The 144,179-nt window shown below is 45.5% G+C and overlaps 1 protein-coding gene across 1 annotated transcript; it reads right to left on the bottom strand.

The window, feature by feature from the left end:
* Positions 1-60,276: 60,276 nt before the first annotated feature.
* PANX1 (pannexin 1) lies at positions 60,277-128,130 on the bottom strand. Its single transcript, XM_083170092.1, has 5 exons — positions 127,676-128,130; positions 79,540-79,679; positions 76,709-76,923; positions 73,181-73,839; positions 60,277-71,214 (listed from the first exon to the last, which is right to left on the bottom strand). Exons 1-5 carry the CDS (start codon positions 127,854-127,856, stop codon positions 71,135-71,137), a joined length of 1,275 nt encoding a protein of 424 aa, XP_083026218.1. The 5' UTR covers positions 127,857-128,130; the 3' UTR covers positions 60,277-71,134.
* Positions 128,131-144,179: the final 16,049 nt, after the last annotated feature.

Below are 144,179 nucleotides of genomic sequence, written 5' to 3'. Positions count from 1 at the left end.
CAATAATTAATTAACAAATAGAATAACTATTTTAATTGTCTTAATCATAGTTGAAAGGCTAGATTATGAGGGCCATATATGTGAAGGGTATGCCAGCGTGCACGGACGTACGCTCACTCTCACGATCGGTGACATATGCTTAGTTTTCCATTGAAAACAATAGAGACCCGTCCGTGCACGGTGGCGTACGCTCAGATAGCCGCAAGAAGTCGGTGGTAAGACGGACGAGAGATGTCCATAAACGGTGGCGTACGCTCTGTTGTACGCCAGTTGTCGGAGTCTAAGGGGTGATCCGTCTGTGTACGTTGGCGTACGCTCAATTGTACGCCACTCCCCTTTGTCGGTGTTTGTGCCCGTACGTATGCGGCTGTTTTGTGGGTGGACTTTAGCTCAACGGCCGCGTATGGAGAGCGTACGCTGATATGCAACGTACGCACGTTTGGCCGCACCAACCAGAATAACCACCTGAGTTCCACCACCTCTAATGGTGAGGTGGAACATTTTAACCTCCACGTTGGTCCTGCACTGTAATTCTCACAGAAAAGCATTCTAGTTTGCATGGGGATGCCAAAGACCCTACCACCGGCCCTGTCTCTGCCTAATGGGTGGAGGGGGTATGATTAGGTGGCATAGAGAAATTAGTTCCCCCACCTCTGCCCTGGTGTACCCCAATGTTATAAATTAGAGGAGAGAGGCTTTGTTGCAGGACAATGAGTGGAACCCTTTCTTAAAAAGAAACAAAAAAGTTATAATTGTGGTTTCTTTCCAGGCAATACTTTATATACTGTAATAACGCTGATTTGCAATCAACATTACTATTGTATGGGGCGATTCAGGTGATGCCTATTATTGACAATTTAAACAGATTAAAACGGCTTAATAGTTACGTCATAGGATTATTTCGCATATGTCTTTTTCAATGATTTTACTTATGATTCATTTAAAAAGCCTTATATGTAGCCTCGAGTAGTTTGTTCCCACAGAATCACCTGCTGCTAATACCAAGTTCCTATTCACCAGGCTGGGCACCTATGTAATCTGTCACACGTGTCCCCAACGCCTACTGATGCCAGTGAATAAACAGGATTAAAGGCCATATTCATTCAATGCTCAGTTGAAGATGTTTAATCTGTGAGTACAATACATGGTTTTTAGTAATCACCAAGTTAATAAAACGAAACTTTGAAAAGCAAGTTGTTTAGATTTAAATTTTGCAAACAACATAATAAGCTAAATACACAGTCAAGCAATTAAATATACTGTACCCCTTTCAGACTGCCGGCCATATCCCGGGGTATTGCGCATGAGCACACAGTCACACGGGGTATTGTGCAAAGTGAAAGCATCCAGTGGAAATAATATTCTGGTTGACTCGTTAAGCAGCGTACATTTTCTACTTAGGGAGTCAACTATCGCGACCCTCCGAGTGAACGAATGCCCGTCCCTTGCCGCCGTCCCAACATCCCTGGCACTTTGCGAATGGATGTTTTGCATATACAGTGGAACGCATGCGCATGAAATAATTTACCGACCATCAAATGATTTTTCCCTTGTTCGCTGATATAAGTCAGTCTTAACTGACCTAGATTTGCGGTGGCCGGTGAGAGTGGGGCAGGTAGCTGACGTTCTGTGATATCAGCCGCCTGTCTGCATACTCATGGGGGCACCCATCATTTTCCTGGGTGCACCCAACGTTTATGTGGGTACGCCCTTGAAACGCAGGGCGTCCCCATGTGAACGCCTTTCTGTCACTACTGGTGCATGGCCAGCACTGTTTAAGCTGCTGGCCATACCCCCCAGCCTCTCTGCCTCTTTGAATAGATGCTATTATAGCGTCCATCCCATGCTCTGCAGCACTGGGCAGGGGGGACTCCCAACTGCTCCTGCCCACCGCGGGACACTGCCAGTCCACCGGGATGGTCCCGAGAAAAGGGAGACAATAGGGAGGTATGAGTAAATATGGGCTGCTTTTGCATGTAGCCTAGAAAAGTTGCTTTCTTTTTATACACTGCAATTTAGATTTCAGTTTAGACAAACCCCACCCAAATCTAACTCTCTCTGCAGGTCCGAAACTAGGATTCATCTTGCCCGGCAGTCATTTCCCTACCCCCACAAAAAATCTTTCATTTCTAATGCTGTTCAACTACTGAAATAAATGTGCACTTGGGAGAAGATTCTCAAGCATGCACTATAAGATACCACCACTGACCCTAAAACCCCGTACACACGGGGAGATATATTGCTCAGTTTCTCCTTTTCATCAGTGACCAGAGATGGTCGCTGATGAAAGGGAACCTCTGCTGGCGGTGCCGCAGAGGTAATTAGCTGGTCGCAGGAGCAAGCTCCTGTGACCAGTGATTAGAATGGGCTGAAAACGGAGCATGCACCCGGCGATTTATCGCCTGGGCACATTTCTATCACTGGCAATATGGTCGCCTGCGACCATATTTCCAGCGATTTCAGCCCCTATCGCCCCTGTGTGTACACAGCTTAACACACACAGCTTGCACTGCTTTATTTACCTTGCTATGTTTCTATATGTCACACTTGGGAATGGTACCTACTCATCTCTCAAGTAAGAAATGACATTTCAAATTACATTTTCCTAATAGAATTGTGTAAATTCCAAAATTCTACTTGGAATATGTAATTCTGAAGACTATCTTCTAATGAGTATCACAGCACTCAATGCTTATTTTAATGTACTGTATATTACACAGTAATATACATTAAATTATGAATTGAGTCTTGTGATACTCATTACAAGATACAATCTTCAGAATTACATATTAAGTAGAATTTTTTTCTTCATTTCCACAGAATGGAGACCAATTCAGTGACTATAAAATATATTATAACCAGTGCTATTTTTCATTCATCTTTATAAGTTATAATCAGTGCTATTTTTCAGCAGGCTCCAGCAGGAACTGAGGCCCTTATTCTAGTTCACTCTTTCTGACAAAATATTTCTTAGATGGACAAAACCATGTGCACTGCAGGTGGGGCAGGTGTAAAATCCCACCCAAATCTAATTATCCCTGCACAAGTAACACCTGCCTCACCTGCAGTGCACATGGTTTTGTCCATCTAAGAAATATTTTGTCAGAAAGAGTGAACTAGAATAAGGGCCTCAGTTCCTGCTGGAGCCTGCTGAAAAATAGCCCTGATTATAACTTATAAAGATGAATGTCGTCACAGGGGCCATGGCATGTATCTTGCTAGTCTTTAGCCTTTCCGCCCTGAGGGCGTTACTGTACTGGGTTTATTGCAGCAGCCACAACAGCGTATGTGACAGTGCACTGCGGTGTATGTTCTCCCTGCCATGCTGGGGTTCCTGCCTCTCCCTTTGTGTGTCGGATATATGCTTCTTCACCCCCCCAGAGGGGGAAGGAATACGGACCTCATCCTCAGGCAGTGTTGGCCCGCCGGGCAGAAGTTAAGCAGCGGCGCAGGAATCTGCAACAAGGGGGAGCTAGGGTTAGAGTTGGAAACAAGGCCTTTGGTGGCGGTTGGTTCACAAATTAATTTTAATGTCCCCAGCCCCCTATCCTGGGCTCGTGTCATCTGACTCTCTACCTTCCCCCAATAAGTTATGGCCCTTCTCTCTGATGAACATGTTACATATGCCCCCCCCCCCCCCCCCAGCAGTGCAATATGGTTTTGCCCAAGTGCACAGTTACTTTTTTTTTTAGCTTGACTTCCAAGTTCCAAATTAGCCTCATCTTCCACTTGCACATCGGAGAGAAGCACATCTATAGTCACACATTAAGCTCGGAACACATAAAAGTGCCTCACTCTCGTCATTCATTTAAGCCGTAAACGATGCTAAAGTGAGCTATAATTAGAGGAAAAAAGGGAACATTTTACTTAATGAAAAAGCTGGCACTGACTGCACTGTAGTGATAGATTGGGCTAATGATGAAGTGTTCTGCTGACCCGTTACATTCCTCTGCTGCCTGCATCAAATATTCCTACATGTTACTGTACATGAAGAATAAGTTACATCCTTCTATTTAACACATGGAAACTACTGAGGAAGAGAGGGATCTAGGTGTCACTATTTCAGGGGACTTAAAAGCAGGTAGGCAATGTAACAAAGCAATGAAGAAGGCAAGTCAGATGCTTGGTTGCATAGGGAGAGGTATCAGCAGTAGAAAGAAAGAAGTAATAATGCCACTGTATAGGTCATTGGTACGACCTCACCTAGAGTATTGTGTTCAGTTCTGGAGGCCATATCTCCAGAAGGATATAAATACATTAGAGACTGTACAAAGAAGAGCAACTAAAATGGTGCATGGCCTACATCACAAAACGTACCAGGAAAGACTAAAAGATCTTAATATGTATACTTTAGAGCAGAGAAGGGAAAGGGGGGACATGATAGAAACTTTCAAATATATCAAGTGCTTTAACAAGGTACAGGTTGGAGACATTCTTCACAGGAAGAGGAGCAACAGAACACGAGGACATGCACTGACACTAGAGGGAGGAAGATTCAGGGGAATTGCGAGGAAGAATTACTTCACAGAAAGAGTAGTAGATAAGTGGAATAGCCTCCCATCAGAGGTGGTAGACGCAAATACAGTAGTACAATTTAAACATGCTTGGGATAGGCATATTGATATCCTTCCATAAAAATAAGGATCAAATATGGTTTGAGGTAACATGTTTAAAAAAAGGGGTAGACTAGATGGGCCAAGTGGTTCTTATCTGACGTCACATTCTATGTTTCTATGTTTCTATAACACCCCTTAAGGCCCATACACACTAGAGCAGTGGTCAGGGAACAGGGGTGAATGACTCCAAATGGAGTAAAAATGAAATTCCTGGTGGTAATAATGGTGGCGTTTGCAGAGACACAGCCGGGCATGCACATGAATCTATATGCTTGCCCAGCTGTGCTGTGAATCTATATGCATGCCCGTGACCATCCATTATCCCCAGGAATATAATTTCATTGCATATAGGATCTATATATATATATATATATATATATATATATATATATATATACATATATATATATATATATGTATATATATATATACACAATATATAGATTCTATATGCATGCCTGGCTGTGTGTTTTACAGTACTGTAGTGTACAAGGTCCTGATGCACTGCAGTGCATCAGGCCTTTGTGTATAACACGCTTCCCCGCGTGATGCCCCAGGCCCCGCCTCCAAGTCCGCCCGCTTTTTCAGTAGAGTTGACTAGTTGCTTGGCCGCTATGTGTGGCCCCAGCCTTAGTAACCCACTCATTTCACCCACTGCCTGGCACCCTCTCCTGGTCATCCACTGCCTGGCACCCTCTTCCTCTCACCCACTGTCTTTCCCCATCATCCTCTCACCAACTGCCCCATTACCCGAAGGCATCTCCATCTCCCCATCAGACAGATAAAGCATTACATTTGCAGCCTCATCCCTTCTTGAGGCCACACCCAAAAGCCCCCCCATCCTCCACTGTGTTAGTGCCTCACGTGTCCTTTTGTTTATGGTCCCATGAACCCCAGTAATGTTCTCTCTTGATACTAAATATTATGCAGCAGTGGCGCAGGGCTCCGTGCTACCCTCTGCTGGCCCTGCCTCCTAAGCATCTGCTAGCATGACATCATTCCAATGGGGCGGGGCCTCTGGCAGCAGGAAGTACAGTCACACTGACATATTAGCTTCTTCTATTTGGATTAAACCTATTTAATCATAGACATTTTTCATCCCAGTTGGATCATTGGATTTAAAGTATGCTGTCAGACTTCAGTCCAGACAGAAGGAACCGTTCAAGTGATTGATAGATAAATAGACCAATGGTGTAACAATAGCCCCGCAGACCCCGCGGTAATGGGGAGGTGCTTGGTCAGTGTGATGCGCTGCACTGTTGCAAGGACCAGGCTCTGCTTGCCGCCGCCGGGACCCGCAGATTTACTTGTCTGCGGTCTCCGCACTCCTCCTGGCTCATGCTAATGAAAAATAGCCCACACAAAATGTCCGCCCCCTTACAGCAGACACATTTTGAAGATGCTAGAGGAGGTGGCAGTCTCCTATGGCATCCTCAAAAACGGTCTACTGTTAGCGGCAGCCATTTTGTGATGGTCAGTTCCATTGGCAGGAGCCAGCCAGGAGGAGTGCCGGGACTGCAGACAAGTAGGTCTGGCGGCGGCGGAGTAAGTCAGGGTTGGGGGAGGGGGATTTATTTTACGGGGGGGGGGGGGGGTTGTTGATTAAATTTCTGGGGGGGGGGGTCACACATTTTATAGTTGTGACACTGAGATAGATAGATAGATAGATAAATAGGGTGAGTTTTTATAGGATGAGAGATTCAGAAAGTGAGAGATTTGGTAAGAAATCTCCATTTTTTTTTAAAGCGGCAATCATTTACACTTCAATACCAGTTTGATTTTGCAGTGTAAATGATTGCCGCTTTAAAAAAAACTGGAGATTTCTCACCAAATCTCTCATTTTCTGAATCTCTCATCCCATTAAATCTCACCCATAGAGTAACTTTTATAGCCACCATATTACAGACATTTAATTTAACTGTCATTAATTGTCTTCTGTGACGGGATTGGTTGTCTGCTGGAAGCTTCTGTGAATGATTCATCTGTACCCTAATTAGCTGGTCCCGCACAGTGTGTTCATGTAACAGAATTATCCTGTTGATCCTTTTGTGATCAGACACTCAATTAATTACATATTTTCTAAAGCCAACACTACTTAAGGGCAATCTGCTCCTGTCCTGGGGACTCGGTGAGTGGTATCGGATTATCCTACCCTGGAAATTAACAGTGAAAATAATCACGCAGTCATTTTCAGAACTCAGCGCTTTAAGAGTTTTCTAAACGATCCTTTGTTCGCGTATTAACATGTCCTGGTTTTCTCCATATGAGTCATTATAAAACAGTGTACAGCAGTTCAATGATTTTAATTAGACTTAATAGCTTTTATGCCCTAAAATAATGAATTATAACTGTTCGTAACCATTTTTCGTTTTCAGATATAATCAGTTTCTGCTGTTAAATATCAACACTTTGATTGTTATAAGAATTCTCATAATCCTTCAGACATTTCATTACTTTTCATTTATTTTAGACTCATGACTTTTTTAACCTTCAACCTCGGCCAAGGTCAGCCAATGAAATTAGAGTGAGTTCTGTCAAGCTCCTGCCGGGTGATCATCCCCTCGTCATGAAGTGAGTAATGGCTGATAAATCGGATTACAAATGGTTTTGCACTGTGAGGACACTCTGATTCCCTTGAGGAACACAGTTTAATGACTATTCCAAGGACTGCAGACATTTGATTGATACTTCATTGTATAAGGCGAGTATATCAAATTATTTTTTGAAAACATTTTTTATTGAAGGTTCGGTGGTAGGTTTTACAGGTGTATAGAACAAAATATAGAGTAAAAATAAGAACAGCAACGCACACACAAAAATAATAACCCTGATCCGGAAGTATATACTGTTCCAGAAACGGTATTGAATCAATTTTAAGTGTAAGAAGTGGGAAAAAGGGGCGGAAAGCAAGCAGTAATACCGCTTTCACACCAGAAAATGCAGTGACCCACCCGGGAATAAGGCCCAGGGATCATCCCGGGCCATTCCCAGGTTGTCCCCTTTCACACCAGAAAAGTCCCTGCATTTTCTGGTGTGTGAAGGGGTGGAAAGGAGGACGTCAGGAGGCGGGGAGGAGGCGGGCAGGCAGCTTTTGATGGCAGTGGGACGGCAGCAAGTACTCACCCCGGTTGCTGGTCCTCGGTGCAGGCCGGGAATCCACACAGGCGGCAGGTGCAGATGACAGTTCAGACGGTGGGTGCAGATGACGCAGCTCTCCGGCGGCAGTGAGGGCATTGGAGAGCTGCATCATCTTCATCCGCCACCTGTGCTGTTATTTGCGCCTGCCGCTTGTGTGGATTCTCGGCCTGACAGCACACCAAGGACCTGCAAGTAACCTCCAGCCCTTTCACAACTGCCAGGTCCCCGGGATGAACCCGGGAACAACCCTGCTCCATAGCAGGCTTGAAATCCCGGAAATTTTTGCCGGGATTTTGGCCCGGGAACCTTACACACCAGCGGGTGGGTGGGTGGGGGGGGTAGGATATCAACACTCAATCTACAAGAACTACTGTAGGTGTTTCTCCAGGAAGTGGAGCATTTAGAGCAGTTCCACCAACAAGAGCGGGAGGCATGAGGAGAGAATGTATTCAAACTAGAGATGTGCTTTGGATCTGTGTTGTATTCATGTTTTGATTTTGGATTTGCCAATACTGCCCTCTCTTTTTTTTTTAAATTGAGACCTGACACTGGGAAGATGAAATTTTATCTCGTTTTCAGATTTAGGGCAGGCCGGGACATCTGTGTCCTGGGACGGGATCAACTGGGACTGAGAACCGAGCCCGCTCATCTCTAATTTAAACATACTGGGACATAGTAACACTGATACAGCCGTTTCTAATGGTTTTCATTTAATTTTGAGTGCATCAAATAATAAATATGCTGACTATTACCATAGATGTATTATAAAAATACAAAAAGAAGATAGTAGCGCTAGACAATATCAGATAAAAATTTTTTTTTAGGGTTTATTACACACAATTAAAAATAGCACAAGAAATGAATAATAATATGCATATGTAATGGGCTAGGCACCTAGTACGCTAATATTGGTCCATTCCTAGTACACCGCCAAATAATTGGTTCCAGTATAGTGTCCAGAGTTGAAAAAGTGGGTATAGTTACCGCAGGGAAGTGTCCGCATAGAAGATATTTAATCCTTAGTGAGGAAAGCAAAATTGCTGAGGTCTTCAGGTGGTTAGATGGAGTTCCCGAATATTGGTGCGGAGATTGATACAACCATCGATCGGTTCTGGTGGCGGCTGGTCTGGGCCAGATGATAGCGAAGATAGCTTTGAGAGGTGCCAAGATGCCTGCTCCTGACGCGTTTCGCTGTCTCAAGGTACAGCTTTATCAAAGGAATGATGGTATAGCTGTGGTCAGGGTTTATATACCCTACTCCTAATGAGTAATCAGTTACACTTGTGCTTGTTTCATTAAAAAGATTTACATAAAAAAACAGTAGAGAGATGAACAAGGAGGCAAGATAAAAAACATATGAACAACATTACAACATGGTTGGCACCACAACCACTTTTTTCCTCATAGATGTATTATACCCTGTGAAAGTCATAAACTCGCCTTATGTAATATAAGGCCTAGATTTTTACATCAAATTTGGCCAAGTGGTTAGTGCAACCTACATTATCCGCTGGTGCAAATATAGCATCATTTTAAAAACAAAAGTCTCTCAGAAGAATAGCACAATGACACCCATTTGCAGAGCTTGTGGTGCATTCTGGTTGTCTGGTTTTTGGCCAGGCACATGTGACAGATGCTTATGTCCCTCTTGCGCTAAAACCGTTTATGTTATGCATTCATTGTTGGCATAGATTAAACTACAAACATTTCGTTACTTGTTTCCTAGCACGGCGTGGGTCATCCCATACCTTAAGTTAAGTTAAGGTATGCGATGGACGCGACTGAGGATATTTTAGGGCTATTTTTAGCCTTTTCCCTGACAATTAAAAAATCGCGTTGATCGCATGCCTTAACTTAAGGTATGCGATGTGACCGACGCGATTTAACATTGAATGCATTGTATTTAATGTTAAATTCCTATGTAAAATCGGGTCCATTGTATGCCATTATAATGGCATACAATGCGACTGATGCGATGGACCCAATTTTACATAAGGAACAATGTTAAATGGCCCAATGGACCCGATTTTTGATTGTATACCCACCCTGATGGGTAATTTGTATGTAAAATGTCCCCCCATCGTTAACGCCGATAACGGCGTGGAGTTGATTTTATATAGTGTGAGCTACCAAGCCCAAAGCATGGCGAACACAACGAGCCCCGCGAGGGGACGCGTAGTACCTGTGAAGTTATGCGTGTCCCCTCGCAGGGCTCGCTGCGCTCGCCACGCTTTGGGCTCGGTGACTCGCTGCGCTCGCCACACTATATAAAATCAACTCCACGCCGAGGTGGATAGTGGCGTTAACAATGGGGGGGGGGGTGGGGCATTTTACCCATCAGGGTGGGGATACAATGAAAATTGGGGTCTGGGGGGCATTTAACATTGGGGCCAATGTAAAATCGGGTCTCAGGGACCATTTTACATTGGTTCCAATGTAAAAACCGCGTCGATCGCATCGCATGCAATTTGGTTGCATGCGATGGACACAATTTTTTAGATCCCGATGGATACAATTTTTATCGCTGGCGCCGTGCTAGGAAACAAGTACCAACATTTCTCTAGTATGGCAGAAAGAGCCATTTTGTCATCTTGTATACTCATAAGACATAGGGAGAGACGTATAAAATGCGTATTTGATGAAGCATGCATGGATCAGTGACATCCGTGCATGCTTCGCTGTGTAAAATACTAAAATAAACAGGGTAGTAACAAACCAATATAGTGTTAGAAGGGCCCTGTTTGAAACCTTACAATCCTGGTCCTCTTGTCCATTAGAATCCATTTGGGTCCTGTGGGAAACAAAATTATACTCACCTACACCAGTGTAGATTGGTCCTCTTCAGTCCATGTAAGCATTGAAAGGGTTGAAAATAACAAACCGCAGAAAAGCACAAACCCCACACCATTTAAAAAAAAAGCGATGCTTCAGGGTCACCCGTATGGCTGCTGGTAAACTGGGCAGCCATATTCAAATGACTTCACCATTGGGAAAAATGAATACTGAGAACTCGGACGCTATGTAAATTTTTCGAGATCTCAAACTAAAATATTACCAATGGCGGCCAATCCCATTTCTAGCTATTCGTATAGCGGCTTGGCCGAGCTTATTACAGTTTCGCCTCTATCTCCTTTTCGTATTATTTTCTGGTTCACGGCACAGAGGGATATTATTTTTTTAACATGGTATATTGACATTAGTTATATGTATAGGATGTAACACACTGAGGGCCAGATGTATCAAGCTTTAAAAAGTGATAAAGTGGAGGGGAACAAACAACCAGCCGAACCGCTACTACCTCAAAAACAGGAACCAGTATCGATGGCGCTAGATACTACAGCTCCTACCTGTAATTTTACAAAAACAGTCTGCAACATGGCAGTTAGGAGCCGATTGGCTGGCTGTTTATCACTCTCCATTGTATCACATTTTGAAGCTTGACATCTGTCCCTACATGTTGCTAGCCAGTTTGACACAATAGCAGTAACAATTTGTACTTAAGTATAGGCATACTGTACCTCCCAACTTCCCTGCGGGGAGGGAGTGAGCCGGGGGCATGCCCCCAAAAATGATAAAAACTAATAAAAACTGGGGTTGCAGCATTAGGCCATGCCCCCTCTACCTGGTCAAGGAGTGACAGGTCCCGATTCACCAATTAAAAAAGTTGGGAGTTATGGTATCGGTGTTGTTGTTGTATTAATGGGACTACCTACTATATCTACTTTATAGGATGCATTGACATCAAGCCATTTGTTCTCTTGAATTACACACATGTAATGTTTGCTGCATTGTTGTTACTCCATTGCATTTTACAGTAACCTGTACCATGCGCACCATCAGGGCATAGGGGATGCGGTCATTTGGTCTACTGCATTATGGTAGAAAGTCATTAGGTCGAATCCATTAGGTCGACATGCTAAAAGGTCGACATGACTCTAGGTCGACATGGGAAAAGGTCGACATGATTCTAGTTCGAAAGGTCATTAGTTCGACAGGTCATTAGTTCGACAAGGTCATTAGTTCGACATTGTCTATGTCGACGTTCACAAGGTCGACATGGAGTTTTTCACTGTTTTTTGAGCCAACATGTGCCGACAGGCGGTATTTCATGCCCTACCATCCACTAGGGCGTGGTGGGAGAATAAAATAGTGTGCCGAGCGTAGCGAGGCACCGTGCCCGACGCATTGCGAGCGCAGCGAGCGATGCGAGGGGATGCAGTGCACTTTAAACTGTGTCCATATCGACTGTGTTGACATTCAGGTAAAAAACTGTGAAAAACCCCATGTCGACCTTGTGAATGTCGACATAGACAATGTCGAACTAATGACCTTGTCGAACTAATGACCTGTCGAACTAATGACCTTTCGACCTAGAATCATGTCGACCTTTTCCCATGTCGACCTACAATCATGTCGACCTTTTAGCATGTCGACCTAATGGATTCGACCTAATGACTTTCTACCATAATGCAATAGACCAAATGATCCCAACCCGGGCATAGACAGAGGATGGAGAGGCGCTGAGACACAATGGTAATATAATAAATGGTCACAGTGTCTAGGTGTCATAGACAAAAGCGGGATAATGATGGGCGACAGTATTTAGGTTGACACCGTTGGGTCGACAGGGGTCTAGGTCAACATAGCTCAAGGTCAACAGGTGTCTAGATCAACACATGCATTAGGTCGACATGGGTTAGGTCGACAGTCATATGGTCGACATGGGGTTTTCGCTGTTTTTTGAGCTGACATGTGCCAACAGGCGGTATTTCATAGTGAAAGGGTTTTTGTGAAGCTGCGCACTAAGGGCCTTATTTTGGTTCATTCTTTCTGACAAAATCCTTCTTAGATGGGCAAAACCATGTGCACTGCAGGTGGGGCAGATGTAACATGTGCAGAGAGAATTAGATTTGGGTGGGGTTTTACTTCAAAGTGAGATCTATATTGCAGTGTAAAAATAAAGCAGTCAGTATTTTCCCTGCACAGAAACAAAATTACCCAAATCTAATTCTCTCTGCACATGTTACATCTGCCCCCCCCCTGCAGTGCACATGGTTTTGTCCATCTAAGAAGGATTTTGTCAGAAAGAATGAACCAAAATAAGGCCCTAAGTGCGTTTGTGCGGGGTTAGCTGCTAAGAAAAGGCAGGTGATCACTGGACACTGTTTTAAGTGCCCGAAACGCGTTGGAGGCACACAGCAACCACTGACTTTCTCAAGCCTCCTCCTGTGATACGGAGTCGAGCGCACGGACCTCCGTTGGCTTTGCGTACTCCCGGTGGGTGAAATCTCGCGAGATCACCCGACCCGGAAGTAACGCCAGTCAGCGTCGTAGCCTCCGTGGACCAAGAGCTGCCGGAGCCGCACAGTGCTCCCAGCCCAGGAAGCAAGACACCGGCGACAAGGGACCGAGACCGAGGAAGTGCGGGTGCACCACCAGAGGTAAGGGACGCCGCCCTCCGGTGCCACCCAGCACTGACACTCACCACCCACCACCGGATTTCCATCTGCCCCCGCCACCTTGCCCACTTCCACCAGACCTTATCTCCACTCCAGCAAAACCTGCATCCAGAAGCTGGAGCAGAGTGACTTTAACTTTAACTGCTACAATTGGTCCTGACCTTTCCATTTGACCTCCAGACTGTCCCCTCACCAAGAGCAGCAGACTGATTACCGTCCGGACCCATTACCATCCAGACTTGACGGAGTTAGTTAGCCTCAGTGAGAGAACAGTGTTAGGTAACTGGAAACGGCCCTTCTGACCCACTATAGCAGCACATCACCAGTCACATCAGTGTGACCAGGATTTGGAGAACCCACCCTCCTGAACATTCCTGTTAAATACTGCACTTTTTTACTGCATTTCTTTGTGTGAAACAAATAAATAAGGTATTTTCAAAACCAACACTTAGTCTTCATCATTTATCTAGGGGTAGAGCGCAGAAAGTTTCCCACTAAGGCGGTATTTCATGCCCTACCATCCACTAGGGCGTGGTGGTAGAAAATTATATGAAATAGTGTGCCGAGCGCAGCGAGCCGTGGGAGGGGGCACTTAAAACAGTATCCATGTCGACATTTGGATAAAAAAAGTGAAAAACCCCATGTCGACCTTTTAACTGTTTACCTAACCCATGTCGACCTAATGCATGTGTCAACCTAGACACCTGCCGACCTTTTCCCATGTCGACCTAGACACCTGTCAACCTTGTGCCATGTCGACCTTGCAGTCAACCCAAAGGTGTCAACCTAAAGACTGTCGACCATCATTAGATCGACCCAATGATCCCATCCCGACAAAAACAGTCAACACGTGAAACGTTCAACATGAGTTTTTCATGTTTTTTGTGTCAATGTGTACATTTCAACACGTGGACTCCAAATGACTGTACTGCATCCCCTCGCATATATCCCGTCCCTCGCCATGCCACAAAAAGGAAAAAAAACTCCATGTTGACACTTTTCACGTGTCGACCATCGCCACATCGGCTTAGTTCATGGGGTCTTAAGAGTTATCATGTTGCACATAAAACCAATTACCTGAAAGCACCGACAGTCTGTATTACATCCGCACACCTCGTATTGCCAGGCTGAGAGGTGTCATTTAGCTGCTCTGACCTTGCTTTTCTCCCACTTATCAGGACTGGACGTCACAAAAACCATGCATTCCGTTTTATTACTGTCTTACCGACCTCCTGTACTGTACATCTCTCACAGCCGCCCCTCAGTCTGCAAGTACTAATTACGTATGAGAGAGCGAGAGAGAGTAAGGTCAATGTAATATAAGTGACAGAAATACATGTTATAGGTTCGGTATGAAATCCCGACGGTAAGGATTCAGTCAAAAGACTGATGGCAGATTGCAGACAGCCAGAATTCTGCAGCACAATCCAAAATTCAAATTTAGGATTCACACCAACTGCCAGTGAGTTCTGTCCATCAATGATTGGCAGCGTTGGCAGTTGGTGTAGCTCCCCTATTTGAATTTTGGATTAGACTGCAGCCCCAGCTCTGTAGCCACCATTGCTCCCAACTGTCTCAGTTTCCATTTGGTTAGGACTGCCCTGTTGGCCGCAGTGTTGTACGGTGGGGAGATAATGGGAGGCCCGCCTGTCACTTACTGCTCTGTACTGAGGAATAGCATCTATTCATGGGAAATAGCTCGCAGACCAATGGGCGCGCCACAACAGTGACGGCAAGTGTGGGGTGCGGCTCGCAACATCTGCGTTCCCGTGAAGCCACAATCCCATTTCCGAGGGCATGCCCCCTTTTCAGGAGTCTGCTCCTGTTGGTAGGTATGATACTGTACCTAGAACCTTATTCCGGTCCACAGGCAGTGTTGCGTGTGGATTTAACGCTGCCTCCCCCCTCGTACACCACGCTCCCGCGCACTGCATAACATCCATTCACAGCCTTGCATGCGGGGACAAAATAATTTGATGGTCGCCGACCCTCGAATGATTTTGCAACCAACTCTGTGGTGTGTCAGATCTGCGAGTGCCCTGAGTGCAACTTCGTCATCGGGGAATTACAATGAGAACACCCAGTGTTTTCTTGGGAACGCCATGGGCACATCCCCTGGCCCGCCCCACGCCACCCCTACCCACAATGTTGTGTGCGAGCGCCCGGCGAATAATCTATTTGCCGTAGCCACTCGCACACTATGCGCAGGCGCAGTCACAAAAAAATCGCTCCCCTGCGAGTACACGCGGAGGAGCGTGTCAATCAGAATAGGGTCCCTAGTGTATATGACACTGCTGTGTGTTGGCATACACCTGGTGCGTATACTACTGTTCTGTCCTGGCGGACCTGGTGTATATATCTGTATCTTGCTATAAGTGGGAGAAGAAGCTAAATGACACCTCTCAGCTGGTAATACTTGGTTGTATGTGCAATATGATAACTCTCAAGGCCCCATGCACTAAGCCCAAGTATCATATGCGACATAGACAAAAGGTCGACACAAGCCAAAGGTTGACGGTCGACACATGAAAAAATCAACATGGTTGTAATAATTTAATTTACTTCACCAGGTGTCTTTTTTTCCCCAACAATAACCGCAACAGTTATGCGGTGCCGCCGAGGAGAGCGGCCAGGATTTCCTTTGTGATGTCAGATGCTGGGAGGTGTGGGGGGTGGAGCCAACCTGCAAGAGTGGATCAAAGCGGCACACCATTTTTAACTGGAGCTTTGGCTCTGCCCCTCACGCCACCCAGCGTCTGGCGTCACAAAGGAAATCCTGGCTGCCCCTGTGACGCGACAAAGCTTTCCTCAGCGGCGCCGCGGGTTGGGACTGCTGTAGCCCAATGACAAGCAGCACCTCCAGTCGGGCTGTGTCAGAGGCGTAACTAATATTGTGGCGCCCCCCCGCCAAAAAATTACCTTACCCCTCCGCATGCCGCCGCCGCCGGCCCCGCATTCAGTCCGGCACCGCAGATAGCCTCTGGGCTCCGTCTCCTGCAGTAATGAAAAATGACACGACAAAATGGCTGCCCCCGTACAGCAGACAGCTGCCTTACGGTAGCTACGCCTCTGGGCTGTGTGTCATTGTGCACTGGTGGGGGGGGGGGCAGCGGGCCAGTCAGGATCGGTTCGTAGGCCGTATGTTGCCCACCGCTAGTCCATCCATTCAGGAGCAATAATTCAATGCTGTATAATCAGCTTCCAGTAACACATTTACAGTATAATATGTGATTGTCCCTGACAGTAACACTTTCTGATATGCACCAGCTGATACAAAAGCTCCAGTTGTTCTCTGTGTATTGTTCTGTGCTAGACTCTGGTATGTGTACCGCTGTCTGCTTATACAGACTGGCCGGGTGTCCTCTGCAGAATAAAGGATCTCTCTCCCACATATAAACCTTTGTATTGTTGTTAGACTTTAGTTCTAGTCTATTATTTTGATTGAGTCATTGTGCGTGTCGACCTTTTTGGGTCAACGTAGAAGTAGTTGACTTGCTATAACACCCAATTTCCACAACATTAACCCTAGAGCCTGCATGTACATGGGCAGATTAGACGGTCTTAGTGGTTCTTCTCTGCCATCACATTCTATGGGGCTTATTTACTAAGATGGGAGTCTATTGAAGATGGGATGTGGCCCAAAGCAACCAATCAGAATCTACTTCTTATTTATGTAGCACCTTCTAGAAGATAATAGGTAGAATCTGATTGGTTGCCCGTAGCAACATCTCATCTTCAATAGAACTCTCATCTTAGTAAATAAGCCTCTATGTTTTTACAGAAATATATCAATAAATCTCTATTTCAAAATGACAACTAAATACTATGGTATTGGAAACAGTGTAGATAGACCAGGCATGTCCAAACTATGGCCCTCCAGCTGTTGTGAAACTACAGTTCCCATCATGCTTTGCCACATTTTTGCTATTAAGGAATGCTAAAACTATGGCAAGGCATTCTGGGATGTGTAGTTTTACAGCAGCTGCAGGGCCATAGTTTGGATATGCCTGTTATAGACCTTTACTCAGCTGAAGCCCTATCAGTTGTTGCTTGTGGGCATCGCCAGCCGTGGACCATTTATTGGTTTACACCAGTGGTGTCAAACTCATGGCCTTCCAGCTGTTGTGGAACTACACATCCCAGCATGCCCTGCCATAGTTTTAGCAATCCATTATATAATGGGCCATGAGTTTGACACCACTGGTTTACACTGTTGGGAATAGGGTTGGTATAGGGGAGAGGTGTTGGTATAGGGGACAGCAATGGGTAATGGTCAGCCAACATGAAGAACAACGTAACCAGTCCTGGTTTAATACACACTTGCCTACTTTGATGGTCTCCTCTCCAGGAGAAGCCCTGAGAGGTGACTCTAAGCAGCTGTTCCCGGGGGCGGGACTTGCCGTCATTAGGTCACACCCCCATTAAACCTCGCCCCCATTCCTGTAACTGCTGTGATTCGTGGCTCTTAGGGGATGGAGGTGGTACTAAATGACTCAATTTGTGTCATTTTAGCCCCGCCCCTCCCAGAAGAGCCGCGAATGCCAGGATTTGACCAACAGAAGAGGGGGTGCGGGGTCTAATGTGGGGGCCCTGCTAATTGGGGGGTCTTGCCCACCCTTCAGTGAGGCCGGGAGGTTGACACGATTTTTGGGACACTCCTGGCCATTCCGGGAGGGTAGGTAAGTATGGATTAATAATTGGGTAGAATAACTTGCAGCATACTTGCCTACTTTTTGTGTCTCCTCTCCTGGTCACTTTGATGGACATTTCTGGGTTCTAACCTCATTAAGCCTCATCCTTTCGTATCAGAATGCTGCGATTTGCAGGTTTGCAGAGAAGGGGCGGTGCTAAAATGATGCAAATTAGGATCATTTAACCCCGCCCTTTCCACATAGAACTGGGGTTCACAGTATTATCTCCTTTTTTCTGTCCACTTCACTAGGAGGTAGACAGAATTATGGAGATACACCCATTCTTTCAGTGGTGCGGGGCACTACCCAAAAACTCCTGCAGCTTTTGTTGGCAGTGCAATATGCAGTGTAACTAGCAGTGGTGACACAGGGCCAGATTCTCTGAGCTTCAAAAGTGATAAAATGGAGAGTGATAAACAACCAGCCAATCAGCTCCTACCTTCCATGTCACATACTGTGGGCGGGATGTATTAAAATACATCGCCGCCCATCGCGGCCCCCCCGCCGCGATGCCGCCGCATATGTACTAACATATGCGGCTGGCATCGCGATGCGGTGACGGAGGCCCCCCGCGATACCTGGAATGTGGTGTGCGGGGGGTCTCCGTCACCTCTCTGCCCCCTTCTGCATCCCTCACGCCGGGGACAGCTATGCAAGCTGTCCCCGGTGCCTCTTCCTCCCCCCTGCAGCCGGAAGGACGTCCGGCTGCGTCACTAGGGGGAGGAAGGTGTTACCTTCCGGGTCCAGGAGGACCTGGACCAGGTAAGAGAGGGAGGGGGAGAGGGGGGTTGGCGGGTTTTTCGGCGGAGGCGTCGGGCGGCGAAAAGAAGCCCATAGGCTTCTATAGGGTATCGCCACCCAAAGGTGGCGATACCCTACACTGCGGTGACGGTGCGGTCGGGTAATAGTACATAGGAAAATGCGGTAAAACGGGGGTTTTACAGCATTTTCCCTTTAGTACATCTCTGCCTGTGTTTGAAAAATGTCAGACAGGAGCTGATTGGCTGGCTGTTTATCACTCTCCATTTTATCACTTTTGAAGCTTAGAGAATCTGGCCCACAGTGATATATATCAGGGTCACGTAGAATCTCCATCCCGAGACAATTAGGGGCACATCCTTCCGCTACGAAACCTTCGTCATTATGTCTTATGAGCATCTACAGTAAAATCGCATTATTTCCATTGGAAAATAGCACTACAAATGTAATACTTTTGCTTTATGGCCAACTGTGGGCCTGTTTGGGTGCCTGGTCTTCATCTTACTGTCAAGATGATGGGTTTATTGATAAGTGGTGACCTGGATCCGTCCCATCCACCCATTGTGAACCAGTAAATGCTGTCAGAGATAATCATATGAAATAGTCAAGTAAATCATATAGGGATAACGACTCTAAATGGACCTTTAGTCATCAGCTACAATTACTATGACGTCAATCATCACTCAGGGAGAATTTGTCATTCTTTACCCTTTGATAAAACGAACCCTTAACTCAAATGTAAAAGATGATAGTACTGTACGTTGCTTGGCTGATGATAATGTACAGGACATTCTTGATCAATGCTGCATTTTGCACATGGACATCAGCTTCTATACTCGGGCTACATCCTGAGAGTGGTCTCACCCTCCACTGTCGTAATTACCAGGTTACACGCCAAGGAAAATGTACGTTCTCATGCCGTTACGTCAGGTGTCTGGGGAAGCTGTATCAAGCTATGGGGAAAGATGAAGTGGAAAATAATGTACCAACCAATCAGCTCTCTAACTGTCATTTTACAGGCTGTTGGTAGACAAATGACAGCAGGTGATTGGCTAGTTCTCCAAGACTCTCCAAGACTTAATAGATCTCCCTCAGTGAATATTTTATTAAAAAACAACCAGAACTCAATGGATGCTTAATATTAAAATCCAGTCTTATTTAAAAACAGAGTTTGCCCACTCCACCCTGTCCTCAGTGGGGACGGGTTCTGCAAAAACCAATGATTCATGTAGTAAGGCACCGACAAGGTTTGGAAACAAGGTAAAAATACCTGGGGCAGCACGGATGGTGTAATGGTTAGCAGTACTGCCTCACAGCGCTGAGGTCATGGGTTCTATTCCCACCATGGCTCTAACTGCAGAGTTTGTATATTCTCCCTGTGCTTGCGTGGGTTTCCTCCGTGTACTCCGGTTTCCTCCCACAATCCAAAAATATACTGGTAGGTTATCTGGCTCCTAACAAAATTAACCCTAGTAAGCAATAAGTCTGTGTGTGCGTGTACATATGGTAGGGCAGGCATTCCCAACCACGGTCCTCAAGGCACACTAACAGTGCAGGTTTTAGTGATATCCAGGCTTCAGCACAGGTGACTTAATTAGTACCTCAGTTGTTTTGATTAAACCATCTGTGCTGAAGCCTGGATATCACTAAAACCTGCACTGTTGGTGTGCCTTGAGGACCGTGGTTGGGAATGCCTGTGGTAGGGAATATAAATTGTAATCTCCACTGGGGCAGGGACTGATGTGAATGTTCAAATATTCTCTGTAAAGCGCTGCGGAATATGTATGCGCTATATAAGAAACTGGTAATAAATAAATTAAATAAATAATGTCACGAGGATCAGATTTTATTCATTGTTATTTCAAAACTATGACTTTCCAAGTCTTGACTTAGGGTTGGAGCTGTTTGACCAGAATTTCAAGACAGACTAGCCCTGGGGTAGCCAACTCCGGTCCTCGAGAGCTACCAACAGTTAATGTTTTCCAGATCTCCTCACAGAATCACAAGTGAAGTAATTAGCTCCAGCTGTGGATCTTCAGTCGAGTAACGAGCTAGCTATGTACGGCGCTGCGGACACTTTGCGGCGCCTTATAAATAAACGTACTACTACTAGCTATGCAGCAGCTAGGTTGCCTGGAAAATGTGAACTGTTGGTAGCTCTCGAGGACTGGAGTTGGCTACCACTGGACTAGCACATTGGTTCATCAGCGCCCTGCACAGAAAATATAGAAATGTATTTGCTTCCCTTGAATGGCAAGTTGGTTTGAACCAGATACAAAGCTGTTTTTTTGCTTTACTCTCAAACATGAATTAAGCCTAGAGAACTACACAAAGAACATTGTTGTCAGTATGTCGTCAATATAACAGGTAAGAAACAGCGAGAGAGGAAAAGAATAGGTGTGCGCTTGTAGAAGATATACCAATTAACTTTACTAATTATGGGTTTAACAAAACGAACATGGAAAAGAAAATGAAGCCTGTGCTTAGACTGAAAAAACGACCTCAATTTGATAAAACATAAATATACATATAAATAATGTGGACATTAATAAACATCACACAAAGCATTCACAGACGTAACATAAAGGTGCAGATTAATTCAGTCCTTCTGTTAGTATTAAGCCACTATTTGCATGCAATTGATGTAGAATAATGGCTCCTATTGTGGCCAAAGTTAATAACTTCCAAAAATGGTGTCTCCAATTAGAACATATAGTTACCAATGATTTTATTGAGTGATTCAGACTCCGTTTTTATAAGTCTATCAGATATTCATAAGTCCTTCTGTTTTGGCTCAGTCTCCCATGCAGGGCATAAAGTGGTCATGCAGAGGTGGGGGAACTCATTACTCTAAGCCACTTAATTACACCCCCTCCCCTCCCCCCATTAGGCAGAGACAAGGCCAGTGGTAGCATTTTTGGCATCCCCTTGCAAACTAGAATGCTTTTGTGTAAGAATTATGGTACTTGTGTCTTTTGGCGGCGCCCATCGCATCGCATACCATAAGGCATCCGATGGTATGCGATGCAACGCGATATCGCGCGATACTGTACAATGTCATACAATTTTTAAATTGTATGACATTGTACATGGCATACAATGCCATACATTGCGATGCGATGCGATTAAACATTGTATAAGCACCCTAATGGGTGCTTACAATGTGAAATGCACCCCCCCCCCCACTATAAACGTGAACCCGAAGCGTGGCGAGCGCAGCCTCATACCCCCACTATCCACGTCGGCGTGGAGTTGAGAATAGAAAGTGTGGCGAGCAGACGTGGATACCTGTGAAGCCCGCGAGGGGACTCCGATACCTGTGTATTCTCAACTCCACGCCGACGTGGATAGTGGGGGTATGAAAAGGTTGGAGGACGTGTACCGCCGCCCCTCGCGGGCTCGCTGCGCTCGCCACGCTTCGGGTTCACGTTTATAGTGGGGGGGTGGCGTGGGGGTACATTTCACATTGTGCTTAAAAGCACACTTTATGGTGCTTATACGATCTTTCATCGCATAGGGGGCAAAAATCGCGTCGCATGCCATGCGTTGAAAACATTGCGCGATGCACATCGGGGGCGCCGCTATAATACACAAGTACCAGAATTATTTTGCAGGGCCAATGTGGAGGTTAAAATGTTCCACCTCACCATTAGAGGTGGTGGAACTCAGTTCCACCCTGTTCCCCCTCACTTTAACCCCTGCTCCCATGTAAGATCGGCTTTCGGCTGGTTAGCGCTCCATGCACATATTTGAAGTCCAGTTAGCAGGTGGAAGGAGTAAACAAATACTGGCGGCAGAGTGAAAGTGGGTCACCAACAATAGTCCAATGCGTTTCTACGCAATAGCGGCTTCCTCAGCACACCTGCCTGGTGACCTGGAAAACGTGACCTGTGTGGGGCTATGAGGTCCAAGTTTGAAAATCACTTCTATAGAATTATCACAGAGTGAACGCATACAATGTTCACAAATCGCCTTCTAGAATGTTCCAATCAATTCCCATATGTACATGTTATGGCTAAGGGCTTAATTGAGCTAATTTTTTTCTCAAATGGACAAAACCATGAGCACTGCACATTGGGCAAAAGTAACATATTTGGGTGAGCTATTTTGTTTGGTTGCAGGGTAAATACTGACTGCTTTATTCTTAGGGGGAAATTCAGATGAGAGTTCTATGTCACATGGAATGTTGCTCTGGGCAACCAATCAGAAACTACTTATTTATTCCTCCCTCAGAGAAGTGGCATAGTGTATGGGGGCCTTTACCCCGCAATTCAGATTTCAGTTTGAACACGCCTCGCCCAAATCCTATATTTGGGTACACACCCTAAAGATTTATCTGTCTAATTTATCTGGTGGGAACAAAAATCTGGTAATGTGTGGGATTATAAGAAAATTGAACATTGGTTCCTCATGGTCGTTCAGACAAATTGGTTTAATCCAATTGTTTTACCAAATGTATCCAGCAATTGGGAGTGAATGGCTGACCGTTTGCTCCCATACATTGCCCAGAATTTTGTTCCCGCCAGACAGACAAGTCTTTAGGTGTGTACCCAGCTTAGAGGGCAATTCAGGCATGTGCAAACTCTCAGAGCGAATGCCTTTGGTGAGTTCCGCACTCTCTGTGGCATTTGCTCGACGGTGGGCAGGAAGGGGGAGGGCAGTGGCGGTCTGGGGGGGTTGGCGTTAGATGGGCGCCATTTACCTGCGAACTCGCTAGGCAGCGCATATATTCAGCCTAGCGAGCAGCTGAATTACCCCTAAATCTGTTTACTTATGCTTGGAAGCCACACACATTTCTGTGGTCGGTCTGTGCAGTAGTTGTGCAGTTTTGGACGTACTGTAATCTTGTCTGCCCTTGTAATGCTTGTGAGCTAATTATATTTTCTGTTACATTTACAAAAGGCCATTTGCAGGAACGACTATGTATGATTGCCGCACAAGGGAGGGATACTGTACAGACATGACGTTTTCAGTCTGATTGAATTATCTCAGAGAATGGACAAGGAGACACAGAGGACAACAAACTGTCGGAGCATTGAGTTTAGAAACTCGTACTTCTTCAATTCTCCCTGACACCGTGATATATGAGATATTCAGGGAGGGGAGTCATTATTAGTGATTCATTATAACTTGCAGGCAAACATGAGATTTGACATTGAGCATTACTTTTGCAGATATTAACTTTTTCAGTAGTAGCAGACAGGGATTTTTGGCTGCATGTGCCACAAAGAGAACTGCCCCCCGGGTTGGGATCATTTGGTCTACAGCATGATGGTCGACAGTCATTAGGTCGACACCATTAGGTCGACATGGGAAAAGGTCGACATGGGTCTAGGTCGAAAGGTCATTAGTTCGACAATGTTTAGGTCGACAGTCAAAATGTCGACATGGGATTTTTCACATTTTTTTTACCTGAATGTCAACACAGTCAACATGGAGACAGTTTAAAGTGCACTGCATCCCCTTGCAGCGCTCGCTGTGCTCGGCACACTATTTAATTCTCCCGCCACGCCCTAGTGGATGGTAGGGCATGACATACCGCTGTTCGGCACATGTTGGCTCAAAAAACTGCAAAAAACCCCATGTCAACCTTTTGACTGTCGACCTAGACAATGTCGAACTAATGACCTGTCGAACTAATGACCTGTCGAACTAATGGCCTGTCGAACTAACGACCTGTCGAACTAATGACCTTCGACCTAGAACAATGTCGACCTAGCACCATGTCGATCTAGCCCTATGTCGACCTTTTCCCATGTCGACCTAATGGTGTTGACCTAATGACTGTCGACCATCATGCTGTAGACCAAATGACCGCATTCCCCGCCCCCGTGTCCTTTCCTAGTGGATGGTAAGGCATGAAATACCACCTTTTCACTGTAAACCTTGCCATTACTTCTGTCGTCAACCTTGCAACCCTGTTGACCATAGGCATGTCGACAATGTGTCAAACTAAGCCACGTCAACCTTCAGTGGTTGACCCAATGGATATCGACCTTCTATAAGTCTACTTGATGACCGCATACCCCGTCTGTAATGGAAGAAGCAGAAGGAGGACGCTGCAGCCTCCTGTGGAATGAATCACAGACAGCAATCAGGAAACCAGACAGATTCTATGTCAGACACTGTAGCAATCAGAGAAAGGTCAGGTCATACAGATAAGCAGCAGGTCAGAGCTCCAACCAAATCAGAGTCTGGGGAGATATCATGTATGGGGGTAATAGGAGAATCAAAAGAACAGGGGGCAGACAGGTGGCATGCAGGGTGTCCCACAGCTCAAGGACTGTGGAGCAGAGAGAACATTAACCCCTTCCTTACAGGCAACGTCTACTTCCATCATCTTATCATTTTGTTAGAAAAGGACACAACTGTTTGCTCCCCCTGTATAACAGGACACAACAGCCACTTCTGGAATATGTCGCACAGCCTGGAGATGTACTTTTTATATGTTGTGGTGATGTGCGCCTTCCTATATTGATTATACAATCGTCTCTTGATTTATATTGTTGTTTTTTTTTATTGTTCTTTATAGGACAAAGTATTCTGCTATGAATTCTCTTCAGGATTGTGCTGGAATTGTAAACAGGATACCGACGTCATACCTGATCCACCGGGATTAGTCTCTGGGAGCTGAATCATCCGTTAGAAGTCTTTTCTGACGCATAGACTGTAAGCTTGCAGCAGGGCCCTCCTACCTCCAAGTCTGTCTGTTGTTACCCAGTTTGTTTTATCACTGTCTACTATTCAAATTCTGCTGCGCTATAGAAGAATCTATAAATAAGTAAACAAATCTCTTCCCAGTCTGAAAAGGTAAAAACTTGTTCTTATAGTCGTCTTTCGTTACAATGAATGAGTCCTGAATTGTTTTTGTGTTTGTGTTTTTGTGTTTATGAACTTTTTCAAAGTTTAGACCAAACTTGGTCCTAAGGACCCGAAACAGTTTGCGTTTTCACGGCCTCCTCACAGAATCGCAAGTAAACTAACCAGCTGCACCTGTGGGTCTTTTCAAATGTGTTAGTAATATGTACTCCTGTGCACCTGCTGGGTGACCTGGAAAACGTGAACTGGATGTGGTCCTGAGGATCTTGAGAACCACTGGTTTCCAACCAACATTACCTCTGTAGAAAATAAATGTGTTCTATTATAAGTACATGAATGTTGTGCAATGGTGGAGAGGTTTTGGCCTCCTAATACTACTGAGGGATTACATATTGCGGGGGCACGTAAGCATCCTTGTGGGTGGGGGGGGGGGGGGCGGAGAGGGGCGTGGGGGGGGGTGGGCTGCCCCAACACCATATGGGAATGCCTAGCGTTACATGGATGTTCCCATGAGAACACTGGTAATGAGACGTGACGGACAGGCGGGCAGCTGACATCACCGGATGCAGACATGCATCTGTAATAGAGATGGGTCGTTCGCGAACGAACCGGATCTTTTAAACGGATCCCATTCAAGAACGAGTGAGCCGCCGATCCCAAAAAGGTGATCCGTTTCAGTTTACAGTGCATTTTCCTGATCTCAGTGCTGCCACCTGTGGCAGCTGAGATGTACTACCTCTGTAGACTGAGAGGTCCGGCGGATCCCGGCTCGGCTTAAAGATCCGTTTTGCCCATCTCTAATCTGTGAGGTTGATCTGAGGCCACCTTACATATGCGTGAGCCTTCGCCATCATTCGATGGTCGGCGACCATCAAATGATGGGGGCGGATCCCAGCAGGCTGCATTAGGTCAACATGGAAAAAAGTCAAAATGAGTTTTCCCGTTATTTTGGTGACTTAATCAACATGACCACCGTACCCGTGTCCCCTCGCATGGTTCACTGCACTCCCTATTCTTTGGGCACGATTATATCAATCTATAGTATGGCCACTGGGATGGTAAAGTATGAACAAGTCGACTTTTCCCAATGTCAACTATTTGCTTGTGTTGACCTTTTGATCATGTCGATCTTTATATGTGTCAAACTTTCTGACTGACGACCGATAGTGGTCGACCTTTTGACTGTCAATCTAATGTGCGTGGCATCTATCAATGCAGGGAGGGGAGACGTAAGCTGCCCGGCTGCATGGAGAGCGCTGGACACGGCCCCCTAAAATGATGAAAATGGGGGATCTTGGTACTTGTAGTCTCTAGGTGTGACTCACTTCCGGTCAGGCGGCCGGACAGTCAGACAGTGTTAGCCGGAGCTGAATAAAGACGCACCTGAATCAAGCTGCACAGGTGACGGTGAGTTCATTGATACACACACATCTACAGCGCCGCTTGGCTCCACCCCTTCACTTGTAGCTCTGCCCCTCCAACCATTGTTGTGCCCCTTTTCCAGGAGTGCATGCGCCTACGGCGTGGCAGATCCCGCTACCCCATTGTTGTGATCACCATCGAAGGTGATACTGCAAACTATCATTGATGGTTGCATACTATGCAATGGATGACCACCAATGGTTATCCATTGTCTTTGACTGTTTGGCTTGTGGGCCAATCAGAACCTAGGGTGGGGCTTCACAGGTGTTCGGTTATGCTGTGCCATCTATTCTATTCTACATCGACCCTAAACCATCAAGGATTATTAATCATCCCTGCCCTGCCCCTAACATAAAGGTTGGGAGTTATGTTGTTCTGTTGTTAGTCTCTCAGTCAGTGCTGTCCTCAGATTGCTTGCTCTTTCCAGCTACGCAGCCCAAAAAGAGTCAGTGCACTAACAATTTAGTCATTACGGTATTAATCAGAGTTATTATTGTACCGCTCAGGCACTACAGTAATTCACATAGCCTTTTCATCCAAAGTAATGAGCAATAAATGGCCTGGACATAGTTTGCAATGTTATGAAGTGGCAGGCTTTTATGGAGGTACAATTCTGTGTGCGTGAGCTGGAAGAATAATACCAGTTAATGCAGCCGTTGGTATATAGTACTGCCTGCTGCTAGCCCTCGCTACAATAGTCCCACTCCTACTGATTGCACAGTATCTGTGATTGCAGACAAGGAAAATAAATCTATGGTACATTTATGGCAGGCTAAAGAATCTGTACACCGAGGCAATGGTCAGTAATCAGCTTGAGTTCTCTGGCTCGGAACACTTTAAAGTCAATCTCGATGTACCTAGCCATTAATCCGTAGAGACGGCAGATGTGGAATCTTTATATTGTTGCTAATTCGCTTTTGATTTTTGAGATTAAAAGAAGCACATTGCTCTGCTTTCCGCCAGCTCCCGCGCTACATTGCTCAGGGCGGAATATTTTTCTGTGTCTCATGCTTGAGATAAGTATAACCTTCAGCTAAAACCGAAAGTCAGTTTTTCCAGACCGGGAAGGGGGGTGTTTAGAGTGGGGGCAGCCGGTGAAGTTGCCATAAAACATTCTATGGTCTCCTTCCTACAAAGGGATGTATTACTGTACATCAGACTCCAAGAGGTCTGGATATGCCTGCATTGTCTGGTCCGCTTCCACAAAACGCTGTGTCGCCACCCCCCCTGTCATTGTCACCCGTTGTCTATACTTGCACCGCTGTCGCGGCGAGACCACAGTTTAAGTGCTCCCGCACACGTACTGGTGCATGCGCAGATCTCTGGAAATCATTGAGTAGCAATTTCGGAGAGCTGCAGAGATCTCTGAGTTAGGCCCTAAAGGGGCCTACACACGGGGCGACACTGGTGAGCGCACACAGTGGATCGTTTAGCAAGATCGCTCAGCACACAGCGCTGTGTGCTGAGCGATCTGTCAGGGCCAGTGTTCTCCAGTGAGAACACTGGCACTGACCAGTGATTATAGATTTAGGGCGGGATGTATCAACAGATATCGCCGACCCCCACCACGCCTCTGCCACAATGCCAGCGCAAATGTACTAACAGAGGCATTGCGGTGTGGGGACGGAGACCCCCTGCGATACCTGTACTGTGGTCTGCGGGGGTTCTCCGTCACCTCAGCCACCTACTGCTCCCCTGCAGCCAGGACAGCTCAGCGTGGCTGTCCCCGGTGCCTCCTCCTCCCCTCTGCAACCGGAAGGACATCCAATGCGTTGCTAGGGGGAGGAGGGGTTTACCTTCTGGGGTCCAGGAGGACCTGTAAGAAGGTAAGCCCAAGGGAGGGGGAGAGGGGGGGTCGGCGAGGTGGCGGGGTTGCGGCGGAGGTGGGAAAAGAAGCCCATAGGCTTCTATAGGTGGCTATACCCTGCCCGGCGATATCGGTGCGGCCGGTTATTAGTGCATATGAAAATGCGGTAAAGCGGGGGGGTTTACCGCATTTTAAACTTAATGCATCCCGCCCTAATCCTGTATGCTGGATATTAAGCACCGGGCGATATTGACGTGCGGAGCCTCGCATCCCTATGGCCCTTACACACGGATCGATGTAGGGACATTTTCTAAGGGATCTAGTGAGACAGCTTAGAAAATGCCCTGAAATCGCCTGGTCTGTGTAGGCCCTTTAAGTCACTGGACCTGGATCAATAGCAACTCCGCTGTTGTGTGAATAACTGCTAAACCACCAAATAGACAGGACCAGCGATCACAGTAAGCAGCGGGCAACACTCCACAATACAAGACTGTGGAGCAGTCTTGGGGAGAAGAACCTAGAACCAGGATTTACTGTATATGCATAGTCCTATTTTTTGGCCACTGTCCTGTTGTCCAACTCACAGGCCTCAGTGTCCTTTTGTACCCTCTCTCACTTGCTGCTCTGCCTAGTAGAGCAGGGGCGAATAGATGCTGTGTGTATGTATGCGTATTTATTTACGGGAGAGAGGCACTGGAGCACTGGCTATACCCCCACAGTGATGAAAAATAGGAGCATGGCTGGTGAGAATAACACCTTGCAGGTGTTTCCGGAGGGCTGAAGCATTCGCTGCCAGCCCTCCTTGTCACCCTATTCAACGCCGCGATTTTTAACAGCCGCAGGGAGCTGGGGGACGGTAGCAGGCAGGGTGATGGAAGCCTCCCTGCTTGTACCAGAATGTGGGGGGGGGGGGGGGAGGGCTCCCGGGGACATAGTCAGCACAAGCTGCCCCCCCCCCCCCCCAGGAGAGCTGGCAGGGGCGCTGTGGAGGGAGCCGCTGCACTGGTCCCGCTAGTGCATATGTAATGAGCGGGACCAGTGTGAAGTAAATATCTAATGAGCGGCTCCCCGCCCCCTGCTGGCGAATGTGTTAAAATTTAAATATATACTAAAAATAGCTTGCCCCTCACAGAATAACATTACTGATTTTTTTTAAACCAAAATAATAAATAAATACCCTTTATTTTAAAAGAACAGATTCCAGTTCACCTTAAAAAGATGTTGAATGCAAAATGGTGAATCATGGCGAAAATCATGCTGAAAGCAGTTCTCCATCCTAGCATTGAATACACTCTTGGCGAATCCCAATGAAAACCCCATTGAAATACACCAGCGAATGATGTGGTGGCGGCTGCCGAGTCACTTCGGGGGCAGGGGTAATTGCGCCGCTCACCTTGATCATGGGGGGGGGTCCTGCTCCCAAGTGCCGCCCTCCACTGGCCGGCGCCCCAGGCAAATGCCTAAAGCTGCCTAGAGGTGGCGCCGGCCCTGGCTGCCCGATGTATCAATATTCTCAGTTGGCAGTAACCCATATTATCCTGTGAGCTACAGACCTGGCAGCAGAGTGGTCAGCAGGGTTGGCGGGGAGTAAGTGCTAATTGTGCATGCGCAGACCCCCCCCCCCTGCATCGCAGGTACGGGCTACTTTCGGAGTCCTGTCCCTCCATGTACAATACGATCCCCACAATAGGATCACATATTACAATGGGGGGGGGGGGGGGTGTTTAATATTCCGCCCAGATCACATTGTATATGCGATCCTTAATAAATGGGCACCTATAATTCCTGTGTTCAGAACCCTGTGATATGCCAACACAATGCTGGAAATTGAGTCCGTTGCAGTATTCTAGCTTCTTGAGGATAAATTATTGCTGTATATCAACTATGGCATATCTGAGCTTCTGATTAATTACCTCGTTTCACTGAACAAATCAGTACGTTGGTGCCATAATATGATTTGTTAGTTAATTAACTAGGATGTTACAAATATTTTCCCAGACATATTACCTAAGACATAATTACGTGTAGTTAGTTTATTTATGTCTAGTAAATAATAATATTGTAATAAAGCTAAGAGATTGATGTACTAAGTCTTTCCGAGTGAACCAGAATAAGGGCCTATGTGTGCGCTATTTAAGAAACTGTTAATAAATATGTGTTAAAATGTTGCCATTCACAATGTTGACATTGTGTATAATGACAGCACATGTCAGGGTTAAGGCCCCCATACATTAGGCCGACTTGTCCTAAGGGCAAGTCGGACCCAATTCTCATGTGAGCCGCCCGGCAGCTCCCCGGGAGTATCACATACAATTTGGCACTTGATGTGCCATTTTTTACATGTGCTGAGCGCTGCGCTAGTGGGTCAGGTGCCGAGCATCGATCACATCATCAGCAGTACGGGCTGTGGCGGGTATTCGATTTTTTAAATTACCTGTCAAATGACTGGACGTTCTCTGATTGGCCGTGAGCTCTCTCAGCCAATCAGCGGCCGCCCGGAAGCCAATCAGAGAACAGCCAGTCTTTTGACAGGTGATTTTAAAAATCTAATACCCGGGATTTTTGGCTGGTATGAAAGGGGTATTAGAGGTTTAGATGTACCTAACTCACAGTTTCCTTCCCTGCCTTTGGAACTAGCAACAGGATATAACATGGATGTCCCTATCCCTCTTCCCTTTACATTAATGATGGAGCACAGGGCTGCTTCTAGACAATATTGCTCTCAGTACGAACAGTAAACAAATGCACCCACCCAATGCATATTATTAAAATATAAACAAAAGGGTGTGTTGCCTCAAGGGGCGTGGTCTGGCACGAAAAGACTGACTTACACCCCAGTCTTGCATCCTGCACACCTAGACTTTGACCACCACAGAACAAAAAAAAGAAAAATCTGATTTATACCCCTTATATTATTTGTAATTGTTCCTCCTTAGTAATGTCCCTTACGGCACAGGTCTTCCATCTGTTGCCCTCCAGTTGTTGTGGAACTACATGTCCCAGCATGCCCTGACCATTTTGGCATGCTCTTATAGGAAAAAATTGTGGCAATGCATGCTGGATCATGTAGTTTCCCAACATCTGTAGGGCCACAGGTTGAAGACCCATGCCTTACGGTATGCAGTCAGTAGATAGATACAGTCTAGGTTGACCCCTGATAGTCGCCACCTACAAAAGGTCAACATACCTTAGATCGGCACTGCCAAAAGGTCAACACAAACTTATGGTCAACATAGGCCAGGTGGGCTTTTTCATGTTTTTTTTTTTTTCCAAAAAAGGTGGTTTTTCATACATTACTATCCAAGTTGGCATAGAGTGGGAATATAATAGTGTTCCGAGCACAGTGTGGTACCGTGCCCGTAGCATGGCGAGTGAAGCGGTACTCATATACAGTGTCCATGTCGAAGAACAATTAAATAGACCCCCCCAAAAAACAACTGTCATTCTAGACATTGTCTATCATCTATACCAGTGGTTCCCAATCCTGGTCCTCAAGTACCCCCAACAGTGCACGTTTTGCAGGTCTCCACACAGAATCACAGGTGAGATAATTAGCTCCACCTGTGATCTTTTCAAATGTGCCTGAATAATGAGTGCACCTGCCGTGTGACCTGGAAAACATGCACTGTTGGGGGTACTTGAGAACCAGGGTTGGGAACCACTGATCTATACCGTAACGTAGAAGCGAAAGGAAGGAAAAACTCTCTCTTTTTTGGGGCACTCTTGAGTTGTGATTACGTTAGGTAATCTATTTAAACATCTGTCGGGATGTTTTTTGGCTAGTCTGCGATGTGTTGAGGGTTAAGTATTAGGACACAGGCTTAAAGATAATACAGATCATGTTACACCACTCTTTGATAAGAGCCCTGGTGTAGGGGTGGTGTAATTAGTAAAGATTGGGTTGCTCGTGAAGGTACTAGTAACACTTGGGGGGGTGAGGTGGGTAATTCCCTCCCTGGGTATGGTAAGGTATAAAAATTAACTTTTATTAGTTTTCAATAAAATAGAAACTAGACACAAACGTTTTCAGGCGTTCACACACTAACATATAAACATATATTAAAACACACTCAATGGTCTGTGCCCACCGGGCATTCAGTCCTCTTGTTCAGTTTTCTGCAAGGATGTATACCTACAGATTTATGTGATTCAGGAATGTCAGGCCTGTCCTAAGGCAGTCTGTCAAAGATCCACTACCTTCCAACCACCTTATGGCGCTGTAAACGTCCAATTTGGCAAGTTTTATGCCTTGTTGTGTGCCTGCTGTCCCCAAGGTGGAGATAATTAGCTCCACCTGTGATATTTTCAAATGTGCCTGAATAATGAGTGCACCTGCCGTGTGACCTGGAAAACATGCACTGTTGGGGGTACTTGAGAACCAGGGTTGGGAACCACTGATCTATACTGTAATGTCCCTTGCACATTATGTGCCACACAATAATGCTGATTACAGATTATTACAGATTATGCACCACACAGGAAAGCCTCTGCATAATATTATATAGCACACATTGGAGCCCTCGGCACCATATCCATCTATGCAACCATAATGCCCCTTGCACCATATTAAGCCATACACATACACACATACACACTCGCTTCGCAGATTAGCTTCCTCAGGGCCATTTTTCAGGGCCCCGAGGAAGCTAATCTGCGAAGCTTGTGCCGGCTAGCGGTGCGCAGGCAGATGATAGCACCTTTCTTTATTTTCTATACGATGTATTTTGATTGTGTGTTCTGACAGTGTGATGTCCTAGAAGCCCTTGTAAGGGCTCAAACTCATTTAGAGACGTATCGACGGATACACCTGTCTGGTGACACCCTGCCTATGATGCTAGCATAGGTGACCAGACTATAAGCTGCAAGTACCCCCCCCTTTCCCCCCCAGGGTTGCGGTTCGACTGTATACTCACAGCGGAACACCCTGTTTGTATAAGGAGGGACTTGATATAGTCAGTTGCATATATCCACTGTGTATATATTGCAGGAGGGTTTTGGTCTCACTGTAAGGATACCCAGTGAAACCTAGCCACATTACAAACATCACTAAGCAAATATATACCCCAACATTGGGATTTACTGTGATTAATACTGACTACCAGCAGGTCTCTAAGAGAGTTCAAGACATAAGGAGTTTCATTACTGTAAGGTCATGTGACCTACTCCCAAATCATATTATAACAAAAATTCCCTGTTTCCAGTGATTGTACGGAATCAGAATAGCTACACACTGTCCAATTTGTGACACATACTAAATTCACAAATTTACTACTTAAGTGCTACATTTGTCTGCCACCTTGGTTTTAATTGCTCGAAACCCTACCTATGTTTGTCCATTGTTGTTTTTTAAAATATTTTCACAGTTCTTAAAATGTTATAATAAAGGTTAAATTGTATTTATTCTCTTTAAGGTGCACCTACTGTACATAGGACATTTCTTTCTTTTCAAAAGTCTTTGCTATTTCTCAATGCCCAATGGTAGCACACCCCTGTCTCACCAATCCAAATAAAGTGGAAGGTTACATAAGGGGATCCGTTATCAAACTCAAGTCTTGTGTGACTGACAAAAAAAACCTTTTTTCTTTTACTGATTTTTTTATGCACTTGATCCTAGACTATCTTTAGTTGTGTACCTTGCACACTCCATCCCAGATCTTCCGTACTTGCACCCACCTTCCTGTTTATTGTTGAAAATGAACAATAAACAGTAATAACAAAAGTTGTGCGGTCTCTATAAATAACACTAGTGGTGTGTTGGATGAAACCAACATCTTGACTGAGGGCCATAAGTACATGTACAGAACATTACTATGTAAGTCCAATCTTTTCTAAACAATAGTTGAGGAATGTTATTAGTGTTCCAAGGATACTCTTAGCCAGCCATTGGTGAAAGACTTCTCCAGTGCATTCATAACGGCCTGTAAGGTATTTTCACATATTAATTCTAGAGAACTCTTCAGTACAGAAGCTGTTTAGTCACAAGAAAGGAACTTGTACTTGTACAATATACTTAGCCCTGAAATAAGGCCTCGATCTTATTGTGAAGGAACAAATACTAACCCCGGCCCTTAAACCATGTTCTAGGGAGTCATTCATTATTTAGAAGACAGCCTATAGTGAAACGTGAACTTGTGTGTCGTGATCAGTGGCGGTTTTTACGGGATGCAGTTACAATCCCAGTGGTCAGAATCCCGGCGTTCAAAATCCCGACACTTTCTCCCTCTGTGGGTGTCCACGACACCCATAGAGGGCCCGCAAGGGGGGGCGATCTGCGCCCCCCCCTTGTCGGGATTTAGAACCACTCCCGTTTTTACATATGGGTTGCAGCCTCCCCAGGTAAAATCCGCCACTGTTCTCTGACTAAGTGAAGCCAGATGCAGTCTGTGAGACTGCTCTGGCTTCACTGTGATTGGCAGTGACTTCCTATTGGAAGTCTGACCTGCCAGTCACCCAAGGCAGTCCCATTGGGAGGTGTTCCATTCCTCCAGGATGCCTCTACATGGGCTGTTGAGCGGCTGTTGAGCGGCAGCCCATAAAAACCGGGTTCTGCGCATGCTCAGTACGAGGAGGATACTGCGCATTCACCGGACCCGGGACCCTGAATATGCCTCTGGGAGCTTCTGCAAAAGCAGCCCACATAGAGGCTAGGGGCCAGCACATGCGCAGTACCGAAGAAGCTACTGCACATGTGCCGGCTGCGTGACGGGGACCGGCAGCCGGGGAATGGATTGTTCATCATTTACCATCCACGTGGACCTTTCCCGAAGGGTATCGCCTCAAAAAAAAAAAACTTTTTTACCTTTTACATGTTGACCTTTTTACCCTGTGGAGCTTTTAACCCCATTGACCTATTTCCTGCCCCTATATGGGGTTGGCAATATGACCGTCGACCTAATTCAGGCCTACCCAATGGACCTCACCCATTCTCTACCTTTGTCACATGACCTGTTTTTGCCTAATTTACGGTAAATAACAGATTTCCTCTATTACGTCACATTTATTAGATTATTAGATGCATAAAAAAATCCAGATTATTGCTAAATCTGAAATAAGTAAAATAAGTGAAAATTTCAATTAATCTCTGTAGTCTCATTGCAGAATCCCAATGTCCTTGTTAGCAGTAGTCCTCCATAATTGCAGAGTCCCAAACCCTTAGTAGCAGTAGTCCGCCATCATTTCAGAGTACCAGCATCCTTGGTAGCCGTATTTTCCCATCATTGCGGGGCCCCAGTGTCTGTTATCCATAACTGCAGGGTCTCAGTGTCCTTGGTGGTAGTAGTCCCCCATCATTAAGATTCTCAATTACCTTAACAATAGTAGTCCCGCGTCATTGCAGAGTCCAAGCTACCTTTGTAACAGCAGTCGTCCATCATTGCAGAGTTCCAGCATCCTTGGAAGCAGTATTCCTTCATTATTGCAAGGTCTCAGCATTCCTTGTAGAAGTAGTCCCCCATCATTGCAGAGTCCCAGCATCCTTGATAGCCATAGTCCCCCATCGTTGCAAAATCCCAGCTTCCTTGGTGACAGTAGTCCAACGTAATTACAGGATCCCGACATTCCTTGTCAGACTGTCTTGGTGAAAATGTGACCCCTGTTGATCACTTACACTAGCAAAGTTTTCAGGGAAAAAGTCTACATGGTAATATAGAAAGTGAATTTTAAGTGATAGTCTATCCGTATTCTTGTAATTGTCCAATAGTTTATTAATGATGGACACAGACTGTATGTGGCCTAATTTCTTCTCTGTAAAAGTCCACGCACAGCTGCTTTGAAGGAGGACCAGGCAGAAAACTCAATCTTGATCCATTCAGCATTCAATATTTCACCCATCCTTCAGATACCTGAAACCCTGGTCTTATTTTTCCATGGCGCGCCAACTGGGGCTATTTGGCACAATTACGGCAAAGTTGTATGAAGACCCATTTATAATGAATGTGTATTGTGACGGGGGCATCATATTTACATGAAAGTAATGTGGAAGATCCAGCAGCAAGAAAACTGATGTGATCAAGGTTGGGCTGATTAGCAGCACCTGTGGCTTCCTAATTAAAGTGTTTTCAGGGCATGGTGGAATAGCTGCCCAAGTGATAGGCCGGAGTGTGGGCTACGGAAGGGAACACTGGCGCATTCTGAAGAGTTTGAACTGTGCTGTGGTTACCTGTATGCTGCTTGCTGTAACTATACCTGCCTATGCTGTTTACCTGGTATGCTGCGACCTGCTCCAAACATAAGACTTAATCTTGATCCAGTTTATGTGATTTTTTTGTCACATTATATTTAGAGCTGTGCGGATGTTTTTGTTTACTTCAAAATATTAATGCCTACTTATAGTAGGGTGAGTAAAAAATACCTGCAGTTTTGGCAGATGAGAAACTCAGGCATAAATAAGTCACATTTTCTTATCTTGTTTGAACAGACCTGCTATGGGGAATCTGCATGTTCATTATGGAATCCTCCAGGGGTAATAAAGAGGAATAAACAGATGAAAAGTGACAGTGGAATATCATTGTGCCTATTAGGACCAAACCTTGTACAGTAGTAGATAAAGGTGGTGACAGAAGAGAGAGAGAGAGAGTACAGACAGAGTCCCAGTATCTTATGGAGGGAGGGGTGTGTGCAGTCTGTTCTAGGGTGATCTTGCAGGTGAATATTAGGGACTGCAGGGGGACTGCACACCGTAATATTTAACATAATAAGAGGCACTACTATGCTGGGACTTGTAGTGCCACACAGAAAGAAAAAAAATAAAATGCAGATGCAAACTTTAAACAATAAGAACAATTATAATAAACTCTGCAATTTAGCACATAGTAAAACTGTGGTACTTAGCACCATTTTTGGCCAAAGAATATGGGCTCACCTTCCATGGCCGGGTAACTTCAACAGGTGTGTCACTAACATTCCTAAGGTTCAAGTCCTCCGGTCAGCACAACCTGACTGGTACATGACATGGACAGTACGGATGGTGTAATGGTTAGGGTACTTGTTTAGTTTCACGGCGGCCGATATATCGGATGTGATATCGGCCGATGTGATTTTTTACCTGTTCATAACTCCACCATCCACTATGCATGGAGTTGATTTTATACAGTGTGGCGAGAGCCATATAAAATCAACCCCATGCGTAGTGGATAGTGGGGTTATGAACAGGTGAAAAATTGCATCGGATTGCCCGATATATCGGCCGATATCGCATCCGATATATCGGCCGCCGTGAAACTAAGTACCATGGTTAGCATTACTGCCTCACAGCGCTGAGGTCATGGGGTCAATACCCATGGTGGTATCGAACCCATAAATAACAAATATACTGGCCCTAACTGTGCAGAGTTTTTATATTCTCCCCGTGCTTGCGTGGGTTTCCTCCGGGTACTCCGGTTTCCTCCCACAATCCAAAAATATATCGGTAGGTTATATGGCTCCTAACAAAAAATTAACCCTTGAATGAATGTGTGTGCGTGTACATGTGGTAGGGAATGTAGATTGTAAGCTCCACTGGTGCAGGGACTGATTTAAATGGTGTAAACAGTACCTCCGTCACCCCTGCTGCTGTGTTTGTGTGCTTGTAGGTGGATATTTTAGTTTTTTTGGTGGTCTATGGAAAAGCATCGTCAGCAGATGCAGGTGGTGGTTGCGGAGTGCTGACATCGGTAGGCTAGTGTCACAAGCCTGAAAGAAAGACCCAGCAAGTGGTAGTGGTGCTGGCACTTACTCTGGATGCGGCATGTGTCTGCTGCCACCTGATTGTGCAGTTGGCAGATGGACGCAGTTGTTGCCACCTCTCCATTTAACTACAGTCCTATGTATTTTTCCAAAAACATTTATAATTTTGGTTTTGAATAGCTGTTGTTGCTGAGAGATTGAGCAACTTTCATTCTTTTCGTTTTCTAGGCAAATATGAGAACATCAGATGTCAGGAAATTATGGTCCCTGCAGAACAGAGCCAAGGCCTCTTCTGCAGGTTGGGTGCAAGAGTGTTGGGTAAGCTGAAAACTGGTTGGGTGCAAGGGCAATGGTAAGATGAAACCTGGTTGAGAGCAAGGGCGATGGTAAGTTGGACTCTGGTTGGCTGCAGGGGCGGTGTTAAACTGAAATCTGGTTGGGTGAATGGGCGATGGTAAACTGAAATCTGGCTGAAGGCAAGAGCATTGGGTAAGCTGAAAACTGGTTGGGTGCAAGGGCGATGGTAAGCTGAAACCTGGTTGAGAGCAAGGGCGATGGTAAGTTGGACTCTGGTTGGCTGCAGGGGCGGTGTTAAACTGAAATCTGGTTGGGTGAATGGGCGATGGTAAACTGAAATCTGGTTGGGTGAATGGGCGATGGTAAACTGAAATCTGGCTGAAGGCAAGAGCATTGGGTAAGCTGAAAACTGGTTGGGTGCAAGGGCGATGGTAAGCTGAAACCTGGTTGAGAGCAAGGGCGATTGTAAGTTGGACTCTGGTTGGCTGCAGGGGCAGTGTTAAACTGAAATCTGGTTGGGTGAATGGGCGATGGTAAACTGCAATCTGGTTGGGTGAATGGGCGATGGTAAACTGAAATCTGGCTGAAGGCAAGAGCATTGGGTAAGCTGAAATCTGGTTGGGTGCAAGAGTGATAGTAAGCTGGACTGTGGTTGGGTGCAAGAGCAATGGATAAGCTGAAATCTTTAATTCGAAAGGCATAAGGAATTTAGTGGTGTCCGTGGTTCCCGAGACCAGCAGTGCCACTCAAAAACACAGATTTTACAATATTATCAATATATTCCACCAATATCCACCAGCAGGGGCAATGGGAGAGCCAGAGCATACCTCCTATCTAGTGCTTATAATGTAGCATGGCCTCAAGTGATGGTTGTGGCCTTGTTGCACATCCCACGTTTGATTCATTCTAAGGGAGGGCCCATGGTTCAACCTACATGCACTGTTTACATGCCAAGCTCACCTCCCTGCATTGTACAATTACATCCTGATTTATTACAATTTTTCTTAATTAGAAATGTCAGTCGTCATTATCAGGGTAATGATGGCGGAGGTCTCTCTGCTGACTCCAGTTCCGGAATTAGACCACGAAGCGGCTCACAAGGCAGCAGTGTGGATTGGAGCACACTGCAGGCTTCCATAGAGCGACAGTGCATTTTGAATTTGGAGCTTGCCAAGAGCCAATAAGAGCTCGCAGACCGGCAGCCGTTTAGGAGCGGCTGCAGGATCAATTACCGATTGGCCCCGATTACCGATTGGCATCCAGACAATAATTTCGGGTTGGCTCATGGCTGGATCCAAATCTGAAATACTGCCAGTGCTGTCCCTCTAGGGCAGGGATGGGGAACCTTCGGCCCTCCAGCTGTTGTTGAACTACACATCCCAGCATGCCCTGCAACAGTTTTAGCATGGCCACATAGCAAAACTATAGCAGGGCATGCTTTGAAGTGTAGCTCAACAACAGCTGAAGGGCCGAAGGTTCTATATCCCTGCTCTAGGGCTTCCTGCTGGACTCCTTATTGTCCCTTATCCATGTTATGCTGCACAGTAGTACCCCCTATACACAAACAATAAATTGGTTGTGCTATAAAACTACTTTGAGCCCAGCAGGTAGTTCCTGGAGCTCAGATGTACTCTAGCAGATTATCAATATACTCTCTGCAACTGCATTTATACATCACTCACATGCCCAATCAGACTATCGACTAATCAGTCACTGTCTTGGTGAGCGATAGTACCAGCCAATCAGCTTTTAACAAATTGGTTGATACTTTTTTACTCTCCAAGATTTTAATAGATCTCCCCAACAATCCTTGAGCACTTTAGTGGATGAGTCTCAGCGACTTCCTGCTAACTATATTAATTGCATTTAATAAAATCTATCTGATTCCCTCACCAGATTTATAGTTTATGCGACTACACACCATACAAATTCCGTCATTGTGATCATCAGTCTAGATCTTATAGAAAATAAAAGCAGCAAATCAATGGCTTTGTTCTGTCTGCTACAGATATATGAGAATAGCATGGCCAGAGGAAACAAACTGCGTTCTCCAGCTGGAAAGATCAATATCAGATGGGAAAGCTGCGAGCAGGGCAGAGTACCCGTGTATTCATTCTGGCTGCTCTCTAGGCCCATTATAATGTGACGTTATGCAGGAGGCAGGGAGTATAAGGGGGTTAACAGCGAGCTCAGTCTTTGCTCCGAACAGCCTTTGCCACCATAACAAACGTGTATCCGAAGATCATTTTGTAAAAAGGTAAAAGTGAACAATAAGGGTCAATCTTACCATCATTGTTACTTTATTATGGTCTACTATTTTATTCCTGGATGGAGTCAAAATTTTGATAACCACAATGTCGACAAGCAACATGCTGACATCAGAAAGTTGATATTACTGTAGCGTTACATTGCAGGCATGAGGATTAGGGCCGGTGTTGTGGTGTTCAACTCTGCACACTATACATTTATGCTAACATTCCATACTTTACTAAAGGACACTGGCCCTTATTCTGGTTCACTCGCAAAGGCAAATTTTAAAATGGACAATATCATGTGTACTGCAGGTGGGGCAGATATAATGGGGGAAATTTACCAATATGAAAAACCTAGTTTTTCGTATTGGTATTTCCCCTACGGCTGCATACGACTGTTTTAGTCGTATGCAAAGTCGTGTTCCAGAGGGGAAATTACAAAGCAGTCATGTACGACTGCTTTGTAACCCTCCGATGGTGTAACAATTCGTATTAGCTGGCCATATATACGGCTGCTAATACGAATTATTTGTAGCAGTCTGCACGGATCAGTCAGATCCGTGCAGGCTGCAAGGTGTAAAAAAAAATAGAAAAATAAATAAAATAAAAAAAAACGGCGTGGGGTCCCCCCCACAGCCGAAACCAGCACCAGGCTGACAGAGCCTGGAGCCGGTAATTAAAAATCAGGGAATCCGACAAATAGGGGTTCCCCGATTTTTAACAACCAGCCCCAGGCTCCTGCTCTGGGGCTGGTTCCCAAAATACGGGGGACAAAATGACTAGGGGTCCCCCGTATTTTAAGAACCAGCCCCAGGCAAAACCAGCCAGCAGGGTAATGCCACAGCCGGGGGGGAGACTTTTTATACAAGTCCCCCCGGCCAAAGCATTCATCCCTACCGACCAGTCAGCCTGGCCAGGGGCCCTGGGGGAGTGGGGACCCCCCCAATGAAGGGGTCCCCCCCTCCAGGACTTACCTGACCAGGCTGAAGCCTGGTACTGTCCCCGATGCCCCTGGGCGGTGGGCATCGGGCTGATTAAGTGTAAAAAAAAAGATTAAACTATTGTTTTTTACTGTGGCACTACAAGTGCCAGCAAGCCTCCTCAGCAAGCTGGGACTTGGAGAACCACAAGTCCCAGCCTGCTGGGCATTAAAGGGCCCGCTGGCACTTGTAGTTCCACAGTTAAAAAAATAGTACAATAAACACACTGACACAATGAAAATAAAAGTTTAATACACACATTACATACATACTGATACTTACCTTTCTTGATCCCGTAGGTAGCCCTGGTCATGATGTCCTGTGTCGTCCTCCAGGTCCATGTCGGCGGTCCGTGTCGTCCTCCAGGTCCATGTCGGCGGTCCGTGTCGTCCTCCAGGTCCATGGCGGTGTCCGGGTCCGAAGAAATCCATGTTGGAGCTGTGGAAGGAAATCCTACTCACCTGGTCCTGCGCTGAAGAAGTCTTCTCTTGGTCCGCCGTAGTCCAGGTAATGTTCACAGCTGTCGCCGGTCCCCGCTGTCTCCGCATCGCGCTGAGGAGAGATGTTTCCTCCTCGGCGTCTGCACTAAGAATGAATTCTGGCCAATCAGGAGCCGGCTCCTGTTTGGCCGCTAGGCGGCTCCTGATTGGCCAGAATTCATTCTTAGCCAACCGACTTTCTCGGCTCCTGATTGGCCGCTAGGCGGCCAATAGAATCATCCGGAGAAGAGGCGCGGAAGATGAAAATCTCTTCGCCTCTTCAGTCCGAGAGCGGGTACCACAGCAGCCGGGAGCAGCGCGTCTGCCGGAGAGGATGCCGATGTCGTCGCCGGGGACCAGGTGAGTAGGATTTCCTTCCTCAGGTACCCCTGTGGACTTCATCGGATCCTGGACCCCGGACCAGCCCCGGAACCCCAGGACCAGCCCCGGAACCAGGACCAAGGCCCCGGAACCGGACTCTTCTGCCCTGGAGCCCCGGAACCCCAGGACCAGCCCCGGAACCAGGACCAAGGCCCCGGAACCGGACTCTTCTGCCCTGGAGCCCCGGAACCCGGACCCAGGATCCAGGGACCGACCGACGGGCTCAAGGTAGGTAAGTATCAGTATGTGTGTGTTATGTGTGTAATAAACTTTTATTTTTCAGGGTGTCAGTGTGTTTTATTTCACTATTTTTTGTACTGTAGAACTACAAGTGCCAGCGGGCCCTTTAATGCCCCGCATGCTGGGACTTGTGGTTCTCCAAGTCCCAGCATGCGGGGGAGGCTTGCTGGGACTCATAGTTCGCCAGTAGAAAACAATAGTTTTTCTGCTTTTTTTACACAATCCATCAGCCCGATGCCCACCGCCCAGGGGCATCGGGGACAGCCCCGGACTTTCAGCATGGGCTGGTAAGTCCTGGAGGGGGGGGACCCCTTCATTGGGGGGGGTCCCCACTTCCCCAGGACCCCTGCCCATGCTGACCAGCCACGGGGATAATGCTTTGGCCGCGGGACCTTATATAATAAGTGTCCCCCGGCTGTGGCATTACCCCGCTGGCTGGTTGGGTCCGGTGCTGGTTCTTAAAATACGGGGGACCCCTAGTCATTTTGTCCCCCGTATTTTGGGAACCAGCGCCGGACCTTGAGCCTGGTGCTGGTTTTATGAAATCAAGGGGACCCCTATTTGTCGGGGACCCTGATTTTATGTCACCAGCACCGGCTCAATGAGCCCGGGGCTGGTTATGCTCGGGCGGGGGACCCCGCGCTCGTTTTTTTTTTATTTTAACTGTTTTTTTTATTTTTTTTCACCAGAAACCTGCACAGAACATTGCGATCTGTGCAGGTTTCTGGCTAATTCGCCCATCAGAACCTGGTCTGATTTTTGGGCGAATTATAGTTACACTTTATACAAATCGCATACCATTAAATATGCGATTTGTATACTTTTCCATGTGAAAACATCTGGATGCGATGTGCTGCGAAAAGCAGCCATCGCATTTCCAGTGTGTCCAACTTGTTGGCAAAAATCACATTTTTTTCACATTTTCGGACCTCATTAAATATGCGAAAATGTAAAAAAATGCGATTTCGGCCGTTTTTGCGAGAAAATTCGCAAAAGTCTATTTTTCTCATTCCATAGAATGTCACCCATAGGGTTTAAATAAACTTTTTGTGTGCAGATTTCCAAAAACCCTCTCTCCAAATCACCTGCAGTGCAGCATGGTTTTGTCCCTTTGAGAAGGAATTTGCTTTTGCAAGTGAACCAAAATAAGGGCCAGTGTGTGTTGCAAATAAAAAGGGTGTGGTTTCCCAAGAAAGAGGAGTGGCCACACAATAGTAACCACATTTCAAATAATGCGACACAGTAGCACAATCTTACTCATATTTATATGGCACATAGGGCCTTATTTTGGTTCATTCTTTCTGACAAAATCCTTCTTAGATGGACAAAACCATGTGCACTGCAGGGGGGACAGATGTAACATATGCAGAGAGAATTAGATTTGGGTGAGTAATTTTGTTTCTGTGCAGGGAAAATACTGACTGCTTTATTTTTACACTGCAATATAGATCTCACTTTGAAGTAAAACCCCACCCAAATCTAATTCTCTCTGCACATGTTACATCTGCCCCACCTGCAGTGCACATGGTTTTGCCCATCTAAGAAGGATTTTGTCAGAAAGAATGAACCAAAATAAGGCCCATAGTGCTCAATTCAGACTTCATCAGGCAGATCTGAATTCGGACACTGGGCAATGTTTGGGCTACTGCAATGCTCAATGCCTGTCTTTGGCAAATATTTTTAATTGCGAGTTGATCGCAGGGTGAGTAACAGGGAGTTGTTGTGTGAAGGTTGAAGCGAGTGTCCGCAAAAACACAGGCGTGTTCATGCCTGCTGGGGGAGGACGGATGATGTCAGTGGCTGTTTTGTTTGCAGCTGCCGAGTAAGTCCTGGGCTAGGTGGCAGCTGCGAACACCAAGAACAAGAGGAAAAATCATTCGATGTCGAGTAAAAATCGAATGATTTTTTATTTAACCAGCGGAATGCCAATGGATACCAATACACATCCATTTGCAAGCCTTGTAAAAATCATTTGCAAGGCGGGAGTTCGCAGGGCCAGGGGTGGAGAAAGTCCTGTTCACACGGCTGCTGATTTCAGCCCTGTGTAAACAGGTCTGAATCAGGCCCATAGTACCACCGATTCATTTATTTACCACATAGTAGTGTCCATTATTCACATTATGCTGCACAGTAGTACCGCTTTATACACGTTACCCAACACAGTAATACCCCTTATACACATTACACTACACAGTAGTAATACCCCTTATACACATTACACTACACAGTAGTACCCCTATACACATTACACTATACAGTAGTAATACCCCTTATACACATTACAGTACACAGTAGTACCCCTATACACATTACACATGTGCTACGGCATATTGCAGTGCCCCTTAAACACTTTTTTGGCACACGGTATTGTCATTTATACACAAAGCCCACAGCAGTAATGCCCCTTATATACAAAGCCCACCGTAGTAGTAGTGACCCTTATAATAATGCCCACAGCAGTAGTGACAATTATACATAATGAACACAGTAGTGCCCCTTACACCTAATGACCACAGCAGTAGTGCCCCTTACACCTAATGACCACAGCAGTAGTGCCCTTTACACATAATGCCCATAGTATTAGTGCTCCCTACACATAATGCCCACAGTAGAAGTGCCCCTTACACAAAATGCCCAGAGTACTATTGGCCATTACATATAATGCACAGTGACGCCTTTTACACTTTATACCACACAGCACTCATTTATATGATGCTCTGCTCCTGCACCTACCAATGTTCATCAGCTCCTTGCAATTTGCACTACACACTGCGCTCATCTGTTCACTGGCTGGAGCTATCCACCAGTCAGGGTGCTGGAGCTATCCACCAGTCAGGTGCTGATAGCCATTCACTGTATGGAAGCCAGAGGGGAGAGGAGGGGATTGGCTGAACACGAACACCTTCAGTGCCTCTGCTGCCTGTTTGTTATGCAGCTTCACAGGTTGGGAATTGGGAGGAAAGGACCTGTCACAGGAGAACAGCCTGCGCTGTGCTTCTCGGTACGTGCTGCTGTCACTGCTGCCTTTGACAGGTACAGCAGCAGAAACAGTGGGGAGGTACCACCACAGCCAGCAGCAATGTGGACAGCAGCAGGGTAGGAAGAGTGCTTCATTCTTTGCAGACTTTGCTGCGTGTGTCAGCCCTGGTTAGGCTTAGGCGAGCTTAGGGTTAGGCTCTGTTGGGTGAAGCGGGTTTGGGTTAGCCATTAGAGCAAGCATGTCCAAACTGTGGCCCTTCAGCTGTTGTGAAACTACACATCCCAGCATGCCATGCCACAGTTTTAGCATTCCCCAATAGCAAAATTGCAGCAAGGCATAATGGGACTTAAAGTTTCACAACAGTTGGAGGGCCATAGTTTAGACATGCCTGAATTAGAGGGCGAGGAGAAAGAATGACCCAAATGGCAGAAGAATCAGTGGTCTCACCAAATGACGATTATGTGACCGCTGGGACCCGAGGATGGCGCTAGAGCTGCTGCAGTTGCCAGGACAAAATGACGTCATTTCACAGTAAGACCATGTCTTGTGTCAACTAAGTCGACATTTTGACAATCGACATTTTATACCCAATCCTTTTATCCCATATATGAAAATTTTATTTAATTCTGATATTTAAAGACAATTTATCACCATAAAATTCGTCTGATATTTATAGCACAAAAGAAAACTAAACGCGGGGCAAACTAGATGGGCCAAGTGGTTCTTATCTGTTGTCACATCCTGTTTCTATGGAAACAGAAACTGATTTATTTTAAATGTTGTACTTTATAGAAGTATTTCTTAAATTAACTTTAATGATTGCTTAAAAGACCAAGATGGATACTGTAGCACAACGCTGTTGAATCTTTTATCAAAGTGGAACGCCTTGTCATTTTTAATGCCTTGTGGAGGCAGAAGTGGGATTATAAAGAATTTGCTGACCTTTAGATGATTTAAATGCATTGGTTTGTACTTATCCTCTGGTACTTTATCGTCTTAAATTTTGTTCCTCATTTAGAGGCAGATACATCACAAATGTTACGCCTGTGGTGGTTAGAAATAAAGTAAAGCAGAATACATGGGGAGCGTGGATAAAAAAAAAAAAAAGTTAAAAAAACAACAGAAAAGATTTAAATACTTTTTGCAACTGTCGGTGCTTCATCTGAAGATTCAGATTTAAAAAAAAAAAAAAAATCTATAAATATGATGTACTTAATAAGACGTGCAGACATATATATACAGTACATCTACTTATTAACAACAAATTAAAAATTTAAATGGCTTGTTAATCGTAGTTTTTCGTCAGAGAAAATATAGGATACAAACAGGTAATTTCAATTAATTGTGAAATAGGGGCAGGACTTAAAGTGGTCCTGGAGAGGTGGTGGAACTCCGTTCCCCTAACAATGACCCCTCCCCTCCCGTTAAGCAGAGCCTAGACCCAGTGCCAGGGAATTTGTGCCCTACCACCCATAAAGGGATAATGGTCCCACAACACATGGTAGCACAATCGTTTACACATTACACAGCATGTAGTGCCCTTGATTCATATTAAACCATACAGTAATGCCCCTTATACACATTGGGCCAAATGTAATAGGGTGAGAGTTTCAGAAAGTGAGAGATTTTGGGAGAGTTTTCCCCTGTTTTTTAAAGCAGCAATCATTTACATGGCAAAATCAACCTGGTTTTGCAGTATAATTGATTGCTGCTTTAAAAAACATGGGAAAACTCTCCCAAAATCTCTCACTTTCTGAAACTCTCACCCTATTACATTTGGCCCATAATGTCCACAGTTGTTCATCTTAACTTTACATTACATACGCCGTACCAGAAGAGGAAGCCGCTGGAACAGGCTTTTCTTTTGGATTTACTTTTCAGGACTGTGATAGAGGTGGAACTCAGTTCCCCCTACCATTAGAGGTGGTGGAACTCAGTTTCACCCCGTTCCCCCTCACTTTAACCCCTGAATAGGGGTTATGAATGCAATGGGGCCTTTGCAAGCTGTCGAGGAACACAGGAAAATGCATAATGGTAGATTACCATATTTGCAGGAGGGGATGCTTTCTGCATTTAGGTAGCGTGGGTTAGGCACAGGTAAGATCAGGTTGTGGGGAGTGGGGGTGATTTAGGGGAGGGTAAGTATACTTCTGTAAATTACCAGTCGGAATTCTGTCCTTCGAGATGCCGACATCTGTATTTCGACCGCTGGCGTCCTGGCCGCTGGTCATCCCTATGTATCCCTACAGGAGATGTTTACACAAGAACATTGACCCCATTAATTTCCAATTCTATCTGTATATAGAAATCATGACCTTGTTTACTAATCAGATTACTTGGTGATCTCCTAAACTGTACCACACTCCTATTTCTATAGTACATGCAGCAGATTGTTTGCAAAAATAAGTGTAAACATTCTAGCATATCAATATCTCTTAAATGATCATATATTTGTACACTAGAGTGGGGATTGGTACTAAATCCCGGTGGTCGGAATCCCTGCGTTCAAAATCCCGACGCCGAAATCCCGACAAGGGGGGACGTGGATCGCCGCCACGCAGCGGGCCCGGTGCCTCGCTACACTCGGCACACTAATTTATTCTCCCTCTATGGGTGTTGTGGAATTCGGCGGTTGGGATTCCGGCGTCGGGATTTTGAACGCCGGGATTCCAATCGCCGGGATTGTAACTGCATCCCCTAGATCCTGTTGCTGTATAAAGAGTAATTTCTCCACTGAGTCCACACAAAAACAGGAATACTGTGACTCCCACGATCCATACCGGAATACCCCAGTCTGTCGCAATCAACCCTCCGTGGGGGAAGGGGGTGCGGGACCTGATGACGTATATCACCTCATCGCCCTGTCCCCCATTGTGAACCACCTGTAATACTGGCATTTGACAGTGTCGGGCCTGGCCACGATGATACAATGGCAATGGCCACGCCTCCAGACTGGTTTCATTTAGTTAGATCTGCCTCCAGCCCCACCCCTTTCTTCTTCTAGCTGGCTGTCATCTCCCGGAGAGGACAGCCCAAAAGTAGGTAACCCTATATATAAACCCAAAAGTAAGTACCAGTGTACGTTTCCTTTAACTAGGAACAGGCCGATTGTCCTGTAACTGGCCCAAACGTTCCCTGTAAATGGCTTGATCAGGGGCCACAGAATTGTACTATATAGTGTAGATAGGTACTCACTCACTCAGTCCCAGTGTACTGTATGTACTAGTTAGCTAGGACTTCCACACACTGCTGCATCAGACTGCTGGGTCTCGCTTTCTCTCTGTACAGGGCCTCCCACTCTGAATCAGCCAATGGCAACACAAGGATACAGGGGTTTCCCCTGTTGCTGCTCTGTATGTCTGTAGGGCTGTTCTCAGATGGCTGCATTGACACTGCTGTTAGCAGGGAGCGCTGGGTATTAGGCCCTTCAGTCGCCGTCACTCTTCTTCAGGCATACTGTCCCCCTCCGCTCTGTCACCGCACACTCCGTCACTTCTCTCAGGCTCACACTGCTCCTCCCTACCACCGGGATACTAAACTCCACTGCACACTCGAGATGCGGGACCTGGCAGGGGTGAACACACACTGGCTGTTACCAAGGAACGGTGCTTTCTCCACGCTCCACGGGATCCTTCCTGTTGGACTCTCCAATAACCCAGACACTTTGCACTGTGGTCACACTCTGTCTGGGGCTGCCTCAGCACTGACCCTGCACACAGCACAAGGGATGGGCATCAGTGCAGTCACCATCGATGATTGCCATTGATGACGATACTGCAAACGGCCAGCGATAGTAATAAACTATCTAATGGGTGACCATCGATATTTTTCCCTATCGATATTCATCCATTTTCTTTGACTGACTGGCCCTTGGGCCAAAGAGAATGTGTGGGTGTGGCTACACTGGTGTGGGGGGGCTTAGCTATGCTTAGTGTCCTGGCACTTCGATGGAAGGAAACCATCTGGTTCTCCCCCATCGATGGCAAAAGTATTAGGCATCAGCGATAAACCATCGATGATTTCTAATCAACTATGGCCATCGCTACGCAGCACCAGTCCTGGCTTCTGTGATTTTCTCAGTATCTCGTGAGCTCTCTGTCTGCAGGCACTTGCAGGGATATATATCCCCTTATCTATCAACTTCCTCTGCCTGAGCCAACATTCCACATCTAGGGTTCCCCATTTTGGAGAGCTGTCCGGCTCTCACGACACCCCCCCCCCCACACACACACACACACCCCTATGGGTCAAATTAATTGCATAATTTTAGCCCTGCCCACCCCGCAGTGCAATGCCTGAAATGACAGCATTCCACGCTAGTGGGAACATGGCTGAAATGACGTGATCGCTCTGGCCGCGTCCCCAAGAAAGTCTCAGCATGGTAGCCTTGGAATGGCCTTGTGAAGATGCATGATCTTTGGGAGGGGGTGTGGCCCCGCAATATCCTTACTTTAGAGATCCTGACTCCAATGATTGATATTAAATAGATCTATGGATAAAAAAATACCAATTCGGAATATCAACAGTGTTCTCCTTATAAAACCACAACCATAATAAATAGCAGCTGCCAGAAAACAAAATGTTATTAAAGAGAAGGTATGAGGTATGCCACAGAAAGTAAGTGTCCTGGTGATGAGCGGTGCGTGAGCACCGGACCGAGAGGTAGCAAGCCGAATGAGACCGGAGGCAGGGGGAGAGGAGGGATGAGAAGGGGGCATAGGGGATGATTCTGACGCCTCTCCGCGTTAACATGCGAGGAGAAATTATTCGACGGTCCCCAGCCATAGAATGATTTCTCCTAGCTTTGCAAATAAAAGTCAGTGGGAAATCACTTATTTGCGAGCGCCGGACGTGGCAGGCGGCTGAGGTCATGTGACATCCCCAGCAGACATCACTCTGCCCGTGTAGCGTTCCCGTGGATGATCCCCCCACTACCATCCGCCCCCGGACCAACCCGACGTATGTGACTGACTCGGCAACTATACAAGTCGCTGAAGCCATTCACAAAGCAGGCCTGCACATGCACGGTCCCAAAAACATTGGGACGGGGCCAAACTCGCAGTACTGCGAGTCAATCAGAATCACCCTCTTAGCTGATGGTGAGTACGAGTGCAGCAGATACTCAGTGAGCAAGTATCCTGACGTTGATGATGAGCTGGTAGATCTGCGCTGACTGGCAGGCAATCTATGTGAGTATAATTTAGGTGCTGCATAGTAGGGAGCTACAGAAGTGTGTGTGTGTGAGTGTGTGTGTGTGTGGGGAGGGTGTGTGTGATATAAGTGATTTATACATAGAAAGGGTCCAACTGGCAAGGGGGGAGGGTCTTGGTGCTGCATAGTAGGGAGTTATAGGGCTGGGGGGGGGGCATGCTATAAGTGATTTATATGAGGAAAGGGTCAGGCTGGTAAGTGGGGATAGGTCTTGGGGCCCAATTCAGACCTGTTCACCGTGCTGCGAATTTACATGAGCGATTATCGGACGACTGCGCATGTTACGAAGACCGCCTCCACTGGCTTCTTGCAGGGTAGTTGATACCCTGCGGCCATAACCATGCATTTTCTGGGACTTCCCCAGAAAGCGCAGGCATTCCCCGGCCGTTAGGATGCAGACCCGCTGACATCAGGTCAGCGGTCTCCACAGCGTCTAGGCTTACTCAGTGCTTGCAGGCAGGGGAAAATCATTAGATGGTGAGTCATTTCCCCCCCAAACGCACTTGCACAGTGAACAGGGGTGGGGGGGATGGAGCTTGGCAGGGCAGCATTTACCTGCTGCAGGTCTGAATCGGGCCCTCAGGTGAACAGGGTGCCTTGAAAAAGTCATGGAGACCCAAAGGGTGCCTTGGACTAAAAAAGTTAGGGAACCACTATCCTTACCAAACAAGGTTATAGTTCTTATTTTCTGGGTTATAGCGTGGAAAAAAACATGCACTATGGGCCTTATTCTAGTTCACTCTTTCTGACAAAATCCTTCTTAGATGGACAAAACCATGCTGCACTGCTGGAGGGCAGATGCAAAATGTGCAGAGAGAATTAGATTTGGGTGAGTTATTTTGTTTCTGTGCAGGGTAAATACTGTTTGCTTTAATATGACACTGCAATATAGATCTCACTTTGAAGTAAAACCCCACCCAAATCTAATTCTCTCTGCACAAGTTACATCTGCCCCACCTGCAGTGCACATGGTTTTGTCCATCTAAGAAGGATTTTGTCAGAAAGAGTGAACTAGAATAAGGCCCTATGTGCCTTAAATTATAGTATTGAATTGTATGTGTAGACGCTGGAATTGAAACCGTTAGTCTCTATGTACTGTAGCGCTGTTATCAGAGATAACTGACATTGCAGGTAATTCATTTGTGATTTACAGTAGCGGTTATGCATCTGTGAATGCGGATAAGTGGAAGTTGTAATGTAATAGCGCCATGTTTGAATTTGGTTCGAATAATTGTGACTCTTACCTGAATTGCTAATGTATTCTGTGCACAACCCATATAGTTTCAAAACCAGATAAAATAAACTTTGTAACTAAAACATTGTTGGTTACTGTGTCTGTTTGGAGGGGACCTGCCTCTCTGTCGTGGGGCATGGAAAAAGAAAAAAACCCAGATCACGTTGGGAAGTCCAGGAAATGACCTACCGGCCTTCCTGCTTCCTCCAACGCAACATTACCGCTTCCCACAAATGTACATTTGGGCTTCTTGCCTCCCCAGGATAACCCTAAATCGTCTGTCTCTTTGCCTAACTCTCTCCCGCATACTTATGTTTGGGCTTCTAGCACTGGCTTCCTCACCAATGTTGTCATTCTCTCGCTGGTCTACTGGTGGGAGACGGGATGCAGGTGCTGGCATTGTGACTGCCCACATTTTGTGTGTACAAGGCCATATTGGCAGTGCAGGGCCATTTCTGAGGTTGGCAGAGCTGTGCCACCGCTTAGCCTAAATACATACCCACCCATCTCATTGGGGGGGCCGATTCAGTCCTGCTCGTAGATCAGCGACTTTGGCCTCTCTGTCGATAGTGGGGGGGGTCTGCTCATGCGAATGTACAGACCTCCGCAGCGAGCGCCTTCTGTGAAATTTTCGTGAGCCAGTGTTAATTCGGGATGGAAAATGATCGTCGATGTTTATAAATTATCATTTGTCGATGAATACATTTGAATACTTTTACCATCGATGGTGTACAACCCGATAGTTAGAGGTCATTGATGAACACTGTTTACTAGATTTTTTCCATTGTCCAATTGTTTTTATTGCTTGTAGGTTGTAAGCCAGCAGGCCCAGGCTCCTCGTTCAGAGGCTGAGCTATCATTCACAATTTGGTCCCACCCCTAGTTCTCACACCGAAACGCTGCCATGAGCCTCGTATGTACAGAAACGCTGATGGTAAAAGCATCCGTATCTGCATTGATGTGACCATCGATACAAAAAACACTTTGAAGTAAAACCCCACCCAAATCTAATTCTCTCTGCACAAGTTACATCTGCCCCACCTGCAGTGCACATGGTTTTGTCCATCTAAGAAGGATTTTGTCAGAAAGAGTGAACTAGAATAAGGCCCTATGTGCCTTAAATTATAGTATTGAATTGTATGTGTAGACGCTGGAATTGAAACCGTTAGTCTCTATGTACTGTAGCGCTGTTATCAGAGATAACTGACATTGCAGGTAATTAATTTGTGATTTACAGTAGCGGTTATGCATCTGTGAATGCGGATAAGTGGAAGTTTGATGTAATAGCGCCATGTTTGAATTTGGTTCGAATAATTGTGACTCTTACCTGAATTGCTAATGTATTCTGTGCACAACCCATATAGTTTCAAAACCAGATCAAATAAACTTTGTAACTAAAACATTGTTGGTTACTGTGTCTGTTTGGAGGGGACCTGCCTCTCTGTCGTGGGGCATGGAAAAAGAAAAAACCCAGATATCGTTGGGAAGTCCAGGAAATGACCTACCGGCCTTCCTGCTTCCTCCAACGCAACACTACCGCTTCCCACAAATGTATATTTGGGCTTCTTGCCTCCCCAGGATAACCCTAAATCGTCTGTCTCTTTGCCTAACTCTCTCCCGCATACTTATGTTTGGCCCCCCCTGTCTATTTCTTCACTGATTCCCCATTCCTTTCCGAGTTCTCTTTAAACTCCTCACCACCTCCTACAAGGCTCTCTCCTCCTCCACCGCTCCTTACCTATCTTCACTGATCTCAATCCACACTCCCTCCCGTCCTCTTCGCTCCATCGCTGACCGCCGACTGACCTCTCACCTAATCACCTCCTCCCACTCCCGTGTCCAAGACTTCTCTCGCGCTGCCCCCCTGCACTGGAACAACCTCCCGCCACCCATCAGGCTTTCTGATTCCCTTACCTCCTTCAAGCGCTCCCTCAAAACCCACCTTTTTCGACTAGCCTATCCCTCCTCCTAACCTCTTTTGATCCTCCTATCCTGCCTCCGTTCCCCTCCATTCCTACTTATCCTGTTGTTTTTCGTTTGTCCACCCACCTCCCTTTAGTATGTTAACTCTTATGAGTAGGGTCCTCCTGCCTCACGTACTCACCCTACCTCTTTACCTCACCTGTGCTCCTGTCCTGTTCTTCCCTTCCTCTACTTCATCTTTAGTCTCCTTGACAATTTTGACACCTACTTCTGAACTGATGCTGATTTTAGTTCTACCAGCTATACCCCTATTTATACTGTATTTTTCAACACACCCTGTACGTTACCTTGTCATTTGTTTGCTATGTACGGCGCTGCGGACACTTTGCGGTGCCTTATAAATAAACGTACTACTACTTCTAGCACTGGCTTCCTCACCAATGTTGTCATTCCCTCGCTGGTCTACTGGTGGGAGACGGGATGCAGGCGCTGGCATTGTGACTGCCCATATTTTGTGTGTACAAGGCCATATTGGCAGTGCAGGGCCATTCCTGAGGTTGGGGGAGCTGCGCCACTGCTTAGCCTAAATACATACCCACCCATCTCATTGGGGGGGCCGATTCAGTCCTGCTCGTAGATCAGCGACTTTGGCCTCTCTGTCGATAGTGGGGGGGGGGGATCTGCTCATGCGGATGTACAGACGTCCGCAGCGAGCGCCTTCTGTGAAATTTTCATTCGCTGGGGCGTTTTCTGCCTCATTGACAGTATTAACCTGTACACTAGGCTCAGAAAATACACAGCTCAGCGACCAGGTCTGAATTACCTCCTGGGAACGCTATTGACCAAAGGGAAATTTTCTTATTCCTCTCAGAAGTCACAAAATAAAACCAGATTTATGTCTCACTTTGGGAATTCGGGCAGCTGCAGCACTTCAGTATTCAATTAGCATTTCTTCGGTATAACCTTAATCCTAGGAGTTCTCTAATGGATGGCTCGGTCCTATCCACAGCCAACACCTCCCCTACTGGGAGCAACATAATTCGAGTTTAACAAGATGTATACATGTTGTTTCCACTGGGAAAAAAAGTGATTAAAATGGTGGTATAAACTATATTAACAGAAATACGAGCAATATACAGCGTACTGTTGCTATGGCAATAGGGGTGCTTGAGTCATTATATTCACAGTTTCAAATGGTGCGTATGTCTGTGGCTATGTATTTAAGAGAGGTTACATTTACATTCACCCCCCATAAAAAACACTAACATGTTCGTGAGCCAGTGTTAATTCGGGATGGCCAATGATCATCGATGTTTATAAATTATCATTGGTCGATGAATACATTCGAATACTCTTACCATCGATGGTGTACAACCCGATAGTTAGAGGTCATTGATGAACACTGTTTACTAGATTTTTTCCATTGTCCAATTGTTTTTATTGCTTGTAGGTTGTAAGCCAGCAGGCCCAGGCTCCTCGTTCAGAGGCTGAGCTGTCATTCACAGCTTGGTCCCACCCCTAGTTCTCACACCGAAACGCTGCCATGAGCCTCGTATGTACAGAAACGCTGATGGTAAAAGCATCCGTATCTGCATTGATGTGACCATCGATACAAAAAACACTTTGAAGTAAAACCCCACCCAAATCTAATTCTCTCTGCACAAGTTACATCTGCCCCACCTGCAGTGCACATGGTTTTGTCCATCTAAGAAGGATTTTGTCAGAAAGAGTGAACTAGAATAAGGCCCTATGTGCCTTAAATTATAGTATTGAATTGTATGTGTAGACGCTGGAATTGAAACCGTTAGTCTCTATGTACTGTAGCGCTGTTATCAGAGATAACTGACATTGCAGGTAATTCATTTGTGATTTACAGTAGCGGTTATGCATCTGTGAATGCGGATAAGTGGAAGTTTGATGTAATAGCGCCATGTTTGAATTTGGTTCGAATAATTGTGACTCTTACCTGAATTGCTAATGTATTCTGTGCACAACCCATATAGTTTCAAAACCAGATCAAATAAACTTTGTAACTAAAACATTGTTGGTTACTGTGTCTGTTTGGAGGGAACCTGCCTCTCTGTCGTGGGGCATGGAAAAAGAAAAGAACCCAGATCACGTTGGGAAGTCCAGGAAATGACCTACCGGCCTTCCTGCTTCCTCCAACCCAACATTACCGCTTCCCACTAATGTACATTTGGGCTTCTTGCCTCCCCAGGATAACCCTAAATCGTCTGTCTCTTTGCCTTAAGCTGGCCATACATCAGAAAGATCGATCTTAAGATCGATTGCGCTCATGATTGTGTACAATTTCCCTTGAAATCCCCGGCAGTCCTTGGTGGTTTTTGGACACACAATCGATCATACAATCAATCATACAATCCATCTACTGCATGGTTGTGTACACAAGATGTGCACACAATCTGCATACAATCCATCTTACAATCAGTTGAGATTGTATGATTGGGTACAATATCTTTCTGATGTATGGCCACCTTAACTCTCTCCCGCATACTTATGTTTGGGCTTCTAGCACTGGCTTCCTCACCAATGTTGTCATTCTCTCGCTGGTCTACTGGTGGGAGACGGGATGCAGGCGCTGGCATTGTGACTGCCCACATTTTGTGTAAAAGGCCATATTGGCAGTGCAGGGCCATTTCTGAGGTTGGGAGAGCTGTGCCACCGCTTAGCCTAAATACATACCCACCCATCTCATTGGGGGGGGCCGATTCAGTCCTGCTCGTAGATCAGCGACTTTGGCCTCTCTGTCGATAGTGGGGGGGGTCTGCTCATGCAAATGTACAGACCTCCGCAGCGAGCGCCTTCTGTGAAATTTTCGTGAGCCAGTGTTAATTCGGGATGGAAAATGATCGTCAATGTTTATAAATTATCATTGGTCGATGAATACATTTGAATACTTTTACCATCGATGGTGTACAACCCGATAGTTAGAGGTCATTGATGAACACTGTTTACTAGATTTTTTCCATTGTCCAATTGTTTTTATTACTTATAGGTTGTAAGCCAGCAGGCCCAGGCTCCTCGTTCAGAGGCTGAGCTATCATTCACAACTTGGTCCCACCCCTAGTTCTCACACCGAAACGCTGCCATGAGCCTCGTATGTACAGAAACGCTGATGGTAAAAGCATCCGTATCTGCATTGATGTGACCATCGATACAAAAAACACCCATGGCCATTCCTAGGTGTAATATTTTAATATATTCTTTACACTGAGGGCTGAGTTTCCTCCTATGTTGGAGAAAGTGTTAAGTATCATCCAATCAGCTCTGGTCATTTTTTCAAAACCCAGAAATTATCATGGTAGTTAGAAGCTGATTGGTTGGTACTTTATCTCTGTCCGCTTTCTCTCTCTCTCCAAGGGGTAAACATTATGTGCCAGGTGATAATGCTCCAGCCAATCAGATCCAATATGTAAATTGACAGCTAGGAGCTCATATATTTACCCTCAGGAGACAAAGTAATAGGGCCAGAGGTGTGGGTGCCGTCTAATCTTGGATATTTTAATAAAAAATTAAAGCAGCAACCATTTACAAGGCAACATTTTGTAAGACTGCCGCTTTAAAAAAAAAGTCTAGCTTTTTTATTTTCTGCATGTGCTTTGTATTTTTTTTTTTAATTAATGGAATACAGTATGTAGAGGTTTCTTTTTTTTTTTTTTACAGAGCATAAGGAAAGATAACAAAATCTAATAAGCACTGAAAGCTAAACAGATAAGCAAATATTATACTACTAGGTGTTTCATCGCGCCCTACGGGCGCTCTTCACACCGTCGTAAGGGGTTACGCCCCATTAAAATTATAAATATATTTTAATGTGAATTAAGTTTGTTATTTGCGGATGAATGTGTTTAATTTTGGGTGGGGAGGATGGTGTTGGCGGGAAGGGGTGTGTTGGGTTAGGGATTTTGGTGGTGTGTCTGCGTGTTGACCTGGGAAGTGTGTCAGTGAGTAATGAGTACACCTGTGTGTCTGCGTGTTGACCTGGGAAGGGTGTCAGTGAGTAATGAGTACACCTGTGTGTCTGCGCGGTGACCTGGGAAGTATGTTAGTGAGTAATGAGTACACCTGTGTGTCTGCGCTGTGACCTGGGTAGTATATTAGTGAGTAATGAGTACACCTGTGTGTCTGCACAGTGACCTGGGAAGTGTGTCAGTGAGTAATGAGTACACCTGTGTTTGCCCGGTGACCTGGGAAGTGTGTCAGTGAGTAATGAGTACACCTGTGTGTTTGACTGGTGACCTGGGAAGTGTGTCAGTGAGTAATGAGTACACTTGTGTGTGTCTGCCCGGTGACCTTGCTGCTTCGTGCAGGCGGGGGTGTGTGTGTGTGTGTACCAGGGGTGGGTGTGCAGGACGGTGGGGTGTGCAGGCCGGGGGGCGGGGGGGGGGGGCGGGTTGCTGCTGCTGCTGTGTGCAGGCAGGGGGGGAGGGGGGTGGGGTGTGTGTGCCAGGGGTGGGTGTGCAGGACGGTGGGGTGTGCAGCCCGGGGGGGGGGGGGGGAGCGGGTTGCTGCTGCCTTGTGCACCCCCCCTAAGTTATTATAGACAACCTCTCCCCCTCCTTCCCCAGACTTGCTGGCATCCCCCTCCCACATGTGACATAGCTGTGGCGCCTGACACTCACAGGGCAGTCTTGCTTCACCCGGCCAGCGGCAGATTGGAAATGCCTGAGAGGAGCTACAGCCAGCTCAGAGCTTTACTATAAAGGAGGAGGCAGCTCTGCCGAGTCACAGCTGCATCATGCTTCTCTCCTCTCAGGCTGTGACCATGTGACTCTGTCTGCGACTCGAGGTCAGCCTGAGAGGAGGCAGAGCTGCTCCCCCTGGCTGCCAGAGTCTGCTATGTCAGCACCACAGATCTGCAGCTGCGCAGACTTAATTTATTCACTGCACTCCCTTCCGCCCCCATCGACGCTGGCTGAGCTACATGTGTCTGTGAGTATTATAGGTGTGTGGTATTGCGGGGGGGTGTAGTGCAGGCAGGCAGGGGCCAATATGTGTGTATTATCTCATATATTAGGCTACATGTGTGTATATTATGTGTGGTGTGTGTGTATAAGGCTGGGTGGGGGGTGGAGTTTCATGTGTGACCCTGTCCAGCGTTATACACACACTCTCAGGATGATTGACACATGTAGCCAAATATATAAGAGATTTTCTGGTGCACAAGTTAACCATACAATACTTCATTACTCCACTATATTCTCTCCTTACTATAGTAACACATTGGGTTTATAGATATCTGGCTGCATTTCATATGGAGACCAATGGCTGAGGTCATATAAATATCAGATCTGACATTTTTTCACTTTTGTACACAGACCCTTGGTGTTTAAGACATATACAGTAATTATTGTTGACGTTAACATACTACAACAGAGGTTCCCAATCGCGGTACCGGGGGCACCCTAGTGGGTCCAGACTAACCATGCTTGGACACAAGTAATTTAATTAGTACCTCAGTCAATTTGATTTATCCATCTGTGGTTAGCTATGGCTATCCCGAAAACCTGGAATGTTATGAGGACAGATTTTGGAAACCCCCATAGTATACTAGTAAGCACTTTTCCTTTTTCAGTTTCTACCAGTACAAGCACACATTCATTTTAATTTAAAAAAAAATCATAGTCTGCACTAAGTTACAGAATGTTCCAAAAACAAGTATCCAATTATCAAGAGTAGATTTCAGCATTCAGCTGAGATGTGCCCAAGAATAATGACACAGAACACCTCTGTGGTGTTAATGGCGCCATTCTATTCCCTCGTTATGCAGTGGGTAAAGTGCCACTTCATGCAGTTCTCAGAGAAAGAGTTCTAAGGGGCGGAATACAAAAACACCCGCATACAGCTACGCTGAAGGGCCGTATCCTAATGTGAACCGATGTCAGTCACAGATGACAGAAGACAAAATGTTACAAGAGTTTTATTAGTTTGCGCTCTGATTGATGAAAATCGTTCCAGTTTACGTTTATACAAGATTAAGAAGATAAACAGCATAAACATATAAAATATTTACAGCCTGGAATATTTACACACAATTGGTCAGGATTATTGCAAAGAAAAAAACCACAACCACCTCTGGAGCCGCCACTGCTGTGACCGGTCAGCCATTTTGTGAGCTGAGGTAATAAATGTTAAGCATACCAATTTAATGAGAACTAGTGAAAACATTTAAATAGTTCCAAAGCATCAAATTACTAGGAAGTAGTACCATCATTTGGGCAGCCTTGATGTCACCATTTCCCAGTGCATTTATACCTCTAAATAATGGTAGTCGACAAAATGGCTGCCATAGATTTTTGCACAGTAGGTCTTGAGCACCACGAGTTCTACTTTGCACATTTATGGGCGGATAAAAAACACAGTTCTGCTTCCGATAACAATACAATGGACAGACCCTGTTCTATTTGCATATACATTTTTTTAGAGAAGGCATTGGTGACAACTATTCAAGTTCATGTTTTGTCACCGTTCCCACCGTGGCTGAAAGCAAAATGGCTACTGAAATCTCAGCAGCAGATGTTTCTCCTCAGCCAGCCAGCCAACCAAATCATGCCGCGGACACTAGAAAACTTGGATTATGTCCTTGGTTGAGTTTTGAAGCCAACAGCAGTTGTTCAACCAGTGACCGACAATAAGTGCATGTTCCAACGTAAACTAAAAGTGCTCACACACGGCATGATTTTTCAAACAATATGGCTGTTTGACCAATCGGAGCGACCATTCATTTAAAAACTTTCCAAGTGAAGGTATGATCATGATCCAATGCGGGCCCGTGCCTGTCGTTCATCGAGCCTGCTGACCCCGCGTGTACGATTTGGCTATATGGTTCTGTGTGTAGGCATGATGAAAGATGTGGCAATGATGCAGTATATGGTTTACAGTCCTTGAACGACACATCTTTACCCTCTAATTGTTGACTCAATCATTCTGTGTGTGGGCATGATCAGGAGGGTTCTGGATTTTAAGTAAAATTGGATAGACATTGGATTGTACATGATATCTACATGTTTGTGGGCAACTTTAGAATTGGATCATATTGCTGGGAGGGGGTGGGGGGGGACTGCAATTTGCTGTGTTCCCCATGCTGTCCACCTAAGGTAATGGTCATCTATCATAGCTATTCAATTGTTGCTCCAGTCAGACAACAATTTCCCGGGGCACACATTTTTTTTCTTGCAGCCTTCGGAGGCACAAAATAAATCTGTTCAAAGTCTGTATTTTGGGCACCCAAACCTGGTTCTTTCAGTCACGTAAAACCGCAAGTATACTGTACCAAACTGTATAAATTTGTCTCTCTTGTCGTCTTTTGCCACTTATTGTACTGGTTTTTTTTTTTTTGTTTCTTCTGTTTCTCAATTTGTTTTGTCCTTTTCTTTTTTTTTTTTTTTTTAATTATTGGATTGCTTAGAGTTGTTTAGAGTTGTTTGGGAGTATCCTTTTCTTTTATTCTATAGGGTAGGTTCTGCATAGGATCACTGTTATAAGCAGTACATTTTTGTCTACTTGTCTTTTGTCTCTTTCCTTCCTTCACTCTACACTACATATTTTCTTTTTTCTGTTCTTACTAAGGTATAGGTGCCCATTATTTTCCCCCAGTAACATAGTCCACAGATAATAAATACTGAAATAAAATTAAAATAAAATTTAAATAAAAATTAAAATAATTTAGCATATAGCACCCCCGTACGAAACAACAGAACCCAAACTAATTAACCATGAGTGGGGTCGGCAATCTCACTCAGTGCGTGTCTTGCCAGATGTATGCGCATTTGGATCAAAAGATCCAGAGAGAATACATCTGTGTGAGGTGCGTAGAGATGACTGCTTTGGAAGCCCAGATTTCTGATCTAAAGCAGACCATCGAAACTCTGAGGGACATTGCCAAATTAGAAGAAAGTTTCCGCCTCACGGTGGAAACTTTGGAGGATCAGGGGGTTTTAGCAGTAGATGAGGAGGTAGAGCCAGCTAGCTGGGTAACAGTCAGAAGGGGTAGTAGGGGGAGGAAGAGGCAGGCCAGTGCTGACTTAACCAATCCCAGTAGATTCCCCAGACTGGACGAAGCTACTGCGGATGTTACTTCAATACTGGTGGGGTCGGATGTGACATGTACCTCGAGCAACCAGAGGACAGGCACATCAGACATAGTGGGGGCTAGAGAACCAGGGACCACAAGACAGATGGTGGTGGTAGGGGATTCTATCATCCGTAAGACAGATAGGGCAATCTGCTACCGGGACCGTGATTGTCGTACAGTCTGTTGTCTTCCGGGTGCTCGGGTACGGCATATCGCGGACCGGGTGGACAGATTACTGGGAGGGGCTGGAATAGACCCAGCGGTCATGGTGCATGTTGGCACAAATGATCAAGTCAGCGGCAGGTGGGGTGTCCTTAAAAACGATTTCAGGGACTTAGGACGTAGATTAAAAGCAAGGACATCCAAGGTAATTTTCTCTGAAATTTTACCTGTGCCACGCGCTAGTACAGGAAGACAGAGGGAGCTTATGGAGCTAAACGCGTGGCTAAAGGGATGGTGTAGGAAAGAGGGGTTTGGGTTCCTAGAGCATTGGTCGGACTTTTCAGACGGGCGCCATCTATACAGCAGAGACGGATTGCACCTGAATGGAAAGGGGGCGGCAGTGCTGGGAGGCAGGATGGTTAGAAGGTTGGAGGAGTCTTTAAACTAGGCATAGGGGGGAGGGATGCAGATATAAACTATGGGCATATTAGACAGTACAGTGACGAAGGGGCATTTAAGAGATTGGAGGGTGGAGAAGGGGGGTTGGGGAGAAAAACTAGAATCAGTAAGAACTCAATAGAGATACGAGATCCCAACGTAGCCTCAACGGTAGCATCTAACAATAAACACAAACTCAAATGCATACTGGCTAATGCAAGAAGCTTAGCAGGAAAAATAGGGGAACTAGAGGCCGTGGCCATTAGGGATGATTATGACATTATTGGTATAACAGAAACATGGTGTAATGAGTCACACGATTGGGCGCTAAGCATGGAGGGATATACACTCTACAGGAAAGACAGGAAAAATAGAAGGGGCGGGGGGGTGTGCCTTTATGTAAAAAAGGACTTAATATCTTGTGGGCAAATTATGACCTCAGATACAGATGAAGATAACTCGGAGGCCGTGTGGGCAGAGATAACTGATAAAAATAAAAAACCCAATAATAAAATTTTATTAGGAGTATGCTACAGACCGCCAAACGTGAACGATAGGGACGAGTCTCTACTCCTAAACCAAATCAAAAAATCATCAGATCAGGGGCAGGTAATAATAATGGGGGACTTTAATTTACCAGATATTGACTGGAAAAATGAGACATGTAAATCATCTAAAAGCAGTGGGTTCCTAAGCTTGCTCAAGGATCAGTTTATCACTCAAACGGTAGATGCTCCAACCCGTAATGGGGCACTATTGGACTTAGTATTAACAAATAACATAGATTTAGTTTCAAACACCAGAGTAATTGAACACCTAGGGAACAGTGACCACAACATGGTCTCACTGGAAATCAACTTCCGAAAACCTCAATATAATACAGGACCGGGTAAAGTACTAAACTTCAGAAAAGCCAATTTCATTTTATTCCAGGAAGCTCTAAAAGAAATTAATTGGGGAGAGTTATTCGAAGGAAAGAAGGCAGAGGAAATGTGGGATACATTTAAAAATGTGCTAGAATCACTAACTACTAAATACATTCCAAAAGTCAACAAGGGTAAATTTAACAAAAAAAAGCCACCATGGTTGGACAAAAAAGTAAGGACAGCGATCAACAATAAAACAAAAGCGTTTAAGTTCTATAAAAATAACGTAAATGAGGAGACGTTCATTAAGTATAAAGAAACAAACAAAACTTGTAAAGAGGTAATCAAAGTAGCTAAAAGGGAAAATGAAGAGCGTATAGCCACAGAAAGCAAAACTAATCCCAAGAAGTTTTTCAAGTACATAAACAGCAAACGAATAATTAAAGAGAACATAGGCCCACTAACAGATATCAACGGTAAAAATTTTGCAGAAGATAATGAAAAAGCGGAAGTGTTAAATAAGTTCTTCTCATCAGTATTTACTAGGGGAGAGCAGTTAGTGGAAAGCACAGATACCTCAACTGGGACAAACAAACCGGACCTCAATATGGTTCTCTCGACCGAGGATATCATTTTGAGGCTCAGCAAAATAAAAACTAACAAATCACCAGGGCCAGATGGTATACATCCTAGGGTACTAATGGAGTTAAGGGAGGAACTAGCGACCCCTCTATATTGCATTTTTGAAAATTCACTATCAACAGGTATGGTACCAAAAGACTGGAGAATAGCAGAGGTAGTGCCAATATTTAAAAAAGGTAAAAGGGATGACCCTGCAAATTACAGGCCTGTGAGTTTAACATCAATAGTGGGTAAAATATTTGAAGGAATTTTAAGGGATGGTATCCTGGAATACTTAGACCTTCATAGTTTACTTAGTTTTAACCAACATGGGTTTGTTAAAAATCGTTCCTGCCAGACAAATTTACTGGGATTCTACGAGGATGTCAGCAAAAACCTTGATAATGGAAACGCAGTAGATGTGGTCTTCCTTGATTTTGCAAAAGCTTTTGATACAGTACCACACAAGAGGTTGATAAATAAAATGGTGGACCTGGGACTAGGTGAAAATATCTGTAGATGGGTAGGGAACTGGCTGTGTAATAGAGAACAAAGAGTGGTTGTGAACAGTGCAGTATCAACTATGATACCAGTACTAAGTGGAGTGCCACAGGGTTCGGTACTGGGGCCCATCTTGTTTAACATTTATATTAACGATATCGGGATGGGGATTCTCAGCGATGTATCCATCTTTGCTGATGACACAAAACTGAGTAGAGTTATTGAATCAACAGAAGATGTGAACATACTTCAAAATGATCTTAACAAACTAGATGAGTGGGCTAAAAAGTGGAAGATGAGGTTCAATGTGGATAAATGCAAGGTTATGCATCTTGGGAGACGTAACCAGTGTGCAATTTACAACCTAAGCGGGGAGGCATTAGGTACTTCAGCACTTGAAAAGGATCTAGGAGTCCATATAGATAATAAGCTGGGGTGCAGTGTTCAATGTCACATTGCAACAAAAAAGGCCAACAGAATTCTAGCATGTATTAAAAGGGGCATGGAAACTAGGGATTCAAAAGTAATTATGCCACTGTACAAGGCATTGGTTAGACCACACCTTGAATATGGAGTACAGTTCTGGGCCCCACACTATAAAAAGGACATCATGGAATTGGAAAAAACCCAAAGAAGAGCAACAAAGCTTATTAGGGGAATGGAGAATTTAAGCTATGAGGAGAGATTAAGCAAGCTAGGACTATTTACACTAGAGAAGAGACGTTTAAGGGGGGACATGCTCAACATGTACAAATATATCAGGGGCCAATATAAGGAACTATCAAGCACTCTTTTTACTGCAAGAAAGGAAACTAGGACACGAGGGCACGAGTTTAGACTGGAGGAAAGAAAATTTCGTTCCCTCAAAAGAAAAAATTTCTTTACGGTCAGAGCAGTCAAACTTTGGAACTCTCTTCCTGGAGAGGTGGTGTTGGCAGATACAATAAATACGTTCAAAATAAGGTTGGACAAGCATTTATTGGATAAAAATATCCAGGGGTACTAATAAGAACCATATTCTGTCTTTTACAAGGGATAAGCTATTAAAACGTAGGTTGAACTAGATGGACGCAAGTCTTTATTCAGCCTTATCTACTATGTAACTATGTAACTATGTAACTATGTAACTATGTAACGTTAAATGCTAATGGACGCATGAACAAAATAACAACATCACTGGTCTCTAGTGAACAATTAGTGTAGCCTACAAAATGGCTGCCTCCACAATGTGGAGACAATGGCTGCACTACAATAGGGGACACTGGTGACCGTGTTGTAAAATGTAGTGTATATTGAAAAGATTTTCAATCTTTTCTTTACTCCTGTAAAACAATGCATGGTATAACAATGTATAGTGCTAAAGGGCCTATGTATTAAACAAGTCCTGCCATTTTCAGAGGATGGCCTATGTACAGAATAAAGAGTACCACAGGTATCTGCTGCCGTCCATCTTTATTGATCACAAGAGAGGGACTTTGGAAAAGGACTAAAATATATAGCAATAAAAAAAAAAAACATCTTTCAACATGAGTTTGTAGGCTAAACCCATATTTTGGATCGCTGCCTTGTTTTAACAGGGACTAAAGAACTCTTCTTATGAAGTGACTAAGTTCTAGTGACATCACAGATTAGCACCATGACATCACTAGTTCCTAGTGAACAGATAAACAAATTGGCTACCTCCATTTGTCTGGAGGGGACTGGGACGTTATAAAATAACACTTGTAAACGTCAGGCGTGCCACTTCCATAAAATAATCCTTTATCAGCGCCATAAACTGACGTCCATCTTTATTAAACTGAGACAAAAACTATGAAGCTCTTTAGTTATCAGCGATTAATATCAGAGCTTATCAAAGAGCATAATGTATAATAATTACTTACCACAACATATAAATTTGTTTTTATCCCCAACATCGGGAAAATAACGAAATGTTGGGAATGGTTTATACTTCAGATAACACATTGTAAATACAGACAGCGCCATTATAAAAATCCTGATTTTGTCACACATTCGGAAAGCATTGCTGTGGTTATTACCCAGGCCTCTGTAAATCAATTGTCGCAGTGTTAGGAATCAGCGGGGCTCTGCTGGATGAAATAACCTTGGCGGCAAAGTAAGCTGCCATCAAAAGAATATCCTTTAATGCACATATAAAAGTGTTACAGTATTGATTTAGCGGAGGAACCACGCAGAGCGTTCACAATTCCATCAGGGACACATAGGACGGTGCACTAATTCCATTGGAAGAGAGGATTTCATTTTCTAAGCTGCACTAGAGAATTCGGAGATCCTGACTGGTGGATATTAGCAAGTCTTCCCTCTAAACTAGAATCTAAATATCCATCAATAAATCTATATACTGCAAACAGTGTGTACTGCGCTAGGCTCTCATACTACTACATGCACAATCAAAGGCCATTTCATTCATGGCACACACATAAATATTACATGCTTCTTTATTAAGCAACTGCAGGGACTTTTCTAGAGGTTACAGGCTGCTCAGGGGATCAGCCGCAGGACAGAAGGGGATGCGCAGGGACACGCAGAATCAGAGATGAAGGACAGAGTTCCTCCTAAACGCAGGTGAGTCACTTGTAGGCCACTAGGGGTCATTCCGTAACAGTAGCTATGGGTTAGTCTGACGCATAAGCAGCAAGTAATATTTTTCCAACAGCTTATCTGCAGCCATAACGAATTACTTTTGTAACCAAGTGCGAGCAAGGTCATTCCTAATAACAAAGAGTCAGCTTCAAAGTGTTTCGGTGGAAGTCAGTGCAGTCTTCAGCTAACAACTCATTAGTATCCAGGAATGACACACTAGGCTGCATGTTGGTTCTGCTGTACTCACTGTGCACCCAAAGGAAGGGACCTCTTTATTGATTTACTACTAAGGGCCAGATTCAGTACAGCAAAAAAGCAAGTAATTTCAAGTCCAAAACAAACCATGTTGCTATACAAGGGTAGCACACATTTGTATTGTTTCTGTGCAGGGTAAATACGCTCTGCTTTTACATGTAACGCACAGATATTAGCTTTAGTTTTACGCAGCAATTTAGATTCCAGTTTGAACACACCCCACCCAAATATCTAACTTTCTCTCCACGTTACATCTGCCCCAGCTGCAGTGCAGCTTGGTTTTGCCCATTAGCTGAACAAAGCTGAATTAGGCTTAAAGTGGGGGAATTAAAAAAAATTGTGGCCACTAATTAGAATTACCCCCCCCCCCCTCTCCTCCCAAGCACAATTGCCATGTATGTTTCCATAAGCAATGGGTTTAGCACTGAGAAGTGTTAATCCAGTGTATATCACTGCTTATCGTACATTTCAGATGTACCTCAGTAGGCTGCGAGCTGGAATGTGTCTGCAACGCTTCTAATAGCATTTGTTTTAGAGATGGAGACAAACCAGGCTGAGTAATCATCACAGTTACAGGTCGTTCATTAAATGTCTTTAATTAGAGTAATGTAGGAGTCCCGGGAGATCCTATTGCAAGAGAATTTGCACACGTGGCCTCTTTACGTATCGATATCCTGCAGCCGAGTCTCTGAAATCCATCCCAAGCCATTAATCTGTATCTATTGACTGGAACTACATAGATCAGACTGTTACTATGGGGAATACAAACTGTCCGAACCAGGGCGAGTTCCCAGCAGTCACAGCAACAATTTCCATAACAGCCCCAACGCACCAATGACAAATCTCTGTAATGAACCTGTGTCCAGCAAACACACAAGGTACGTGCCAATGTTGGGATAGGGAGAAAGTAGATCTATTACTGTCGGTCTTTGCTTTCCATTAAAAATACATAAACAAGTATTTATCCTTTAAGACTTAATGAAGAAACCCATAATCAAAGCTGCTGTACACACTCTGTATTGAAATGACCATTCCTCTAAATTGTCCCAGAACTAGCCAATCAGTGGGGTTTTTGGGTAAAATGGGCCCAGGTTGGACCGGTGTATGCGCACCTTTAGGGCGGAGACTGCTGCCCCCACAGCACATTAATAATAGTAATTAATGCCTAAACATACATACATGGCTCAACAAGAGACATGTAAGCGTCAGGGTGAGTTATCAACATTTCATTATGTTGACTTTAAGGCAATGTTGACATGTCGACATTTTACACATGCCAACACTGAGTTCCTGCTAACATTTTGGTGTCTATACTCTGATTGTCGACATGCAACACTGACACCATATATAGAAATAGATAGATGAGCACTTTTGTATGTAGTTACAATTGTGGCCATAGGACAGCAATGACTATTAGAGGTAGTGCTGATTCTAGCACCCAGCACCTTTCAAAACCCATGTAGTTTCTCTTTCCTGCCTGGGGTAGCACTCTCTGCTGTGGTGTCTCTATGACATTGTGGTCTGTATCTCGACACAGACCAGACTGTTCGAGTAGCACCAAAGCAGACAGCGACACCCCAGGCAGGAAAGAGGTACTGCGTGGGTTTTGAAAGGTGCAAGAATAAACACTAATAGAGGTGATGGCCTGAATCACAAAATAGAGCAAACATTACATTATAAACCCAAGCTGCCATGACTTGTGTACAGAAAAATCACTGGCTGACAGAGTCTCAGTAACCCAGATTATAAATTGGAGATCAGAACGTAACGAGCAGCCACCTGCAAACACGTGCCCCCATTTCATAATCCTAGCGTGAAGCCATCTCATGCAAACAGATTTCTACACCATTGTAGACGATTACAAAATACTGCTTAAGGCTACATTTAAATTCTATAACATTTGCGATTGTGAAGTCTCCTCAAGTAGTGTGTGATCGCCAATCCTCCTTCAGTTACCTACGTTGATCACAGCTCTTTAAAGGCTTAAAAGCGATGTTTGCATAATCCATATTAATGCACAGTTTCAGTGCACCGCTTCAGAGGGGCTTGTGCCTCCGTCTCCTGGGGGCTGTGGTAACCAGTGATCAGTAGACTTCCCATGCGGCAGAGTCCGTAAAGCATAGCCAATGAGTGTCCGCAATGCAGTCAAAAGTCTATTATTGCAGAAATAGTAAAGGGTTTGTAAACAAAGTCATTAAAAAAAACATATTTCAACAATAAAAAACATTTTAAAAGCATATTATTGGTTTGATGGACAGTTCTATTCAATAATAATAATAATTTAAAAAAAAACCCTGTAAGGAGTAAACAGCACTTAACATAGGAAAGCCCCTTTGTCTAATGGGTACAATTACCGGGCGGGGAACATGAATTCCCTGAGGATCCTGAGTCAATGGTAATTCAAGTGATTTTGCACCTTCAGGTGGCTTTTATTTCTTCACACACGCCCTATTGCAGCAGTAACTAAATATTTTGATCGTAATTATTATCTTCTGCACTTAATAGGCATTTGGCAGAGTCGTTTATTTCAAATGTCCTAGGGAACAGCACATAGCTACTCTCTAGGCTCAGCTGTGTTAGAGAACCCGGTGATGCTAATCTGCATCCCAGAGAAAGCGTAAAAAAGGAACTGTATTTAGTAAGAGCTGCAGGGTGGTGCGTGCAAGCCAATAAAAGTTATCTGAAGGTGAAAACACCTTTATTTACAAAATCCATTCTAGTGGCCAAAATAAAAGCCAATATTAAATATAGCTTAAGTGCATATAAAGGATGATTTAAGGGGGGGAAAGAAAAACACGTAATGTGGATTTTTTTTTTACTATTTACATTTTTTTTTTAAATCAAAAGTAACTTAAGACAAATTTAAGTAACACATTCTAAAAAAAAAAAAAAGTTATTATACAGTTTTACCACATTACAAACTGTATTGCCAGTTTTCACAATTCGATAACTTAATTATTTAATTCAAGTCAATGTTCGCAGGATAAAACAGGTCGGTCTGTTCTCCTTATTTCACGCTCATTGTGGCATGATGAAAAGTGCTCATTTGTCGTCTATAACAGATTCGGAAACACTGTCGCTAGTTCCAGGCTCAGCTCAGGCATTCAGCCCACTAAAACAAATGGTACAGTGACCAAAACCTGAGTAAAATGCTCCAGCACTCTGCACCAAGGACATTCAGGTGCCGGAACATCCAGTGAATACTACCAATGGTTCTGCCTCAGACATTAGGAGGCACTGATTAGCAGGATGAATCCAAGAGTCTCTGCCTTACGTTCTTGTCTTCTGTTGTGGTCTTTACCCCATCCCCTGTTGACAGATCTGCAGAGAAAGAATACAACAGGGAGTGAATCCGGACTGGAACCCGGTAGCTCTGTCTAAGTACCTACAATAAATAATAGGAATTTAAATAATTTTCTCAGAGCCTGAAGGGGGACACTGGAACACTGGGTATAGAGAAAGGCTAAAGCAGCACTTCCAAATTACTAATGGATTACAAACCTAATGGACGTATGCACTACCAGCGAGATGCTGAGACTTGTAGTTGCACAAAACCTAGAGAGCTACAGTTTATCTATCATCAGCAGACTGTGCAGTAGGGGCCGTGAGTCGCTGGATGTACTACCGCTGCAGATGTGAAGTGACTGACATCTGCAGCCGTAGTTGTTTGATGGTGGGTAGTGAGGGGCGACGGTCGCCGTTTCCAAAAACAGCGGCATCTCACCTCAGCTTTGGGGAGGTGCGGAGGCCAGGCTCTCGGTTGGAAGATGGAGATTTCCTGGCCCCTCAGTTGATGCTGCGGTCATTGTCATGCAGCAGGATTATGGTATTGCATGTGATCTGATGCTGCAATCTAGAATGCAGAAGGGATCATTAATGCTCGCAGGAGTCTACTATTGTCAGACACGCCTCCTGTGGCATTACATTTGTAGTGCATAGCAGCTGCCTCCAAGGAAACCGCAGCAATGCTCCCTCCAACCACATCCCACAAACCTGCAACAGAACATTCTGGCTGTACAAGAGACATTATTGTCTCTACCACGCTTCTGCACCTTCAGAGATCCACACGTTTATGAATAATAATACCATACAGTTATGTCCAGATAGATCTATCCTCATACGCTACAGGTTGCATTATAGGTAACGCGCAAGCTCTGTGCGATTCTGTGGTGCTGTGTGTCTATTTTCTGTCCCTTTATCATTAAAGAGCATCTTAATCACTAAACAGATAGAGTGAACAGGATGCACAAGCATCATCTGCTGATTAAATAAAGTTTTACAAATATGATGCAAAACAATGGCCCGTCTATAGGTTTAACATATTGTAAAAATACTGCTATGAAGAAGCAATACATGTGAAGGAGAGAAAGCATCCTCCTAAACAAGTGTGCGCCATCTACTGGCAATGCATGGTACAGCCACAGCCAGGAGAATTTTTACACTGCACATTGGATTCGACACCAAACAGTCCCATTTAGTATGTAGTATACTTTAAGCAGACTGCAGCGAGACACAAAATGGAAGGAAAGATTTATGTATCTAGAGTAAAAAAGTCAAAAGTTAGGTCCGGACGCCGTGAATAGTTATGTTCAGGACCAGATCCAATTCACTGTGGTTCTTTGTGGGAGCTTGTAGCTTCAGGATCTAATGCCTGAAGCTATTCAATTAAAAGACCATTTGTGAGTGCACGTTAACCCACAGATACCAGGTGAAGTGCCCATAGCTGGACCTCCTACTTCATCTGAAGAAGTGTATGGCAGCCAGGGGCTGGAGTCTGCCAAATGGTCTGAAAAAAGTAGGCACGTATGTTTCATGCTGGGGGTTAGTCTTAAACCTCACTCAGAATAAGTAATGTTGGCTCAGTACACAAAATGGCTTCCATCATGATAAGCAGGCGACAGCTGCATGTTAGCAGCAGGAAAGTACTTTTTTACCCGGGCCCGGGTCCCTCTCCACCCCCCATATTGCAGCGAGCCAGGCAGTGGGGGGGGGGGGGGGGGGGGGGGAGAGAGAGAGAGAGAGAGGACAGGCAGCCGCCACAACTCAAACTCTCTCCTCATCGCCGTGCACTGAGCTGGGGAGAAAGACCGCTTCAGCGGAATCCTGTCCTCTTCCTTGTTTATTTTTTTCACTGGGGGTATGACCATATCACCTCCCAGAGGCCCCGCCTTGTGGCCATGCCCCTCCCATTTTACTGGGGATAAGCCAACCTGTTCGTGCCCCTGGATGAGGCTGATGGTACATCAATTAACGACGTTGGTAAATACGAGCAGTTTTATCTATTTACCTTTAAGCTCAGTGCAATTCTTTGCTCCCAGGGGAAGTGTACCGGTTTTAAAGGCAGTTTGCTTCCCGTCCACCATATCGGTCTTCACTGTTCCCAGCGACATTAAGAGCTGCATGGTGTCGAAATCTTCCCCTGTCCCTTTAAGGTTCTCTAGTACCTTGAGGAATTTGTAGGATTTCAGCTCGCTAACGTTCTCCTCCAGAAACAGAAGGAAGAGGCTCAGATCGTCGTACCTTTTCGAGGGGCATTGGAGGACGCTGAACGTGGGGAGCAGTTCATAAACCTTCAGGACATTGGCCCTTTTCCTAAAAGGAACCAGCATGGTGTAGACCACAAAGGGCATGACCACAGAGTAGACAATCAGGTTTATATAACTGAGCAGCCGGAACACCCCCACCGCGATCAGCTTGCACTGAATCAAGGGTGGCAGCGATGTTTCATTCTTCAAGATGCCGGTGCGGATGTTGCAGGTAAACTCGTCAGTGAGCGAGAAGAAGCTGATGTAATACCCGAGGTAGATGGAAGTCAGGAACATAATCACCAGTGTCAGAGACCGGCAGATGAGGTACTTGATAATCAGATTAAAGGAGCTCTTCTTCGTCTTGAGATACTGTTCCACGAAGGGATACTTGAAGGGGCTTTCTGTAGACTCCCACGTGCTGGAAGGAGAGGAACGTGCAAGCATTAAACTCAAGGATCTGTCCATAGACAATGACTCGTTAATGGGATAATCAACTGAAAAGCCCACTAAGCTCTCTCGTCCATCTCGCAAATGGTTTTGGATTCAAACAATTTCAGCTCATCATAAAATGACATTGATACGAGGCCTGAGTGCGATTACAATGCAAATAAAGATGGGGATTACTGGAAATCAGGCTCTGACAATCTATAGACAGGTTTTACTTCATTTTACAAGTGCTTTATGCCAAGACCTCAAACTGTGCACTGAAACCCTGTAATGCCTTACTTAGCCCCCTGCTCTCCCCAACACCGCTCGCTGGATCTGCAGCTGGGGAGAAGCTACATTACAACATAGATGCCTGCCCTCCTGCAAATAAAAAGGGTCACAGCTCAAAGTGAAAGGACATTACAGAAGCCGCAATTTTGACGGCCTTTTAACTAGTTCTCTATACCGTAGTAAGCATTTTTGGTGCACAGATTTGTCCACGTACATATAGCCTCCCTTTTGCATTAAAAATAACTTCTTTTTGGGGGGACTTCTTCCATTAAATAGCATGTTATTTGCAAAAATAGAGGGAACCAGATGAAAATGCTGATTAAAGTGATATGTTGCATGCCTATATTCCAGGGGTCGTCAAACTATTTTGCTCTGGGTCCCCCTCAGACAATAAAATAATTACAGGACCCCAGCAAGTTACTGCAGAAGCTCATCACATGTGTAGTCAGCAGACAGCACATACATGGCAGCATTGTGGAGGCACAGAGTGATGGGAGGAGTCTAATATACCATAACCCATCACATCACACGTGTAGTCAGCAGACAGCACATACAGGCAGCATTGTGGAGGCACAGAGTGATGGGAGGAGCCTAATAAACCATAACCCATCACATCGCATGTGTAGTCAGCAGACAGCACGTACATGGCAGCATTGTGGAGGCACAGAGTGATGGGAGGAGTCTAATATACCATAACCCATCACATGACATGTGTAGTCAGCAGACAGCACATACATGGCAGCATTGTGGGGGCACAGAGTGATGGGAGGAGTCTAATATACCATAACCCATCACATCACATGTAGTCAGCAGACAGCACATACATGGCAGCATTGTGGGGGCACAGAGTGATGGGAGGAGTCTAATATACCATAACCCATCACATCACATGTGTAGTCAGCAGACAGCACATACATGGCAGCATTGTGGGGGCACAGAGTGATGGGAGGAGTCTAATATACCATAACCCATCACATCACACGTGTAGTCAGCAGACAGCACATACAGGCAGCATTGTGGGGGCACAGAGTGATGGGAGGAGTCTAATATACCATAACCCATCACATCACATGTGTAGTCAGCAGACAGCACATACATGGCAGCATTGTGGAGGCACAAAATGATGGGAGGAGTCTGACATACCATAACCCATCACATGACATGTGTAGTCAGCAGACAGCACATACATGGCAGCATTGTGGAGGCACAGAGTTATGGGAGGAGTCTAATATACCATAACCCATCACATCACATGTGTAGTCAGCAGACAGCACATACATGGCAGCATTGTGGAGGCACAAAATGATGGGAGGAGTCTGATATACCATAACCCATCACATCACATGTGTAGTCAGCAGACAGCACATACATGGCAGCATTGTGGAGGCACAAAATGATGGGAGGAGTCTGACATTCCATAACCCATCACATGACATGTGTAGTCAGCAGACAGCACATACATGGCAGCATTGTGGGGGCGCAGAGTGATGGGAGGAGCCTAATATACCATAACCCATCACATCACATGTGTAGTCAGCAGACAGCACATACATGGCAGCATTGTGGAGGCACAGAGTGATGGGAGGAGCCTAATATACCATAACCCATCACATCACATGTGTAGTCAGCAGACAGCACGTACATGGCAGCATTGTGGAGGCACAGAGTGATGGGAGGAGTCTAATATACCATAACCCATCACATGACATGTGTAGTCAGCAGACAGCACATACAGGCAGCATTGTGGGGGCACAGAGTGATGGGAGGAGTCTAATATACCATAACCCATCACATCACATGTGTAGTCAGCAGACAGCACATACATGGCAGCATTGTGGAGGCACAAAATGATGGGAGGAGTCTGACATACCATAACCCATCACATGACATGTGTAGTCAGCAGACAGCACATACATGGCAGCATTGTGGAGGCACAGAGTTATGGGAGGAGTCTAATATACCATAACCCATCACATCACAGGTGTAGTCAGCAGACAGCACATACATGGCAGCATTGTGGGGGCACAGAGTGATGGGAGGAGTCTGATATACCATAACCCATCACATCACACGTGTAGTCAGCAGACAGCACATACATGGCAGCATTGTGGAGGCACAGAGTGATGGGAGGAGTCTGACATACCATAACCCATCACATGACATGTGTAGTCAGCAGACAGCACATACATGGCAGCATTGTGGGGGCGCAGAGTGATGGGAGGAGTCTGACATACCATAACCCATCACATGACATGTGTAGTCAGCAGACAGCAAATACATGGCAGCATTGTGGAGGCACAGAGTGATGGGAGGAGCCTACATTGACAGACAATTCAACAGATTTTTCAGACTCCTTGAACTACTGACAGATTACCAAAGTCATCAGCCTGATGTTCAGCAAGATGGTCGCGACCCCATGCTGAGCAGGTCGGGACCCACAGTTTGAGAACCGCTGCTCTAGACTATAGCCACCTTTCCTGTACGAGGCATCTTAAAACTTTGCAGGGATGCACAGAATAAATCATACGATTGGCTGGAGCGGTCTTGCGGTACCTAGTATAGACGATTACCTCTGTATCACGTTGTCCTTAATTACCGGGGAGCTGGTACCGTCCTTCTTGCTGCTTAAGGTATTGGCAGCTTTGATGGCCCGGTTGTAGGATTTATCCAGCTCTTCCATTATAAACTTCAGGTCTGAGCAGAGATGGGGGGCAGCTGTGAACCTCCAGAACAGGGACGGCAGGTAGAGGAGTATGGCCACCAGCAGCAGAATGTATGGGAAGAACTGAAAGGAAACAAACGGAACATTTGCTGTGTACAGCTTTAGCGAGACCAAACCATGCCATAATAGCACACATAAACTAGTAAGGGAGGTTCCCCAAGTTATCATTATTACATAACGAGTGTTCGTTAAATCAGAAATGTGTTCGCTGGAGTCTCTGAAATTCCCAATTGATCCCTTAAATCTTTTACATGCTATTTTAGTGCTTTTACAAAGTAACTTTATTAATAGAGATTTCTTTCAGCGCTGGGGTCTATTATAAGCACAGACCTAGAGAATGTGATTTTACACCCTTGGCCGTGATGTGGCCATTTCTGTCACTTTCATGTATCACAGTGTATTTGACTTCACAGACCATAAGAATCTCTGCCTGCAACCGATATGCGTATGGGATTATAAAGCAGTCCGGCACCACCATCTAGTGGAGACAATTGAGTAAACATGCTCTATCCCTGGCACAAAATATCCACCCAGGAACAGACGTAATTACGCATACACACTAAAGCTGGGTACACTTTTATACAATCGTCGGGCCGTTCTTCCAATCTGGGGGCAAACGGCCGTTCGATTGTATAGGTGTGTACGCTGTCCCAATTGCTGCTGTGCGACCGATAAACGGCCAAAAACGCTCTTGGCCGTCCACGGTCGGTCGGTCGAAGGTTCTTTGCTGCTTAATATTTCATCCGACAGGACGGCTCCATATCGGAACAAAAGTGAAGTGTGTACGCATGTTCGATCGATATGCTTGACAGTTTGACAAAGCACGGTGGTATGCTGCATTATGAGAGACCCTGTAACCCTTTGCCTGCTGTTTTAACTAATGTGAGTATAATGCCTCACTGCCCAACACTTTAGAGGCATCACTTTAAGACATTAATCAATGTTGAAGTTTTAATAGAGTGTGATGGAAGCTCTTTTCAGGGCACCATAACACACTATTAAAACTTCAACATTGATTAATGTCTTAAAGTGATGCCTCTAAAGTGTTGGGCAGTGAGGCATTATACACACATTAGTTAAAACAGCAGGCAAAGGGTTACAGGGTCTCTCATATACTTCTTCTTGCGATTGTTTGGACGGGAGTACATCGGACGTCGCAAGTAAAAGGGTACATATGTGTACGCGCAGAACGGTCGTATGTTTTGGACGGCCGAACGTGTATTCGGTCGATCGAACGGTCGCAAGAAAAAGGAAATTGTACATATGTGTACCCAGCTTTACCTTCATAACTCGCAGTTCCACTGACACAGCCTTGCTAATCCCTGCCTACCCCATTACTACCCCAATAATCTCCCTTAGGCTGCAAGTGCAGATGCGTCCAAGTCTTGTACAGTTCAGCATCGCTCATTGTTGCACCTCAGGACCTTTCAGGATTAGCCTAGATAATGACAGCCAGCGTCTGAGCACTCCCTCAGACGCTGCCCAGCACTTGCCCAAACACCTGTCGGGCTGTTCCTGACCCAGCATGCAACACAGAGGTCACACTATGAAGGCCACACCCCCACCCGCTTGCTCCACTGCCCCCTGCACCACTCCCCGGCCACACCGCCCGCCAGACCGACCATGTCAGTAACTGTGCGCATTGGTCAGAATTGAAAAAATGCCCTGATTATATTGGTGCTATATAAATGGTGATAAAGCAATACATATAGGCACATTAGTATAAAGCCCAACCTACTGAGCACTATATATTTCAGAATAAAAATAACTGCATTTCACGTTGGCTTTTTGAAACAATTTAGGGCCATTTTTTTTTCTCCCAAGATAATTCCAAGTGACAATGTGGCTAATTCAGATCCCAAAGGATCTGTGTCTCAATACGCAAAGTACAGCTGTCCAGTACTCAGTGCATGTGCAGAACCCTTTGTGTCCATGATCAGGTTGTGCGACACAGGACAACGTACAGCATCACACTGCCAGTGATTGAAAGTCTGGGGCTGTTTTGGGACAGGGACGTCTTGCATTTGTAAAAATGGATATGTTGTTGAACTGAGATTTCCTGGCCCCTTACGTGGATCTGCGACTGGTGACTTGCATGGCGCAATCTGGCCGATGCTGCAGCCTAGGACGCTGCAGCAGGAGACATCTGCTTGGAATAGACACCTCCCGCTGCATCACCATAGGAACTCCAACCACATCTGAATTAGCCACAACATGCTCCCATTAAAAAAAAAAAAAGTTCATTTTAGGAGTCAGATCTGGGACAGAAATACAGTGCAGGCACTATTTGAACCTGTTTTGGTGCTCACAAGTTCAGATGTATCCATTTTCCATGCTCCAGTGTGCTGTCTATGCACTTCATTACCCTACCCTACACTGAGGAGACTCAAACAGAACGTATGAGTGTGTGTGGGGTAAATGAGCCCTTGTCCGTTACAGATTAACAATATCCACAGTGTAAAACAACAATGACCGTGGCCAGCACTGTGTCCGATGACGGGGGGTTGATGAGGGATTGTCAGCCTGACCGGTGTGCCGCAGCCCATATAAAAACAAAAATGTATTCAAATGAATCGGTATCTTCTTTCTCTGATTGCTTATGGTCCTTGTATAGAGAGCTGGTGAGGTGGCACTGCCACACAGAGCCTGGGTCAGTCACAAGCAGGTTTTGGTCCTTACCTTGTGCAGCCAGAGGGGGATATTCCCTGAGTCACTGTGTGATAGGTGGTTCTGCTGGACGGCTGCCCAACAGAAGGAGTCGACGTAGGCGGCCTGTCTCCATGAGAAGCTGGTGGGCGCGAAGCAGCTGATCTGGGCACCTGTGACCAATGCAGACACACAAAATCTATTAGCTTAGATACAATGCTGCATAGCCATCGCAAGTCATGTCTGTATATGTGGTGTCATTAAATAAGGGGTCAGCTAGCAGGCTCTGAAGCGTTGCACATGATATGAGGACTGAGTAGAACCTGGCAGAGAATCACAGGGTGAAGTAGGACTTTACTGCAAAGCTGCGATAGTGTATAATAATGACACAGAAGCGCCCTCTTGTGGCCAGTGTTAGTAGACACCTGATTATTCAGTGGATAGCACTCAACTCTTGGGGCTCTATCTACTTAAAGGTCAATTTTCATCGATTTCAAACAGTTGAAAATCTCCATTGATGTTGTGTTTCAGGCGCTAATGCACACAATTCCTAACAGATGCCTTTTTTTATTATTATTCTTTTTAAAATGGTATTTTAGCCCTAGAAGTACAACTTTCATTTAAATCATTTTTCATTGAGCTGAAATAAATGAAAATAGACTTTGAATTAAATATAATCTCTGCACGTATAAAACACCGGACTGAGAGGTTGCCCGCAGCCATCACTTACTGCACGCGGCCTGGTGCTTCTAGCTACAGAGGAGGGATGTTTGGGGAACACCCAGTGACCAGCACAAGAGGTCAACTCTGCACCTAGACTTATCTTCTTCTACCGCCGCGCCACTTCTTCCAAGTCCATTCAAGAGAATCTACACTGGCTCCCATTCCCCTACAGAATTCTCTCCACACTCCTCACCCTCACACCCCCCTGCTGCCTACATCTCCAACCTCATTTCCCAACATGCTCCCTCCCACCCTCTCTGGTCAGCCAATGACCATCACCTCTCCTCTGCTGCACCCCTGCCCGTGTCCAGGATTTTGCCTGCACTGGAATGAGCTCCCTTGCTTTATTAGACTCTCCCTGACCTTGCAATGCTTCAAATGTTCACTGAAAACCCACCTGTCCATCAAAGCGTATCCTCCTGTATAATCTAGTACTGAGGCCGCTCTTCCTACCGGCCACCTCATATTCTGGCCATCCCTGCCATGCTCACTTCTTGCTTTCAGGCCTCCTTACCTGCAGCCCATGTCACATGTCTGTCTCTCCCTCCCTCTAGACTGTAAGCAGGTTTATTCAACCCAGGAAGCCAATTAACATGCTGCACTGGCTTTTGAGCCAATCAGAGCTCGCGTTCCGGCAGCCAATCAGAACAGCTGCTGGTACGCGAGCTCTGATTGGCTTACCAGCCGGTGCTGCATTTTAATTGGCCGCCGGCATCCTGGGTTGAATAAGCCTGCACTCCACGACCTGCTTTGTTCAGCGCACTGAGCGCAGCGGAGGCATTGAAGAAGTAAGTAGGGTACAATCCTCCTAAAAACTGAGGAGTGGACCGGAGGTGCAGCTCATTAGTCAGGGACCAGAAAGCACAATTTCACTAGTACTCATATCAGAAAACGTATCCACTGACCACCAAAAAACATTCTTAGACTACTTCTAACAGCGGGACGCCGCTTAATCATACCATCAAAGGACGGTACAGGTAATCAGAATCCAATGGAATAATCCATGGCTTTGCTACAGAACACTACTTTGCTTATCTTGTTTATTTAGGTCTAATATCAGCACTTCACAAATCCACAGGGCCGGGTCACCATATCAGAGTCCGTAGATTTTGCAGAGTTTGAAGAGAAGGAGGAAGCAGATCCAGGAGTGCATGTTGAGAGTGTCCGCACCCCAGCCTGCGCCCACTGCCGTGCCTGTCCGAAGCCCAGCCTGCGCCCACTGCCGTGCCTGTCCGAAGCCCAGCCTGCGCCCACTGCCGTGCCTGTCCGAAGCCCAGCCTGCGCCCACTGCCGTGCCTGTCCGAAGCCCAGCCTGCGCCCACTGCCGTGCCTGTCCGAAGCCCAGCCAGCGCCCACTGCCGTGCCTGTCCGAAGCCCAGCCTGCGCCCACTGCCGTGCCCGTCCGAAGCCCAGCCTGCGCCCACTGCCGTGCCCGTCCGAAGCCCAGCCTGCGCCCACTGCCGTGCCCGTCCGAAGCCCAGCCTGCGCCCACTGCCGTGCCCGTCCGAAGCCCAGCCTGCGCCCACTGCCGTGCCCGTCCGAAGCCCAGCCTGCGCCCACTGCCGTGCCCGTCCGAAGCCCAGCCTGCGCCCACTGCCGTGCCCGTCCGAAGCCCAGCCTGCGCCCACTGCCGTGCCCGTCCGAAGCCCAGCCTGCGCCCACTGCCGTGCCTGTCCGAAGCCCAGCCTGCGCCCACTGCCGTGCCCGTCCGAAGCCCAGCCTGCGCCCACTGCCGTGCCCGTCCGAAGCCCAGCCTGCACCCACTGCCGTGCCCGTCCGAAGCCCAGCCTGCGCCCACTGCCGTGCCCGTCCGTACCCCAAGCCTGCGCCCACTGCCGTGCCCGTCCGTACCCCAAGCCTGCGCCCACTGCCGTGCCCGTCCGTACCCCAAGCCTGCGCCCACTGCCGTGCCTGTCCGTACCCCAAGCCTGCGCCCACTGCCGTGCCTATCCGTACACCAGCCTGCGCCCACTGCCGTGCCACACCAGCCTGCGCCCACTGCCGTGCCACACCAGCCTGCGCCCACTGCCGTGCCACACCAGCCTGCGCCCACTGCCGTGCCTCACCAGCCTGCGCCCACTGCCGTGCCACACCAGCCTGCGCCCACTGCCGTGCCTGTCCGAATGCCAGCATGCGCAGACAGCTGTGCATGTCCATACCCTGGCAGGCACTGACTACTGTCCCCGTCCGTACCCTGGCCTGCACCAACTAGTGTGCCTGTCCCTGCAGTGGTCTAATAACATAAAGGATATCAGCAGGATGTCAAATTAGGCAAAGATTTGATGTTCTCACAGACTTAAAAAATAATAAAAGAATTGGATAATGAAGGACAAGAAGAGAATTGTGCGAATGATGAATGGTCAGTAAGCTGATTAAGGACAAGTGATTGGTTACAGCAGGGGATGATTAGCTGTCATATGACTGCCGCACAATGCCGCTTCTATTCCTGTAATGGGCGTCCGCAGCGCATCATACAGACCGATCCGTGACCCTACATGCACCAGGCCGATCCGTGACCCTACACGCACCAGGCAGTGGGGACCCTACAGGGCCACTGATGGAAGGTTAACCACCCAGAATGAGGCGCAGATTGGGTGGAATTAAGTGCACAGTGTAGGAGATCAGCACAGAACACTCCTCACCAGGCCAGGAGCAGGGTCTCCTACATAGGAACATTAGCTATACTGTGCCACTTCCATACAAAGCTATCATCTGGGGTAAATTATCCGTATATCACATTGTGGAGGTGACATATAATCTCCGGCTTTACCAAGCTTTTACCCCTGACACCCATTCCTTGCTGGACAACTGTAACGGTATCGTGCTACATACAGGTACGTTCATTCACATTAACAATGCAACATTTGTAATGCTGACACTTTGGGGAAAAGTTATGAAGATGGGGTTTCTATTTCACATGGGATGTTGCTACGGGCAACAATCCTGTCTATTATATTCTAGTAGGTGCTAAATAACCAAGAGGTACATTCTGATTGGCTGAATTCCCCCCTTCTTATCAGAATTCTACATGGACATGCCTCCCATTGGTCTGATTTCTGCGTAACAGTCCCAATTTGGGGTCTTTGTCCCACCTTCCCCAGAGGCCCTGCAATGTCTGGGCCAGCCCAGCAGTTAAGGATATGTGTAATACACACTGGAGATATACCATGGTGTGGGCAACATGCAAACGGGAGGTAAAGGGACATAATATGGTCCAGCTCAGAGGCGGAACTACCATTGGTGCAGCAGGTGCATTATACCTGGGCCCCTGTGGACTAAGGGGCCCACTGCTGCCCCTGTCACCCTCTTCCTGTACCCACTGTTTTTCCCTGTCACACCCTGCCTCCCGCTGTCACCCACCGCCATGTTGCATATTGTGAATTTAGGCCGGGGTTAGGGATGCCAATCCTGTGGCATTTTTTTAATCCCAAGATTCACAGACCCAATACCCCCCTCCCCCCCCCACCCCAGAAAAAAATAAATAAACGACCGCCGCACACAATTACCTACAGTACATGTAGCAGACGTGTGCGGGGGTGCGACATACACAGCGTGACCTCTGACATCACTTCATGCTGCGCAGAGCTGCATGCTGGGTCGGGAACAGCCAGGCTGCGTCTGAGCGAGCCCGGCATAAGACTATGCGTGCGGAGTCTAATACTGAAATCCCTGCGATTTTGGGGACTAATCCCGGGATTCCATCGATCTTGATCCCAGGTCTGGCCACCCTAGTTAAGGTGGAGAAAGGGATCAGTGGTGGACAAGTTCCACCACTGGTCAAGCTTGCCCTTTAAAATCAAAGGCTTAAAGCACTAGCCACACCTGTTCCGCGGTGTTGTCCAGATTGCCATTGGATTAAACGATGGGCGGTATGAATACATACGACAAAACAGAGATTAGTTACTGTGATCCAGGACAACTTGTATTAGCTAACTAAAACAAGGTAAAGAACACACACACACATTAATTATTTTGAGGTGAAAGTTTTTTTTTTTTTAATAACGCATGTCCCCCCATACAACTAGAACTTGATAATGTAAAACGAAATGTACCACGCAGAAGGGGACACATGACCAATACCTATAGTTCTAAATATTACATGAAGTCATCTGTCAGGCGATGGCCACAATTATAATTTCATACCCCTGCCAGATGGCGCGCGCGTGATGCACAACACAATGTGACTGAGGCTAATGCACATCATCTTCAGCCTTCAACAAAAATATCTTGTTTGTGTCTTTTTTATAATAATTAGGCCATTCTGAGCCAAGTGGTCGCCAATCACAAGGAGAAAATTAGTTCCAATGTTTAATGTGGAATAATTACATTTTCCGATCGGGAGAACAGACGTTCTCTTATATAATTATCCGATGACATCAGGTACAGCACGCAAGAGGGCTTCGTCTGAGATGAAGCAATTAAGTCTATTCTCCATCTAAATGAGAGCGATAAGGAGATGGAAATATAGACGGAAACAAATTAAAAGTAAGCCTGTGACATAGAAGTATAATTAGAAAAAAGTTTTAAAAAAAAAAGCTAGAAAAAAGCTTTAAGTACCATAATTAGGGGTGGAAGTGGGCATGAGGGCCCCCCTAAGTTGCAGCCTGACTGACAGGTCAGGTCACAGCTGGCGTGGGGGCGGGGAGGTGCTGGGCAGTGTTCCTATAAAGAGGGGGGTGTAAAGGGTAGCGGGGGGACAGCATGCATGTGAAAACGGGGGGCAGCCCCACAGGTGTCACTTCTGGGAGAGGAGCAGCAGATGGGGGCAATACCCGGTCATAGAGGTCACTAATGTGGACGTACTCAGCACCTATGCAGGTACTGGGCTTCCCCCAAGTTCTCCATTTAATGTGAAATAGAAGCGGTGCGCATGACATCTGTTCAGGCGGGGGGCTGGTACATTTTGCCCTTTAAAAAAAAAAAAATCAAGCAGGCTGCGGTGCCCTGATAAAACAGCCTGGTGTGAAATCTATAACTCAGCCAAAACCAGTGCTGGACAGACACCACTGGAAATCAGGTGAAATGATCCAAACGAGTAAAGACATTTTGTAACATATAGTGATATAACAAAACAGGACGTCTGGATGGAAGGCGCTCCGGTGGATATTGTAGTAATAATCACCTTCTTGGTAGTAAAAAAATGCTAAAAACTTTTATTTTCACACACAAAGGGCAGTGTGTATATATGACATGAGTTAAAAACAAATAGCAACAATATAAAAAGAACACATATTCCAATCCCAATGCTGGTGTAGGCTTGAAATTACTTAAGGAGAACGGGGTGGAATAATAAGTTTTCATAAGTGCCTCTACTCCCGTCTCCGGATCCTCAGCTTGCGCTGTGAACTTAATTTTGTAACATATACCTTTTCCCTGAATAATAGAATGTCATATACTGGAAGAGGTATATATAGATTTGTCTTCATACACTGGCATATAGGAACCAGTTGAAATTACCCGAGTCGAATGAACCAACATTTCAACCCGGGTAGCGGGCAAGATTGAACACGGACTCAACCCGGCTTCGGTAACCTGAATCAATGGGACCTGTTCACAGCAATAGAACAGCTGGCTCAGGACCCGCCTCCGGTGATGTCACCCACCAGACATTATGCTGGGTAGAGGTGACAGTGTAAAAGGTGTCACCAGCCAGGTCGTACCCAGGGACAAAACACTAGGTGCGATCAGGCTAATCAGTGTAATAGGGGTACGATTCACTCAAAATGTGTGCCTTATTTACATAAATAAACCTGGAAGCAAAAAACGACTCTAAAGCTGGTCTGCCCTGATCAGTGTTATGTGTGGCACCTTCGCGCAAAGGAGTCTGACCAGACAGTGTTCGAGGCACAATAGCAGAGAGCACCACCACAGGCGGGAAAGAGGAACTACATGGGTTTTGAAAGGTGCAGGGTGCTACCACCAGTGTGTTTTTAGACTGTGGTGGGAAGTGGGAGCACACAGAAGTCCAAACACAGAACCAGCATACAGCAAGTCAGGAAAATCCACTGCCACAAACCATGACCAGAAACCCTCTGAAACTGGCAGAGGAAATGCATGACACGGAGCCAGACAGGATGTAAAACCTGTGACTTACACCGCTATATACTGCATAGGACGGCCAGTTGCCCTGCAAAGTTTCACTCAAATAACTATAAGTCTATTTGGATTCGGTATGAAATCCCGACGGTCAAAATCCCGAATGGGTCATTACGCGCTCCCATTCCCGACTGCAGGACTTTCTTCGGGCTGCACCCACTCTGTGGAATGTCCTCCCAAGCACAGTAAGACACTCCTCCAGTCTCCAAACCTATAAGCGTTCTCTAAAAACTCATCTCTTCAGGCAAGCTTATCAAATACCAGAACCAGTCACAGAACCTTGCATTCTGGTGGAATCGATGCAATAAAGAATACAGTATCTATCCTTATGTATCAATGCCTATTTCCCTATAGATTGTAAGCTTGCGAGCAGGGCCCTCCTACATTTTGACTGTCTGTAAATACCCTGTTTTGTTGGATCACTGTCCCCTTTGTAAAGCGTAACGGAATATGCTGCGTTATATAAGAAACTGTTAATAAATAAAAAATAAATAAATAATACCGACAAGGACAAAATCCCGACATTTAAAATCCTGACAAGGACAAAATCCCCACATTTAAAATCCCAACAGGGTCAAAATACCAACATAGAATGTACAGGTGAAACAGTCAACGTGACTTTCCGTCGACAGGTCGCCATGGGTTTTTTCACTGTTTTTTTACCCGAATGTCGACACAGTTGACATGGACACAGTTGGAAGTGAACCGCAGCCGCTCGCTATGCTTCGGGCACGGGGCCTCGCTGCGCTCGGCACACTATTTTATTCTCCCACCACGCCCTAGTGCAGGGCTGGGCAACACCGACCCTCCAGATGTTGATGAACTACACATCACAGCATGCCTTGCATCAGTTTCAGCATGGCCACATAGCAAAACTAATGCAAAGCATCCTGGGATGTGTAGTTCACTAACATCTGGAGGGCCGGTGTTGCCCAGCCCTGCCCTTGTGGATGGTAGGGCATGAAATACCGCATGTCGGCACATGTCGGGTCGAAAAAACTGTGAAAAAACCCATGTCGACCTTGCGACGGAAAGTCATGTTGACTGTTTCACCTGTACATACTATATGTCGGTATTTTGTCGGGATTTTAAATGTCGGGATTATGACCCATTCGGGATTTTGACCCTGTCGGGATTTTGACTGCATCCTGTCTATTTATCAAAGGCAGATAAAGGCCTTTTACCTGCAACAACACATGTTGTGCTCTGCATGTACAGCTTCTCTGAACTCTAAAGTACCCCGTCACCTCACAGGCGGCTGGACCGCATACAATACATCGTGGGCCTTTTGCATATGATGTATCGTATGCGATCCCAGTCATGGCTGCGGTTTCTGATAGATCTTTAAGGCAGCCTGTCAGGTCTGCGATTGTGATGCGCACAGGAACGCGCCTCGCCATCGCAGGAAAAGGACATGCGGTGTGACACTTTTCATGCGATCAGTCGCTGCAATTGGTCAGAATCGAACAAACCTGTCCATATCATATCGCACTAGTGGTTAGGGGCCTTCACAAGAACCAGCTTCTGCTCTTTCCTTTCATCAGATGATGGTTGTATAGAATAGTACTAGCCATTTATTTAAATAAAGCATCTGAAATTATTATTGTAATGATAACATTGTGGCTGTAACTAATTGTGGCTGCAAACAAGTGTCAACAGCAATGTGTTATGTTACCTGCAGACTGTTCTACCAGCTGTAACTTGCCCCCGGGACATGAATATAACTGCGGCCTCCTAGAGAACCAGCTAAACAGCTTGTACTGTTTTTGTATATATAAAAAAACAAAACGTCCCGTTGTATATTTAAATCGTTCGGATGCAGTGATTGGCACAAGTGGTGCAGGGGGCGTTACCTGGGGAGAGGCGTGTCTTATGACGGATTGGAATACGATACAAAACATGAAAATGTGAACAGAGACCCACAACAGCAGGGACAGCATTTTTACCAGAACCTTAAATAAGGAAAGATATTATTTATTTATTAACAGTTTCTTATATAGCGCAGCATATTCTGTTGCGCTTTACAGATATTGTGCACTTAGCAGGGATCAAACCAATAACCATCCCTTATCGTTACAGGTTTCCTTGGATCAACTGACCAGAAGTAATAGGGTGGGGGGGCACTTATGTGACCAGGTTCATAGTCATTGAAAGATATAAAAATCATAATGATTGCATATATAACAGACAAGTTGTGTATATCACGCCAACAGTAATGACCAATACAAGACACACACAAACATGTGGCTTCGCACTGTCGGTCCCCAGGAATAAACCACAGCTCTGAGTGGCATGTGGGGTTTTAGGAGTATCTTGGGACCTTTCATGGCAAGTTCTGCCCTCATGGAGCAAGCAAGGGGCATGTGGAGGCATTTTGGATTGAGTGCTTTAAACCTGACCTGTTAGCAAAGGATGTAATATTTGCAGATCGACAAAACCATGCTGCACTGCAGGTGGGGCAGATGTAACAGGTGCAGAGAGAGTTATGGTGTGTACACACGGTACTTTTTGCCTTCCGATGTTGACGATATAGTCAACATCGGATCGGATGCAGATCGCAAGGGTTTTAACCCTTCAGATCCCGATCCGATTCCGATGTGCTTTCACGTATCGCAAGGCAGAAAGTCTTGTCTGCCTTGACTATATTGTGCAGATCTGCACTATATAGTCAGACTTGTATGCAAATCGGATGTGCCTTCAGATACAATCCACGATCCGATCTGATCGGATCGTGGATAGTATCTGAAGGCACATCTGCCCGTGTGTACACACCATTAGATTTACCCAGGATGACAGATGTAGCTTTCACATCACATAAAACATTTTGAAACGTTTTGAAAAACTGTAATTTTAAATGGTATTTTAAACGGGTCTAGTGTTCATATTGCAGCAGATTACCATTTAAAAATACTGTTTAAGTACCATTCACATCACCAGTCAAGCCGTTTAACCTCTGAACACGTTTCTACCCACAGCTTATTTCCTGGTTCAGGGAAGGGACACAAGACAAGGGACAGCCTATCACAGTGCTCTAACCTTTATTTTTTACTAAATACCATTTCAGTGCCATTCAGACAGCACAAAAAACGGCTCTGAATTGGCTTTAAAACGGGTAGGTCTCTGCTTTTTAAACGTGTTGAAATACCAGTTAACTTTAAATGGTATTTCAACTATGACACTTTCACATTGCAGCCTTAAACGTTTTAAAAGGCAAAAAAACGGCAATATACCGTTTTAACCCCTTCACGACAATTGACGTATATATACGTCATGGCCGGGAAGTACTTCCCGACCGTTGACGTATATATACGTCATGGCTTAAAACTGTCACTGCGTCTAGAGACGCAGTGACAGAGGGACGATGTCTGCTGTCCCTGACAGCAGACATGTCCCTGCATGCCCAGGGGGGGCTGCGATGCCGCCCCCCCGTCGCCGATCGCTGTGATTGGCTGTTCAGTGTGAACAGCCATTCACAGCGTTTTCCTGTGTCACCGGCGAATAACGTTCGCCGGTGACACGGGATCGGAGGTGATTGGTGCTGTAAAGTACAGCACCAATCACCGCGGGGTGTAAGGGTGACACTGGTGTCACCCCACCTCACCCCGCCCGCCCCCAAAGGCCGTGATTGGTCCGTCGGACCGACGGACCAATCACAGCCGTGGAGGGGGGTTTAAACTAACGGTGACTGCACTGCAGACGCCATTCCGGTCTGGAAAAGCGTGCAGTGCGGTCACCGTGCCCCACCTGCCGCCTATACTGACCAGAACCCTTACCTGATCATTGATCATTGATATTGTGACATTTTGTGACATCCTGTGCTGCATCTTGTGCTGCTGCGATTTATTAGATAGATAGAGAGTTAGAGAGAGTTAGAGAGAGAGAGATAGAGAGAGATAGAGAGGCCTAGTGCTATATTTTGTGCTGCTGCAGTGTGATAGAGAGAGATAGAGAGAGAGAGATAGAGAGAGAGATAGTGACAGATTGTGCTATATATTTTTTATATAACTGAAAGAGATAGAGAGAGATAGAGAGGCCTAGTGCTATATTTTGTGCTGCTGCAGTGTGATAGAGCTATAGATAGATAGAGAGAGATAGAGAGAGAGAGAGATAGAGAGATAGTGACAGATTGTGCTATATATTTTTTATATAACTGCTGCAGTGTCATAGAGTGATAGATAGTGAGAGATAGAGAGAGATAGTGATAGAGTGCTAAATTTTGTGTCGGCTGCCCCCGCCTTTTTGTGCTGATCACTATATCTGAGGTGATCAGCAACTTTTTGGGGGTACAGAGGTTTTTTTTTTTTATATATACCTGTCAGTTGCTGCCAGTTGCACCAAAGGTTGTGCACCTGCTGCCCCTCACTGGTAATCAGTGTCGCATCACTGATCACCTTTTTTTATTTTTTGTGAGTGCTGTGGGGTCTTTTTTACATTTTTTTTTTACACACACTGTGATTTTGTGTGTGTCCTGTGGCCACTGTGCACTGATCAGTGACGTACATCACTGATCAGCTTTTTCGGCACAGGGTTGATCTATTTTTTTTTTTTTTTGATCAAATTCCTGTTGCCTTTGAGCGCTGTTCAGTGACGGACGTTACTGACCAACATCTGTGCTCAATTTTTGGCGCAGGACCTTTTTTTTTTTTTTTAACCCCTTCCATTTTTTTTTTTTTTAACCCCTTCCATTTTTTTTTTTTTAACCCCTTCCATTTTTTTTTTTTTGAACCCTTCAATTTTTTTTTTTTTGTATTTTTTTTTTCTGCACTACATACACAATACACACTACATACCCCCTGGGTTGAAATAAAGTTTGTACCCCCCCCTACACTATACACGTGTTGAAACATTTCACTACCAGTAACACAAAAATATAAATGGCATCCCAAATGTCATCCCAAATGTCGTCCCAGTCATCCAGGAGAATGTATTCGGTGGAGGAGGCATATGCCATGCTTGCATCTGACTCTGACACAGCCAGTGAGGCAAGCGGGGAATTTGAAGGATTTGTCTTAAGCTCCTCTTCCTCCTCTGATGATGAGGGACCCCCTCAAAGACGCCCCCGTAGAGCAGCTGAGACCCCCCCCCCAATAATTGATCTCGTATGGACCCCACCACCAGACAATTTTGAGCCCCAGGTTCCTGAGTTTTTGGCCATCCCAGGAATCCAATTTGATTCAACAGGTCTCAGAGAAATTGACTTTTTCAAATTATTTTTCTCTGATGATTTTATAAATTTAATGGTGGACCAAACTAATTTATATGCCCAGCAGTTTATTGCTCAAAACCCCACGTCATCATTTGCTAGGTGGACCCCTGTAGATGCAGTAGAGATGATGACGTTTTGGGGTCTGGTGTTACATATGGGCATAGTAAAAAAGCCACAAATTAGGCAATATTGGAGTACAGATGTTCTGTACAGCACCCCATTTCACCGTATGGCCATGCCCCGGGCTCGTTTTGAGGCAATCCATAAATTTATACATTACACCGATAATGCACAGTGCCCACCCAGAGATGATCCCACCTTTGACAGGCTATTCAAAGTCAGGCCGGTCATTGATCATTTCAGTGCCAAATTTGCAGAGCTATACATCCCTGATAAATGTATTAGTATCGACGAGTCCCTTATACATTTTAAAGGAAGGGTTAAATTCCGCCAGTACCTTCCCAGTAAGAGGGCAAGGTATGGCATAAAAATGTATAAGCTGTGTGAAAGCACCACAGGGTACACCCACAAGTTTAGGGTATATGAAGGGAAGGATTCAAGAATTGAACCACCAGAATGCCCCCCCTCCCTCGTAGGTGTTAGTGGAAAAATTGTCTGGGATTTAATGCACCCCTTCCTGGATAAGGGTTATCACCTCTATGTGGATAACTTTTACACCAGCATCCCCCTGTTTAAGGCCCTTGGTTCAAGAGGTACAGCAGCTTGCGGTACTGTGCGCAAGAACCAAAGAGGCCTCCCCAAAACGCACATTGCCCAAGTAATGAGAAGGGGTGAAAGCAGGGGAATATGCACCGAAAATATGTTGTTGGTCAAATATAAGGACAAGAGGGATGTCCTTATACTGACAACAATTCATGGAGACAGTACCACCTCCATCCCTGTACGAGGTACCAGTACCCACACCTCCAAACCAAATTGTATCCTAGATTACAATAAGTACATGGGCGGAGTGGATCTTTCAGATCAGGTACTAAAGCCGTACAGTGCCCTGCGGAAAACAAATATCTGGTACAAGAAGCTGGCCGTGTATATCATCCAGATGGCACTGTATAACGCTTACGTGCTATTCCGTTCTACCGGCCAGAGGGGGACATTTATGCACTTTCAAGAGGAAGTCATAAAGAGCCTAACATTTGGGAATCAGCAGGCAGAGGGCCCCAGTACTTCTAGTACTGGCCCCCGTATTGTACCAGGGCAGCATTTTCCCAACGAAATCCCCTCCACTGCAAGAAAGGGCAGGACACAAAAAAGGTGCAAAGTTTGTTATAAAAAGGGAATAAGAAAGGAAACTATTTTCCACTGTGAAACTTGCCCCGACAAACCCGGCCTATGTATAAAGGAGTGCTTTAAAATATACCACACATCTATGGATTATTAGGTTCATCATTTCACCGTGCTTCGGGGGTCTTGCTAATGCCACATAGCACCCACCATTCATTCCACCAGAATCTGAGCTGCAAAATCCAAAAATCACTCCTTCCCTTCTGAGTCCTGCCATGCACCCAACTGGTATTTTTTGGTCACATGTGAGGCATTGCCGTACTCTGGAGAAATTGGGGCACAGATTTTGGGGTGCATTGTCTCCTTCATTCCTTGTGAAAATGAAAAATTTTGAGCCAGAACTGCATGTTTGTGTAAAAAAATGTAATTTTCCATTTTCACATCCCAGTTGTACCAAAATTGGTGAAACCCCTGGGGGTTTGAAATGTACACTATACCCCTAGATGAATTCCCTGAGGGGTGTACTTTGCAAAATGGGGTGACTTGTGGGGGGGTTCCACTGTATTGGTGCTTTGGGAGTCTTGCTAATGCAACATAGCACCCACCATTCATTCCACCGAAATCTTTGCTGCAAAATCCAAAAATCACTCCTTCCCTTCTGAGTCCTGCCATGCACCCAACTGGTATTTTTTGGTCACATGTGAGGCATTGCCGTACTCGGGAGAAATTGGGGCACAGATTTTGGGGTGCTTTGTCTCCTTCATTCCTTGTGAAAATGAAAAATTTTGAGCCAGAACTGCATGTTTGTGTAAAAAAATGTAATTTTCCATTTTCACATCCCAGTTGTACCAAAATTGGTGAAACCCCTGGGGGTTTGAAATGTACACTATACCCCTAGATGAATTCCCTGAGGGGTGTACTTTGCAAAATGGGGTGACTTGTGGGGGGGTTCCACTGTATTGGTGCTTTGGGAGTCTTGCTAATGCAACATAGCACCCACCATTCATTCCACCGAAATCTTTGCTGCAAAATCCAAAAATCACTCCTTCCCTTCTGAGTCCTGCCATGCACCCAACTGGTATTTTTTGGTCACATGTGAGGCATTGCCGTACTCGGGAGAAATTGGGGCACAGATTTTGGGGTGCTTTGTCTCCTTCATTCCTTGTGAAAATGAAAAATTTTGAGCCAGAACTGCATGTTTGTGTAAAAAAATGTAATTTTCCATTTTCACATCCCAGTTGTACCAAAATTGGTGAAACCCCTGGGGGTTTGAAATGTACACTATACCCCTAGATGAATTCCCTGAGGGGTGTACTTTGCAAAATGGGGTGACTTGTGGGGGGGTTCCACTGTATTGGTGCAACATAGCACCCACCATTCATTCCACCAAAATCTGTGCTGCAAAATCCAAAAATCACTCCTTCCCTTCTGAGTCCTGCCATGCACCCAACTGGTATTTTTTGGTCACATGTGAGGCATTGCCGTACTCGGGAGAAATTGGGGCACAGATTTTGGGGTGCTTTGTCTCCTTCATTCCTTGTGAAAATGAAAAATTTTGAGCCAGAACTGCATGTTTGTGTAAAAAAATGTAATTTTTCATTTTCACATCCCAGTTGTACCAAAATTGGTGAAACCCCTGGGGGTTTGAAATGTACACTATACCCCTAGATGAATTCCCTGAGGGGTGTAGATTGCAAAATGGGGTGACTTGTGGGGGAGGTTCCTAACTTTTAGCACTTATGGTGCCTAGAAACCTACATGGTGCCTAAAAAAAAATCTCATAAAAAGGAGGCTCCAAAATCAAGTAGGTGCTCCTTCTATTATGAAGCCTGTGGTTTGGTCAACGTGCACACTAGGGCCACATATAGGATATTTTTGAAAACAAAAGAATTGGGGGAATCAATTTTTAGTCACATTTCTCTAGTAAAATCTACTGTATTCGTTAGAAAAATGTATTAAAATTGAAACTCTGCAAAAAAAAAGAAATTTTGAAATTTCACCTACACTTTGTTTTAATTCCTGTGAAACACCTAAAGGGTTAACAAACTTCCAAAATGCTGTTTTGAATACTGTGAGGGGTGCAGTTTTTGAAATGGCATCATTTATGGGGGTGTCTCACATACAAGTCCCTCAAAGTCACATCAGAACTGAACTGGTCCCTAAAAAAATCAGTGTTTGAAATTTTCATGAAAATTTGAGAATTTGCTATTCATATTGTAAGCCTCCTAGTGTCCAAAAAAATTAAAAGGAAGTTGAAATAATGATGGAAACATAAAGTAGACATATGGTCTATGTTAGTTATTAACTATTTTGAGTGGTATGATTATTTGTCTCACAAGCAGAAAATTTAACATTTTGCAAATTGCAAAATTTTCCATTTTTTCACGATATTTTGGTATTTTTCACAAAAAAACACAGACTGTATCGACGAAAATTTACCACTAACTTGAAGTACAATGTGTCACGAGAAAACAATCTCAAAATCACTGGGATAAGTAAAAGCAAAAAAAAGTTATCCCCACTTAAGTGAGACATGTCAGATTTGAAAAAAAGGGCTCTGTCATGAAGGCACAAACTGGCTCTGTCATGAAGGGGTTAAAAGTGTGATGTGAAAGCTACAAGAGAAACATACACAGTGTAAACATAATATAGCACCTACAGCAGGGGTTCCCAATCTTTTTTGAATCACGGCACCCTAGAGTATCAGAATTTTTTCACGGCACACCTAGGCCAAAAAAAATTAATTTGATTGGTTTTATATGCGATTCTTAGGGTCAGTTATGTGGTAAAGGGCAGGATATGCTTCTGTTTGTACACATTTTATGATTGGCAGGCACCAGCACTGGTATTGCTCATTAATAACTAACCATTAATAATTTGAGTTGGTCCTGGACCACCAAACAAGGGCACCCCTGCATGTGTCCCGAGGCACCCCAGGGAGCCACGGCACACAGTTTGGGAACCACTGACCTACAGCATAGAAGTTGCAGTAAACACACGTGAAGACTAAAAGCCACAAGTGATTCATTGTTACATATCAGATCCAGGCCATGGGAAATACAAAGTCTCAGGTGTGCAATTATCACTATAACTATTTACACAGATGGAAACAAAACCAGCTTTACTCATGAGCAGCATATACAAATGTGTCCTCATACATCATCGCCGCACTCTCGCCAAAAACCCTCCTGGGACGCCGGGTTGCAAGACAATCTCCAATCGGTCGGAATCATCCAAAAAATAAAAAAGTGTACCAGCGTAAAGGTTATATATAATAACAACACATTATTAATATTAATGTACACTGACCAAAACTCCAACACCAGGCACTAGCGAAACCAAAACGGAGAAGAAAAAAAACTTTGACCTACATATAAAACCTGCTGTACCTGAGCTTTCACTTACATTCCTTTACAGGGAGGGAAGATTGCTCAGACAATGGGCGGTATTCAATGAGCTGAATCGTTGGTCACAGCGATTCAGTTTTTTCATTCGCCAGCCAATCGCCGGTTTTTTGCTGCCAATCGCCATGCATGGGGATTCGTGGGGAGTCGCTGAGTCACCCTATTCAACGTGGCTGAGAATCGCCGGCCCTAACGGTGATTCTCAGCCAACCCTGCGTTTCCCTAAACAGCTTCATTAATGTCGTCAGTGTTTAAAAAATTGCAGTGAAATGCAAGAAAAATGCAAATTACCCTGAATAAACGCTTCCAATACAGCAGACGGCAAAATCTGGGTAATCTGCACAAAGGCCAAACGAAGGAGTGAGGTGGGGAGGAGAATCATGGGTAAGTGAGGTGCAACATGGGTAAGAACAGTGCTTTGTGGGAGAAAAAAAAATACCTCAAAAAATTAAATATATATTTGTATAGCACTTCTACGACCATCACATCACACAAGGGCAGCAAATAATAATACATTACACTTGCACAGTTAAATAGAACACTTAAAACCAATTATTTGACATGTTCCTATAAAAGTTCACCAGAAAAAGATGACGAGGGACACTCGGTGAGGAACGGCGATATGTAACAAGAAAAAGGAATCGCCAACTTCTCATTGAATACACTTTTGGCGATTCCCCTCGACTACCGTCGATTCCCCATGCAAATTCCTATAGACTAAAAACGGCGATTTGTAGAGAATAACATTTGGCGATTGGTGCTTCATTCACCGGTCCTCATCGGCGAATATAGGTCATTGAATAGGGTGATTCGCATTAGGAGCTCCAAAAATCACCGTCAGACACGAAAAAAACACAGAATCGCCATAAAACTTGGCGATTCTGGCTCATTGAATACCGCCCACAGTCTCTCATCCTTACGCTGCTAGAGAGAAGGGTATAACCACATATCACCCCGTATTCCTGATCTGGACAGGACGCACCCAGACTGACCATGACTTACATTCCCCTCTGAGGTTCTCTGGGCTATTCCAACAAATGTTTCTTCATGGAAACTTATTATCAAGGCTAAAAACTAAGGAAGAAGAAAAGCGCTGATTGTCTTATTTTGCACTGCAGCTGCTCCTAATAAAGGGGGATTATCAAACCCATTTCAACAATGAGCAACACCAAAAAAAGAAGAAGGATGGAGCTGCCCTTTGCAAAATAGTTTCCAATTTATTAAAATATAAAATATAAAAGAAATTACACAATTAATCTTTAAGTGGCCACTATGACAGACAAGACGAACACACATGTAACAATGCTCTGTTTAAAAGTTCCTTAGTAGGATGTTAGTATGCATTCATCCTGTTAGTCCATTAATGGTAACATACACCGGTTAGTATGGCAATTTATACTTCCCAAGTGTTGGAAATAAATGTCCCCCACTCATGTGCGCATGTTAGTGGTATATGGATCACTCTATTGAGGGTTTGGTTGCAAAGTGGGGATCATATTGCTCAAGGTGCGTACACACGGGGGCGATTTTGTGTAATATCGCGGGAAATATGTTCGCTGATCCCGTTTTTGCCCCTGTGGTGATCGCTGGTTGCAGGAACATGCTCCTGCGACCAGCTGATTTCCACTGCCGGGCTCCCCCCGGCAGTTTCTTTTTCATCAGCGACCATCTCTGGTCTCTGATGCAAACGGGACACTGAGCGATAGATCGCTCATCAATATATTGCTAGCAATATATTGCTGAGCAATATATCTCCCCCGTGTGTACGTGGCTTTAGTGTCCTATTTTCATCAGCGACCAGAGATGGTCGTTGATGAAAAGGAGACACTGCTGGGGGAAGCTGCAGGGGAAACAATAAGTGAGCTGCTTTCAGCTCAAAATTGCCCAGTGTGTACAGGCCTTTAAGATCACAGATCCCTCTAGTGCGTGGGCACTTTAACTCCCCATATGTGGTATCCCACAGTTCTACTTATACCCCCCCGCAGGGGATAGCGCTACAGTGCTGCAACCAGTGCATCCTCAGTGTAACTATCAGTAGCCAGCACAGCTCCTCTTATCTAACATCTGCTGAGATAAGTAACCACAGGCCAAACCACACATACAGTATGCAAAGTCAGTCTTGTATTACTTCCTATGCTACAATTAATTCCTTTTACTAATATTTGTTTTGGCAGCCCCGATCTGTCCTACAGATATGACAAGGGAAAGGATGACAAAACAGCGCACTGGAATTATTACACATCCCAATAACATTAGAGGTATTGTCACTTTGAACAGAAATCTTTACAATAATGGCGTTTTTGTTATAATCTAGCGAGGTGGGAGGGGGGGCTGGGGGCGCAGGAGTGTCCAGCCAGGCTTTTCCGTATGCTTAACGGAACAAGTCATCTGCTTTTTCGGTGATTCTTAAAATAACCTAATATTGCTGTCCCAACAGAGAGCTATAGGTAGTGTTCCTTCTAGTACTGTACATCTTTCAAAATCCATGTAGTTCCTCTTCCCTGCCTGGGGTGTTGTGCTCTGCTGTGTTGCTTCTAGCACAATGTGGTCTGTATTTCAGCACTGATATGCAGACTAGACCTGTGCTAGAAGCACCACCGCAGAGAGTGACACCCCAGGCATTGAAAAGGAACTGCACAGGTTTTGAAATAGGCAGGCTGCTACAATGAACACTATATATTTGACTAGATGAAATCCCAAGAGACTGTTTGTAGCTAGCAGGGCTAAAACCCCTAGACAAAAGTTCCAGGATAATAACAAAAAGAAAGATATAAATCACTGCGCTGCTTCTCCTCTCAGGAGTGAAAAGACAGTTTCAGTCTGGGTTTTCACTGTGATTCTTTGTCTGTTGTCACTTCTTTGTTAAGTATTTCTCTCCATAATTATGTAAAAGAAAAACAAATAAAGAGTACAGACTGTCAGATGATATTTTATGGACAGAAAGTAAATTCTTCAAATTAGGACGGGAAGGAATGGATCCCAAAATCCCACGACTTAAATGCTTACACTGCTTACAATAGAAAATGTGTGTGGAATCATATCTGGGTATCTTTAAAGGAACCACCAGGGACGTGCTTTAGGATCGTGAAGACTCTTACATGTGCTTACATATATACTGCTAGGTGAACACACATAACGGTATCTTTGATGATCCAAAAAACAAGGCTCACACTATCTTACGTGGTATGAAGTATGGCAACACTTGATAAAGGTATCTTTTCCTCAAACGGTATAGCATATATAAAAAACAACAAAAGAACTCCTCATGGTGCAATTAAGTTTAAAATATCATGAGGCTTTATTGATAAAAAACGAAAGGCCAAGCCTCGTACCGTATGGAACAGGGATAACAGTCAGAAGATAGATGGAACCCGGGTAACTCCTGCTGCAGACTTCCAACCTGGACCTAGGTAGTGTGGATGGCTTCTCTTAGGTACACTCCTCCAACATGTTTCGACGCTCCAGGCGTCTTTCTCAAGGTGGAGTGTGTATAGGGTGCACCCTGTATTTATGTCCCCATTATCCCGGAAGTTAAACATTAACCCGGAAATAATTAAAGGGAGGTGTTTAAGATAAAACATCTAAAAATATTAATCCAAGCTTAAAAGTTAATACAAGATAATTCCCAGATGACCTGAATGAAAAACGCCGTGTTAAACACTTCCCGTGGGTCCGGGATAGTGTCATATGCGGCGTCTGGATATTACAGGCTGGGAACCTCCGCTCACGTGATCAAATCCTCTTCCGGCACAGCGCGTCTGTAACCGCGCTAGCCGGAGTGAGATGCTGCCTGTCACATGATGTAAACAATAGACGCCAGCAGCGCTGATGTCACTACGTCTACGCTGGCGTGGGGGAACCTGCGATCACATGGTATGTGATCACTGCTCCTGATACGTTGCTCACGTTTGTTTTGAGCCTGTATGACCCTCCCAGATCACATGGTGTAAATAAATTAACGTAGACAGCGCTCAGAACGCTGTATTGGCATTAATATGGAAATCAAGACCATGTGATGTAAACAAACATCACATGGATATATAGTAAGTGCTCTTCCATTAGGAATATCTGAAGTCAGAGACACCCGGTTTCCATTCACAAAAGTATCATATATATGACAGATAAGCATAATATAATCTAATCTATACAAAAAGATACTGCATTAACATTTCTATCATTAAAAAACATAAAAAAGCTAAAATGTGAAAAAATTTGAAAAAATATGAAAAACAAAACTAATTACAAAACAGTACTAAGCAGATATTTAAATGAACTCTAAAGAAACCATTTGACTTCAAACTCTGAATTTAGTCCAAATGGTTTTAAGGTGTTCAAATCGTATATACAACGCATCTCCCTGCGTGCTAGTCTAGCGTCCCTATTATTGTTTCTCCAATCTTCTTTTACTAATGAGATGCCACAAAAACTTTTTATCCCCTTCGTGGATTGAGAATGTTTTTCTTTAAAATGGGCTGAAAATGGATGTGTCATCACCCCATTGGTGATGTTTCTCACATGTTCAGCCCATCTTATTTTTAATTGCCTTTTAGTTTTTCCCACATATAAGAGATTGCAGGTGCATTCTATTACATAGATGGCATATCGGGTATTGCATGTGATAAAGTCACGAATTTTAAACATCCCATTCGTATGTGAGAATTCGGGTAGTTTAGACTTCGGACTATAACAAGCTTTACATATTTTGCAATCTCCGCATCTATAGAACCCTTTGTTCCTTGGAAGGAATCTATTACCATCCATAGGAAGCGCACTTGTAACAAGTTTATCCTTAAGGGTATCTGCTCGTCTATATATAAATTTTGGTTTAGTGGGTAAAACCTTTTTAAGAGCTTCGTCACGCAGTAAAATACTCCAATTTTTATGAAAAATGGACTCAATGTTCTTATATTGTGTATTATACTGTGTGCAAAAGGCCATACAAAAATTTGTCTCTTTAGGTTTGTTAGTTCTTGTTACATCCAGGAGTTCCGTTCTATTCAGAAGACCCACTTCAGTTGCTGCTTTTTGTATTGTAACTTTATTGTAACCTTTACTGACAAACTTCTTAACCATATTTTCCGCTTGGATATCGTACGTATCCTTCTGGGTACAATTTCTTCTCAACCGTAGTAGTTGGCCTTTGGGGACGTTATCCAACCATTTATTTAGGTGGTTACTATCTCGTTCAATATAGGTATTAGAATCGGTGGGTTTAGAATAGTTATACGTAATAAGGACATTATTTTGAACCTCAATCGTTAAATCCAAAAAATTGACATGTTTAGTGTCAATATTAAATGTGAATTTGATATTCAACATGTTCTCATTGAGGTATTTACAAAAATCATCTAGAGACGTCCTGTCGCCTCTCCAGACGAACAGGACGTCATCTATATAACGCCACCACTGCACCAGGTTCGCGCTCCAGGCATGCTCACAGAAAACCTGTGACTCCTCCCATCTCGCCATAAACAGGTTAGCATACCCGGGCGCGAACCTGGTGCCCATAGCCGTTCCTACACGCTGTATATAGTATTGGCCGTCAAAATTAAAATAATTATTATTTAAAGTAAACTCAATACCGTCCAGAAGAAAAGAACACAGTTTTGTATCAAGATCAGTTTTCTCTAAAGTTTCTTTTATAGCCTTCACTCCATCCCCATGTGAAATGATTGTATACAGGGATGTAACATCTCCTGTAACTAAGAACATCCCTTCTTCCCATTTTATAGAGTCAATTTTTACCAACACGTCTCTAGTATCTTTTAAGTAGGCCTTCTCTTTACATACAATAGGTTGCAGGTGATGATCGATGAAGGCCGACATATTGGCAGTGATGGCATTGGTGCCAGCCACTATAGGGCGTCCTGGGGGGTTGGAACTGTCCTTGTGGACTTTGGGCAGCAAATATAGCACAGGAACTGTGTACTCATCATTAATTAGAAACTCTGCAACTTCCTTATTTAGGGTCCCAGAATCTACATATCTCTGTATGAGAACTTTTAATGATGCTAATATTTTAATTGATGGATCGGCCCGAAGTTTTTCATAAGTGGTTCCATCATTTAATTGCCTAAGTCCTTCTTTGATGTAGTCTACTTTGTCCATAAGGACAATCCCCCCCCCTTTATCGGCCTGTTTTATAATGATGTCCTTATTTGATTGTAGATCACGGAGAGCCTGATTTTCTAACGAAGACAAATTGTTTTTATTCTTATATCTTTTTTCTTTGTTTTTCATTTCTTCTATGTCCTGCAGTACACTTTTATGGAATGTGTCTACAAAACAGCCTCTCGCGAATGTAGGATTGAATTTGGATTTTTGTTTGAATTTATTAACCTCATAAACAGTTTCTTCATTTTCTAATGATTCATCATGTTTGCCATCAAAAAATTTTTTTAAAGATAATTTTCTGATATACTTCTGTATATCTATAAAAAGATCAAAGTGATTAATATCACTAGATGGAGAAAACTTCAGACCTTTTCTTAGGACCGATATTTCAATGTCCCTTAATTTGTGGGTACTTAAATTAAAGATCTTTATTTGTCCCTCATTAGGGTCTCTTATTTGTAAATCGGGGTCGGGTCTATTTTTACTTCTCCTATTTTTCCTGGGTAAGCGGGAATGTGTTCCTGCTCTCTTCCCTCTACTTTTTCTCTTTTTATTTAGTATTTTATGCGGAGTTACCACAGTTTCCTGTGGATACTCCTTTTCCCTAAAAAATCATTTTCTGTATGGTCAAGATTATCAAAACGATTATGAGTCGATATTCTCCAATCGTCATTCGTCTGAGTTCTATTTTGTCCCCCTCTGTTAGTATAGGGCCTTGTTTTCCATGTCCTCTCAGGACGATGGTATATCGGAGATCTCCAATTCTCCTCTCTATGGAAATTATCCCTCTCTTCGTATCTACCTACTTTCCAAGGTCTAAAAGAATTGAATCTTTGGTGTTGTTCTTGATTTTTGTTAAATCTGTCTCGAGTTGTAGTTTTAAACCTTGAATTAGGGTTCTCATTTCTACCCGGAGTGTTATATTTAACTTTCGGGGTTTGATTGATGCGTTTACCCTTTTTAAAATGAGTACTTTTATTCGTGGGTTTCTTTAGAGGGATGTTACTGGAATTATCATTAATTGGATTAGTCTCTATCACCTCAGGTTCTGTTGAGACATCGGAATCCCTAATGAATTTCTTCTTTTTCTTATTAAGAATCTCTCTTTCATTTTTTTGTAATTTCAGAGTAATTCTATTTTCCAGTTGTTTATAATCTTCCATATTTGTAAAAGGATGTACTAGCTCTTTTAACTGTTTGATTTCGCCCTCATATAGGATAAGTTCTTGTTTCCTTTCTTGAATTATAAGATCTATGAGGGTAAGGGAACAGGTTTCTAGAACCTGATTCCATTTATTTTTGAAAACCTCTGAAGCTGTGTTAAAAGACGCTTTTTTGTCTATTTTAAGGCCTTTAGGGATCAGTTTATGGGAAATATACTGTTCAAGGGACATAATTTCCCACCAAGCCCTATTTTCTTTTAATAGAATTTTCTCCATTTTATTCATTAGGCCCTCTAGCGTTTCATCTCTGAGGTCTAAACATTCTTCTATACTGTTTCTCTTAAAAATACTGTTAGCTAGATTCATCCTATGGTCTCTATGTGAGAACATGATGCTGCCGAAGGTTTACAAATAGTAGTGGAAACGTGCAAAGAAAGAGATAGTAAACCAACCGGCGCCTCACTTCAAAGCTGCTGCAAAGATCTATATAAATAGCAACTACAAATGCTATAAAAACAGAATAATAACAAAAAGAAAGATATAAATCACTGCGCTGCTTCTCCTCTCAGGAGTGAAAAGACAGTTTCAGTCTGGGTTTTCACTGTGATTCTTTGTCTGTTGTCACTTCTTTGTTAAGTATTTCTCTCCATAATTATGTAAAAGAAAAACAAATAAAGAGTACAGACTGTCAGATGATATTTTATGGACAGAAAGTAAATTCTTCAAATTAGGACGGGAAGGAATGGATCCCAAAATCCCACGACTTAAATGCTTACACTGCTTACAATAGAAAATGTGTGTGGAATCATATCTGGGTATCTTTAAAGGAACCACCAGGGACGTGCTTTAGGATCGTGAAGACTCTTACATGTGCTTACATATATACTGCTAGGTGAACACACATAACGGTATCTTTGATGATCCAAAAAACAAGGCTCACACTATCTTACGTGGTATGAAGTATGGCAACACTTGATAAAGGTATCTTTTCCTCAAACGGTATAGCATATATAAAAAACAACAAAAGAACTCCTCATGGTGCAATTAAGTTTAAAATATCATGAGGCTTTATTGATAAAAAACGAAAGGCCAAGCCTCGTACCGTATGGAACAGGGATAACAGTCAGAAGATAGATGGAACCCGGGTAACTCCTGCTGCAGACTTCCAACCTGGACCTAGGTAGTGTGGATGGCTTCTCTTAGGTACACTCCTCCAACATGTTTCGACGCTCCAGGCGTCTTTCTCAAGGTGGAGTGTGTATAGGGTGCACCCTGTATTTATGTCCCCATTATCCCGGAAGTTAAACATTAACCCGGAAATAATTAAAGGGAGGTGTTTAAGATAAAACATCTAAAAATATTAATCCAAGCTTAAAAGTTAATACAAGATAATTCCCAGATGACCTGAATGAAAAACGCCGTGTTAAACACTTCCCGTGGGTCCGGGATAGTGTCATATGCGGCGTCTGGATATTACAGGCTGGGAACCTCCGCTCACGTGATCAAATCCTCTTCCGGCACAGCGCGTCTGTAACCGCGCTAGCCGGAGTGAGATGCTGCCTGTCACATGATGTAAACAATAGACGCCAGCAGCGCTGATGTCACTACGTCTACGCTGGCGTGGGGGAACCTGCGATCACATGGTATGTGATCACTGCTCCTGATACGTTGCTCACGTTTGTTTTGAGCCTGTATGACCCTCCCAGATCACATGGTGTAAATAAATTAACGTAGACAGCGCTCAGAACGCTGTATTGGCATTAATATGGAAATCAAGACCATGTGATGTAAACAAACATCACATGGATATATAGTAAGTGCTCTTCCATTAGGAATATCTGAAGTCAGAGACACCCGGTTTCCATTCACAAAAGTATCATATATATGACAGATAAGCATAATATAATCTAATCTATACAAAAAGATACTGCATTAACATTTCTATCATTAAAAAACATAAAAAAGCTAAAATGTGAAAAAATTTGAAAAAATATGAAAAACAAAACTAATTACAAAACAGTACTAAGCAGATATTTAAATGAACTCTAAAGAAACCATTTGACTTCAAACTCTGAATTTAGTCCAAATGGTTTTAAGGTGTTCAAATCGTATATACAACGCATCTCCCTGCGTGCTAGTCTAGCGTCCCTATTATTGTTTCTCCAATCTTCTTTTACTAATGAGATGCCACAAAAACTTTTTATCCCCTTCGTGGATTGAGAATGTTTTTCTTTAAAATGGGCTGAAAATGGATGTGTCATCACCCCATTGGTGATGTTTCTCACATGTTCAGCCCATCTTATTTTTAATTGCCTTTTAGTTTTTCCCACATATAAGAGATTGCAGGTGCATTCTATTACATAGATGGCATATCGGGTATTGCATGTGATAAAGTCACGAATTTTAAACATCCCATTCGTATGTGAGAATTCGGGTAGTTTAGACTTCGGACTATAACAAGCTTTACATATTTTGCAATCTCCGCATCTATAGAACCCTTTGTTCCTTGGAAGGAATCTATTACCATCCATAGGAAGCGCACTTGTAACAAGTTTATCCTTAAGGGTATCTGCTCGTCTATATATAAATTTTGGTTTAGTGGGTAAAACCTTTTTAAGAGCTTCGTCACGCAGTAAAATACTCCAATTTTTATGAAAAATGGACTCAATGTTCTTATATTGTGTATTATACTGTGTGCAAAAGGCCATACAAAAATTTGTCTCTTTAGGTTTGTTAGTTCTTGTTACATCCAGGAGTTCCGTTCTATTCAGAAGACCCACTTCAGTTGCTGCTTTTTGTATTGTAACTTTATTGTAACCTTTACTGACAAACTTCTTAACCATATTTTCCGCTTGGATATCGTACGTATCCTTCTGGGTACAATTTCTTCTCAACCGTAGTAGTTGGCCTTTGGGGACGTTATCCAACCATTTATTTAGGTGGTTACTATCTCGTTCAATATAGGTATTAGAATCGGTGGGTTTAGAATAGTTATACGTAATAAGGACATTATTTTGAACCTCAATCGTTAAATCCAAAAAATTGACATGTTTAGTGTCAATAAATGCGTCTTTTAACACAGCTTCAGAGGTTTTCAAAAATAAATGGAATCAGGTTCTAGAAACCTGTTCCCTTACCCTCATAGATCTTATAATTCAAGAAAGGAAACAAGAACTTATCCTATATGAGGGCGAAATCAAACAGTTAAAAGAGCTAGTACATCCTTTTACAAATATGGAAGATTATAAACAACTGGAAAATAGAATTACTCTGAAATTACAAAAAAATGAAAGAGAGATTCTTAATAAGAAAAAGAAGAAATTCATTAGGGATTCCGATGTCTCAACAGAACCTGAGGTGATAGAGACTAATCCAATTAATGATAATTCCAGTAACATCCCTCTAAAGAAACCCACGAATAAAAGTACTCATTTTAAAAAGGGTAAACGCATCAATCAAACCCCGAAAGTTAAATATAACACTCCGGGTAGAAATGAGAACCCTAATTCAAGGTTTAAAACTACAACTCGAGACAGATTTAACAAAAATCAAGAACAACACCAAAGATTCAATTCTTTTAGACCTTGGAAAGTAGGTAGATACGAAGAGAGGGATAATTTCCATAGAGAGGAGAATTGGAGATCTCCGATATACCATCGTCCTGAGAGGACATGGAAAACAAGGCCCTATACTAACAGAGGGGGACAAAATAGAACTCAGACGAATGACGATTGGAGAATATCGACTCATAATCGTTTTGATAATCTTGACCATACAGAAAATGATTTTTTAGGGAAAAGGAGTATCCACAGGAAACTGTGGTAACTCCGCATAAAATACTAAATAAAAAGAGAAAAAGTAGAGGGAAGAGAGCAGGAACACATTCCCGCTTACCCAGGAAAAATAGGAGAAGTAAAAATAGACCCGACCCCGATTTACAAATAAGAGACCCTAATGAGGGACAAATAAAGATCTTTAATTTAAGTACCCACAAATTAAGGGACATTGAAATATCGGTCCTAAGAAAAGGTCTGAAGTTTTCTCCATCTAGTGATATTAATCACTTTGATCTTTTTATAGATATACAGAAGTATATCAGAAAATTATCTTTAAAAAAATTTTTTGATGGCAAACATGATGAATCATTAGAAAATGAAGAAACTGTTTATGAGGTTAATAAATTCAAACAAAAATCCAAATTCAATCCTACATTCGCGAGAGGCTGTTTTGTAGACACATTCCATAAAAGTGTACTGCAGGACATAGAAGAAATGAAAAACAAAGAAAAAAGATATAAGAATAAAAACAATTTGTCTTCGTTAGAAAATCAGGCTCTCCGTGATCTACAATCAAATAAGGACATCATTATAAAACAGGCCGATAAAGGGGGGGGGATTGTCCTTATGGACAAAGTAGACTACATCAAAGAAGGACTTAGGCAATTAAATGATGGAACCACTTATGAAAAACTTCGGGCCGATCCATCAATTAAAATATTAGCATCATTAAAAGTTCTCATACAGAGATATGTAGATTCTGGGACCCTAAATAAGGAAGTTGCAGAGTTTCTAATTAATGATGAGTACACAGTTCCTGTGCTATATTTGCTGCCCAAAGTCCACAAGGACAGTTCCAACCCCCCAGGACGCCCTATAGTGGCTGGCACCAATGCCATCACTGCCAATATGTCGGCCTTCATCGATCATCACCTGCAACCTATTGTATGTAAAGAGAAGGCCTACTTAAAAGATACTAGAGACGTGTTGGTAAAAATTGACTCTATAAAATGGGAAGAAGGGATGTTCTTAGTTACAGGAGATGTTACATCCCTGTATACAATCATTTCACATGGGGATGGAGTGAAGGCTATAAAAGAAACTTTAGAGAAAACTGATCTTGATACAAAACTGTGTTCTTTTCTTCTGGACGGTATTGAGTTTACTTTAAATAATAATTATTTTAATTTTGACGGCCAATACTATATACAGCGTGTAGGAACGGCTATGGGCACCAGGTTCGCGCCCGGGTATGCTAACCTGTTTATGGCGAGATGGGAGGAGTCACAGGTTTTCTGTGAGCATGCCTGGAGCGCGAACCTGGTGCAGTGGTGGCGTTATATAGATGACGTCCTGTTCGTCTGGAGAGGCGACAGGACGTCTCTAGATGATTTTTGTAAATACCTCAATGAGAACATGTTGAATATCAAATTCACATTTAATATTGACACTAAACATGTCAATTTTTTGGATTTAACGATTGAGGTTCAAAATAATGTCCTTATTACGTATAACTATTCTAAACCCACCGATTCTAATACCTATATTGAACGAGATAGTAACCACCTAAATAAATGGTTGGATAACGTCCCCAAAGGCCAACTACTACGGTTGAGAAGAAATTGTACCCAGAAGGATACGTACGATATCCAAGCGGAAAATATGGTTAAGAAGTTTGTCAGTAAAGGTTACAATAAAGTTACAATACAAAAAGCAGCAACTGAAGTGGGTCTTCTGAATAGAACGGAACTCCTGGATGTAACAAGAACTAACAAACCTAAAGAGACAAATTTTTGTATGGCCTTTTGCACACAGTATAATACACAATATAAGAACATTGAGTCCATTTTTCATAAAAATTGGAGTATTTTACTGCGTGACGAAGCTCTTAAAAAGGTTTTACCCACTAAACCAAAATTTATATATAGACGAGCAGATACCCTTAAGGATAAACTTGTTACAAGTGCGCTTCCTATGGATGGTAATAGATTCCTTCCAAGGAACAAAGGGTTCTATAGATGCGGAGATTGCAAAATATGTAAAGCTTGTTATAGTCCGAAGTCTAAACTACCCGAATTCTCACATACGAATGGGATGTTTAAAATTCGTGACTTTATCACATGCAATACCCGATATGCCATCTATGTAATAGAATGCACCTGCAATCTCTTATATGTGGGAAAAACTAAAAGGCAATTAAAAATAAGATGGGCTGAACATGTGAGAAACATCACCAATGGGGTGATGACACATCCATTTTCAGCCCATTTTAAAGAAAAACATTCTCAATCCACGAAGGGGATAAAAAGTTTTTGTGGCATCTCATTAGTAAAAGAAGATTGGAGAAACAATAATAGGGACGCTAGACTAGCACGCAGGGAGATGCGTTGTATATACGATTTGAACACCTTAAAACCATTTGGACTAAATTCAGAGTTTGAAGTCAAATGGTTTCTTTAGAGTTCATTTAAATATCTGCTTAGTACTGTTTTGTAATTAGTTTTGTTTTTCATATTTTTTCAAATTTTTTCACATTTTAGCTTTTTTATGTTTTTTAATGATAGAAATGTTAATGCAGTATCTTTTTGTATAGATTAGATTATATTATGCTTATCTGTCATATATATGATACTTTTGTGAATGGAAACCGGGTGTCTCTGACTTCAGATATTCCTAATGGAAGAGCACTTACTATATATCCATGTGATGTTTGTTTACATCACATGGTCTTGATTTCCATATTAATGCCAATACAGCGTTCTGAGCGCTGTCTACGTTAATTTATTTACACCATGTGATCTGGGAGGGTCATACAGGCTCAAAACAAACGTGAGCAACGTATCAGGAGCAGTGATCACATACCATGTGATCGCAGGTTCCCCCACGCCAGCGTAGACGTAGTGACATCAGCGCTGCTGGCGTCTATTGTTTACATCATGTGACAGGCAGCATCTCACTCCGGCTAGCGCGGTTACAGACGCGCTGTGCCGGAAGAGGATTTGATCACGTGAGCGGAGGTTCCCAGCCTGTAATATCCAGACGCCGCATATGACACTATCCCGGACCCACGGGAAGTGTTTAACACGGCGTTTTTCATTCAGGTCATCTGGGAATTATCTTGTATTAACTTTTAAGCTTGGATTAATATTTTTAGATGTTTTATCTTAAACACCTCCCTTTAATTATTTCCGGGTTAATGTTTAACTTCCGGGATAATGGGGACATAAATACAGGGTGCACCCTATACACACTCCACCTTGAGAAAGACGCCTGGAGCGTCGAAACATGTTGGAGGAGTGTACCTAAGAGAAGCCATCCACACTACCTAGGTCCAGGTTGGAAGTCTGCAGCAGGAGTTACCCGGGTTCCATCTATCTTCTGACTGTTATCCCTGTTCCATACGGTACGAGGCTTGGCCTTTCGTTTTTTATCAATAAAGCCTCATGATATTTTAAACTTAATTGCACCATGAGGAGTTCTTTTGTTGTTTTTTATATATGCTATACCGTTTGAGGAAAAGATACCTTTATCAAGTGTTGCCATACTTCATACCACGTAAGATAGTGTGAGCCTTGTTTTTTGGATCATCAAAGATACCGTTATGTGTGTTCACCTAGCAGTATATATGTAAGCACATGTAAGAGTCTTCACGATCCTAAAGCACGTCCCTGGTGGTTCCTTTAAAGATACCCAGATATGATTCCACACACATTTTCTATTGTAAGCAGTGTAAGCATTTAAGTCGTGGGATTTTGGGATCCATTCCTTCCCGTCCTAATTTGAAGAATTTACTTTCTGTCCATAAAATATCATCTGACAGTCTGTACTCTTTATTTGTTTTTCTTTTACATAATTATGGAGAGAAATACTTAACAAAGAAGTGACAACAGACAAAGAATCACAGTGAAAACCCAGACTGAAACTGTCTTTTCACTCCTGAGAGGAGAAGCAGCGCAGTGATTTATATCTTTCTTTTTGTTATTATTCTGTTTTTATAGCATTTGTAGTTGCTATTTATATAGATCTTTGCAGCAGCTTTGAAGTGAGGCGCCGGTTGGTTTACTATCTCTTTCTTTGAAAAGTTCCAGGATCTTTGGCCTGGTGGCCAATCGCACCAGCTCTAGACCTGTGTCTACCCAGGAAGCTATGCTGGTGTGAAAGGTGCCAATGGAATGTCCCGACGACCATCAAATGATTTTCCATACAAGAGCCAGTCTGATCTGGCTTATCTGGCCCAGGGATGGAGGAAAAGAAAAGTGGGCGGGTTCTGACGTCACGCCTGTGTTCGCATTGGGCCCCCAGCATTTTCTGTGGGCACGCCTAGGAAACGCTGGGCATCCCCAATGCGACAGCCCCCTGCCCACTACCCAGCCTGATGTGCACGAACACTTTAGCACATGTGTATATAGACTTGAAACATCGGTTCCCGGACCGACTACACTCGGAAGCGTATCTACCTGAATCATCCCCTTTGTCGTCTCCAGGACCAACTCTAGAACATTGTCCAGACATTACTTTCTGCACAGGAGTAGGCTTTGGAACACAAACAAATGTATAGCAATAACCCTTCATTATATGCAAGACTTTACAATGTACCAGAATCCACAATGTGTTCTTCATTCCTTCTGTCAGCACTTTTACAATATACAGGTAAGTGGCAGAACCAAACTTTGCAGGCCCCATACGGTAACTGCACAACTATTACACAGCTGAGATTCCACTGTTACGGCACCAACTCCTAGACTGCAACAGCATATGAAGTCTTCTCCAGCTAGTGGTGATGCCAGACTAGTAATCTGGATTGTAGTTCTACAGCGAGAGGAAACCCAGGTACGATGGCAGAAGAAAGTGAAATAGCGCACGATAAAATATTCCCGGATACAGCTAATCGTGTGTCGGGATTAGGGAAGCCAATCCCGGGGCATTTTTTCAATCCCGGGATTCGGGATTGAAAAATGCTCAATCACGGGATTCCGGGATTGGCTTTCCTAATAAAAAAACGCCCTGGCCGCCCCGCATTTACTTACATTTGCAGGGGCGGCTGGCGGCCGGGTTGATGGGTGGGAGCCGGGATGCCGGGTGGGCAGCTTCATCCGGCTGGCGGCAGGGTGGGAGCCGGGATACCGGGTGGGCAGCTTCCTACTTATGGGAGCCGGGTTGCTGGGTCAGCTGGCTGGCTGGCTGGCTAGGTGGGCGGGCGGGCGGCTTCATAATGCGGAGTTGCTTGCTTGCTGGGTGGGCTGGCTAGGTGGACGGGTGGCTTCATCTCTGCCTGCCTGCGCAGCGTGACCTCTCGTCACGCTGAGAGGTCACGCTGCGCAGGGTTGCTCTGCCGGGTATGGGAGTATCCGGGCAGCGGCTGAGCGAGTGCTCAGACGCTGCCCGGCATTAGACTGCGCAGTCTAATCCCGAAAATCCCGGGATTGGAAACTCCAATCCCGGGATTGAAATCCCGGCGTTTTGGGGGCCAAATCCCGGGATCCCGCCGATCCCGATCCCGGGATTGGCCACCCTAGTCGGGATTCGTATTCAAAATTTTCACAGCATTTCTGGAATGTCCTGGGCTTAATTCACAAGTTCTGACAGCGGTCTGTTTTTCCAGTAGTCATAACAATTGGACCACCACCTCTGTGCTAGGATTTGCCCACCAAAGTGCTATCTAACTAGGGATTATCATCTAGAATCCCTTTAAATTGTAGAATTACATTTAATGACAAAAGAATTCTGTGTCTGTAATAAAAAGCTCACTCACTCTTCATAATCATACCTTAGTTCAGGGGTGGCCAATACGCGGCTCTCCCCCTGTTAAAGTGCGGCTCCTGCATTAACCTTGAGTGGTGGGTTTTGGTTGGGTCCTGCCCCAACAAACTCCCACCACAGGGCGTTGGAACCCCCCCCCCCCCCAACCACCACTCATCTAAGCTCCGGCGTCTGTATGTTATCCGCCTGTTACATTCAGCAGTGACGTCGGCGGCAGGCTGGGGGATGTTCGTGGCGGCTCGGGAGGACTCAGGTGCCTGAGCGCTCCCGAGTCCCCCCGAGCCGCGCCGAACATATCCGAGCCTTCCGGCGACGTCACTACTGCTGTAAAATGAGTGGCAGCTGGCGGCATGGCGGCATGGCGGCTGGGTCAGGGGAGCTCCAGCGTACGCCGGGGCAAAGGTGATAGGGGGGGTGCAACGGAGGGGGGCTCTAGAGGTGCTGCGCCAGTGGTGCACACCTGGACACCACTGGCGCGCACCTATTCTAGATTAGTGGTATGCCCGGAAATTTTCCCGGATAGCCCGCTGCGGCAGCATTTTTCTGGGCATACCACCCAAGGGGTCCAAATAGACCACGCCCATTTTTTGCCGCATGCATGTTGTTGGCTCTTTAGCTTGACTACAGATATTTTTCAGCTCTTTACCTCTGACCGGTTGGCCACCCCTGCCTTAGTTATTATTATCTTTTGTCCCGATAACCTCCAGAAACGCACTGCTAAATAGTTACTTCCACCCCTGTTCATGTATTACCAGGCTGAGTATAAATGGTTCCCTGCGGTACTGCCATTGTGTTCTTCTGACCCCCAGAGCTCACCATTAGCAGTGTGCAGAAACAATAAATCCCCATGGTATCCAGCCTAGGGGGGCAGTCAGTGGTAAGCGAGGTGTGAAAGTTATAGACTAGGGCATAACTTTTCGGTGGTATAACTGTTGTCCTCTTCATTATACTACGTGGGTGGCCCAATCAATTGCAAAAAAATATTTATTTTTTGAAAATCATATAAAAATGAGTGTGCTCGCGTGGGTTTCCTCGGGGTACGCTGGTTTCCTGCCACAATTCCAAAATATTTGTATGGGGGGAAAGGGGGGGGGGGGAGGAGTTGAAATCCGCAAACAATTAGTACTTACCCCTTTTAATTTTGGGGAATTTCTTGGAGGAGCCGCCTTTTATTATTATGATTCGGCGGGGGGTGATATCCGGGCAAATAATGTACAGTTCAGTTGGGAGAGAAGAAATAATTGGCACTGTGGATGCAACAGCAAAGGAATATATTTTAAAATTATACTTTTATCAGTTTTTCGGTAAAAAGAAAAGAGGATAACAGTATCCTCTTTTCTTTTTACTGAAAAACTAATAAAAAGTATAAGTTTTAAAATAGATTCCTTTGCTGTGCATCCACAGTGCAAATTATTTCTTCTCTCCCAACTGAACCATTCTAAAATATACCGTTACGTTATTTGGCTCCCATCAAAAATTAACCCTAGAATGTCTGTGTGTGTGAGTGTCAATGTGGTAGGGAATATAGATTTAGTGTTTCCGCTAGGCTGTTTTAGCAGGACGCTGCGCCCTGTACGATTTTTAAAGGGCAAAATGCACCCTGCCCCTCTGGCAGCGCCCCACTCAAACAGCCTGCCTCTGACCCCACTGGTGGTGGAGCCTTCGGGGTGGCCGGGCCCGCCTCCTTCAGTAATGCCAGCGATATGTGCACGCTATATTAATAACTGGTAGTAATAAATATAGAAAATAATAATTATGTAGCCTCTCTTAATGAGGAATAGACCCCTTACAATACAAAATAATGGTAGTGCCCACTTATTTTCCTACAATTTAGAGAATAGCAGAATAATGTGGTGTCACGTGACCTGGATCCCCTGTTATGTTTTATTGCGGTGCTGATCCAACATTATATATACAAATTGTGTCTCCAACACAATTTGCATATTATTATTGGACCTACCATTTGGCCCTCCATGGAATGGCACCCCAGCTATTTTGACTACAACAATATGAGAGTGCCAGCTATTCGAAGAAAAAAAAAATCTATCTATCTCTCTCTCTCTCTCTCTCTCTCTCTCTCTCTCTCTCTCTCTCTCTCTCTCTCTCTCTCTCTTCTCTCTCTCTCTCTCTCTCTCTCTATCTATCTCTCTATCTATCTCTCTATCTATCTCTCTATCTATCTCTCTATCTATCTCTCTATCTATCTCTCTATCTATCTCTCTATCTATCTCTCTATCTATCTCTCTATCTATCTCTCTATCTATCTCTCTATCTATCTATCTCTCTATCTATCTCTCTATCTATCTCTCTATCTATCTATATACACATATACCCACATACACACATCACTGCTGACAGAATCTTCCTCCCTCTCTGCCTGTTTTATGCTGAGCATTGGGGTTATATATTTGGTCATAGGAAATCAGCTTGGAGTAGGGAAGGGCGACGGACAATAGACGCACATTACTATAATAATGGGTGCTTGGATTCTATATCTGGATACGGGCGTGTGATACACGTGTGGCGACACCTACTTGTGCTACAGATGCTAATTGTAATTAGACAAGATAGCATGTTATATAATGCACGATTACATAAGCATAAAGTGCAGGTGAGGCTTCAGTAACAATATGAAAATAGCAAACGGGAAATGACACGGCCCAGACGCAGTAAACCGAAACCCGCGGTGCAATTAGTCGCCCATTTCCCTAAAGCTTCCCCAGGTGATGTGTCAGATGACTGCAGGAATGTTTAACACATCCGTGTACGCACCAGGCGATTGGCACCATCGGCGATATCATTAACGATTCCCGCTGAACTCCCGGGCACAAGATCTAGTGCATACACACAGGAAGATATCAGTGACATCACCCGGCCAACCGCTCCGTTCATGCTGTCATTGTCAAGAACATTCTGAATGTATTAACTATGTGTATACGTTAAGGGAGTGCGTTATCCCCAGCAGACGGGGATACGCATCCTCCCATAACGTATGACCGCTTATCCCCGTTGTTTCAGCTGCGCATGCGCCGGTTTCCCTTACTATCGATGTGCCACCGGCGCATGCGCCGCTTGCTGGTCTCCGACGTGTTCTGATTAAAACTGCGCATGCGCCGGGTGATGTCGCAGGGGATGCTGTGTACCCGGCGCATGCGCAGTTTAATCTGAAGCCGCCGGAGACCAGCAAGCGGCGCCTAACATGATACAACATGAGACCCGCAACGCCAGATCATTCTGGCATTAAGGACAGCAGCGCCCAGACGAAGGGAGGGCGATAAAGAAGTTTGTTAAATACGGTAGAACTATTAAGTGCTGTACTTAAACTAGTACATGAGACCCGCAACGCCAGATCATTCTGGCATTAAGGACAGCAGCGCCCAGACGAAGGGAGGGCGATAAAGAAGTTTGTTAAATACGGTAGGACTATTGAGTGCTGTACTTAAACTAGTACACGCGCTACGTCGCCACCACCGCCATTACAGTACCGCACAGCGGGTTTAATAGATGAGGGGAAGTGCTATCCACTGCTTTAGCGCAGGTGGATTGTGCATATGCCCCACAGCTCCGGATGATAAATCTACCCCATTATCACTCAGAAGGGCCAAAATATAGCCATATCGTTTAGTGTGTATGGGGCTTAACCCTTTGCCAACATCTCTGTGAGATGTCCAAAATATCCGCTAAAAATGCCAGCGCCTCTCAGATTTGTTATATAAATTCAAGTAAAAAATGTGTAAAAAAAGGATTATTTTTCCTATGTAAGGTAGACATTACAGGTGATTATGAGGAATAAACGGTCTGCTCCAGGTTAGCACACCCTAACACTTTATTAACATTTATGTTTTTCCCTATCACATTGTATGTATTATTTTAACCACACCTTCACTTCCTTACATAGCACTTATGTGCTTCTTATTAACCTCTACTAATTTTCATTTGTATGCTGCCCTGGAGTAGTCAGCCTGTGCCGGCATATTGGGAACCCACACCCCAGACCCATACCCAGTGTTAGGGACCCCCAGTGACAGAGATGCCTTGACGTACGGCCTGGGGGCTTAACCCTATATCTGCAGATATATGCAACCAAGATCTCTGTATTATCTGATTATCTCCTATATATTTGGCTACATCTGTCACTCAAAGTGGGTGTCTGTGTCTATAACGCTCTGTTCCTGGACTTTCCTCTTAACGTGTGATTGCCTTCATCTGTGCTGAACACCTTTCTGAGAAATTAACCTGTTTAAAACAGGTGATGGCAATCATACATTAAGGGGAAGTCTAGAAACAGAGCATTGTGTCCCTCCTGGAGAGGGTCATGTTGGGAGGTATGTGACAGAGAACCAGCCAAGTGAGCCCACAGACAGTGCCAGACACCCACTGCCTTCCCATGTTGCCCAGCACTGCTACTCCACAGCCACCAGGTGAGCGCCCCCCTCCCGCGATTTGTGGCAAAACCTCCCCCCCGGCGCGCGCCCCCCCCCCCCCCCTCCCGCGATTCACGGCAAAAACACCCGCTCCCCCGCGATTCGCAGCAAAAACACCCCCGCGACCCCCCCTCCCGCGATTCGCGGCAAAAAGAACCCCCCCCCGTGACCCCCCCTTGCACGATTGGCGGCACCCCCCCCTGCGACCCCCCTCCCGTGATTCGCGGCACACCCCCCCCCCCCCCCCCCGCAATTCGCAGCAGCCCCAGGATTAAATGGCACATGCAAAACACTGACATGGCTATGGTCGACAATGAAAAAGGTTGACATGAGTTTTTGAAGATTTATTTTTAATTTTTTTAATTTTTTCATATTCATTGTCATGTGTCGACATGGACACCAATGAAGTGGCACACTTATGTCAACATTTACATGTGTTGACCTTTCTGTGTTGATTTTTTCTTGTGGCGATTCGCGTCACACCCCCCCGCAACCCCCCCCTCCCGCGATTCGCGGCACCCCCCGTGACCCCCCACCTCCCGCAATTCGCGGCAACCCCCCACCGGAACCCCTGTGAACCCCGCCCTCCCGCGATTCGCGGCACCCACCCCCGCGACCCCCCCTCCCGCAATTCGCGGCACCCCCCCGTGATTCGCGGCAGCTCCAGAATTAAATTGCACATGGAAAACACTGACATGGCTATGGTCGACAATGAAAAAGGTTGACATGAGTTTTTGAAGTTTTTTTGTCATTTTTTGAATATTTTCATATTCATTCTCATGTGTCGACATGGACACCAATGAAGTGCCACACTTATGTCAACATTTACATGTGTTGACCTTTCTGTGTTGATTTTTTTCTTGTGGCGATTCGCGTCACACCCCCCGCAACCCCCCCTCCGGCGATTCGCGGCACCCCGGCACCCCCCCGCGACCCCCCCCGCGACCCCCCCCTCCCGCAATTCGCAGGAAACCCCCCACCGGAACCCCCATGAACCCCGCTCTCCCGCGATTCGCGGCACCCACCCCCCGCAACCCCCCCCTCCCGCAAATCGCGGCACCCCCCGCGATTCGCGGCAGCCCCAGGATTAAATGGCACATGCAAAACACTGGCACGGCTATGGTCGACAATGAAAAAGGTTGACATGAGTTTTTGAAGTTTTTTTTTTTCATTTTTTGAATATTTTCATATTCATTCTCATGTGTCGACATGGACACCAATGAAGTGCCACACTTATGTCAACATTTACATGTGTTGACCTTTCTGTGTTGATTTTTTCTTGTGGCGATTTGCCCACAACCCCCACTCCCGCGATTCACGGCACACACACACCTCCCGCGATTCTCGGCACCCCACCCCGTGACCCCCCCTCCCGTGACTCACGGCACACCCCCCGCGACCCCCCTACCATGATTCGCCGCAACCCCCCGCCCCCGTAACCCCCCTCCCGCCGATTTGCGGCAACCCACCCCGCGACCCCCCTCCCGCGATTCTCTGCAATCCCTCCCCTCCCGCGATTCGCAGCATCCACCCCCCACAACCCCCCCTCCTGCAATTCGCGGCACCCCCCGCGACCCCCCTCCTGCAATTCGCGGCACCCTCCGCGACCCCCCCTCCCGCGATTCGCGGACACCTAAGTTGCAATACAGGCATCTTTCATACAATTCTAACCATATTTCTCATATACAAACGTTCACAAATTAAGGGGGCGCAGCCCCTTACGACGGTGTGAAGAGCGCCCGTAGGGCGCGATGAATCACCTAGTTATATGTATATTTCTCATTCAGTGTGCAATTGGGATACAAACTGTTTTTTTTCCTAACCAGATTTACCCCTCCCTGTTGGCACCTGAATGACATTACCTCTGATTGAGCAGCTTGCCAATAAAAGTGTTGTGCGATTATGAGGAATACAAAGGTTTGCAATCACAACTATTTTGACAAATTCACTTGGCACTCAAAGGGTTAAGTCTATTTAGCGCAAACCCTCGTAGACCAACACAATGTTACACATATTTATTAGATAAGTAAATGATAACAAATAATTTAAGGTGCGCATAAACTTATACATATCAAATTAGGATTACAATAGGTTATCCAGGGCTGCCATCAGAAATTGTGGGGCACAGGACTGACAAATTAACCCCACGGGACCCATCCCCCTTTTTTACGTGCCTGGTGAGGCCTCCGGTGTCCGTAGTGCTGGCCACACTACTCTGCCTCTACCAGAAAAACGTGAACTTTGTTTATGACAAATTATACTTTATAGACTCCAGTCCCGGGCCTGGAGTCCCGGCAGCCCCTATTCCCTGGCAGCACGGTGTATATTGGTTTCTGAGCTGTCATTGTCTACAAGAAGCTCGGGGTCACTGACCATGTGCTGAGAACAACAGCTGTTCTCCAGTAAGCAGAGAGTGATCAGTGTAAGCTCCAAGCGTATGGAGGAGTGTGAACGCTGACCAATGCAAGGAGTAACTCTATTCACCGAACACCCCACTATGTCACAGCAATGAGTTACTGCCGCTTGGCTGCAAGTGGGTGGAGCTTATTGAGAACAAGCTGCAGCAAATCTGACACTTGAGCTCACAAAGGAAAAACAGTAACTGAAGCGACAGGGCCGCAGAAACGTCCCTGTAACTGACCGATTCTGGCGTCAGCGTCCAGCTGTCACTTAGAAGGAGCAGTGGAATATTCATCTCTGCATTGCAGGGTTCAAAAAAATTAACCAACCCTGCGCCATTGTAATGTCTTCAGACCCAATTATTGAACCCATCAGCCAGACAGGTCTAGATTATAAAACTTCTGGAGGGGGAATTCAATTGTGCATGATCATTTAATAACAGGCCTTTTTTTGTCACGGTTATTTCGATTGCCGCCTGTTTTTATCCCATGAAAATTTCAGGTTTTCGGGTAAAAACATACAGGATCTGGGATAAGTTTGGCATAAGTTTCTGGACCTATGTGTTTTACGTGATCGTGAAAACAGAGCACTTATTGGGGATTTTGTTTCAGGACCTCAGCGGGTGCCGAACACATATCCCTGAAAAGTGCCGGCTTTGAAGCTAATTGGTTAAAACCCTGGGGATGATTTAATTCCCCCCATTAGTATGAATATAATGTGGCACTCACAAACCACTCTATATGGCTCTGACATGGTGCGGAGCGACTCCTATACCACGATACAGGCACATTCCCATAACATTAGCCGCAAGAGAAATGTTTATACTCATTTTCATGGAATGTCCCTATTGGAATGAGAGAGTAAACCAGAGTACTTGGAGGAAAACCATGTAGACTCTGGGCAAAAAACATACAAACTACACACAGCTGACATGGGGACTCATGACCTCAGTGCTGTGAAGAAGTAATGCCATCTTCTACACCAACCACATTGCCCATATATAAGAAAAACAGGATCTTTCAAAGCAGATTTACTAATCGCAAAAGGCCATATAATGCCAGGTTAGAGTTAGTAATGCGACAGACAAAACAGGGTGACAACACTGCTTAATAGCTTCATATTATAATATCACCCTACATGTTCCTACCACCTCTTCCAGTAACACCCGCTGCTTCCTAGCTGACAGCATTATACTGTATGGGGTGGTTAGCTGGGGGCAGACCAGCCCCTTTAAGGAACCAGATAAGAAATGCAGCAACAAAAATCCTGCATGGCTGTCAGCAGTCCTCACACTGGCAACGGGGTCTCCCGGCTTCTATCCAGCAACCTGCTACAATGCTACAATACAAAGACAAGCGTTAAGAAGTCCAGGTACAGCACGGCCTGCATAATCAAATGCTACTCTGCAAAGAAGTGGCCTCCTTAGGTAATTGTGTGTCATACAGAGAGATTAGCGATTGCCAAAAACTGCTAAAACGTCTTAGATCCAAAAAATATTTATTTATTTCTGATGCAAACCAGGTGCCAGTCAGACAAAGTGATATGCAAATATCATGTAATGCAACATAACAAGTTACCTGCCAACATAACAGATGTTGCCACAAGGATCCCGACGGTCGGAATGCCAACTTTCATAATACCAATGCCAGAGTGGTTGGCAGCGCCATACAGAGGGCACAAATTAAAACAATACAGTGTACATAGAACTAAACATAGCAGTAACTGGGAAACTAAAACAAACCACAGGTAACTAATCAGCAGCACAATTCTTAGTACACAATACAGCCAAGTGGTCAAATGTAATAAGAGTGTGAGAATCAGAAAGTGAGAGATTATTTTTTTTTTTGTTTTTTTAAAGAGCAATCATTTACACTGAAAAACCCAGGATCATTTTGCCATGTAATTTATTGGCGCTTTTAAAGATTTGGAAATCTCTTCCAAAATCTCTCACTTTCTGATTCTCACACACTATTACATTTGATGTAGGGAAGCCGAGGAGTTGTCCACATGTTACCAAGGGCAGGTTGTCATTGGTAGAGATGAATGCACAGAAGTGAGAAGAGATGCGGGTGTAGGTGGTAGGTGAGAGAGCTGTATTTGACATGCAAGAAGAGGGCTGTGAGTACAGGAGGGAAGAGAACCCTGCTCCAAGGAGCTTGCAGTATAGTGCAGCGGTTCCCAACCTTTTTTCTCTCTCGTACCCCTTGATTAGGTTTTTCATTTATGAGTACCCCTTCCTCTAAATTTGAAATATCCATAGTACCTATGAGTGGAAGTAAGCGGTATGCGTATACTTAAGCGTGTTCTTATATTAAGGCGTAGCGGAGGAGAAGTGTGCGGTTAGGAATAGGGTACCTTTGTGTCTGGCCGCTGACTGTGTACTGTCTCTGGGTTCCTGCTGACACCTGTAGATTAATGGCGTTGCTTCCTCCACAAGGGTCAGCGCTGGGCAGATGAATGCTGATTTCTAAAGGGGAACTTGGGTGGCTCCCAGTGGACTGCTGGTCAGGCAAAAGCACAAGGAAATGCCGCTGCAAACGGAACCAAAAGTGATGTGATGTGGTACCACTGGATTAGAAGGAGACAGACAGGCGACATGAGATGCAGTGAAGGAGGCCTGAAGGCAAGAAGCGAGCATTGGCAAGGATGGCCAGGACATAAAGCGATAGGTAGGAGAGCGGCCTCAGCACTACTGTGTAGGTTGTGCAGGAGGGTACGATTTGATGAACAAGTGGGTTTTCAGTGACCGTTTGAAGCATCGCAAGGTCAGGGAGAGTCTAACAGAGTAAGGGACCTCATTCCAGTGAAGGGGGCAGCGTAGGCAAAAACCTGGACATGTGCATGGGATGCAGTGACCAGGGTAGAGGAGAGGCGACTGTCATTGGCTGACCGGAGTGGGCGGGAGGGATTGTGTAGGGGGGGCACAGAAGACGTGGGAATCAAGAGTGACTCCCAGGCAGCGAAGTTGGGGAACGGGGGAGATGATGGTGTTGTCCACAGTAATGGAGAAATTGGGGGGGGGGGGGGGGGGGAGAATGGATGGAGGAAAGATAATGAGTTTCAGAGAGCGCTCAGACATCCAGAAGGAGATCGAAGCGAGGCAGCTTCAATACAGATACAATAGTTAAGAAAAATTATGTAATAGTGTACAAAATGTTGGGTCTTAAAAATAGATTTTATTGTTGCAAGGTAATTAATACAAAGCAGTAAATTAAGCATAATGCATCGTTATGATTAATCCGTCACTTTATACCAATTACTTTGTGACAAAAAATATGAATCCAGTATTCAGTACACTATTAGCAAATAACTAAGCAAAAGGATAGGTGTGTGACGTCACAACTAGAGGAGCGCAGCATACTAAGCCATGAACAGCAGCGTACCCCCTGTAATTATATAACAAACCCAAGCAGCATTGCTGTGGTCTGAGCACTGTATACATGGCAGATACACGGAGGCCTGCGCTTAGCAGGATGTGATACTACATGTCAGAGTCTATGATCTTGGAAAAATACATTTCCTTGTACTGTAACATTAAAGAAGCAAAACAACTGGGATTATAATAGGGAAAGTTTCTATTTAAATGTTCCACTACTCAACTTAGCTATTACAAATCAACATCTACTATATAAAAAGGGAAAGTGTCCTTCGGTCTTTCTATACAAATCCAAAGTTTACAAGCGATGATCATGAATTTAACATACATACGAGCATATTCAAAATTTCAAATCGAAATTAATTACTGTTCATTTTTTATTAATTAAACACCACAAAAAAAAAATGGACGTATGTTCCAGCATAACTCTGGAATGTCTGGAGCAATTTACACCACACTTGGGGCCTTATTCGAGTTCACTCTTTCTGACAAAATCCTTCTTAGATGGACAAAACCATGTACACTGCAGGGGGGCAGATGTAACTTGTGCAGATCTAATTAGATTTGGGTGGGGTTTTACTTCAAAGTGAGATCTATATTGCAGTGTTAGAATAAAGCAGTCAGTATTTACCCTGCAAAGAATCACCAAAAAAAATCACCAAATCTATTTCTATCTGCACATGTTACATCTGCCCCCCTGCAGTGCACATGGTTTTGTCCATCTAAGAAGGATTTTGTCAGAAAGAGTGAACTCGAATAAGGCCCTTGGTACACACATGACTTACAATCTGGGGCAAAAAACATTATGGGTGTAATGCAGGGTACACACCACGACGACCCGCTCACGATGCACATCGTGAGCGGATCGTCAGTGTCTCGTCCGACCCGCTCACGGTGACGCGGGGGGCACGACCCGCTCACGATGTGCACCGTGAGCGGGTCCGATCCGATGGCGACCCGCACCCGGCTGTATGGTCGTTCTTCAGATCCTACCTGCAGCAGGTAGGATCTGAAGAACGACCGACCCGCGGGCCACGCATCGAATCGGGGATCGGACCAGAACAGGGAAAAAAGGGCCCAATCACCACACAATCTACATCCAATTTGTCGGAATTGGATCTAGATTGAGGGGATCGGGCCCTAGTCGTCCTGGTGTGTACCCAGCATAAGACACCCCTTTGCGTTATTTTACACCCTCCCCCTCCCTGCAAACCCACAAATTCCGAATTTGTTTCAGTGGCTCCAGGGGTGTGGGGGCTTTGGGGAGCATGTGGGAGACTTGCCTACCTTTGTGGGGGGCCGGGAGGGGGACCCAATTTTCGGGAGATTTCCGCCATTGTAGGAGGGTAGGCAAGTATGGGTATGATTCTGAATTGGAAGGAAAGTAAAAAAGCTAGTAACTTTGTACTTGGGGAACCACGTAGCACTGCAGTGGGGCAGATGTTACATGTAGAGAGATTTAGACTTGGGCTTGGCTGCACAGTAAAACTAACTGTTAATCATGTGTTGGCTACATGCAGAAGCAACCTGTATTTGCCCTGCATACAAAAAAATATAAATGTATTTCCTCCACTAGGATCGCAATATGGTTTGTTGCTCCCAGTTTAGAATCAGGCCCACTGCCACCTTGCAGTGGCGGAACTTGCGGGTGGTGAGCGCAGTTGCAAAAATATAATGTGGGCCCCTCTCCTCCAACCCAAGTTCACAATATGCCACATGGCAGTAGGTGACATGGAGAGACATAGGCCCTTATTCTGGTTGACTCGCTCTTGTGCAAATTCGCAAGAGGGGCCGATGTTTTGCGTATACGCAGCAGCATTTCTGCGCATGTGCATATGCTGGGAGCGTGCAAACTCGGCTCTAATGGTGTGTACACACGGTAAGATGTGCCTTAAGATCCTATCCACGATCTGATCAGATAGGATCGTGGATAGGCTCTTAAGGCACATCCGATTTGCATCCTATCTTGACTATATAGTGCAGATCTGCACTATATAGACAAGGCAGCCAAGACTTTCTGGCTTCCGATACGTGAACGCGCATCGGGATCGGATCGGGATCGCAAGGGTTAAAACCCTTGCGATCTGCATCCGATGTTGATCCGATGCCGATCAGATGTTGACTATATCGTCAACATCGGAAAGGAAATCGGACCGTGTGTACACAGCATAACTCTGTTCGCCGAGTGCACGCTCCCTGCCTTTCGACTGGGTGGTGGAGAGGGGTGTGAGATGCCGGGCAGGGCCATTAGCATATGTAAACGCCCATCGTTTCATGGGCGTTCCCATGAAAACGCTGGCCGTACTCATGTTAATGTGTCCGTGACGTCGTGCGGGGGGCGGACAGCTGATATAACCGGATGTCAGCTGCTCGCCCTATTACCTGGAATTCTACACGCATATATACGAGTGGTCTGGACCACCCTCACATATGCGTGCGCTTTCAGCATCATTCGATGGTCAGTGACCATCGAAAGATGGGGAGGTTCCCACTGGCATGCGAACGGATATTTATGTAAAACATCCATTGGCATTTATATATTTATGTACCCCCATTCACAGGACGGGTTCTGGATGACTCGCAAAGGTGCAAAATCATTCATTCAGTCATACTGCTTTCAGATCACATTGCCAGGTCGGGTACTTTCACATTAACCTGGGTTACACACAGAGCAACCCGGTTTTAACCCTTCTTATATTCCCGGGTCGAATTGATGTGTTGGACGACTTGGGATATAAGGTTTGGTGCTTTCACGCAGCAACTCGACCCGGCAATAACCTGGGTTTAAGGTGCTGTGTGAAAGGGGTATGAGTGATTTACATGACATCATGAAAATGATTTGTGACAGTGTACCTTAATAGGGAGACTATAGAAACCTATGTTATACCCCTTTTACCCCTTGTAGACCCGAGTCAATTTCCCCACGAATCCTACCCTGGTCCTGACAAGGGTGGAACCCGGGGAGGACCTAGGTGTGGGGCAGTGTAATTCTGCGATCAGTATGGAGGTTGGGCTCCTCTGCTATCTGCACAGTACAGGGAGGAGGTGTATGGATGCCTGTGTGCAGCATACATTCACTTCGGGGACTAGGGGGTGCACAGAGGTTGGGGTCAGCCAAGCAGCTTACCTTGGTGCTAGGCTTTCCCCCAGCGCGGTGGTCCCGGCGCTTGGAGATAATGTAATATCCAAGCGCCGCACCCTACACCCGTGTGCAGTGTAAATTATGCTGGCCCAGGAATATTTCGGGTCGGCAACGCGGTGTAAATGGGGAAAATCCCGGATCCGACCCAGATTGGAACAGTGTTCCAACTACCGGTCAGATGCTGGATCTTGGTGTAAAAGCGGTATTATTGACCGGTCCCTTTTTCTATGCCCGTCCTCTTTGTATTTTTTGCCCCCATTGTGTCTAAAAGATAAAAAAGTATAATGGGGTCAAAACAAAAATGATACAGTAAAGGTACCTACACGGATTTGAAGGAAATGTGGGCGTTCTCCATCGATAGGAGCGTCCAATTGTTCAAATTGTTCTGTGCATCGTTCACGATGCGCGTTCCTCGCCGATTGGTCTATAATCTTTCATGCATGCAGGAAGATCATAGATAGACTAATCTTTTGTGAAGTGTTTCAAATTGTTTCGTGTGTACGCACCCTGAAAGATTTGAAACCACTGGTAATTATGTTGGATAGTTTCCAACATCGTTCCGTGTGCATGCACTTTAACTAGTATTTTATTCCATATTGGAGACAATAATGACATTACCCAACATTACAGCAATAGCACCCCTATAGCTTCATCACATAGTCCACAGTATAGGGCACATATAATAAATGGCAATAATGTAGACTACCGGTATATGGTAGTGGCAGACTGGCAATAAAGTACATTAGCAGGCCAATATGCATGATTGTTTATTTGTTTATGTACTCTGTCATTGGACGCTGCGGATCCCTTGTGGCGCCATATAAATAAAGGATAATAACTGCGCAAACAAATCAGCCATATAAAATCGCCTGTAGATAATGGAATATCTGCTGCCAATGTATAAGGGAACCCTGAACGTACCTTCACCCTGTCATTACCTAGCAGTGCTTTATATGCCAACCCCCTGCTGGGCACACAGACAGGCACTCCAGGAAAGAGTCTAATATGACAGTGGCAACTAAACTGCTGGAGAACTACAAGTCCCAGGGTATAGTGTTGTGGTCTGTAGTGGCGAGAAGCAGATATTGTTCTGCTGAGTGCCCCCCATTGTTCCCAGACAGACAAGGTGGGGTGGCAGGGAAGGGACCAAAGGCTGCTTTGTGTCTGGCAGCTGGGAGGAACTACAAGTCCCAGGATATAATGCAGGGTGGATGAGGAGAAGCACAGATTGGGCTGGTGAGTGGCCCTTGGCAGACAAGGTGGGGTGGCAGGGAGCAGAGCAGGGGCTGCTTTGTGTCTGGCAGCTGCTGCTGCTGGGCATGGCACTGCCTTCTACTACTCACCCATGGAGATCTCCTGGGCGAAGGCCAGCGAGATGAGCAGCAGGGGCAGCCCCACGGCGATGCAGGACACGATCTTGTCCACCGCCAGCTCCAGCCGCAGCCCCTTGTACTTGGACTCGGGCGGGTCCTTCAGCAGGAAGTCGGAGAAGACGTACTCGGTGGCGATGTGGGCGATCGCCATGGCTGCTGCCCGGGATCACCGGCCGGCGGGAGAGAGGCGGGACGGGAGTCAGTGCCGGGGTCCCGTCATTCCTTCAGCCCCGTGTGACTTTCTGACAGTCTGAGCATACACACACACTGCGCTCGCTCCCGGGCCGGAGGCGGGTGGTGTGGTGGGGAAGGCGGGTGTGTGAGAGATGGAGGCGGGCTACTGCACGGAGGCGTGTGACAGCAGGTTCAGGTTACTGCAGGACTGTCCTGCACTGACACACACACGTAGTGACCAGCAGTGCAGGATAGAGATGGGTCGTTCGTGAACGAACCGAATCTTTTGGACGGATCCCATTCAAAACGAGCGAGCCGCCGAACCGATTCCCAAAAAGGTGATCCGTTTCAATTTCGTTCGCCATTGCAATGCATTTTCTTGATCTCAGTGCTGCCACCTGTGGCAGCTGAGATGTACTACCTCTGGAGACTAAGTACAGTGCTGTGACTAAGTGATAGAAAGATTAGCTGCTGCTGCCAGGGATGGCCATTGGTGCAGACGCCATCGATGGTTGCCATCGATGGCGATTCTACACCCAGGCATCGATCAGTGTTTTTACTTGGTCATGTATATTCCCCCTTTTTTTTTTAAAGCGAGCCGAGGATCCGTCTAAAAGATCCGTATATTTTCACTTTGCGCGGTCAGGCGGATCCCGGCTCAGCTTAATGATCCGTTTTGGGGCGGAAGCAGTATGAAATCCCGGCGGTCGGGATCCCGGCGTTCAAAATCCCGACGCCGGAATCCCGACCGCCGAAATCCCGACAAGGGGGGGACGTGGATCGCCCCCCCTTGCGGGCTCGCTGCTCTCGCCACGCAGCGGGCCCGGTGCCTCGCTACGCTCGGCACACTAATTTATTCTCCCTCCAGGGGTGTTGTGGACACCCCAGGAGGGAGAAAGTGTAGGGATTTCGGCGGTCGGGATTTTAACTGCATCCCGTTTTGACCATTTCTAGTGTGCAGAACAAAGTCCAAGATCTTGAAAATAGAGCTACAATACATGAAATAACTTGCACTTACAGATGGAGCCTTCTTCAGCTGCCTTCTCTGGATAGCCATGGTGAGCCAAGGCCTATTGTTCTCAGCTGCAATACAGTACATACAGTAGAACAATACAATAGGGGATTAGCACATACCTCCCAACAGTCCCTATTTTAGTGGGACAGTCCCGATTATTAGGGCCTGTCCCGCTGTCCCACCCGCGGGCGGCAGTGCCCCACGGTGAGGGGGGGCTGTTGGGAGTCCCCCTTGTCGGCTGCTAAGCAGCAGGAAATAAACGCTGTGCGCATGCGCACAGCGTCTATTCCCGCAGCCAGGGGGCATGGCTAGAGGCTCACAGAGCCTCTGGGTCATGCCCCCATAGCGGCAAAAATGGGGGCGTGGCCTCGCGGGAGAGCTGCGAGTATAGGCACGCCCCCGAAATTAGGTCACGCCCCCGAAATTAGGTCACACACCCCCCCCCCCCCCGAAAATTTCGCCGCGCATCAGCAGTTTCCCGTGTCCGGCGACCAGAAAGTTGGGAGGTATGTTAGCATAGGATTAACTCCAACAGCTCTGGTTCACTAAATCCTATTAAAGGGCTAGATGAGGATGGCTCTATCTGTAATTGGACAAGAATTATATGATTTCAGTAATATAACACTACCTGGCCTATTGAATAACTAGGACATATGCAATGACCTGGTACCTGAACATGCACACAGACTCGGCCCTCTAAAAGCCACAAGAGGGCACCAGACCCCGTGCCATTATATTTAAAACATATTTCCTGCACATGGAATTATTCTGGGTCACCTCACGGAAGATTTAAAATATCTCTTGGAAGGGGCACAAAATCCTTCTATTCCAAGACTATTCCGCTCAACTAACAAAGGTGAGGAAAGACTTTTCCTATATATGCTCCATCCTGATTCAAGATGGACGCAAATTTGCCCTATTATACCTGGCCAGACTTCGAATCTTCCTCATTTCAAGAACTCTTATCTCCTCATGATACCGAGGCCTACCTACGAGAAGCGGCTAGATCCCCTCGCAACCCTCCTCATATGTCTGACTGTGACTGAAACCATAGGGACTGCTATATGTCATCACTTTACATCCACTCTATGCAGGCTGACCTACGCCCATGAAAAACGTGGTCCACGCCATGTGACTGCCTCAATGCGTAGAACCACTACAGAGTTTTTCCTCTCTCAACACTTACCTCCTACATGTCTCCACTATGGTTTCTGTTCACGGATGTTTACCTTTTACCTGGTCTGATGATTTAAGGAGCGTTGCTTTCATTTGATTAATTACTTTACATTTATTCAGCACTACGATGTTTTCTCCTCTAATATACACCATTTTTAATAATGTTTAAATTATGGCCGACTGTCCCTAGGAGCCAGTCCTGTCAATCGTTATACAGTACTAGGTTTTTATGACCGAATACCATTAGAGATGAGCGGGTCCGGATCTCCGGGATCCGACAGATCCGAATATCGCGATCCGAGTCTGGATCCGAGCCGGCTCGGGAGTTCCCGCCTAAATTCCGGACCGAAAACGAGGCAAAACGTCATCATCGCGCTGTCGGATTCTCGCGGGATCTGGATTCTATATAAGACGCATGCGCGCCCCGCCATCTTTACTCCAGCATAGGAGAGGGAAGAGGGTGGTTGTGCTCTGTGCTGTGCTATAATAATAATATATTATTTTGCTGCTGCTCACTCGATTAGGGTCTGCAGGGGCTGCTGTACACAAGTCCAGTGTACAGGGGCTGCAGTGGCCAGTGTACAAGGGGCTGTACAGGGGCTGTGTTCAGTGTGACAGGGCTTGTGTCCAGTGTGACAGGGCCTGTGTACAGTGTGACAGGGTCTGTGTCCAGTGTACAGGGTTTGTGTCCAGTGTACAGGGGTTGTGTCCAGTGTACAGGGGCTGTGTACAGGGGTTGTGTCCAGTGTGACAGGGCCTGTGTCCAGTGTGACAGGGGCTGTGTCCAGTGCATACCTCCCAACTGTCATGATTACAGCGAGACAGTCCCTATTTTCACGGCAGGCATTGTCCCGCTGTGGGGGGTGGCAGTTGGGAGACCCCCCAATCTAATAGAATAGACGCATGCGCACAGCGTCTATTCTCGTATGAAAATGAGGTTGCGGCTAATTAGCATAAGCCACACCCTCATTTGCATACACACCCGCCCCCTTTTCGGGTGCTCCCTATTCCCCAACACAGAAGTTGGGAGGTATGCCAGTGTACAGGGGCTGTGTCCAGTATACAGGGGCTGTGTACAGGGGTTGTGTCCAGTGTACAGGGGCTGTGTCCAGTGTACAGGGGCTGTGCACAGGGGTTGTGTCCAGTGTACAGGGGTTGTGTCCAGTGTACAGGGGCTGTGTCCAGTGTCCAGGGGCTGTGTCCAGGGGCAGTGTCCAGTGTGATGGCTGTGTCCAGTGTACAGGAGCTGTGTACCGGGGCGGTGTCCAGAGGCTGTGTCCATTGTCCAGGGGATGTGTCCAGGATAACGGGCTGTGTCCATGGTCCAGGGGCTGTGTCCAGGGTGACAGGCTGTGTCCAGGGGCAAGGTCCAGGGGCAGTGTCCAGTGTGACGGCTGTGTCCAGTGTACAGGAGCTGTGTCTAGGGGAGGTGTCCAGAGGCTGTGTCCATTGTCCAGAGGCTGTGTCCAGGGGCTGTGTCCAGGGTGACGGGCTGTGTCCATTGTCCAGGGGCTCTGTCCAGGGTGACGGGCTGTGTCCAGTGTCCAGGGGCTGTGTCCAGGGGCAGTGTCCAGTGTGACGGCTGTGTCCAGTGTACAGGAGCTGTGTCCAGGGGCGGTGTCCAGAGGCTGTGTCCAGTGTGACGGCTGTGTCCAGTGTACAGGAGCTGTGTCCAGAGGCTGTGTCCATTGTCCAGGGGCTGTGTCCAGTGTGACGGCTGTGTCCAGTGTACAGGAGCTGTGTCCAGAGGCTGTGTCCATTGTCATGGGGCTGTGTCCAGGGTGACAGGCTGTGTCCATTGTCATGGGGCTGTGTCCAGGGTGACAGGCTGTGTCCAGTGTCCAGGGGCAGTGTCCAGTGTCCAAGGGGCTGTGTCCAGTGTGACAGGCTGTGTCCAGTGTAAAGTAAGAAAAATAAATAAAAGTAATAAATAAAATAAAAACACATTTTTGGAGGATGATGGAGGAGGAGGAAATAGTGGGAGATCAGCAACCTGATAGAAGTGCTGAAGCTGCTACCACCAGTCATGACAAGGCCGATACCTCTTTGTGGGCGGGATGTATTAACATACATCGCCGCCCTTCGCACGGCAGCCGCCGCGATGCTGCCGCATATGTACTAACAGCATCGGGTTGCGGTGACGGAGACCCCCGCGATACCTGTGATGTTGGCTGCGGGGGTCTCCGTCACCTCCCGGCGGCTGCCAGCGCCCCCCTGTGTCTCCTCCTCCCCCCTGAAGCCGGATGTCCTGTCGGCTGTCACACCAGGGGGAGGAGATGATCATCATCACAGGAGGACGGGAGGGGGTGGGCGGGCGCGCGTACGGCGGGCGGCGAAAGAAGCCCATAGGCTTCTATAGGGTATCGCCACCCAGAGGTGGCGATACCCTGCCTAGCGAAAACGCTGCGGACGTTTATTGATACATAGGAAAATGCCGTAAAACGGGGGTTTTACAGCATTTTCCCTTTAGTAAATCTCGCCCTGTATCCCTTCCTCTACTTCATCTTCAGTCTCCTCGACAATTTTGACACCTACTTCTGAACTGATGCTGATTTTATTTCTACCAGCTATACCCCTATTTATACTGTATTTTTCAACACACCCTGTACGTTACCTTGTCATTTGTTTTTTGTTTGCTATGTACGGCGCTGCGGACACTTTGCGGCGCCTTATAAATAAACGTACTACTACTACTACTACTTTGTATTTTTTGCTCTTTGGAGCATTTCTCTTTTTTGGGATAGTTTATTAAACTGCCACCCTGTCTGCCCCTGCAGTGCCGCTCTGCTTCCAAGATGTGTCCTATAGATTGTAAGCTTGCGAGCAGGGCCCTCCTACATTTTGACTGTCTGTAAATACCCTGTTTTGTTGTATCACTGTCTGCTATTGTAAAGCGCAACGGAATATGCTGCGCTATATAAGAAACTGTTAATAAATAAATGTGCCAGGTTGGAAGTGTAAGGTCCACATGTATGTGATGCCCACTGCTGTCGCTTAGCTTAGTCATCCAGCTACCTCGGTATACCCTTTTGGCCCAACTACAGTAAATGAAAACAATTTTGTAAGCTGTGAAGTGATCAAAATTGACTAGAAATGAGTGGAAACTAATGTTATTGAGGTTATAATACTTTAGGGGCAAAAACATGCCCAAATTCTGTTATTCTAGCCATTTTTAGCATTTTTTCATAAAAATCCAGATCCAAAACCAAAACCTACAAGGGTGGTTTTGCCAAAACCAATCCAGATCCAAAACACGAAGGGAGATCCAGATTCAAAACCCGAAAAAGTGGGCGCCGCACATCTCTAATTACCATTACAATATACCACGGAAGTACTGTTACTTTCTGCTCTTGTTGTTACCACCCCCCTCACCCCCCTTTTTCCCTCAGTCATCCATCATTGCCTTATACCACCCCCCCCCCCCCCCCCCATTCTTTCTAATACACATTGGCCCTTATTCAGATCTGTTTGCAGTACAAATTTGTCCTCAAAATGGGCAAAACCATGTGCACTGCAGGTGGGGCAGATGTAACCTGTATAGAGAGAGTTAGATTTGTGTGAGTTGTTTTGTTTCTGTGCAGGGTAAATACTGGCTGCGTTATTTTTACACTGCAATTTAGATTTCAGATTCAACACACCCCACCCAAATTTAAATCTCTCTGCACATGTAACATCTGCCCCACCTGCATTTCACATGGTTTTATCCATTAGAGCAGGGCTGGGCAATTGCGGCCCTCCAGATGTTGAGGAACTACACATCCCAGCATGCCTTGCATCAGTTTCAGCATGGCCACATAGCAAAACTAATGCAAAGCATCCTGGGATGTGTAGTTCCTCAACATCTGGAGGGCTGCAATTGCCCAGTCCTGCATTAGAGAGTGATTGTGCCTTTGCGAGTGAACCAGAATAAACCCCAATGTCACCGCATTTTTGGTTATCTACATTGATGTACAGTACATTGGTGACATTTATATGACATTTTCTGCTTTTATTTGTAATGTTTGAAAATAAAACCAAAAATATATTTGAAAAAAAAAGAATTAACCATTCTGTGATCATTGCTTTCTTGTGCGCCCCAGGTAAGCTCATTTATCCTAAACCTGTGACAGCTGCCCCCTTAGTGCTAATTCAGTAGTTTTGTGATTGTCTAACCTTTAAAAGCCAAAAGGTATACACACAAGGGTGATATTGCTGATATCCCATGATTTCAGTTCATAATTATTGCAGTCACTGGTAATATAATTACATTATCTGGTATTATACAGACTATATTACTTATACCGAGCTCCTCAGCAGTGCAATACCCATCGTATGTATTGCTATATAGTGATGACTAGGGAAGTCTACTGTGGGGTATATACCCATATGGCATACTATATATGGGAGGATCATCAGTCTACCAACAATATGCAATATTGATAGTCCCATAATGCCTTGCCACAGTTTTCCTATTCCTATTGCTAAAACTATGGCAAGGTATGCTGGGATGTGTAGTTTAACAGCTGGAGGGCCACGGTTTGGACATGCCTGCTCTATACGGTCTGGCTCCTCTCATATAGACAGTGGCGTAAGTATTAATTTGGCGCCCCCTTCCCGAAAATGTTGGCAGCGCCCCCCCCCCCCCCGTAGGGTAAACAAACCCCAATCACACACCCCCATGTGGCCGTTACCTCCGAGTCCTGCCGCATCCATCCGTGCCGTGTCCCGGCTCTCCCGGCTACTGCTGCTGCCTCCTCTAACAACCTTAAAAACGGTCTGCTGTATGGGGGCAGCCATTTTCCGAGTGTCACTTCTCATTAGCAGCAGTAGCCAGGAGTGCCGGGACCCAGCGCAGACAGAAGCAGCAGGGACAGAAGGCAGTGGCGTAACTATAGTCCCGCAGGCCCCCCCCCCCCCCCCCCCCGGCGCCAACACCTTCTCAGCGCCTCCCCGCCACCGCAGGGCTGCGGAACTATATATGCCACTGCATATAGACAGAAACATCTAATTTAGGGGCAGATGTATTAAGCCTTAACAAGAGATAAATGCAAGGGTGATAAAGAGAGAAGAATGTCCAGCCAATCACCTGCTAACTGCCATGTTACAGGCTGTGTTTGAAAAAAGTCAGTAAGGAGCTGATTGGCTGGACGGTTATCTCTCCTTATCACCCTTGTATTTATCTCTTGTTAAGGCTTAATACATCTGCCCCAATATCCCTATTGGAAATGAATATCGTATGAAATCCAGGTTTTATGTGGACCCCACTGAGAGCTCTTTAAGTTGTATTATCATGATATAACTATTATAGGTAATTATTAAACAGACCATACCAACCAAACAAACTAGGCGGACACCCAACCAGTTATTTTAATACACTTATTTCTAATCTTTAAGCACTATGTATGTATATGTATGTCTATGTACAGTATATGTGTGTTTCTGCTTTGTGTTTTTAAACTCGTATATTTCACAGCTTTTCAAATTAAAATACTAATTAGGGAATTACTAATTATTATGGCTATTAAAAGTCAAGTTTTATAATTAGTAAAGATGAGCCGGTCCGGATCTCCGGGATCCGTCAGATCCGAATACGGTGATCCGAGTCAGGATCCGAGCCGCCTCGGGAGTTCCCGGCTGAATTCCAGACCGAAAACGAGGCAAAACGTCATCATCGCGCTGTCGGATTCTCGCGGGATCTGGATTATATATAAAACGCCCGCCATCTTCACTCCATTATAGGAGAGGGAAGAGGGTGGTTGGGATCTGTGCTCTGTGCCCCGTTCTCCTTGCCCTGTGCCCTGTGCTGTGATTTATTTTGTGACTGATTTTTTATATTGTTGTAAACTAGGTGCTGCAGTGCTCACACGCAGGGGCTGCAGTGCTGCTGACTGTACACTCAGTGTACAGGGGCTGCAGTGTCCATAATACAAGGGGCTGTGTCCAGTTGGTCAGGGGCTGTGTCCAGTGTACAGGGGCTGTGTCCAGTGTACAGGGGCTGTGTCCACTGTCCAGGGGCTGTGTCCAGGGGCCGTGTCCATTGTCCAGGGGCTGTGTCCATTGTCCAGGGGCTGTGTCCAGGGTGACAGGCTGTATCCAGTGTCCAGTGTAACGGGCTGTATCCAGTGTCCAGTGTAACGGGCTGTGTCCAGTGTGAGGGCATATATATCCAGTGTCCAGTGTGACGGCATATATCCATTGTCCAGAGTGACGGCATATATCCATTGTCCAGAGTGACGGCATATATCCATTGTCCAGTGTGACGGCATATATCAGTGTCCAGTGTGAGGGCATATATCCAGTGTCCAGTGTGAGGGCCTATATCCAGTGTCCAGTGTGACGGCCTATATCCAGTGTCCAGTGTGATGGGCTATATCCAGTGTCCAGTGTGACGGGCTATATCCAGTGTCCAGTGTAACGGGCTGTGACAGTGTAAAGTAATAGAAATAAATAAAAGTAATAAATAAAATAAAAACACATTATTAAACTGCCACCCTGTCTGCCCCTGCAGTGCCTCTCTGCTTCCAAGATGTGCCAGGATGGAAGTGTAAGGTCCACATGTATGTGATGCCCACTGCTGTCGCTTAGCTTAGTCATCCAGCTTCCTCGGTATAACCTTTTGGCCCAACTACAGTAAATTAAAACAATTTTGTGAGCTGTGAAGTGATCAAAATTGACTTGAAATGAGTGGAAACTAATGTTATTGAGGTCAATAATACTTGAGGGGCAAAAACAGGCCCAAATTCTGTTATTTTAGCCATTTTTAGCATTTTTGCATAAACATCCAGATCCAAAACCAAAACCCACAAGGGTGGTTTTGCCAAAACCAATCCAGATCCAAAACACGAAGGGAGATCCAGATCCATAACCAAAACCAAAACCCGAAAAAGTGCCCGCCGCACATCTCTAATAATTAGCCCCTTGAGTGGTGGGTTTTCCTCAGGCAGGACAAACCTACCAGGGCAGGTTTATCCTGCCACCACATCATGCAGTGTAAGGGACAGAACAGAGCTGCTGCACATGCCCAGTGTACCAGCTTCTTCTACCACATTTACTGTATGTGTGGATCTGAGCCCTCAAACATTGCAATGGACCAGAGAGCAGCTGCCAGGAGGAAGAGACAGGAGCCTTACCATGAGCTTAGAAAGTGCAGTACTGGTTATTTTATGTTTGGTTATTTATTTATTATTATATGTTTCATATTTACAAGCACAAGGCAAGTAGAGCAGCGCTAATATTAAAAGACAATGATACCAGATGATTGGAATTTTGTAATAACCTTTACTGATATAAATTTATACCTGATGACACAATAATAAAATGCAATAAAAATGTAAAGAAAAAATTGCATAAAATACACAACGAGTTCCAGGCCACTGTGGAAGGGTATTTAGTGTGGAAAGGACATGGGGGAGTTACCACTTGAATATTCAAGGTAAGTGCACATTACCGGATCCTTCTTTATAATTGTATGAAGATGGTGTCCTCTCGATTGGTGCGGTGCTGGCAGCAGCCGCTGGAGGATGATTGAGGCTTCCGCTCACCAGATGATAGGTCCTCTTATTGGGGTGAATAGCTGTAAATGGGATCACCAGAGGGGTCCTAGGAGCAGTGTCCGCCAATGAGACAACAATATGCTGGTTATAAAGAAAGGCTTCCGAACAAGGTTTTCAACCCACTGATACAGGCGACAGATGGTAGTGTTGGGTCACCTGGGGGTCCTATGTTCCGTGTCCGCCAATTTTAGAGAAATGAGGATCCTGGTGATGGTAACAGGAACAATGGTCCGCAACAATGAATGGTCCACACGCTATATCCTTGGGCTGATACAGCCTATACTATAAAACATATGTGCTGTGCTGTTACATATTAATACTGTATTCCATACAGTATCCAGTGTCTAAAAAGACAAATTTTCAGGGCTGTTACCGCTTAGGCTCCCTACATACTCCACTGTGCTGCAGTGTGGGAGATTTTGGATTACATTGGGAAACCCCCTCTACAAATCCTGCATTTGCCACTGGCTGTCAATAGGGATCAGTGAAGCCTCTGCTACATTGCTTGATCCTGGGTATGTTAAACAGCTACTCCTTGCATCTGCAATTCACAATGATCCTTTGCTGTAGGAATGGCCTTCAGTTTGGTCACCATCCGTAGTTGACATCAATGGCGATGTTGCCATCAATGACAGAATACTGATGATGATGATTTAAACACTCGATAGTTATCCCTTTTCTATGACTAACTTGTCTATGGGGGGCTGGGCTTTACTGGTGTCAGGGGTGGAGCTATGTTCTGTTTTGCGGACCTTGGGGTCACCCCTCAATGGCAAAAGCATTCTACATCGACCATAAAGCATTGATGATTAGGACTCATCAATCGCATGTGTCCATCCCTACTTTGCTGGGAGCAATAGGCTGCTAGCAGGCCAGAAAAGGACAGACCTGCATCTCACTGGACAGCCCAGTATTGATAAATACCAGCTGTACCTGAGTGTGTCTCGGTAATATTAAACAAACGGCACAGCAGGTTTTTCTATGTTACTGATAAATATAGTCCTAATATCTCCTGTAATGAATAGTGTTTAGTTGTGTAGGTTACTCTATTGCTTTTTCTGTAATATATCCTTACAGAGAATCTGGCACCTGCTTACAGTGTCACTATTTTGTGCCCAATTGTCACTTAAAGATGCCTCCGTCTCTAATATTACTTTGCAGAAGTCTGGGGGATTTCCTGGCTTGAAAGTGTGTGGCTTAGGATAATGTAATATCTAAGGCATTACTCTTACAGGAGGAACAGAGATCATTGACAAGACGCTTTCACTGCACAAATCTGTATACACCATAGTAGATCGTTTCCTCATTCCATGTTATCAGGGTGTGATATTCTCGCAGAATCTGGGTTTCCTGATCATTGGTTTTATTTAGTCATCTTTTCTAGGATTTGTGTGATTGTTAATGGCGTTGTAGAAAAAGCAGACACTTTCATCAATGGACAAAGGGGCCAGCATCGCATTGCAATAATCGATCCTAATGGCAGGATGTATGTCTAGGTAGATGCAGGGGCTCCGACAGGAGCCAGTCCCCGCATGGTCACCGCTGACAATGCTGGCCGCACTTCCTGGCAGGTGCTGTGCCATCTCCAAATGGTGAAAGCTGCAGGAGCCAATATTGGTACATCAGGCAGTATCGCATCCCCATAGATAGCTATGGGAGATTGAACCACACTCCCATTACCAAGCCACAGAGAGAGAACCACACTCCCATTCTACAGCCAGAGAGAGAGAGAACCACACTCCCATTCTACAGCCAGAGAGAACCTCACTCCCATTCTACAGCCAGAGAGAACCTCACTCCCATTCTACAGCCAGAGAGAGAACCAGGCTCCCATTCTACAGCCAGAGAGAGAACAGCGCAGCCCCGTTCCACAGCCACAGAGAACCGCACTCCCATTCTACAGCCACAGAGAACTGCACTCCCATTCTGCAGTCAGAGAGAAACGCACTCCCATTACACAGCCACAGAGAACCGCACTGCCATTCTACAGCCAGATAGAACCGCACTCCCATTCTACAGCCAGGGAGAGAACCGCACTCCCATTCTACAGCCAGAAAGAGAACCACACTGCCATTCTACAGCCAGAGAGAGTACCACACTGCCATTCTACAGCCAGAGAGAGAACCTCACTCCCATTCTACAGCCAGAGAGAGAACCACACACCCATTGCGCAGCCAGAGAGAGAACCAAACTAACATTCTACAGCCATAGAGAGAACCGCATTCCCATTCTGCAGCCAGAGAGAGAACCACACTCCTATTCTACAGCCAAAGAGAGAACCACACTCTCATTCTACAGCCATAGAGAGAACCACACTCCCATTCTGCAGCCAGAGAGAGAACCACACTCTCAATCTACAGCCAGAGAGAACCACACTCTCATTCTACAGCCAGAGAGAGAACCACACTCACATTCTACAGACAGAGAGAGAACCACACTCTCATTCTACAGCCAGAGAGAGAACCACACTCCCATTCTGCAGCCAGAGAGAGAACCACACTCCTATTCTGCAGCCAGAGAGAGAAACACACTCTCATTCTACAGCCAGAGAGAGAACCTCACTCCCATTCTACAGCCAGAGAGAGAACCACACACCCATTGCGCAGCCAGAGAGAGAACCAAACTAACATTCTACAGCCATAGAGAGAACCGCATTCCCATTCTGCAGCCAGAGAGAGAACCACACTCCTATTCTACAGCCAAAGAGAGAACCACACTCTCATTCTACAGCCATAGAGAGAACCACACTCCCATTCTGCAGCCAGAGAGAGAACCACACTCTCAATCTACAGCCAGAGAGAACCACACTCTCATTCTACAGCCAGAGAGAGAACCACACTCACATTCTACAGACAGAGAGAGAACCACACTCTCATTCTACAGCCAGAGAGAGAACCACACTCCCATTCTGCAGCCAGAGAGAGAACCACACTCCTATTCTGCAGCCAGAGAGAGAACCACACTCTCATTCTACAGCCAGAGAGAGAACCACACTCCCATTCTGCAGCCAGAGAGAGAACCACACTCCCATTCTGCAGCCAGAGAGAGAACCACACTCCCATTCTGCAGCCAGAGAGAGAACCACACTCCTATTCTACAGCCAGAGAGAGAACCACACTCTCATTCTACAACCAGAGAGAGAACCACACTCCCATTCTGCAGCTACTGTAGAGAGAGAACCACACTCCCATTTTACAGCCAGAGAGAGAACCACACTCCCATTCTACAGCCAGAGAGAGAACCACACTCCCATTCTGCAGCCAGAGAAAGAACCACACTCTCATTCTACAGCCAGAGAGAGAACCACACTCCCATTCTGCAGCCAGAGAGAGAACCACACTCCTATTCTACAGCCAGAGAAATAACCACACTCCCTTTCTACAGCCAGACAGAGAACCATACTCCCACTCTGCAGCCAGAGAGAGAGAGAACATCTGTCCCATTCTCCAGCCAGAGAGAGAGAACCGTACGCCCAATATACAGCTGGAGAGAACTGCACTCCAATTCTAAAACAAGAGAGAGAACTGCACTCCAATTCTAAAACCAGAGAGAGAGCCGCACTCCCATTCTACACCCAGAGAGAGAACCACACTCCCATTCTACAGCCAGAGAGAGAGAGAACCACACTCCCATTCTACAGCCAGAGAGAACCTCACTCCCATTCTACAGCCAGAGAGAGAACTAGGCTCCCATTCTACAGCCAGAGAGAGAACAGCGCAGCCCCGTTCCACAGCCACAGAGAACCGCACTCCCATTCTACAGCCACAGAGAACTGCACTCCCATTCTGCAGTCAGAGAGAAACGCACTCCCGTTACACAGCCACAGAGAACCGCACTGCCATTCTACAGCCAGATAGAACCGCACTCCCATTCTGCAGCCAGAGAGAACCGCACTCCCATTCTACAGCCAGAAAGAGAACCACACTGCCATTCTACAGCCAGAGAGAGAACCACACTGCCATTCTACAGCCAGAGAGAGAACCTCACTCCCATTCTACAGCCAGAGAGAGAACCACACACCCATTGCGCAGCCAGAGAGAGAACCAAACTACCATTCTACAGCCAGAGAGAGAACCGCATTCCCATGCTGCAGCCAGAGAGAGAACCACACTCTCATTCTACAGCCAGAGAGAGAACCACACTCCTATTCTACAGCCAGAGCGAGAACCACACTCTCATTCTACAGCCAGAGAGAGAACCACACTCCCATTCTGCAGCCAGAGAGAGAACCACACTCTCATTCTACAGCCAGAGAGAGAACCACACTCTCATTCTACAGCCAGAGAGAGAACCACACTCACATTCTACAGCCAGAGAGAGAACCACACTCCCATTCTGCAGCCAGAGAGAGAACCACACTCTCATTCTGCAGCCAGAGAGAGAACCACACTCCCATTCTGCAGCCAGAGAGAGAACCACACTCCTATTCTACAGCCAGAGAGAGAACCACACTCCCATTCTGCAGCCAGAGAGAGAACCACACTCTCATTCTACAGCCAGAGAGAGAACCACACTCCCATTCTGCAGCCAGAGAGAGAACCACACTTCTATTCTACAGCCAGAGAGAGAACCACACTCTCATTCTACAGCCAGAAAGAGAACCACACTGCCATTCAACAGCCAGATAGAGAACCACACTGCCATTCTACAGCCAGAGAGAGAACCACACTCCTATTCTACAGCCAGAGAAATAACCACACTCTCTTTCTACAGCCAGACAGAGAACCATACTCCCACTCTGCAGCCAGAGAGAGAGAACATCAGTCCCATTCTCCAGCCAGAGAGAGAGAACAGCATGCCCAATATACAGCCGGAGAGAACTGCACTCCAATTCTAAAACAAGAGAGAGAACTGCACTCCAATTCTAAAACCAGAGAGAGAACCACACTCACATTCTACAGCCAGAGAGAGAACCACACTCCCATTCTGCAGCCAGAGAGAGAACCACACTCTCATTCTACAGCCAGAGAGAGAACCACACTCCCATTATGCAGCCAGAGAGAGAACCACACTTATATTCTACAGCCAGAGAGAGAACCACACTCCCATTCTGCAGCCAGAGAGAGAACCACACTCTCATTCTGCAGCCAGAGAGAGAACCACACTCCCATTCTGCAGCCAGAGAGAGAACCACACTCCTATTCTACAGCCAGAGAGAGAACCACACTCCCATTCTGCAGCCAGAGAGAGAACCACACTCTCATTCTACAGCCAGAGAGAGAACCACACTCCCATTCTGCAGCCAGAGAGAGAACCACACTTCTATTCTACAGCCAGAGAGAGAACCACACTCTCATTCTACAGCCAGAGAGAGAACCACACTCCCATTCTGCAGCCAGAGAGAGAGAGAACATCTGTCCCATTCTCCAGCCAGAGAGAGAGAACCGTACGCCCAATATACAGCTGGAGAGAACTGCACTCCAATTCTAAAACAAGAGAGAGAACTGCACTCCAATTCTAAAACCAGAGAGAGAGCCGCACTCCCATTCTACACCCAGAGAGAGAACCACACTCCCATTCTACAGCCAGAGAGAGAGAGAACCACACTCCCATTCTACAGCCAGAGAGAACCTCACTCCCATTCTACAGCCAGAGAGAGAACTAGGCTCCCATTCTACAGCCAGAGAGAGAGAACCACACTCCTATTCTGCAGCCAGAGAGAGAACCACACTCTCATTCTACAGCCAGAGAGAGAACCACACTCCCATTCTGCAGCCAGAGAGAGAACCACACTCCCATTCTGCAGCCAGAGAGAGAACCACACTCCCATTCTGCAGCCAGAGAGAGAACCACACTCCTATTCTACAGCCAGAGAGAGAACCACACTCTCATTCTACAACCAGAGAGAGAACCACACTCCCATTCTGCAGCTAGAGAGAGAACCACACTCCCATTTTACAGCCAGAGAGAGAACCACACTCCCATTCTACAGCCAGAGAGAGAACCACACTCCCATTCTGCAGCCAGAGAGAGAACCACACTCTCATTCTACAGCCAGAGAGAGAACCACACTCCCATTCTGCAGCCAGAGAGAGAACCACACTCCTATTCTACAGCCAGAGAAATAACCACACTCCCTTTCTACAGCCAGACAGAGAACCATACTCCCACTCTGCAGCCAGAGAGAGAGAGAACATCTGTCCCATTCTCCAGCCAGAGAGAGAGAACCGTACGCCCAATATACAGCTGGAGAGAACTGCACTCCAATTCTAAAACAAGAGAGAGAACTGCACTCCAATTCTAAAACCAGAGAGAGAGCCGCACTCCCATTCTACACCCAGAGAGAGAACCACACTCCCATTCTACAGCCAGAGAGAGAGAGAACCACACTCCCATTCTACAGCCAGAGAGAACCTCACTCCCATTCTACAGCCAGAGAGAGAACTAGGCTCCCATTCTACAGCCAGAGAGAGAACAGCGCAGCCCCGTTCCACAGCCACAGAGAACCGCACTCCCATTCTACAGCCACAGAGAACTGCACTCCCATTCTGCAGTCAGAGAGAAACGCACTCCCGTTACACAGCCACAGAGAACCGCACTGCCATTCTACAGCCAGATAGAACCGCACTCCCATTCT

Source organism: Crinia signifera, chromosome 2 (genome assembly GCF_055691185.1).
Source record: "Crinia signifera chromosome 2, ASM5569118v1, whole genome shotgun sequence".
NCBI classification, from domain to species: domain Eukaryota; kingdom Metazoa; phylum Chordata; class Amphibia; order Anura; family Myobatrachidae; genus Crinia; species Crinia signifera.
This window is presented reverse-complemented; position numbering and strand designations above follow the sequence as displayed.

Coding starts and splice junctions, on each gene's coding strand:
- PANX1 (XM_083170092.1), bottom strand. CDS start 127,856: ATGGCGATCGCCCACATCGCCACCGAGTACGTCTTCTCCGACTTCCTG. Junction 76,924..79,539: donor TCCCCCTCTGGCTGCACAAG/GTAAGGACCAAA, acceptor GTTTCCTTTCAG/TTCTTCCCATACATTCTGCT. Junction 73,840..76,708: donor AAGGACAACGTGATACAGAG/GTAATCGTCTAT, acceptor CTCTCCTTCCAG/CACGTGGGAGTCTACAGAAA.